Raw genomic sequence first — 143306 nt, 5'->3', positions numbered from 1 at the left:
CCAACCTCGATCCTCCTGTCTCAGCCTCCCAAATGCTGGGGTTACAAGCGTGCGCCTCCGTGCCCAACCCAAGATTTTATTTTTGAAAAAGTAAACAGCCTTGGCCACAAACCTGGGAGGACCCAAAACGGGAGCATGAGTCCGGGGCTTACCGTTGTCCTGTGTGAGGAGTCGGTGGGCCTCCAGGTCGAACTCTTCCTTGCTGATCTTCTGCTTGAACCACAGCTTCAAGTTGGCCCAGTACCTGCAAAGGGCACCACTGAGACCCAGCCTGTCTCCTCCCTCCCTGCCCCCCTCACTACCTGCAAAGGGTGCCACTGAGACCCAGCCTGTCTCCTCCCTCCCTGCCCCCCTCAGTACCTGCAGAGGGCGCCACTGAGACCCAGCCTGTCTCCTCCCTCCCTGCCCGCCCTCAGTACCTGCAGAGGGCGCCACTGAGACCCAGCCTGTCTCCTCCCTCCCTGCCCCCCTCACTACCTGCAAAGGGCGCCACTGAGACCCAGGCTGTCTCCTCCCTCCCTGCCCCCCTCAGTACCTGCAAAGGGCGCCACTGAGACCCAGCCTGTCTCCTCCCTCCCTGCCCCCCTCAGTACCTGCAGAGGGCGCCACTGAGACCCAGCCTGTCTCCTCCCTCCCTGCCCCCCTCACTACCTGCAAAGGGTGCCACTGAGACCCAGCCTGTCTCCTCCCTCCCTGCCCCCCTCAGTACCTGCAGAGGGCGCCACTGAGACCCAGCCTGTCTCCTCCCTCCCTGCCCGCCCTCAGTACCTGCAGAGGGCGCCACTGAGACCCAGCCTGTCTCCTCCCTCCCTGCCCCCCTCACTACCTGCAAAGGGCGCCACTGAGACCCGGGCTGTCTCCTCCCTCCCTGCCCCCCTCAGTACCTGCAGAGGGCGCCACTGAGACCCAGCCTGTCTCCTCCCTCCCTGCCCGCCCTCAGTACCTGCAGAGGGCGCCACTGAGACCCAGCCTGTCTCCTCCCTCCCTGCCCCCCTCAGTACCTGCAGAGGGCGCCACTGAGACCCAGCCTGTCTCCTCCCTCCCTGCCCCCCTCAGTACCTGCAGAGGGCGCCACTGAGACCCAGGCTGTCTCCTCCCTCCCTGCTCCCCTCAGTACCTGCAGAGGGGGTGCCACTGAGACCCAGCCTGTCTCCTCCCTCCCTGCTCCCCTCCTGGGCAGTGCACTCTGAGCCCCCCACTGGCTGACATGGCCCTCCAAATCCCTGCGTGGAAGCCCAACCCCAGGGTTGCCCGGTGTGCCCACGCGAGAGTGGCAGAGGAGCACAGGCGTGGGCCCCACCCTCTGAAGAGACCAGGACACAGGGCTCCACACAGGGCGGGGCAGAGGGCAGGCGCCTGCAGAAGCCACAGCAGGCCTCGGTCTTGTGGGCTCCAGTGCTCCCACTGTCTGAGCACCCAGCCTGTGGTGTGTGTCACGGCAGGTCTAGCCAACGAATACGCCTGGGAATCAGAAGACCAGTGAAGAAACAAAGGACAATTCTCCCCGACGATGGCCACACACCTGAACTCACTCAGCTGAGAACACAGCTGGGCCTTTCCCTCTACTGTCCAGAATGGACAGGAAAGAGTGTAACAAGAGAATAACTATCTAAGAGCCCTGTGTTGCTCCTTTACTGGACGGATGTCAACCAAGCACAACTGAACGCGCTTTCTCCTGAGCTGAGCCAAGGTCTCCCAGGAAGCTCGCCAGCCTGGAGGTCTGTCCTCTCCAAGGCACACTTCCTGGCCAGGCCCAGACCGCCACCCAGAGCTGGAGGTCCCCGCCTCACCCAAGGACTATTCCCCTCAACAGTGCCACACACAGTCAGCAGGGAAGGGCGAGGGGTGGCGAGCCTGGGGACTACAAGGCTGGAGAGGCCGGCACAAAGTAACAGGGTCAAGTCCCCGCAAATTTACCGCTCACTTGAACTCTAGGGGTACTATACAAAGTCTACTATAAAAGTCTATGTCTTTCTGGAAGTGGACGTGGACATACAACCTGACTCATCAGATAAAAAGGGAATTCACATCACTAGATAAATTGCTAATGGTTCCTCTCCAGGGTCTTTATAAACATGTGTTGCTTTTTGGGTTCTGGTACTAGGGTTTGAACCAAGCGGCATTCTACCTTTAAGCTACACCCCAGCCCTTTTTGTATTATTATTTTGAAATAGAACCTTGCCAAGTTACTGAGGGTCTATTTTTTTTTTTCTTTTATGGTACTAAGGATTAAACCCAGGGGCATTCTACCTCTGAGCTACACTCCCAGACCTATTTTTTATTTTTATATTGAAAAGGGATCTTACTAAATTGCAGAGGACCTTGCTAAATTGCTGAGGCTGGCCACAAACCTGCAATCCTCCTGACTCAGCCTTCCAAGTGCTGGGATTACAGGCATCCCCCACCACACCTGGCTTGTCTCATCTCACTAAGATGCAGATGCTAGCCTTGAACCTGCAAGGCTCTGTCTCAGTCTCCCAAGTACTGGGATGACAGGAACACCACCATACACTGCTAAACTGTCTTTGTTCTCCCTATCACCAATGAAATGGTTGGGATGTACAAAGCATACTACTTGTGTAGAAAATCTAAGAAATGACTGGACTGAGCTATCACAGGCTGCTTAACCATGAGGCATTGCTTTTTAAGGAACAGAAAACAAAGAAAAAATAAAAACAAATGCGGAAACAGCACTGCATTAACTGTTTCTAGCACAAAGACCGCTTTGCCTGGTCGAGGTGGGAGCCACACTACTACAGATGCAGAAAGTTCAGCTTCAGCATCCCATTTGACTCACCAGGTAGTCACGTTTGGCTTTTAGAAATGAGAGAAGGCATGCTGGCTTGAGAAACAGGCCGGACAGCCCTGAGCTCGCCTGTGTGAGGAGCTGGGACCAGAGGGCACCACTGCATCTAATCGGGTTAAGGTCTGTCGGACTCACAAGCCACATCTTTCAGATTTCGGGTGGTACAAAACCAGGGCTTCACACATTTGTAAACATTCCAGATGGAAGAGAGTTTAGAAAAAATGATGCTTAAGGTAAATTTTATTGGTCTATTACAAAAGCAGGAAATAATTAATGAGGGTGAAAGCTATTCTATCCGTCATGAAGTGTGTATGTGTGCTACACTGGGGATTGTTCTATCTCTGGGCTAAATCCCCAAACCTTTTTACTTTAATTTTTGCGGGTCTGGGGACAGAACCCAGGGGCATTCGACCTCCGAGCTATACCCCCCGCCCTATTTTTTATTCTGTATTTTGAAACCGGGTCTCACTGAGTTGCAGAGGGCCTCACTAAGTAGCCGAAGCTGTCCCCGAACCGCGGCCCTCCAGTCTCAGCTTCCCGAATGCTGGGATTACAAGCGTGCGCCACCACGCCCGGCTTATTTTATATTTTTAAAAAAGATTTCGCTACGTTGTTGAGGGCCTCACTAAATTGCTGAGGTCTTGAACCTGCTACCCTCCTGTCTCAGCCTCCCAAGTAGCTAGTTTACAGGCGTGCGTAGGTCACCATGCCTTAGGAAGATTTCCTAATTAAAAAGCAAAAGAAAGATCTGGACAGCAAATACGAATATTAAAATAGACCCTTAAGCAGAACATTCTATGTTGGGAGTCACTAGACATCTACAGAACATTCAACAGAACCAGGCCAAGGAAGTTCTCGGAGTGTTGGGTGCAAAGCACCGTTAACTCCACCCCAAAATTTCACACGGCGAAAAATCTGAAAACCACCAATGACATCCCAGCCAGGCCACCGGAGTCCTAAAGAAGGGCACGCAGAGGCCCGGGGCCCGGGGTGGCAGGCCATCGCTCCAGGGCGCGCCTGGACCCGCAGGTGGACCCGCAGCCCCGGCCCGAGCCCCCAGGCCCCAGCCGCCCCGGGAAGCCTCCATCCCCCCGGAGGCCTCCACCCCGGCCTCCACCCCGGCCTCCACCCCGGGAGGCCTCCACCCCGCCTCCGCCCGGAAGCCTCCCTCCGCCCCAGGCCCCGGCCGCCCGCCGCCAGCCCCAGGCCGCCCGAGCCCGGCGCCCGCGGCCAGGCCAGGGGCGCCCGCCGCGCTCACTGCTTCACGTTGTCGCCCAGCGCCTCGCTCAGGTTCTTCTTGGCCGCCTCCAGCTCGCTCACAAAGGTCGCCATGGCCCCGCGCGTCCGGCGGCCCGCAGACCGACGCGGCGGAAGGCCCGGCCCGCCGCCCGCCGCGCCGCACGCCGGCTCCCCCGCCCGCCGCGCTGCCCGACGCCGCCGCAGGCCCCGCCCCCGGCACGTGACCGCCCGCGCCTGCGCGCAGACAGCCGCACGCCGGCTCCCCCGCCCGCCGCGCTGCCCGGCGCCGCCGCAGGCCCCGCCCCCGACACGCCCCCGGCACGTGACCGCCCGCGCCTGCGCGCAGACAGCCGCCCGGGGCCGCAGCGCCCCCTGGCGGGAGGCGCGGTAAGGCGGCGCACGTGCCGGAGGCGCCGTTGTCGGCCCTGGCGGGTCGGATGAAGGAGGATCGCGGTTCGCAGACAGCCTCCGCTGCGTAGTGAGGCCCCGTGCAACTCAGTGAGTCCCGGTTTCAAAATAAAGAAGAAAAAATGGGCTGGGGTGTAGCCCGGAGGTAGATTGCCCCTGGGTTCCATCCCCTGTACCTCAAATATTTAAGTAAGTAAATAAACAAAAGTAACAAAATAAAGAGCAAAGAGTAGGAATGGGCTGCAGCTTGGAGAGAATGACGCTGAGTTCCATCCCCAGTATTGCAGAAAAGTAAAGAAAAACACAGGAGAGTTTTACCACCTCCAAGAGAAATGCTTTAAAAAGATTTAGATTTTCATAGTTGCAAAGGGCCTCACTCAGTAGCCGAGGCTGTCTGCGAACCGCGATCTTGCTTGTCAGCCTCCCAAATGCTAGGATTACAGATTGTATAGATCTTTGGCCTTTTACTTTTTCAATTCTGTACTTTATTAAGCACCTGTTTTCCGTGTTAGGGTTTTGACTGTAAGGACATGTTAACATGAGATCTCTGCTTTGAACAATTTCAGCTTAAGTTACTGCTGACTATAAGTGCAACGTTGTACAGCAAATCTCAAGAGCCTCTTGTCTCCCTAGACTAAACTTCATGATTAGCAGCCCCCTCCCCCAGCCCCTGGTAACCACCTTCCACCTTGACTCTATGAATTCAATTATCTTAGATACTTTCTGTAAGTGATATCATCAGTAGTGATCTTTCAGGGATGTTCTTTAGATCTCTTAGCAAATTGTCCTCGAGGTTCTCCCACGCTGTCACACTGTAGAATGTCCTTCCTTCCCAGGGGTGAGTAGTACTCCACCGGCGTATACCTCTCCGTTCTCATTTACCCTCCTGTCAGTGGACACTTCGCTTGGTCAGATCATGGCCATGGCCATGATACAAGAACACATTTATGCCCTGCGATGGATTGCGCCTATGTGGATAATGATTATCGAATTGTCCTGTGGCCATTACATGGACAATGGCCCAGTCAGAATTGGTGGCAGCTAGAGTGGCAAGCTGTTCTTTAGTATATGGAGTGATGATAAGATCAGGCTGCATCCCAAATGCAGTCAAAGTTGCCTTTAGTGCCTTAATAATTATTTGCGCAACACAGGCTGGATACCATGGCAACACTTTTTTGGGAGAATGAGGGAGGTGTACCCACATTATGGGACCCTCTTGCCACAACACTCCAGTGGGTGTGAGATCTGTGGTAAGAATACATAAGAGCAGTTTTTTCTGATAATCTATACGATCAACTTGTGCTTCAGATAGTCTTTCCTCTACAAGTTGAATACATGTTCGCGCCTCAGGTGTTAAAGATCGCGAAGAAAGTAAATCTGAATCCCCTTTTAGCAAATCAAACAAAGGTTTTAGGTCAGCATTACTGTCTGCAATATGGTCGAATCCAATTTATATCCCCTAAAAGTTTTGGGAAATCATTTAAAGTTTGTAAATTGTCCACCCTCAAGCTAACCTTAAGAGGACGAATAATAGTATCTTCTAATTTGGTGCCAAGGTATTGTTTAACATTTCTTTGTTGTATTTTTTCTGGAGCTATAATTAAATTCCATTGTTTAAGACATAGTATAGTTTTTATAAGCATATCATCCAAAATTTCTGGGGTTTTAGCACATAATAAAATATCATCCATATAATGACAAATCATGGAAGAGGCAAATTCTCTCCTAATAGATTGTAGGGCTTTATCTACATATATTTGGCACAACGTGGGACTATTAGCCATACCCTGTGGTAGCACTGTCCATTCATATCTTTGATCCACCTGCTGATGGTTAATGGACGGTATTGTAAAAGCAAATCAAGGGGTATCTGCAGGATGCAGTGGGATAGAGAAGAAACAGTCTTTGATGTCCAACACAACAGTGGGCCAATTGGCAGGGAGGGCCGATATAACTGGTAGCCCCAATTGCACTGGTCCCATGATCTCCATACTATTATTTACTGCTCGGAGATCATGTAACAATCTCCATTTACCTGATTTCTTTTTGATAACAAAAATATTGTATTCCAAAAATAGTGTATTCCATGGAGATGTGGAGGACTGTAAATGTCCTGCCAATAACTGCTCTTGTACCAGCTCGTGGGCTGCTGTAACTTTTTCTTTAGGAAGGGGCCACTGAGAGACCCACACTGGCATATCTGTTTTCCATTTAATCTTTAATTGTTCAGTGGCCCCATAGAAAAACCCAATCCTCTTTTATCTTTGGGATTATTTCTTCCCATCATGGGAACAGGGGACTTTCGGCCTTGTTCAAATCGGCCAAGCCCGCCTGTCCCTGAATAGCCTGCATTATGCATAAGTTGTTGACTTTGAGGGCTATATACAGATTCAGTAGTCAATTTTACTCCCATTTGTTGCAGTACATCTCGTCCCCACAAGGATACAGGAAGCTCCAGAACAAAAGGTTGGAATGTCCCTGAATGACCTTCTTGATCTGCCCAATTAAGGTGAACAGCACTGCAGCTTGGACTATTTGCATATCCTAACCCCTTAAGTAATTGATCTGTCTGTTGTAATCCCCAATCTTTTGGCCATTCAGATAATCTAATGATACTACGGTCTGCACCTGAGTCCAAGAGACCCCAAAAAGAGACTCCCTGTATGGTGAGTTGACACATGGGACGTGACCCCATGTCCATAGTGAGCCATGCTCCAGGAGGACCTGTAGAACCAAAGACCTTATCTTTTCTTGCCTGTCTTTGGCTAGGAAAAAGAGAATGTTTACTAGGCAACAGAATTATCTGAGCAATTCGGTCTCCATCATTTATAACAGAAATCCCACGAGGGGAAGAAACTAATATTTTCACATTGCCCATATAGTCCTGGTCAATAACTCCTGGATGCACCACTAGACCCGATAAGGTAGTGGAACTTCGGCCTAGAAGCAGTTCTACAGTATTAGAAGGAAGGGGTCCATGAAAATCTGAATCTACTTTTTGAACTCCCATTTCAGGGGTTAATATGAGTCGGGCGGTGGCACAGACGTCCAATCCTGCACTCCCTGGGGTTGCTCTCCGTATGGTGGGAGAGGCTGCTGAAATCGAGGCATCTGCCTCATCTGTGGTCCTGCGTTCCCTGTCTCCTGTTGAATTGCCCCATACATTTGAGGGCCCTGAGGCACAGGGCTCCTCTGCCCATTTTTTTGCCTAGCATTTGATTGCGGTGGAGGAAGAGGCTTTCCATCTACCTCCCATTGAGATCTGCACTCTACAGCCCAATGGTTGCCTTTTCTACATCGAGGACACAGATTGGGAATCCTCTGGGCCTGTTTAGAGGATGCTCCAGAATTAGTCTGTATACAATCTCTTTTAAAGTGTCCTGGTTGACCACATCGGAAACAATTCCCTGAACTGCCTCTCTGCTTTTGATTGTAAGGCTTGCCCTGCAACCCAGCAACAATGGCAGCAGCTATGGCTTGTCCTTGTATGACAGAGTCAGTTATGTCTCTGCATACCTTGAGCCATATTTCTAGGCCCTTATTTTTATAGGGACGTATTGCATCCCGACAAGGCTTATTGGCTTGCTCATAAGCTAGCTGTTTAATCAATGGCATGGCAGCGTCCACATCAGGGAAAACCCGAGAAGCAGTTTCCACAAGCCGTGATAAAAAATCAGCAAAAGGCTCACTGGGTCCTTGAGTAACTTTTGACAGACTGGCTCCTAAATTACCTGTCCCTGATAACATCCTCCATGCCCTTAATGCTGCTTGATTAATCTGCCCATACACCTGCTGTGGGTACCCATTTTGATTATTAGCAAATGGTCCTTGTCCCATTAGCATATCCAAATTCCAAGCAGGTTGCCCTGTCTGAGCATTAACACGAGCTTGATCAGAGCAATATTCTATATAGGCTGACTTCCAATTAAGATAGGCCCCACCAGACAACACAGCCCTGCACAAATTCGTCCAATCACTTGGAGTCATGGAGTATCTTTCAAAGGATTCTACCAGTGACAAGGTAAATGAAGCCTGCACTCCATATGTGGACACAGCTTCTTTTAATCTTTGAACAACCTTCCAATTTAATGGCTCATGATACCTTTGCTGATTCTGGTCAAGAAACACAGGAAATGCCCCTGGCGTAGGTAAAATCTCTGCCCACAGACTAGCCTCAGATGTCTTCCGCCTATCAGACTTTCCTTTCTCAGTAAGATATAGCGGCGGACTAGGAGAGGGAGGAGGGGGAGCGGAAGGTTCAGGAGGTTCCCTTTTTTTTTTTTTTTTTTTTATAAGACACTTGGAATCTGTGCCAAAATTCTAACAAAGCTTCTTCCTCCTTATCTCTTTCTAGTGGAACAGGCCATGTCTCTTGTTCCTCGGAGGAATCGGAGGAGTTGCTTTCAGAGGACTCCTCGTCCCTGTGAGAATCTGCCTGTTGACCTTGCTCTGAAATCTCTTCTTTTGCTTCCTCTAAAGCATTAGAGCCTTCAGCCAGAACTTGACTATACCTCCCTGTTTTATCTGTCAGGCATGCTTTAATTAAACTCCAGATAGCCAATGTCCCAGGTGGGAGAGCCCCTTCGGCATCGGCCTTAAGAAGATCCTGACCAAGACGTTTCCACTGAGAAATGTTAACATATCCTTCTTCCAAAACCCATGGAGCTACCGCTTTAACTGTGCTAAGAAAATTTTCTAAAGTGGCTGCTTTCACTTTCACTCCTCCCTTAGACAGAATGTTACAAAGAGCCTCTTTGACCTTTATGGTAGCAACCTTAGACCCCATGATAAGTTTTACTTTGTCACAAACTCCTACACCCCTATCGTCGCAATTTCCTGCGAACCTTCACAGCTGTCCCTCGCTTATCCGCGAGCCTTATCTTATTTGTCGCTTACCTGCGAACTTTTTGCTACGTTGTTTTTCCTGGATTTTGGCGCCACTTATCGTCCCCCAAGACTCCGACCCGCAGGGGCTTAGAGAACGACACAGACACCTCTTCAGCTGAAATATGAATTCTTCTTTAATGGATCCTTAATATGTTTCTTCTTCATATGTCTCTCAATATGTCTAATATGTCTGACAATGCGTACAGCAAGCACAATATATATCAGCATCATAATCCCTCCCTCTATTTCCTACCAACCCCAAGCTTCCCACGGCTAGGGCATGCACATTTCTGACTTTCTAATAGGCAGGCTGGTGGCAGCATGAGGTGCTGCGTCACTGATCATTCTGCAGGCACGTAGCATGGCACACTGCACATGCTCAAGGAGACGTCCATCTTGTGAGTCTCATGACTTGGCTGCAAGCCTAGGCGCCATCTTGAATCCACGCTGGCAACAAGCCTGGGTGCCATCTCGGTCCAGCCGAGTGGGCCCCGACAGGGGAGGCCTTTATATGTTCAGTGCAGACAGATATTTTGATTTTCTTCTTGTGGTACTGGCGATTGACCCCAGGGGCCTGTTTTACCTTTTGTTTTTGAAACAGGGTCTTGCAGCAAGGCCAGAGGCTCAGTCGGCAGAGCCGAGGACTGGTGTGGATGGACAGGTCGGTGTGGATGGACAGGTCGGTGTGGATGGACAGGTCCCACCACGCTGCTGAGTCTCGACACTTGCTGAGGCTGTGGCCTTGAACCTGTGATCCTCCTGTCTCAGCCTCTCAAACACTAGGATTTAGGCCACCACCCTCAGCTCAGAAAACTTTTAAAAACATTTTTAATCTATAGCTGGTTGAATCTGTAGAGGGGTAACCTACAGTGTAACTGGTGTCATCCCATCAACCGTCCCTGCGCCACCACTGCCCCCCACGAGCCCTGCACCTGGGGGTCGGTCGGACATGCCCTGTAGCCACATGCTACACAACCTGTTTGTTTTAAGCACAAATGCCCTGGGATTGTTGCCTTTCCCTGGCTGGCAAGTGTGCTGTGACGCCCAGACCTAGGGAATGATACCTGAGCAGCTGACTGCACTCGGGTTCAGGGAGACAAGCAGACCCCACCCAGGCTCCCGCGCGGAGCTGAGCCTGCTGGCTGCACCCAGATGGCTTTATTCTGTTTCCTGGTAGGATATGGGACTTCAAGGAAACAAATAAAAATGCCGGAAGTATCTCCCAGCTGCTCAGAACATCGTCCACCGACGCCACCAGCGTGCTGCCTCGCAGCATTACACCTGCTGGGACCCCGTGGCCTGAAATACGTGTGCCGGGTTCATGAAAATTGGCTGCTTCCACGTCAATCATTTTAACCTGCAGGTTTAAACCTGCCTGATTCAAAATGAGCAGCACCTTTCCCAGGCGTGCCGGGCTGCCGGGGAGCCACAAGCCCACAGTGCCTGCTGCGCTGCTGTGAGCATCGGGATGGCAGGGTCGTGTAGAACACCAGTGACAGGGTTCTGCTAGTTGCCAGTGGCGGGAAGACACTGTCTGTGAGTCCCAATGCCCAGCGCAGCGAGCTTCTGGCCAGATAACTAATGTTGATAAATATTTACTAAGCACTTAATACGTCAACATGGATTATTCCAGTATCTATCCTATTCCAACAATTTCCATATTACTTAGTGGATGCCTGGGAGCCAGCCAAGCCAGGACAACAGAATCAAGGCCACCGGGTTGCTATGGAGACTCCCAGGGGCCAGTATAAAATACAGGAAAGACGGCCACGCTCTGTTTCTGGAACCCGCTACGACCAAAGCCCATCACTGGACTTTGCTTGCTCTGACAGAATTGTGCCTATTTGATCTGCCTCTCTAAGGCTTTGATGAGAGTGGTGGTTCTCGGCTTTGCTGTTAGAATCACTTGGGAAGGTTTTTGAAGACTCCTTGCCCAGGCCAAGCCCCAGATAGGTTAAATCGGAATTTCTGGGAAATGGAAACAGGTATCATGAGTTTTCAAGCTCCCAGGTAGTCCAACGTGTGGCCATTCTTCATAGACCCCCGCTAACCTAGTAGTGACCCACTGGGTAAGGCCTGCATCATCACCCTGTGGGTGGAGAACCCCGAATATCCCCAGAGGGCCTGAATGTACACTAGACTGAATTCAAGGAGGCAAGTCCCAAGCGCCCGTAACAAGTGGACTTTATAGGCTCTCTGCTCCTACCTGTGTGACAGACAGCCGCATCTTCTGCAGAGCCAGCACGTCCTGAGACAACAAGGTGAAGGTCGGAGTGGGCGTTGGGTGCCAGGTCACTAGGGCTGCCTTCAACTCTGGCAGAGTGGCTCCGATCGCCATCCATGACCCTTCATTGGCCCCAGCTACACGCTCTAAATGTTCCAAGATGACCCCACCCGAGGCAAGTTCAATAGCACCATCAAGGCTGAGAACCGGAAGCGTGTGGTCCGTGGGAAGCCCAGCTCCACCTCCACATGGGGTGGGCAAGGCTACGGAGCCCTCGGAGTCTTCACTGCCATGGAGAAGGTCCTCAGCCCGTCCTCCTGCTGACACCCCCGTGTGAACCACAAGACGCCTGACCACTCCCTCGACATCCTCAGCAGTGCTTCCTGCACTCGCTTAGGCCCTGGCCAAGGCCACCCAGGACAACTGTGGTATTGTGGTATCATGGAGGGCCCTGTGACCACTGTCCTCGAGCACTGCCATTTAGAAGACACCAGACGGCCTCGGGGAAACTGGTGTGACGGCCTTGGGGCTGCTCAGAACATCATCCACTGACGCCATGAAGGCTAGGCAAGGCCATCCCCAAAGTGGACGGGAAGCTTACCAGTGTGGCTTTCTGCGTGCCCACCCACAGCATGTTGGCCATGGGCCTGACCTGCTGCTTGGAGAAAGTTGCCAAATACACAACGTCTAGAAGGTGGTGACGCAGGCGTCCAGGACCCCTCGGCATCCACCGAGGACCAGGCCGTCTCCTGGCTCTAACAGTGACACTCTTTCACCTTCGAGGCCAGGGCTGGTATTGCCCTCAGCGATTGTCAAGTTCATTTCCTGTACGACAGCGAGTCTGCTGACGGCAACAGTGGTGGGCCTCATGGTCCACATGGTCCAAGGACCAAGAGTGCCTGGGCCACCCGCCCCAGCAAGAGCACAGGAGGAGAGAGGCCCTCAGCTGCGGGGCGCCCCCGCAACAACCCAGTCCTCCAACACCCCGAGAATCTCTCCTCCCAGGTTCCATCCCAGACCCACTGAAGAAGGGGAGGAGCTTGGGGAGCCCTACTGTCGTGCATCATCAATAAAATCCACTGCACCCAGAAAAAAAGAAAGAAGCCAGACGTGGTGGCGCACGCTTGTAATCCCAGCATTTGGGAGGCTGAGACCAGAGGATCACGGTTCGCAGACAGCCTCAGCTACTTAGTGAGGCCTTTGCAACTCAGTGAGACCCTGTTTCAAAATAAAGAGCAGCGTGGCATGAGCCGTGTCCTGGGAGTCAGGGAAGATCCCCGGGTGGACAGACAGGAGCAGAGCGGCACCTTCCTTGAGCCCCACGTGGTGCTGGACACTGCGCAGGGACAGAGGCAGTGTGTACGGTGGCTCCCAACCCAGGAGGTGCGGAGGACAGTGCTGCTCCAGTGGACTTGGAGCCGTGGGCACCTTCTGCCCTAGAACTGCTTCCTGGCTTGTGCCCTAAAAGCCAGGCTGGAAGTTCCCAGCTCAGGGGTGGGCGGGAGGTGCAAAGGTGTTACTGTCTGGTCTTCAAGATAAACGTGGCCTCACCTGTACTCATGAGCAGGTGAATAATGATGGGATAGTCGAATAGCTCCAAAGTACAGCTCAAGCTTCCAACAGATTTCCCCTGAAAACCCAGCCCCACACCCAAACATGGAAATTTCTCTTTGACTGTGGGGCAGAAGTCTTTATGGTTGCTGCAGGGAGAAAAGCCACTCCCATCAACCAATCAGCAAAGGGACCAGAGTTTCAGGACCCAGGACACTGGACAGGTATTGCGTGCCTATTGGGTGGAACTCCTCCCAGTCAAGGGCTGTGTGGTGGCGACCACGGAGAGCTCATGTCAAGACGAACCCTACGCCACTTCCTCTCTGCCAGGCAGTTGTCCTTGGAGATTTTAAAAATTCTGTTGCAGATACTGTGCTGTGCTAAAGAGTACTCCCTTCCAGCTCCCTCCAGCTCTGCGACGCACTCACAGAAGCTTCTTCCATCCCTTTGGAATCTGAGAAGCCAGCACCCTCCTGTTCCGGGCTGTGCTAAGCAATCAGCAACTTGCAGGTCGTTGCGTGGCCTGCAGGCCCCTGCGCTCTAACTCACGCCTTCGCCCTGTCCTTGGGCGCCTGCCTGCAGGTGTTAGAACAGGACTTTGCTCCCCATTCTTGTCTGGCCTGGTTCCTCTTGGCCTTCAACCTAACAGCTTGCACCTGGGTTCATCTGTGCTTTCTTTTTGATTTTCTCTCTAGCCTCCCCAAAACAGAACACTGGGCAAAGGGGAGGCAGCAGCCTCAGTCTGGCAAGGCAGGGTGGAATTTTGAAAGCTCTGCACGGGGCCTCTCAGGCTCCTCACCAGCGTGAGGCGCTGTATCCCTCCAATCATCACCTGAGGCATGGTGGGTCTCCATGGCAATGATTCAGGCTCCCGTTGCCATGGTGACTGTTCAATGGGCTATCTGCTTTCATCCGCCTTCCCCTTCTTATTACCATTGCCAGCTCTTCAGTCCACATATTCTGTCTTCGGGATCCAGCCCTGGCCTGAAAAATAATAGGTGGTCAGCGTGTTGGAAGAACGTGTCTGATGAGACCGTGAAAACAGACTTGCCGTTCTTACTGCCCTGGGCGGGCGCAGTCCTATGGGGTCTGGAGCCTTGTCATCTTTTCTTGTTTACTGGAATTTCTCAAATTGCAGAAGCAAACACATGCTCATTTTAGAAAACTCAAACAATAAAAAAAAAAGGCTTACAAAGTTAAAAATAAACCATGCCTCTCTCCACTAAGATCCATGCTCCCCACATCCATGATTTAAGCATAACATTTCTACAGGAATTTATAATCTATTATGGGAAAGGTTGTCTTAAATAAAAACAAGATCCAGAAGGCATAAAAATAAAGCTAATATATATGTCCATATAAACAATTCAAAAAGCCACATAGAAAAAAATTCGTAGAGTCAAAAGACTAATAAAGTGGAAAATGTATTTGCAAAATGAATGATAAAAAGCTAAACTTCTTCCATCATCAAGGGTCTTTTACAGGTCAATATCAAAAGGATGAAAAATTCAGGAGTAAATTGGACACAGTATACTAACATCTGCAGAGAACGGAACACAAGTAGATAAATGCACAACCTCACTCAGTGAAGTACATGTGAGGAAGACAACGGTGAGTGAAAGAAGTGTCTCCACCTCTCTGGTTGGCAAATGCAGGTGCAGACTGAAGCTAGTGCTGCGAGCCCGCGGGGAGATGATGCCCACAGGTCCTGGCGGGAGCGTGGTGCGTTCTTGATAGAGAATTCCACAGCATCTGTCAGAGTTAAAAAATGCGCATCTCCCGACTGGTAATCCCTCTGCCAGAAGCTTACCCAGAACATACAGTTGCACATCTTTGGCAAAATGTATACACAGCAGTGCTTATTGCTAAGTGTGTTTGCAAAAGCAAAACACTAGAAGTACCCGGTGTGAATTAGTAAGGGACAAGTCTACCAAATAACAGTAGATCCCTCTGATGGACTAGGGCTGCCCTTGTGAGAGACACTAGACAGCTCTCCATCCCCATGAATCAAAAGACCAAGCGGCGGTGCCGTGAGTCAGAGCCGATAAACAGGTGCAGAGGTGACGTGGAGATGGGCATCAAGAGAGGCGTCAGAGCGAGCAGAGCATCGCCAGTGATGGGAGCTGTCTCCAGGAAAAGGAAAGAAGCCTTCCTTTCCTTCTGCACCTTTTGTTAGGTAAGCTTTTAGTCCTGTGTATCTTTTCATGGATGGCATTGAGTGTGTGTGTGTGTGTGTGTGTGTGTGTGTGTGTGTGTGTGTTGCTGGGGATGGAACCCAGAGGCTTTCCGCCTCTGGGCTATACTCTCAAATCTATTTTATATTTTATTTGGAAACAGGGTCTCACTGAGTTGCTGAGAACCTCACTCAGTAGCTGAGGCTGGCTTCGAACCTGTGCATCCTCCTGTCTCAGCCTCCCAAATGCTAGGATTACAGGCATGCACTACCACTTAGCTGCACTGGTTTTTATTATTGATTGATTGATTGATTGATTGATTGATGGTACTGGGGGTGGAACCCAGGGGCTTTTCTACCTCCAGGCTTTACACCCAGATCTATTTTATACTTTATTTGGAAACAGGGTCTCACTAAGTAGCTGAAAGCCTCACTCAGTAGCTGAGGCTAGCTTCGAACCTGTGCATCCTCCTGTCTCAGCCTCCCAAGCGCTGGGGTTACAAGCATGCGCCACCACGCCTGGCAACAGGTATAACATTTAAAAACTCTGAAAAGGTTTCCTGTCCTCTCCTTCCCTCAGCTGTGATGACCAGAGATACTTTTTTCATTCAGTTTTTTCTCTCTTTGTACATAAAAAGGATGCAAGTATGTATCTTTGGATATGCATAATTATAATTTTGCCATTGCAAAAATGGGACTATATATAGCTCTGCATTTGCTTTTCCTAGTTTATATATCATTCACATATTTCCATGTACAGACACATGACACAAAAGCCCATATGTTTTCCCCAAAATGTTGCCTTTATAATCAATTATGTAATTATCGCACTGCTTTTTTTCCCCCTTTTTTGGTGTTGATGGTCTTGTACTGGTGATTGAGCCCAGGGGCATTCTGCCCCCAAGCTACACCTCCAGCCCTAATTATTATTTTTTTTTATTTTGAAACAGGGTCTCACTAAGTTGCTGAGGCTGGCCTTGAACCTGTGATCCTCCTGTCTGTCTCCCAAGTACTAGGATTACAGGTGTGCATTACCATGTCCAGCTACTTTTTATTTATTTTTTACAGTAAATTATAACAAATGAACTCTGAGAAAATAGAAGAAATGAAGGAAATACAAGACGGCTTTCCTTAGGAAAAGATATAAAGAACATCACTCATGCTCATGTCTGGCTCGTGCCCTCCTTTATTTATTTGCACTACCACACCCAGCTAAGCTTTACTTTTTTTAGAGCAGATTTATGTTTTCAGCAAAACTGAGCAGAAAGGGCAGGGCACTCTCCTATCCCACCTTCACCCAGGCGCACACCCCACACACCCACACGCCCACAAGCCGGTTCACTTGTTGCAATGAACCTACCTCCAGGCGTCTCTGCCACCCACACGCACGGCTCCATCAGGGTCTGCTCTCGTGGTGTACATCCCTGGGCCTGGACAGATGTGCAAATGGCCTGTGGCCTTCACTGGAGGACCTGAAAGAATCGTGGAGGGCTCCCGTCCTCTGTGCTCTGCCCCGCCCTTCATCCACAGCTCCGCACTGACCCCTGGCGACCACTAATAGATTTCTCGTCTCCATACTCTCCTTTCCAGAATGTCATGCTAGAGTTGGAATCACAGTCTTCCAGATTGGCTTCTTTCTCTTATATTCATTTGAATTTCCTTCACACCTTTTCATAGCTTGATAATGCATTTGCTTTGAGCACCGAGTAATATTCCATTGTCTAGATGGGCCTCGGTTATTTATCTACTTACCTGCTGACAGGCATCCTGGAGCTTCCAAATTGTGGTAATTATGAATAAAGTAAAGCTGTTATGAACACCCAGGTGCAGATGTTTGTGTGGCTGTTTTCAACTCATTTGGGTAAATACCAAGAAGTACAATTTCTGGATCATATGGTAGGAGTGTATTTAGTCTTGTAAGAAACTACTGAACTATCTTCCTAAGTGGCTGCACTGGGATGCTTTTTTTCTTTAATGACTTTTGTACCGAGCGATGCCTGTGTGAAGCATGTTCCCAGGGACTCTGGAAAACCTCTCTGCGAAGCCAAGTTCTCCCCTCTAATTGGAAGACAATTCACTCCCCGCCCCTCTTTCTCTCTCCCTTCACATTTCATCTTCTTAGTTTGTCTTTTTTCTTTTAGAGCTAAACCCCCAGCCCTATCTTTTTTTTTTTTTTTGAAACAGGGTTTCATTAAGTTGCAGAGGGCCTTGCTAAGTTGCTGAGGCTGCCCACAAACCTGCAATTCTTCTGTCTTAGCCTCCCAAGTACTGGGATTCCAGGCATGTGCCACTGAACCTGACTCTTTTTATTTTTTATTTTTTGGTACTGGGGTTCCTGAAAACCCTTCTACCTCCGGGATACACTCCCAGACACCTATTTTTTTTATAGTTTTACTTGGAAACAGGGTCTCTTAAGCCAGCCCGAACCTGTGTGATCCTCCTGTCTCCGTCTTGCAAGCCTGGGGATTACAAGTGTGCACCACCACGTCCGGTTGACCCTGACTCATTTGTCTTTGAATTATGTCAGAATGCAAACCCTGTAAGATTGTAGCACACTGGTTATTTTGTTGTGGTGGTTTGTTTGTTTTTGTATGTGGTACTGGGGATTGAGTCCAGGAGCATTCTACCTCTGAGCTACACCCCAGCCCTATTTTACTTTTTATTTGGAAACGGTCTCACTAGGTTGCTGCTGTCTCACTGTTACCACATTCCTGAGGCTGATCGTGAACCTGGATCCTCCTGTCTCAGCCTCCCACGGACTGGGATTATAAGCATCCACCATCATACTCGGAATGTTTGAGGTGTTTATTTGTTTTTTATTTGTTTAGGTACTAGTGGTTGAACTCAGGGGGATTCTACCCTCAGCCTTTTTTAGGGTCTAAGTTATCTATCACACAGTTTCCTCAAACCTGTGATCCTCCTGTCTCAGCCTCCCAAGTGCTGAGACTACAGACATGTGCCACCCGCCTGGCATGGGTGCAGTATCTATGGTCACCGGTTATGCATATCTTCATAGGCTCAAACTTTCTACTTTGATGAGACAAAAGGAGCGAAGGTGAAGAGACGATCATGTGGACTGGTCTCCACACCTCCTCTCCAGAAGCACTGGGAGAGATCCGCCCAGTCTAGCAAGTGAGGGAAGAGTTTGTGGTCACCAGTCTTGGACCCAGAACGGAGGCCATGGAGGGAAGGGCAGTGTGTGTCCTTGGAGAGCTCCCCCACGCCCACACGTGCCACTCACTGCCACACGATTCCCCTCAGATCCCTGATAGTCTTCCTATGTCACTTGAGGTATCAAATCAGCGATCTTTGATGTAGAGGATACAGTTGGCTCTGATAGCAGGCATCAAAGCTCCACGCTCGAGCTGCGGGCCTGAGGCGTCATCACAGAGGAGGCAAACCCACGTGTGAGAGCGCAGAGGCTGAAGGGGTCTGCCCAGCTCGTGCTCCTGGCCGAGGCCCCGCAAGGAATGGTCAGCAAGAGCAGAGCACACATGTGTATGTGATGTGAGTTTTATGGACATGAAAACTTTTAGAAATGAACACCCAAATAAACAGTCAAACCTCTGTGTTTCTTTTTCCTGGTACTAGAGATCAAACCCAGGAGCATTCTACCTCTGAGCTACACCTCTATGCCTTTTCTATTTTTTGTTTTGAAATGGGATCTTGCTAGGTTGCTGAGGGTGTCCTCGATCCTCCTGTCTCAGCCTCCCAAGTGCTCAGATTACAGGCCACCACACCCGCCCTGTTTACTTCCTACACAAACATTTCTGCCAAAGTGCCACCTCGCTCCAAAGGGTCTTATCGGCAGCCCGCCCTCCCGACCCCTTCCCTTTCCAGGCCTTCTGGATGCGGAGGACAGAAATTACACCCAATGCCCGGAGAGGTGGAGCAGGGCACGGAGGGCTCCAGGGCCTCTGAGCGACCGTCCACCTGAGCCCCAGAGCAGATGGCCGGGAGCACAGTCTGCGGCTGCTGTCGACTCAGGCTCTGTTTATCTGGTGCAAATGAGTCGGTTCCCTGTCCCGAGTCCCTCAGGTTATGGCAGGTACACCGTAACTGGGAATAAACACTGCCCCCTTCTTAGGGGACAATAGATGGTGGCACCCACAGCGGCCAGCCAAACCTGTGTGCTGCTGCTGGGTTAATACTTAAGGTACCAGTATTGGGAATGGCCTAGGAGGGTTTAACAAAGCTCTGCTTATTAATAAATATATTTCAAACATTGGGTGAGGGGCAGATCTGTGAAAGGGCTTGGCTTCTGCCAAGAAGCAGGCAACGATTCTAAAGTAAATTAACCTAGCCAAACGTAATTAGCAAGTCGATAGGAGAGGGGAACTAGGACTTCCTCATCCTCACTCTAAAGACAGGTTTACATAATTGGATAATCTAGCTAGGATGGGAGGAGGGGTCACCTTCCTGAAAGAAGACACCTTGGCGGGAAAGGAGAGGAACTTTACAGGGACTTTTACTACGTCAGAAGTACGTGAAACGAGATGGAGGGTGCCATGTGTATACAAAGTCTGTTCCGTGTTTTGTACTTGGGTGATTTAGTTCGAAGCACCCCTCGTGTCACCCTGGGTGACATGGGCTGTGACTGTCTTCTGTATTTCTATCTTTTTAATTTTCTCCTTTAAATCTTCAGCAAGAGTCTGGGCTATTGCATGTCTATCCTTAGCTCAGGACAAGAACCCGCGGGTTTTATGTTTTGGGGGGGAATTATTCCCAGGGGGGTCTAACAAAGGTCCCTGGGGACAGTTCCCCTAGACGGTAACAGTCACAGTCCAAAACCGTAACATCTTCTCTCAAAACCGAAACACTTAAGAACTTCTGAAAGCTGGGGAGGAGGCCCACACTCGTAATCCCAGCACTGGGGAAGCTGAGACAGAAGGAGTGCAGGCTTATGGCTAGCCTGAGCTACGTAGTGAGGCCCTGTTTCAAAAGAAAGAATAAAATAGGGCTGGGGTGCTCAGAGGTAGACTGCCCTGGGGTTCCATCCCCCAAAAGGAACTTCTAAGAGATCTGCTCTCCGCCTCAGCCATAAACACCCTCTGACAAGTTTCATACTCAAATAAGGAAAGCAAGAAAGCCGTCCACCCAGTGAGCCTGGCTCCCGGGACAGCAGGAAAAGCTGCTGCCAGCGCATCCAATGCTGGCTCCTGCCTGACCACCTTTCCCTGGACTGACCACCCCTCCTGGGCTGGCCATCCCCCTGGACTGACCACCCCCCCTGGGCTTGCCACCCCTACTGGACTGGCCACCCCTCTGGACTGACCACCCCTCCTGGGCTGGCCATCCCCCCTGGACTGGCCACCTCCCCTGTGGACTGACCACTCCCCCTGGGCTGGCCATCCCCCTTGGGCTGACCACCCACCTGGGCTGGCCACCCCCCCCGGACTGACCACTCCTCCTGGGCTGGCCACCCCCCCCGGACTGGCCACCCCCCTGGACTGGCCACCCCCTGGGCTAGCCACCCCTCCTGGACTGACCACCCCCCTGGGCTAGCCACCCCTCCTGGACTGACCACCCCTCCTGGGCTGGCCATCCCCCCTGGATTGGCCACCCCCCTGGACTGGCCACCCCCCTGGACTGACCAGCCCCCCTGAACTGGCCACCCCTCTGGACTGGCCACCCCCCCTGTGGACTGACCACTCCCCCTGGGCTGGCCATCCCCCTTGGGCTGACCACCCACCTGGGCTGGCCACCCCCCTGGACTGACCACTCCTCCTGGGCTGGTCACCCCCCCTGGACTGGCCACCCCCCTGGACTGACCACCCCCCCTGGGCTAGCCACCCCTCCTGGACTGACCACCCCCCTGGGCTAGCCATCCCTCCTGGACTGACCACCCCTCCTGGGCTGGCCATCCCCCCTGGATTGGCCACCCCCCTGGACTGGCCACCCCCCTGGACTGACCAGCCCCCCTGAACTGGCCACCCCTCTGGACTGGCCACCCCCCCTGGACTGGCCACCCCTCTGGACTGGCCACCCCTCTGGACTGACCACCCCTCCTGGGCTGGCCATCCCCCCTGAACTGGCCACCCCCCATGGACTGACCACCCCCCCTGGGCTGGCCATCCCCCCTGGGCTGACCACCCACCTGGGCTGGCCACCTCCCCCTGCGCTGACCACACTCCTGGACTGACCATCTTCCCTGGATCCGGGCTCCTTCTGCACTCAAGGCGCTGTCCCAATTCGCTGTTCATGTTCAAGGCCTGGTTTCTCAAAATGCCACGGGTCTGACTTATAAAGGGAGACAGTTTTAGCATCTTTGGTGATCATCCTCTAGCTGGCTGAGAGACCGGCTCCCACAGCGCAGCAGCAGGGCCAACAGGACTTGGTTTTGCCGCCTCCGCCCTGGCGCCCGTGGAGCTGCTCCGGCTCCTCCGCCACAGAAACACACCTGTGTCACCAGAAGGCTGCCGTCCACCTCACACCGTCCCAGCTGTTGCCCCGCAGACACTGGGGCCAGCCTTCTGCCTCGGTGCCGGAGGGACTTTACAGCAATTTCTTTGGCTTTTAGTTTCTTTCTTCTGTTTTTGTTGTTTGTTTGTTTTTAAGTACTAGGGACTGACCCCAGGGGTGTTCTACCTCCTAGCTACACCCCCAGCCCTATTTTATTTCTATTTTTTGAAACAAGGTCTCGCTAGGTTGATGACAAGTCTCGCTACTTGCTGAGGACAGAGCCTGTCCTGTCTCAGCCTCCCAGGTGCTGGACCTACAGGTGTGCCCCACCAGGCCAGCTGGTTTCTTTCCCCTGGCAGACACAGGAGCACTCTCTGGGAGCCCTGGTCCTGTCTGCCAGGGCCGTGTGCATCTCCTTCTTCCTCAGATTAAAGGACAGACAGGAAAGCGGAAGCACACAGCTCCAGAGCCCCGTCCTTCCCGGACCCACTTCCTCCCAGGCGGAGCCTTCCATCCAGATGTCAGCCTGAGGACTGAGGACGGTAGCTCCAGGCAGTGCCCCACCTCCTGGGCCTAGGCGGGCCAGGAGGACTTAGTCCGGGAGGGAGGGCGCTTAGAGGGGCGGCTTCTCTCCTACCCCGACGGGAACACACGGCCTCACAGGACTCCTGCCCACCAGGAACCAGCCCCGGGAAGAAGCTTAGGCCTGGAAAACGAGGCAGAGTCAGGAGGACGACGCTGCCGGGACCACGACCCTATAGCCTGCCCTTCACTTTGCAGGCGAATGTATCTCTGTATTGTTTTTTGCTGGTTTATGTCAAGGTGTGTGGGGGTTTTTGTCTTCAAAGCATTCAGTCCCTAGCTGGGCATGGTGGCACATACCTGTAATTCCAGCGCTTGGGCGGATTGCTGCCACTATCAGCAACTTAGTGAGGCTCTCTGCAACTTAGTGAGACTCTGTTTCAAAATAAAAAATAAAATAGGACTGGGGGTGTAGCTCAGAGGTAGAATGCCCCTGGTCCAGTCCTCAGCCACACACACACACACACACACACACACACACACACACACACAGAGCTTTTAGCTATGGACCAGTTGCCTCCGTCTTGTACCAGATTGTGGACGTGGCCTCACTGGGAATCTCCACAGCTACAGATATCAGACAGAGCAAGTGGACAGGGGAGCTTACAACAGCCAGGTGTGGCATTCCACACCTGTAACCCCAGTACGTGGGAGGCTGAGACAGGAAGATCACAGGTTTGAGGCCAGCCTCAGTAAGTTGGCAAGACCCTTAGAGTCCAGAACCTTCCAAGAGCAGCACCCCAAAGCCAAGCCTTAACACCTGGGCCTTCTGGGGTACACGTATTCAATCTAGGGTGCCTGCTCTCTGGTCCATCGCAGAATCATACCCTTCTGGTCAAACGGACTTGCCATCTCTCTGGTCACAACGACTGGCTCAGATATGAGCACATCCCAACATGGGTCCTTCTCAGGCTTTCTTGGGATGTTTCTCATGAGTCAAGCCCTTCGTCTATCTGGTCAGCCGTGACTCTTGGATGGCTAGAGGCCATGTTCCTGCCTTGACTCTCCTCCTTGGGAAAACACATGGAAATGAAGAGGTGGCAGGTGGGGAAGCTGGACAGACAGCCAGCGTCTGACTGCGTCGAGGCCCAGGTGTGTCCCAGCTCCTAACAGCCCTCCCTCCATCCAAAGCCACTCCCGGACCTTTCTACAAGCGAGCTCCATCCCCTCCTGGTTTCCTTTTCCTTTTCTCCTCCTCCTCCTTTTCCCCTTAAGTTAATCCAAGCTGGCTTTCTGTCACTTACAACCACAAGATTTTTGTGTGTGTGTGTGGTGGTGGCACTGGGGATTGAACTCAGGGTCATTCTACCTTCAAACTACACCCCAGCCCGATTTTATTTTTTATTTTGAAACAAGGTCTCTCTGAGTTGCTGAGGCTGGTCTTGAACCTGTGATCCTCCTGTTTCAGCTCCCAAATTAACCAAAAGATTTTTAACTAATACACTGCCCACAAAAGGAAAGCAAACATAAGATCTTCCTCTCCTTTGCTCTCCATCGTGTACTGGGGATTGAACCCAGGGCCCCGAGCATGCTGGACGATTGCTCCACCTCTGTGCTGACCCCACACACAAGGGCTCTTCTAAGAACAGAGGTCAAGAGATTGGCTGATCCCTCCAGCACTGCCCTCTGGGAAAGCTGAGCACCTACGGGAAAAAAGAGCCCGGAAGGACACACTGGTGCCACACAAGATACGCAAGGGATAAGAACATCTTTTCCAAGAGCCAGGACTGGTAAGAAATAAGAGTGTTTTACTGTGAGACTGTGGAGTCTTCTCCTAGGATGCTCCTCAGGGACAGAATGAGAGCAAGAGAGATTTCCTTTTCTTCTTACAGCCAGAGGTCAGGGAATGGGCTATGTGGGAACCTTGTTGGCACACCTTGATGACATCACTTTTGCTTCACTACAGTTCTGCAAAATGACAGCCCTGACTTGACATTAGGAAGTGCTCATAATTCAGTCAGTGGTGCTCAACGCCATTTAAAATAGCTTTAGCCGGGCGTGGTGGCGCACCCTTGTAATCCCGCGCTTGGGAGGCAGAGACAGGAGGATCGCGCAGGTTCGAAGCCAGCCGCGCGCGCTGGCTTAGGAGACCCTATTTCCAAATAAAAATGTAAAAATAGGTCTTGGAGTGTAGCCCGGAGGTAGAAGGGCTTCCAGGAACCCCAGTACCACAAATAAATAAATAAATAAATAAATAAATAAATAAATAAATAAATAAATAAAATAGCTTTAAATCAGACCACACGTATGCCTACTTTCACTTTGGTCCCAAGCAAGAAACATGAGATTTTTCCTATATGCTACCCCCTGATGTCTGCCCTGGAAACATAGTAGGGCAAATTCCAAACTTGGAAAATATCCGGAAAAACTTACCACTTCCAAATAAAGAACTCCTAGAACCTTGATTGACCGAATTTAATTCTCTCTCTCTCTCTCTCTCTCTCTCTCTCTCTCTCTCTCTCTCTCTCTCTTTCTCTCTCTGCAGTACTGAGGATGGAACCCAGGGACATTCTACCTCTGAGCTACACCCCTAGCCCTATTATTTATTTATTTATTTATTTTGGTGGTACTGGGGTTCCTGGAACCCTTCTACCTCCGGGCTACACTCCCAGACCTATTTTTACATTTTTATTTGGAAACAGGGTCTCCTAAGCCAGCACACGTGACTGGCTTTGAACCTGCGTGATCCTCCTGTCTCTGCCTCCCAAGCGCAGGGATAACAAGCGTGCGCCACCACGCCAACAGGGTCTCACTGAGTTGTAAAGGGCCTCACTACATAGTAGCTGAGGCTTGTCTGTGAACCTCCTGTCTCTGCCTCCCAAACGCTGGAATTACAAGCATGGGCCACCATGCCTGGCTCCTATGTATTTTTTTTTTTTTTTTTTTTTTTTTGGTGGTACGAATACATCTCTTTAAGACATGGGAGGCCCAGGGTCCTCTGCCCAGTACTGCACACACGTGATTCCCGCCACTAGATGGCGCCTCTGCCTAACTCACCCGCGCCGTTCCTGCGGCCTCCGCGGCCAAGGTAGGCGTGCAGGAAGCACTTAACACCAATTTGGCAGAAAATCTAAGTTCTCCCTAAGCACTCTGATGACTTAGTATCTGGATATCTCTGTTGAAATATTCCAGGAGAATCTGAAATCAGCCCACTTCTTATTTCTTGGATTCAAAGTATATAAAAATGTGTATCCGAGTTAGAGTGGGAGGAAACTAATAATTTTGTTTTGCCCATTCGATTCCATCCTACCAATGCACGCTACACCCAGTTTCTTTGCCACTCTCAGCAAGCAATGGCCTTTTTACTTTTAACCCCTCAATTTTCTCAGGTCTGTAACACAGTAGCCACTCTTACAAATCTCAAAGCTGGAAGCCTGTGTACAGTTCCAGTTCCTCGTGTGCTCCACCTTGCTGCGGCAGCAGGGCGTCACGCCTCTTCCCGATGCTCCCCACTCAGCACCTCATTCCCTCCTCACCCCACCACATGCCCACTCCTCTCGGGGATAGACAGCGCCATTCGGAGCGGAGGGTAGAGAGGACGCAGGGAAGGTCTCCTTGACCGACACCAGCAACCCGAGCAGGCCACCACTCGTGAGTTCACACCAGAACTGAAACACACGAGGACAAGAAACCACAGCAAAAGCCGCGGAAGGAACCAGCTACAGAATTCAATTCACTAAGACTAGCGATACTGGGATTGCTGGGCTTTAAGTCCTATTTATTTACTCACTGGCAGTACGGGAGATGGAACCCAGGGGCACTCGCCCTCTGAGCTACACCCCCAGTCCTGTTTTTTATTCTTTATTTTGAAACAGGGTCTCCCTATGTAACGTGGAGGGCCTCGCTAAGTAGCTGAGGCTGGCCACAAATCTGTGATCCTCCTGCTTCTGCCTTCCAAGTACCGGGACTACAAGTGTGCACCACCACACCCGGCTCTAATTTAATTTAAAATGACTTTAATTTTAATAAAACTTAAAAACAAAGGGGGATTGTACATAAACATAAGGAGCATAACACAACCAACAATGACCTTGGAGATTTGATAAAGAGCTAAGTTGAATTCTAAAAATAAATATATGCATATTAATTAAATTGAAATTAAAAGGAATGAGATTAAACCCAGCAAAATAGAAAATTAGTGAATTGTTAGATAAACTTGAAGAAATTACCCAGAATGGAGAACAGAAGACAAAAGATAGAATGTACAAAAGACAGATTATGTAATATGGAGGACAGGATGAGAAAATCTAGCATACATTTAACTCAAAAGAGTTTAAAGATAAAATATTTGATGTTTGAGCCAGGCGTGGTGGCGCACGCTTGTAATTCCCGCACTTGGGAGGCAGAGACAGGAGGATCGCGCAGGTTCGAAGCCAGCCGCGCGCGCTGGCTTAGGAGACCCTGTTTCCAAGTAAAAATGTAAAAATAGGTCTGGGAGTGTGGCCCGGAGGTAGAAGGGCTTCCAGGAACCCCAGTAACCCCCCCCCCAAAATTTTTTTGATGTTTTAGTAGCTGCGTGTTTTCTGTATTTGATGTAAGGCTAACCCACAGAAGATGCACAACAAATCCCACTTGAATTAAAAGGAGGAGGAGGAGAAGGAGAAACTCAAATTTACACCTGGCCACATGTTCATTAAACCCAAATAACCAAAGACAAAGAGGAAATCTTGAAAGTAGCCAGAGAAATAAGACATATTACCTACAGAAGTAAGTTGGCAGCTAACTTCTGAAAAACAACAGTGAAAATCAGAAGGAGGTACAAGAATAACTTTGATGTGTGGAGAGAAAATAAGCCTCAATCTAGAATTAGATAACCAGTGGGGTTATCGTTCAGGAACAAAAATAAAAATTTTGTTTCAGATAACAAAAACTGACAGAGCATCCTCCCAACACACCAGTACTAAAGAAAACAAGACCAGAAGCCAGGAAGGAAAGATGTGTTAGGGAAACATGGGCGGTTCTAAACAAACACCTAACAAATAAAATTAAAAAGCAAATATATGTTTAGATCTGAAAAAGCAAGGTGGAATTTAAGCCTCAGACAAAATGACAGGACAGGCTGAAAGAGGTACTTAGGGTTAAATGGTTTCAGAGGATTTGTGTGTGTGGTCCTGGGGTTCCTGGAAACCCTTCTGCCTCCGGGCTACACTCCCAGACCTATTTTATACTTTTTATTTGGAAACAGGGTCTCTTAAGCCAGCGCGGCTGGCTTCGAACCTGTGCCATCCTCCTGTCTCCGTGTCGCAAGCGCGGGGATGACAAGGCTGCGCCACCATGCCCGGCCAGAGTCTATTTTTAAGCTAAACATACATGTCAAAGTTTCTAAGGTAATTACTAAAAGAGAGGGAAGTAAGCTTACTGCTTCAAGCAAGAACAGACTTTCCATTCAACCAGGACTCTAACCTCTGAGCCCGGCTGGCCACCAGAAGAGGATTAATAGTCCCCAAGACACTATCATTTCTTATGCTAACAAAGGTTTTTAATTGCCTTCTCTTAATTATGGTGCTGCAGAATTTCTCAAATCTCTTGAGAACCTGAAATGTCCTCCCACAAACAGCTCCCTTCCTCCTTCCCCGCGTAAAATTTCTGTCGGGCAAGTGCTTGTTACTTTCTGGAAAATGAGCCGAGTACCAGCACGCGGTCCAACCACCTCTCCTGCGCCATCTCCCCCGAATGTAAGCAGTGGCACCGACAGAACATACCCAGGCCGCGGCTTCTTAAAACCTGCAGAAACGTATATTACAGCCAGGTGCAGTGGCACACGCCTGTCATCCCAGCTACTCGGGAGGCTAAGAAGAGAGAATTGCAAATTAGAGGCCGGCCTCAGCAACTCTGAGACCCTGCCTCAAAAGCTGTCAGTGCCCGTGTTTCCTATAACCCCACAGTCTTGCTCTCACAGTGCTCAGGACATTCTGAGGAGGGGCACGCGGCATGATTATTTGTCCTGCTGAGGTTCCTGAATGTTAGATCTTTGTGTGTGCGTGCGTGCATGTGTGTGTGTGTGTGGGGAACACTGGGGATGGAACCCAGGGACCTTCTACATTCGAGCTATACCCCAGCCCCATTTTTATTTTGTTGTTTTGAAACAGGGTCTGAGTTGCAGAGGGCCTCACTAAGTAGCTGAGGCTGTCCGCAAACCACGATCCTCCTGTCCCAGCCTCCCAAATGCTGGGATTACAAACGTGCGCCGTCACGCCCAGCTGAAAGTTAGAGCTTAGCGAACCATAGTTGTGTTAAGTATACATTTTTGATAACAAAGGTAGATGAAAGTCCTTTATTTAGTTTAAAACATTACAACCAAAGTCACTCTGTATGTCTGACACTGGAAAAAACCCACAAGCAACAGTGATCAAACTTCCCCTGGATGTCACAGACGAGGCCCGGGGACGTCGGCAGGTGCTGCTCGTGAAGTAGACGTCTGCCCATGGGTTCCACTGTTTCTTTATTCTCTTGTTCTTTATTTCCACAAGGACATTTCTCATGGGGTAGTGTCAACACCTTTGCTTGAAAAGTGGCTTTGCTTAAAGTCAAGGCAAGAGAGATGTTATTTGTGCCTTTTTCAGCCTGTTTAGAAGAAACAGGCTGACCACGTGTACCTCCCGTCCAGCCGCCCCGCTGAAAACCCCAACAGAACTCGGAGCTAAATTGCTCCGACTCTCCTCTCTCTAGATCTGCCCCTCTTCATTCTACCTAAAACCTCCAGATGTTTCATCCTGAGCAGCTCCTGTCCCTCAGCCCTGGAATGCTGAGTCCAGACAGATCTGTGGTTTGGCTCAGAAATTCTCTCAGGAAGAACTCCAAAAGGGAAGCAGAGTTTTACCAAAGCCTTTGCCCCTCGCGGTGCGGCACTGCAAAGGGAAGCCTCACTCCGAGACCCTCCTCCTGCGACAGCCTTGAGGACGGCTCGTGGTGGGAAACGCAGCGGTCTCTGTTTACGGCGTCAATGGCCATGAGACGCAATACATGAGGGAGCGCTAGTTCAGGAGTCCTCGCCACTCTGCTGACTATGAAGAGAACGAGCCCATTCCAGTCCCCCGGAACTGTCGAAACTGCCAAGACCCGAGACAGTCACAAGACCCAGCCCTAATTCTAAAGCCATTCCATGCAGGCAAATCACGTGGTTTTTCCAACCTGTTTCCTGTTCTGTAGGAGGGAAGCATTGGCCCCACCTCTAGCTCAGGGCTGCAGTCTGCAAAGAGAACACAGGACAGTGACAAGGAGGCCATCGGCGCGGCTTCCCTGCTCCAGCCAGGTTGCCGCTCAAGGCAGCTCTTGAAGCCCTGCCCGCTCGGAAGCCCCTTCCGGCCAGCCTCACCAAGAAGCAAGCAGCGACCAGGTGAGCAGGAGGTAGGGACATGCAGGAAAACACTAGGCACCTCTTCCTTCTAGGACTTTGAGTGACTGGCTTTTTAAAATTTAAATGTCTACATGTTATAAACCAAGTTCAAACTCCCGTAAAATCAACAGCAGTGTGCTCAAATTGGACTTTGGACGGAGATGCCACGTAGGTTTTATTATTCTTGCCCCCTGTGCTTTGCATCTCAAGGGGGACGTGCCGTTGACTAGCAAGGCTGATAACCTGCTAGTTATGCTTTAAAAATATTTCCCCGTCGCCATTTCCCCCATGGCTCCCGCCTTTCAATTCCTGATCCGAGCTCTGCTCAGAATGGCATCAAGGGAATTAGAAAATTACCTGTAACTCTTGTTGTCTGATCGGAGACTGTCACAACAGATCAGTATTCTGGGGTGGAAACGCCTGGCACGGCCTCAGCTGCAGGCAGGGCAAGTTCAGGCTTCGCCCCCTCAGCTCCCCACTGAGCCCTGTCCAGCCTCTCTGGGACCCGGCTACCACCCCAAGGGAGTGGGAGGGACCACACAGGACATCTGGAAAATCCCACAGCCCAAGGGAGCATCAGATCCAGCTGTGTGGGGTGCCCCAGAGGTCTTGATCCAAGGCAATGCTTTCCAATGCACCTGTTCAAAGGACTCTCCTGAAACACAGGTTCAAAGTACCATATTGGCTCCACACTCCCCCAGCCAATCTCCAGCCTCTCGACTGCTTTTGTTAAAAAGCAGTCGAATCATTCTTAAGGCCAGGCAGTTTAGGCAACACTGATCCAGCAGGAAAGAACCACCGTTTGGGAGTCTAAAGAGCTAATCGCTTTGCGGCTTCACTTTCAGCAACAACAATTTCTCCATCTATTAAAAAAAAGAGGGTGGGGTGAATGGCAACCCAACCTGCTTCTCCAGACTCTCTCAAGGGCTGCCAAGATCCACCTGGCTTACGCTGATGGAGTTCTGCAGACAAGCAGGAATACACACAGATAGGCCTTGCTTTCGGTGGCAGCCCCTTCCCGTGCTGGCCCGCCAAGGGCGGAGGGGGAGAATAGGCCGGGAGCCTCACCGCCTCCCGAGGCCTGCCTGCCTCGCTGCAGGACCAAGTCAGTGGAGGTGGGCCGGGCTCCGGTCAGCATGTCCAGGTGGAGAGCGGACGGGCAGGATGGGCGTGGCAACTGTCCCCGCGTCCTCGTGTCTCTGCGTGGTCTAGAGACCCAGTTCATCCAGCAGGGACGCCTGCTGCCACCTGCATCCACACTCCCCACGGGCCCTGACTCACGGGGACTCACAGCCTCACCCTCCCCACCCGGATTCACCCCTTTCCAGTTCAGACTCTTGAAGACTCGCTCTTCAGACTACTGGGGATATCTTCAAATGGGATGGAAGGACGCACACATACAATGCTTGAATATCGAAATGCCCCATTTAAATGAAGAGAGCAGCTAAATCTCTGGGTGTGATGTAACGTGTCCACAGCACTATTTCCTACTGTGTCCTCAGTCTCCTGACCTTTCTTGGGCGTGCTTTATTTCCCCTATTAAATTGCAGGCTTCCCGTGGACAGAGACCATGTCTTACACAAGACACAGACCCCAGTAAAACCTAGGGAGGAAGCTCCCTTGTCCACGCCCTTCCCAAACAGGCTGTACTTCTGGGGAGATGAAGCACAGGGAGCATAGGGAAAAGTCGGGGCACTTAGGGGCCAGCGTGGCCCTGTCTATTCGGCAGACTCTCCTGCCCACACACCCAGAAGCACTGCGGCTTCTCTCTCCCGGAGGCCTGGTTCTGGCTGCCTTGTGCGGCCCTCCAGAGAACCTGGATCCGCCCGGCTATTTCAACAGCCTGCTCCCTTCCTTGTTCTTCTTACCGTCTGTCGACTGTGGTGTTGCTGGAATTGGAGTCGCATGGTTCCAATTTTAATAGTTTCTTTCTTAACTGCTCCCTGCAACCATCACCAAAAATCACACATGCCCCCGGCTTAGAAAAAGCAATATATTTGGTCTGTGCAGCTGGTGTTCTGGGGCTCTTTGGTGGCGAGAAGCCTGACATGACGCTCAGGAGGAAGTGGTAATAGTGATGGCAGCTCCCTGGCGTTCCCCAAAGCTGTCTGAGCAAGATGGAATCCAAGGCTGGTGAGTAAGAAACGAGGTCTTTAGCACAGTTTCCATCTAGGGGGCCTAGAGAGGCAGAGCAGACCAAGGCCTTCTGAGGCCAGCGCGTCCAAGACTCAGCACCAGGCTTATGGCTTGTGTCTCCAGCCCTTGCAAGCGCCAGCGCTGGCAGAACTGTCCTCCTGGTTCCCTGGGACGGGCCAAAGCGACTCTGAAGTCCGCTGGGTGGCCCGTCCTCCTCCAAGTAGTGACACCGGCCCCTCCCTCTGACCTGCACCCAGCCGCTTCTTTGGATTGGTGCACAGGTAGAACTTCTTCTGAAATGCCATGAAGGACCCTAGATTCTGGTGGAGTGGGACTTGAGGTCGGGACAGGTGGCTATGGAGAAGACCAAGGAGATGCTGGCCAACTTTCAGAGGCTGCCCACAGGGCCACAGCTAGAGCAGGCACCGCTGGATTAGGCGATAACAAGGTCAGCACCATCTTCCCCGGGGGATCTGGCCTGCCACCCATCCTGCCAAGCAGTGCAGGGTGAGAGCTATAACAGAGTCTGTCCAAGAGAGCGAGGCTGCGGGTCACCAATAATGGACGGGGCCAGGAGTCAGGACGAGAAGAGACATGAACACGTAGGGTGTACCAACTTCTCGCGCCTTGGGTGTGTGGCGGCGAGGATCGGGCTGAGCGAGGCAGTTCTGTTGGTCTTGGCTGGTCCTTTCTGTGTCCGCAGTTGGCTGGGGTTGTCGCACAGGATTGGGGTGAGAGACCCTTTCCTCTTGGCAGGCAGCAGGGTAGTCCAGGCTCATTCACCTGGGGGTGACGGCAAAGTTACCAGGAGCAGCCAGGGGACAAAGCCCACACAGGTCTCTGCTTGTCATGTTTGCTCCCAGACCATGGCCCAGTCATCTCACACGGTCAGATTCAAGGGTGGAAGAAAAGACTGCACCTCTGAGGGGAAGGGAAGAGGTTGTGGCCATTTTTGCAATCCATACAAATTTCAAAATCCAGAGGATTCTAGCTTTGGGATTTAAACAAAGCCTATCATCTGGACCTAGGTAGGAAAAGGAAGTGCTCCTTCCCAAGAAAGCAACGCACCTCATTTCCCAAAAGCATCTACAGTGGCAGCCGGACAGGCAGAGACGCAGGCTTGCCCTGGGGTCCTGTGAACAAAGTTCAAACCCGGAAAAGACTGAGTGGCGCTGGGGGGACGGGGCCCACTTTCAAAATACAGCGTGACCCTATGTTTTTTCCTCTTAAATTATCTTTTTTTCTAAATGCTTTCCTGATTTCCCCTCTGCTTCTCCCTCTTCTCTTTCACGTGCACATTTTATCAAAGACACCTGATGATGACTTAGCAGGGTGCAGGGCGGCGGGGCTCCGCGTGGGCACCAGCCTGCGGGGAGGTCCAGAAGTAGAGAGGAAGAGGGGAGCCCTTGAGGTGCAGGACCGAGATGTCGGTGTGTATGGCAGAAAGGGAAAGCAGCCTTAGCTCCTCAGAATGGAAAAAGAAATAACACTGAGCCAGCTTTTCAAAGCCCTGTGGACTGCCCTGCCACAGCCACTCCGGAATTGTGACTGAGGATGGCAAACTGAAGCCGCTTCTGGGATTGTCCGGGAGGCCGGTCACTTAGTCCACCAAAGGCCTTCTGATTTAATGACACCTGTCACTAGGGCCTGGAAGGGTTGGGGATAAAAGGTAGATTTTGCCTTGAAGTTGTTTTCTTTTGTCTGTAGAAGGCCTTCTTCTCAGAGTAATAATAAATTCTTCTGTCTCTAAGCATAGCAGGAGGTATAGAAAAACATATTGTAGCCATAGCGATTTCTGGACAGAGCAGTCCACAGCTAGCTCTGGCGGGAATGGAAATGGAAGTCCTGGTTCCACTAAGGAAGGAAGTTGCAGGATACACTCTGTACGTGGGATGTTCTCAACATGTCGTTGTTTTCTGAATGAGGTTCTCAAACTAGTTGGCCGGGCGCTGAGGTTTGGAATCAGCCTCCCTTAAAGGAAAGGCTTCCTCCTATCCTGTGCCGCAGCAGAGGTCAGCAAACCTTCCAAGGTGGTGGCCACAGAGCGCCCTGGCCTGCTGGATCTTGGATTTGTGTCTTGTTCCTGTAGTCTGCGTCGGATTTCTGGTCCTCCAGAGAGTGGTCTTGACAACATCAGACCACAAGAGACATCCTGGTTGGAAAGTCACTCTGGGAAAAGCAGAAAGAGACCAACGTCAAACTTAAGATACTTCAGGAAAGCGGCCGCGGAACGGATTGGGCAGCGGCCACAGCCGTCAGCAGCTGGCAATCCTGGCTCTCGGGGCACTCGCTGGACTCGCAGCCCTGTGCCCAGCCTCCAGCGGAGCCCAAGGCAGCATACCCCAGCCAGAACTCAGCTCCACGGCCACAGAGCGATTTCCCACCCCTAAGACATCTGGACCCTCACAGCGCCACAGCACCGGGCGAGGCTGGTGCAGCGCAGACTGGAAAGCCCCTGGAAGTCTCCTCCCTACTCATGGCACGGGGGCATTGCATTTTCTTGTTTATAAAACAAAAGACACTTGATTGTTTTGGAGGGATTAATAATCATGTCAGACCTTTTTTTCTTTTTATATTCCTTCTCCCCATACTACACACTAGAGAAAACCCCCATTTTGGATCATGAAAGACGAAACGTTAGGAGGGCAGAGAAACTGAGGGGGACAGAGGCACAGGAAGTTGTCTCTAAGACATGGGGTCCGAGGCAGCTCGGCACCCGCTGTGGACACCTGTGACTGCCCCCCCCCCCCAGTGTCTTGTGTTCTGAGGCTGGGGGAAAGAGCAGGCTGTTCTGGCATTCAGAGAGAGAGCTGAGTGGCCGTGGTGGCGCATGCTTGTAATCCCGGCATTCGGGAAGCAGAGATTGGAGGATCGAGTTCCCGGACAGCTTCAGCTACTTAGCGAGGCCTTTGGCAACTCAGTGAGACCTTGCTTCAAAAAAATTTTTAAAAAGACTAAAAAATAAGACTGGAGGTATAGCTCGGAGGTAGAATGCCCCTGGATTCCATCCCCAGTGCTGCAAAATAAACAAAGAAAGAAAGAAAGAAACAAACAAAGAAATAAATAAATAGAGAGAAAGCTGTGGAGTGTGTGTCTGGCCACCCGTGGAAGGCACGATGGCCCTGGCTGGGCACAGGCTCTCCCTCACACCTGCAAGGCCTCTGGACTCAGCTCAGACTCCACAACACGTCAGAGAGAGGCCAGCGCCCTTCGTGAGCTGCAGTGCTCCCAACCTTCTCTGGCTCCTAAGCTTCCCTGCCTCCTAAGCTCTGGACGTGGCCTCTCTTGGGAACTCGATGCTAGATGCAAGCCCTCGCCCGGATCAGGCAGGAGGTCGCGAGAGGTGCACCCACGCGCCTGTACGGACACTCCACACACTGGCCACGGACGCCAACGCAAAGGCCTGCATCGTGACGGCACTCGAGTCCCAATGCTGATGCGTGTGTGTGCACACGGGCACGGGCGGCGCCTCTAGGCTTTACTCCAACTCTGTTTTTATTTTGAAACAGGTTGCTCTAAAGTTCATCTGGCCTAGAACCTGTGATCTTCCCTTCTCAGCCTCCCAAATACTGGGATTACAGGTGGGCACCGCCACGTCAGCTGCCAAGCGCTCCTTAAAGCCGATCGGCTGCCCCACGCCCTCTGCAAATCACCTGACTTCTGCCCTCTTTAACCCTCCAGGGCCCTGGCGTCCAGCCTTCACCTGGGCCTGGATACTGAGGCTGGGGGGAACCGCAGCCTCCTGCGTGGGACAAATTCCCAAAGCAGAGGTAGGAAGGGCACCCGACCTGGTCCTCTGCCTGCATCCGGGGCACCGCCTCAAACGCAGGACAGCAACCGAAGGTGAGGACGCAGAGCCGTGGGACCATCTTCTTTAGGTTCTGGGGGTGGCGCCCAGGGGCTGCCTGCCTCCGGGCTGCACCCCGCCCCCCTTATCAAGCAGGGTCTCTCTCCCAGGTCCCCCCACCCGCTCACCGCCTTCTTGGCCGGCTCCTTTTTCCTCCTCTTCTCCGAGCTGCTGTGGTAGGGCAGGTCGCGGCTGCGGTAGGACGGGCCCCGGCTCAGCTCGCGCTCGCTGTAGGGCGGCAGCACGTCCTCGGGCTCGTCGTCGTCATCGTCGTCCCGCGGGGACAGCGCCTCGTAGGTGGCCGTGGGCGACCAGGCGTAGTAGGAGGCGCCCCGCCGCGCCGGGGTCTCCAGGCTGCCGCCCTCGGGGCGCGCGTGGTCGCGCTTGGGCGCGGTGCCCGGCGTGCGGCTCACCAGGCGCGGCAGGTCCTCGGGCCGCCGGCGGGGGCTGTGCGCCGGGGGCCGCCCGCGGGGCCCGTCCTGCAGGAAGCCGCCCGCCAGCGCCGCCAGCTCGTCCATGGACACGGCGGGCACGCCGGCCGCGAAGTTCTTGCGCGACAGCTTCTCGGACTTGGAGCGCTGCTGGCTGCGGGCGGAGGAGGCGCGGTCAGCGGCTGCAGGCGGCCTCCCTCCCGGCCTCGCGGGGAGGCCCGGCCAGGCTGGACCAGCCAGCGAGCGCCAGCCAGGGCCGCCCGGTCTGCAGCCGGGAGCTCCCGGCTACAGACAGTCCCCGCCGAGTGCCACGCGAGGGGCCTTCTGAGCGCTGTGTTGTGGCCTGGCCTGGTGCAGGCCCCCTCCGCTGCCCTCCAGGCCACGTGGCAGGCAACGCACACAGCCCTGCCCTGGGCCTCTGTGAGATGGGCTGACACTCAGGCCTGTCTCCCTCGGGGCCCAGCGCCAGGCTACCTGAGGCTGCAGGCTGGCGGGACCGTGGCTGGCCCTCCAGGTAAAGGACCGTAAGCAGTGAAGGTGCCACTCGGAGGCAGCGGCCACAGGAACTGGGTAAAATGGCCGCCGCCGCCCAACCCCAGCTCCTGGGTCTTATCCCCGAGTAAGCTCTTGGCATCTGGAGTTTTCCCCAGCGGACAGTGGGGCAGGCGTAGCACCGCCTTTTAGGGCCAGGATGAAATGCGGCAGGGTGGAGTGCTGGCCTTACATGACAGACAGTTGCGAATGGTGGACACGATGTATGGCTGCTTTTAGGCCCTAGGATAAAATACATGGAAAGGGCCAGGCGTGGTGCTGCACACTTGAAATCCCAGTACTTGGGAGGCCGAGACAGGAGGGTCACAGGTTCAAAGCCAGCCTTGACAGTTTAGCAAGGCCCTCTGCAACTTAGTGAGACCCTGTTTCCAAATAAGAAATAAAATCGAGCTGGGGGTTTAACTCAGAAGGAGAATACCTGGGGTTCAGTCCCCAGTGTCTGTCTGTCTCTCGCGCACACACACTACATAGATGCGTGGATGGATGGAGAGGGCAGAGATACGTTAGGGCCCACCCACCAGGGCCTAGAGCACGCATGTCCAAAGGCCTTGAATGGCTGCTTCAGAACCCGGGGTCACAGCTTCCTGGCTTGATGCGTGTGCAGAGGGCCGGCTCTCGCCCCCCCCCCCCGCCCCCATCACCTGTGCCTGAAGCGCTCTTGGTCCTCATTGTTGTACTCCAAGGCTGGGGGCCCGCGGCTGGCCCCGCCGCCGCCTCCCATGACACCTGACCAGTAGTCGGGGTTGCTCTCCAGGTCCCCGGACACAGGGAACTGCTTGCTCCGCATCTGATGGTAGGACTGGCGGAAGTTGCTGTCCTCCTCGTGCAAGGAGCTGAGTTCCGAGATGGTGTTGTTATCTGTGGGGACAAAACCAGGCATGACGGGCTTTCTGCATGGGACAGGGAGGCACCTCTGTTAGACCAGCGGCTCCAGAAACCCTGGGCGAGGACCGCGGCCCTGCGTGGGGTGGGCAGTGGACCTGCCCCGGTGGTATTTGTGTTCTTAGCAGGACCGGCTCCAGCTGGGAGCCTGCTTGCTTACAGAAGGAGGCTTCCTACGTGCTCTGTTCTTGGAATGGGAGAACAATTGTTTTTGCTCCACCTAAGGCAGGCTTCCCAGAACTCAAGCTCTCTGCAGCTGGCCGCCTCATACATCATCATCCTCGTTCAAAGGTTTTTCTTTGTCCTTACGATGAGCTGTGATAATCCCAGCCATGTGGGACAAAAGGGGCAAGGGGGGGGGGCATAGATCACAGGATCTTCCCAAGATGGAGTGTGCCGACCCAGGGCCACCCTACACTAGAGGAGCCCCGCCGCCCTCCTCCAACCGTGCCCTTCTCCACAAAGCAGGAGTGCGGGGTAAGAGTGCACACCTGCCTGGTGTCCACACACCTCACCTCGCGTTGACCCCACGCCAAGCCAGCAACCTGGAATGTCCCTCCAAGCCAGGGCGGCCTCTCCCCTCCCCATGGGACTCCTGTGCGGCCAGGGCGGCCGGCCCGCTCTTTGGAGGTGTGAGGAGAGAAAGGAGGTGAGCTGCCTGTGTGGACTGCCGGCCTCCATTCTGCTCTGTCCCAGCCTCAAAATGCAAGGAGGCATCTCGTCACGGCTGCCTCGTTTCCTAAGCAGCTTTTTGCAAAGCACTTGTGAAAAAGGACCAGAATTACAGTCTGGAAATTAAGGAGGAAAAAAAACCCCAACCACCTATTTATTTATAGAACTTTGAAATGTATTGAATTTCATTTTGCTTTAAAAATAGTGAACTTATTTATAATGTAACTGTATCCATTTGTTTTCTAAAATCTTTTCATTAGAACTTCAAAAATATTATTAAAAACAACATTTGTTAGAGCTAATGCCTGGCTAGGGGGCAAGCAGTAAGCCAAGCTAAGATCTAGGAGGCACAAATAGGTGTCTCAGGTTGCTCTCTGGTTTTGAGGGTCCTGCCCCTGCCCACCCAGGCAGCGCCTAGGTCTGTTCACCGGGGACACAGTCTACCATGAGTGCCATTCAGTTCAGTCATGTGATCAGTAGGTTAGAACTACAATCTGTGGTGCCCACGCCTGTGATCCTAGTATCTGAGAGACTGAGACAGGAGGATCACAGGTTCGTGGCCAGCCGCAGCAACTTAGTGAGGCCCGCCACAACTCAGACCCTGTTTCAAAATAAAGAAGAGGACTGGGGGTATAGGTCAAAGGTAAAAAGCCACTGGATTCAGTCCCCAGTAAAACACACACACACACACACACACACACACACACACACACACACAATTTAACTAAAAAAATTTTTCTCTCTCTCAAGCAGAATGGATTAGTTTATGCCTATTTTAAAGGAAAAAAAAACTCAGATACTATATTGATTAATATAATCTAAGTCAGACATGGTGACACATGCCGGTGATCAAAGTACTTGGGAGGTTGAGACAGGAGGATCTCAGGTTTGAGGCCAGCCTCCACAGCTTAGTGAGGATTTCAGAGATTTAGTAAGATCTTGTTTCAAAACAAAAAACAAAATAGGGCTGGAGATGTAGCTCAGAAGTAGAATGCACCAGATCTCAATCCTCAATAGCATAAAAATAAGCAAATAATCTATAACGTTTCCTCTCTCATGATTCCAGTGAGTTCTGATTCCCTAGGAACCATACAGAAAAGAACTTTAAAATGCACCAAAGGAGACCACTGTAAAATCCCACGGGTGGCTCAGAGTATCCCCAGGCTCTGGGGAAAACTTGACGTTTTGCATTTCTCCAGCTAGTAAAGACTGCCCCGTTTTAACCGCCAGTGACACACTGTCCAGGATGTATGTTACACTAAAATGTTTGCCGAGTTGAACGCGAACATCGGCATCCCCCACTTCACACATCCAAGGATGTGGCTCCGGGGTGTGGATGGGCAAACTTTCTCCAGAGAGCTAGGGAGTCGCCCAAGCTTTGGGAGCAAAGACGTCCTAAGTATTCAACTCGACCTTCCAGGATGAACTCAGTCGTAGGTGAGGTGCACGTGGATTCACACGGCCGTGTTTCAATAAAATTTCATTTTCAAAAACAGAAATTGGAACATTGTTGGCCCAGGAGGTGGCATTTGCTGGTCTCTGCTCTAGGAATTTCCAGACTAAAAACATTCCAAGAAACCGGGCACGGTGATACACGCTTGTGATCCCAGCATTTGGGAGGCTGAGACAGGAGGATCCCGGTTCAGACATCCTCAGCTACTTAGGCGCTTTGCAACTCAGTGAGACCCTGTTTCAAAATAAATAATAAAAAATAGGGCTGAGGTGTAGCTCGGAGGTACAATGTCCCTGATTTCCATCTTCAGTACCAGAAAATATATTCCAAGAGCAGCTCGAAACTTATTAAGGGCAAGGTGAGCAGGGCTTATACAGCTTAGTGAATTTAGAAGCATCAAACTCCCAACCCATGACTCCCTGCGCAACCTGAAACCCAGAGATCATTTTAGAATGAGACTTGCAAGAATATCCTGTTCCAACTGGACACGGTGGCCCACACCTCGATCCCAGCACCTGGGAGGCTGAGACAGGAGGATAGCTCAGGTTCAAAGCCAGCCTCAGCAGCAACTTAGCAAGGCTCTCAGCAACTTAGTGAGACCCTGTTTCCAAATAAAAAATAAAATAGAGCTGGGAGTGTAGCTAGGAGGTAGAATGTCCCTGGGTTCCATCCTCAGCAATACCAACACACACACACACACACACACACACACACACATCCCGCCACCCTCTCTTTCCATGACCTGCCCTGGGGTTTACTTTGCTCTTTAGGAAAAAGAGCAGCAGCCCAGAGCAGGGTAGGCTGCACCCCTCTCCTTCCCGCGCAGGCGCTGCCATGCTAACCTGTGGGCCAGGCGCGCTGGGCTCCAGGCCTGGTGCTGGCCCAGAGGACTCACTGCCTGTATTCCCTCTCTGCCTCACTGTCTGTGGGTCCCCCACCTGAGTCCATCTGTTCACTCTGAGGCTCCACAGGGAGAAGGCCGTGGTCTCAACAGAAACTCCAGCCATGGACTCCCCTCCCCCGCCCAGTTTGCTCAAACACTTCTGTAAAGATGGCGGGGCTGGCTCTCAGCAGAGCTGGCTTCCGCTCCTGGTTCCGGCTTCCATGTCCTCCTCTGCATGGCAGAGGTTGACCTGGGTCGTCTCCAGAGTCCCTTCGACTCTGAGATTCCACTGTCTTATGGCCAGCGGCCCCTGTGACCGTGTCAGTCCACAAAGGCAGACAGGAGCTTCCCTGAGACCTGGGACTGTCTCAAACTGCAGCTAACTTTGCCTCTGAGCTGTGAGATTCGCAGATTGCTTGCCAGGCTTCCCCTTGATCCCTGACTCTGTCCCCTTCCAGGGCTCCATGACAACCCGTCACAACTGCTTGTCAGGAGGGTGACATCTGCATGCCTGACATTCCAATCTGGAGTGGTCTTTTTATAGTCGGTGGTGGGAGGCCCCAGCGATGGCTTCAAGGCAGACAGGATGGATTTAGAATTGCAAACGGGGTGGAATATGTTGTCCTTAATCTGAATAAAGCTCTTCTAGTCTGGGACTGTTTTCCCAACAATTCCATCAAGCCTCTGGTTGCTTCCAAGAAGAGGAGGGTTCAAAGAAAGTGCACAGTGACCCCACTGCCCGCCCGCCCGCAGCACCCGCTGACAGCCTATCCTCGGCCCCATGACAGACCATAATCTGGAATCTGCCCTAACAATCCTGTGGCGGCCGCTGTGCCGCACCTGCTGTGCCGCACCTACAGACTTGGTCATTAAGAAGTCCTTTGAAGGAGGAGCAGCCTGTGCTCGCGGCCACCCCTGGGGCTGGCCTCTCAGGAAGGGTGGCCCCTTCTTGCCAGATTTGTTTGTTATTCATTATTTATTTATTTACTTATTTATTTTTGCGGGTCTGGGGATGGAACCCAGGGGCGTTTGACCTCCGAGCTACACCCCCTGCCCTATTTTTTATTCTTTATTTTGAAACCGGGTCTCACTGAGTTGCAGAGGGCCTCACTAAGTAGCTGAGGCTGTCCACGAACCGCGGTCCTCCAGGTCTCAGCCTCCCGAATGCTGGGATTACAAGTGCGTGCCACTACGCCCAGCTTGTCATTCTTTAGTTTAAAACAGGGTCTCACTGAGTTGCACGGGGCTTCACTAAGTAGTAGCTGAGGCTGTCCTCTAACTGCAGTCCTCCTGTCTCAGCCTCCGGAATGCTGGGATTACAAGTGTGCGCCACCACGCCCGGCTCTTTTGCTAGACTCTTCAGCCTTCATGGAGGCCCCACGGCGGCAGGTGGACACTGGGCCATTCAGCGCTGGGGCCTCTCATATTGGAAAAGGCAGATGCTGGAGTTTCCCATCTGAAGGCATGATTGCAAATAGGTTTTAAAGGGGCCTTAGGGGGAAAATGTTTTATTTATTTTGGTGCTTTGGATTGATCCCAGGGGACATTCTACCTCCAGTGTATACCCCAAGCTCTCTTTTGTTTGTTTTTATTTTGAAACAGGGTCTCATTAAGTTGCTGAGGCTGGCCTCAAACTTATGATCCTATCTCTGCCTCCCAAGTATAGGGATAATAGGCATGCACCATGCCTGGCTGAAAAAGTGTGGTTGTTTGTTTGTTTGTTGCGATACTGGTGATAAAACCCCGGGGCATTCTACCTCCAAGCTATATCCTTTATATTGAAACAGGGTCTCACTGAGTTACAGAGGGCCTCACTAAGTAGCTGAGGCTGGCCGCAAACCGCAATCCTCCTGGCTCAGCCTCCCAAATGCCGAGTGGGATTACAAGCAGCGTGTGCCATCACGCCTTGCTGGGAAAGTGTTCTTATAAAACAGTTCTAACCCTAGAGTTGAAAAGCCACAGCAATCGATACTGACGGCCCCATGAGGGGTCCATGACTGCTGCTGTCTCCACACCAGAGCCCCCTGCTCCCTTCTGTGCGTGAAGCTCCCAGCGCCTGGCAAGCTCAGGGCTGCTGGCTGTGCGGAGCCCCAAGTCCTCTAGGCCACAGCACCCTGCAGGACACACAGATCACACAGAACTAGTAGGTGCTCACATCGGCTGCGCATCCTTCTGGCCGGATCAAACTGCGCCAGCTCCTTCTCCACATAGTACAGCACCTTCATGGAGTCCCGCTCTTTGTCGGCTTGGATCCGGTACCCTTTGCGGACTGTGGAGGAAGCAGGAGAGGGCGAGCTGAGAAGGGAGACCACCAGGAGGAGGAGGCTGCCTTCATTTCACCAAGTAGAGCACATGGCCCCTGATGAGAGCAGCTCCGCAGTCATCCAGGACTAAACCTGTCCCTACACCTGCAAGACCACGTCTCAGAGCTCCTCTGCCAGAGGTGCCCCGGAACAGCAGACCCACGGTCAGCAACAAAATCCCTTTGTGGGAATTCAGTCAGGTGTTACCCTGAGCGTCTTGATTTTTTGACATCCTACAGCACCGCTGAACGCTCACCTCTCGGCCTTCGAGTTGAGGGAGCAGGGCACACACATTAAAAACCACTTTCTAGACTGAGGACGCTGGCGTCTGAGGCTCACACCTCCGCTTGGTGGGAGGAGCGCAGATGTCCACACATCAGGGACCTCCGTAAAGGTGGCCTGACAGCCTCTAGTCGCCAGGGAGACGGCACAAAATACCTTAAACTGGGTGGTGCCTGAGCACTAATATTAGATTCTGGATTATACACGTAGAGGCACAGAACGAGGCAAACACATGGGTTTCTAAGCACGGCTCCATGTTATCCCTCCAGCCTTTCCTTTTAGGAAAAGGAATACCAAATTTTAGACACGACTAATTAAACCTGCTGCTATGTGGTGACAAGCAGGTGCTATCTTCAGGGCTTAATAAAAAACCAAAGCGTCTCCTTCACGGGCCTTGTCAAGGTCAAAGGCTGTCTAAGCCCCCGGCATTTAAGCATCCGTCTAGCTCAGTATCATCCCGGGGTGACCAGACATCAGCAGCCCCAAAGCACAGAGAAGGTAAAGGGGAAAAAATGAAAGAGAGGAAGGAACGGTGGAATGGGGCAGACGCGGGAGCTGGGCAACACCGGAGGGGAGGCACCGGGATGTGCCAGACACCGTGGTAAATGTTGCACACGTGCTCACTCCGCACACCGCTCCAGGAAATACTATTAGCAGCTGATTTGTTGTTGAGAAAGCTTGAGCTCAGGGGGATGTGCTGTCTTCTCCAGGAGTCACTGGGCAGCACCAGGGCTGGAGGGTGAGCCCTCATTGACTGGTAACTACACGGACATCCTGCCCCTCCAGAGTCTAGGAGGAGAGTGTTAAAAAAAAAAAGGTAGATGAAGAAGACACAGCCCCAAGTGGGAGATGGCTGTGGTGTGTGGTGTGGTCCTCGCTTCCTGTCAGGAGAACTGTGCAGAGGGCTAGAAGGGACTGCCCCAACCCGGGACCCCCTGCTCCCAAAGAGGGGAGATGCCATAGGAGAACTCACACAGCTACTGGTGCCTCCGGAGAAATCCCTGGCACACAGTCTCCGGGGAGGTGACCCTCATTGTGGGCAAAGCCCACCCCAACCCCACCGCCATGAGCTATCTAGTTGCTGGCAGCACTGAAGGCAGAGAGCCGCCCACACACCCATTTGCAGGTGCACTGACTTTCTACGCAGGAGACCCGGGCAGTGCACATCCGCCTCAGATTGAGAAATTGCTTGGAAAAGAAAAATTAATGGGTCTCAGCACATGTTTTTTAGTGGCACCTTTTCCCAGAGGTTAGGTCCCTAATCCTTATGCAGAAGCAATTATTAGGAGAAATAATTTTATCAAGCTACACATTCTCCTGTCTCTGCAGAGGCGTTTCCAGAGAGGTACAGACAGTTCAATTAAAATGCAATTATCCCACGAAATGCTATGTCTGCACCCAGGCAGTTATGGCTGACGGGCAGGGTGCAGGGCTGGGAACAGGGCTAGGCGTCTTGTGGGCATGCTGCTGGTGCTGATTGACGGGTCCCAAATAAATGACGGCCCATCAGGACTCGGTTCTCATGTAAGGAACACTCCACACGCTTTGAGTAAGCTTTTAAATAAGAGAGGACCATAGAGCAAATCAGTGGGGCACTTGGGAGTTCTTTGTCATTATTACAGGCCGCTCACACACCTTGTCCAAAGGACGTCCCTCGATGCTCTAGCTAGGGCAGTTTTATCTCTTTCTGTTGGAATCTTTTTCCTAATCTACGGATCAGTCAGCTCAAACTGTTGTTAAGGGTCTTCGTATATTCTAGTTTGTTTTGAGTCATTTAATGAACTGTCTAATCTTCTCCAGTATTCCTTCCTCTTGAAGGAAAAGAAGCCTTAGCGGTCAGCATCTCCACGTGCCTGGGACTGTGCTTACCTATGTGAGCCCTTCCTCAATACTCGCTGAAGTGCTGCCAGCCTGGGAGCGGGACGGGCGGATACGTTCTTTAGAAGGAGTATTTCAGCAGAATGTCTATCTACAGAGGAACAGCTTCCTGAAGACAAGTACTAGGTGTCTGTCCCTCCACATCTCTAGCACCTAGCATGGAGCCTGGCACATTATAGATGCTCAAAACCACGTGCATTCAAGTGAATGAATGAAAGCAGGGATGGATGGATGGATGGATGGATGGATGGATGGATGGATGGATGGATGGGTGTATGGATGGATGGGTGGATGGATGGAGAGAAACTGGGAACAGAAATTACATGTCATGGATTACAAAGTGATATGGCAGATGAGGCCGTGTGAGTGGCATCTTGGAGCATTTTGAGCAGGAAGGGCAAGGCCTGCGTGGTAGTCCGAGGAAGCAGCAGGGCTCGGGTTAGTTTGTGGTCAGTGTGAATTTTCTGAGAACACTGGGATGGTTCTGGCCTTAGGGAAAGGGCCTGCTCTCCCTGTGGCAGTGGCTTCGTCTAGGTATTCTTCCTAAGTGCAGCACTTCTGAGTGAAGACTCAGTAAAACTGAGATAAAGATCATGGTGGGGAAGGGGTGGCTGGGTCCACGCAGCAGCTGTCCCTTGGCGAAGAGATACGGCAGCTACCCTGAGCAACAGCTGGAGCTCCTCAGTTAAACGCAACTTGGACTGGAGCTGAGATTGTTTCTGTGTCATTGTAAAAATAAAAATTACACTCCTTGTTGTGACACAGATTTGACTGTGTATCGGGTCTTTGCAAGTCCCAGTAGCTACAGCCTCAAACGAACAGTTATGTCTTTTCCCACTGCCATTATAAAGATGCTTCACTGATCGATACTTCCGATTTTGACTTCTCAGCCACGGCAGCCCACGACTCCAGAAGCTCTTCTTTGGGGGAGGGTACTCGGAATGGAACCCGGGGCATTGTAACACTGAGCTATACCCTCGTCCCTATTTTCTTCTCTTTTAATTTGGAAGCTGGGTCTCACTCTTGCTCTACATTTACATTGCTGAGGGTGGCCATGAACCTGCGATCCTTCTGTCTCGGGGCCTCCCAAGTACTGGGATTACAAGCGTGGGCCACCATGTCCGGCCTCAGGAACTCTTATTTCCTCCTATTTGTCAGAAAAAACAGAGGCAAAGTATTGATCTTTAGACTTCAGAGCCAGAATCCATTTGGTCTCAGCAACAAAATCTAGGCAAAGGAAACTCCCTTTAAAAGGTGTGGGCTGCCACTGCTGCTTTTGTTTTCACGGTAAGCTCTAAGTTTGCTGTGCCCAACACTAACTTATTCTCTCATCCTGGTAGAATCTGGCTCTGTGTGGCATACGCTCGAGAGCACACCAGTCCCCAGGAAGCCTCTCTCGAGCCCTCCTCTCCAGAGGTTTTCCTTCCCAGCCCTGCACCTCGTCAAGACCACAGTCCTGACATCACTGCCCTGTATCTCTTATTCCGTTCACCTCTGGTCACAAGCCCGAGCCATCACTCCTCTAGACTGTAAACTCCTCGAGGGCAGGGAAATGAATGGGCGTCCATCAAGTGTGTCTTGATTTGAAGGTACCTGGAATAGCACTGGATTGATTTTTATCTGGGATCTGTCAGAAGGTCAGAGACTCTGATGTGCAGCACTATCTGAACAAGAAACGCTGCAGGCTACTGGCCAAAGCCAGCTCATCTGGAAGGAGGCTCCTCTCCTGGGATGTGTTGCACAGGCCCTGGAGGACTTGCTGAATCTTCAGGTTGGCTCTGGCCGAGTCCCTTGGCAGTGCTGTCTTCACACCTCAGCTGATCTAATTTCTAATCGACCAGCCTCACCAGCGCCTGCTCTACGGGGAGGAGCAGCGGGAGTATTTACTCCCTTTGGTGTCGAACTATGATTTCAAAAACTCTTATCGTTAAAGGATTTGAAATGATACTTTTGACCCAATTATGGCTTAACTATTTTTTGGCTAATTTCCCCTTTAAAGGCAAAACTCCAACTTAGAAGACTTGCAAAGGAAGTCTCTGAGGTAGGCCTCCATGGATATAGCCTCGGTCTCCCTGCCCTACCTAACAAACAAGAGAGGCTGAGCGCAGCCGCCACATCCGCCCCCGACGACAGCAGCTCAACTGTGGGCGAAGTGATTCTTGAAATGTGCAGATTCTCTGTATACGTACAGTAGGCCTGGATTATATATAGACATATCCTTATTAACTTTGAAAATGACATTTCAACACCGTACGTGTCTCCTCAATTCTCCTGCGCGTGAGATGAGTGGAGGCCAGGCGGGCTGGCTAGAGCGAGCAGGGTAGGTGCGGAAGGGCCGGGCGGGGATGGCCACTGCGTTCATCAAGGGAAGAGGGCACAGGGGTGGGGACCAGGCGGCTGCAGCAGGGATGGGGCAAAGTGGGCCAACACGGGGTCATCCCGAGGGGCAAGCAGGACACGGTGACCTTCACCGTGAGGGAGGGATAAGGATGAAGTCCCCACTCTGGCCTGGCCCCTAGGAGGGCACGGAGCCATGCACTGAGATGGGACCGCAGGATCTGGTCTCAAGTGGAGACGCAGCGGATTTCAGAGAGGCAGGGTTCAAAGTCTGAAGGACATCTGGGTGGAGAGGCCCAGAGGTGTGGAATCTAGGGGACCGAGGAGAGGACAGACTTAGCACAGAGAAGACCGCAGCCTGGAGAACTCGGGGTTTCCCGGGGAGGATGAAATGGGAATACCGACAGCTGGGAGACCCACGGAGGAGGAACAGCGAGACAACCACGAAGAACAGCGCTCAGAGCAGCGGAGGACGGTGGTCACAAAGGGCTGGTCTGTGCTCTTGAGATGCAACCAAGGCGAAGATTGAAAAGCCCCCGGGAGACCTGGCCAGGGAAGCTGCAGAGCTGTTCCCGGGGGGCTGGGAGCAGCAGCAAGACAGGAGTTAGCTGACTGGGGAGAACAGAGGACAGAGAAACATTAAATAGCCAAAACTCTTTGGAGGAGTCTGCTGTGAGGAGGAGAGGGGCAGGGGCATAGCGGAGTGTGGACATTCTGTAAAGAGACAGCCTTGCCGCTAGCCTGGATGGGCCCAGAGACACAGGAGGACAGCGGGGCATCCTTGCCTCTCTGATTAGCTAAGCCACAGCTATGCCACGCCTGCTCCTCAGACACCTGTGCGACGGCAGAGGGTCCCAAAGAGCGCCATGTACAAAGGTAGCCTGAAAACGACGTGCTAGACGATCACCCTGCCGTGCGTGAAGTAGCAGAGACATATAAATAAGGCTAACTTTGCATTTTTATAAATCAGCATCTCCTAACATTTTTAGCATTCTTTAAAGAATAATCTGCATTGGCCTAAGCCACCTATCTAAAGGAGAACTAGCCAGAAGCCATCACTAACGCTGCCCATGGGACCATGAGCACAGACACGTGTCCTGGGGGACCACGAACAACTCTGTCCTGGTACTGATATTTGGTCCAGGTGGGCTGTGGTGGACACAGGGCGCCACCTCTGCTCTGCTTCCTGCCTCACAGAGCCCTGATTTTGTTCACTTCCAAGACAAATAGTTGTTTGGGCCCAAGAAGGGAGTGTTGATTAGTGCCAGCCCACCTGAGTTAGGAATGGACACGGAACAGCTCCTGCCACAGAATGCAGAGGAAGCCGGCCCACGGCGGGAGGAGTTCCTGGGGAACTTCTCATTCCTGGGAAACGAGGAACGCGTGGGGCGAGGCACACCCTTCTCCATCACGTCCCTGGACTACCGCAGTCATCAAGGGAAGAAGGCACAGAAGACGGAGAGGTTGCGCCCCTGCAGAAGCCACCAGGCCGGCCACCTGGCCCACCCAGAACTGACCGCCCTACTTGGGGGCTTCTTGTTCCCTGGGGTGGTATGGTCTCCTATTTCTAAGGCCACTTCCGATCGCACTTGGTTATGAGTGCGATCGGAAGTGATTATGCTGCGGCAGCCAGGGGCTGCGAAGGGGTTCACACAAGAGAGAGGAAGTGTTTGCCATTCTCTGAACAGGACTCTTTTTATTATGATCATCCATTAAATTAAAGCAAGGGGGGAGGAAAGAAAAGGAGATTAGGGAGGAAGGGAAAAGAAGCCAATAATGAGCACAAGTTTCGCCGCTATCTCTGTGCCCACGCCATCCCATGGGGACGGGACCGTGCCGTCTTTATCTAATTTCTCTGTGTGTCCTTGATCATTAACGGCTACCTCGCAGCCTGTGACTCATTCCCAGCCGCAGACGTCAGAATTCCACTAATAGTTCCAGGGAGAGAAAAACACCGACACAGATTCCGCGCGGAGGATCTCCGCTCGGTGCTAAGTGCCTGGGTGCCTCCCCCAACTCCCCCCAAGGCGGTCCAGACTCTCGGAGGGAGAAATGTCTGACTCACCATCCTCAGTGGGGCTTAACAACCACCTTCCACAAGCCTGCAGTCTCCACCTGTGCTGCCCTGTTACCCCCTTCAGAGCCTCCAGGAAAGCTGCATTCTTACTGCCTGGCTCTATCCCCTCCGCCCCTCCCCCTCTCCTCCCTCCCTTCCTCTGCACAGATTCATCCTGCCCCACTCGGGCCAGTCCCTCAAACAATGACCTGAGGCCGATCATGGGGCCACTGGGAAGCCTCCCTTTGTCCTGAAACGTCTCGCTGCTTCTTGGGAAGTGCCCCTGGGCTTGCCACTGCCTGCAGCTGATGCCTGGTGCTCATGTAACACACTGAATCTTTGGTCCAGGGCCTCTCCCCCACCCCACCTTGTACACGCTTAGCCTGCATCAGCGTTCTCTCTAGCTCCCTCCCCTGCACCCCAGTGCTTCTGGAGGGGTGCCCCGCCCTCCCCAATCTGGCCCTACTGCATCCGTCCATCTGTCCACCTTCTTCCAGGTGGTCCCGCAGCCCGACAGTGCCAGCCATCCGCACTGCACTCTCCCTGCCCTGGGTTTCTGCATGGTGGCCTTCCTGCTGGGATGCTTGGCATCCCACGCTTCCCAAACCTACACGCTCCTCCAGGCCCGGGCAAATCTCTCCTTCCTCTGACTCTACCAGCATTCATCTCTGAACTCCAAGGGGCACACTCTTCAGCAGAGGTCCATCTCTCTCCCTAGGGAGGCCTTACTGCTGCGTAGAGAAACCACCGTCCACACACTGTGCTGGTCCTCCAGTACTCGCCCAGTCCTGGACACAAGGCAGGTGAGGTAACTCCCCGGGCAAAAGGTCAACAGTCACGGGTACCCTGCCTCAGTCTCAGTTAACACGGAGGCGAGGAAGGATGCAGGGGTCGGAACATCCTGCAGCCCCAGGAAAGCCTGACCTGCACTCCAGAGGTATGTGACCCAGCGCAGGACCCCACCTCTGGATGGAGACAGCCGGTTCCCAAAGTCAGACACCTCAATGACTGTCCCCATCGCCAGGGTGAGGGCCAGGGGCAGGCGGCGGCCGCATTTACCACTGTGGCTTCCTCCAGTGGAGTCACTTGGTGCCAAGGGAGGTGGGTGCGGCTTGTCCATCAGCATGGCGGACGAGGGGCCTCCTCCCAAAGGGACAGAGGGGATGGAGTAAGGGCCCGGGACACCGCAGATGGAGGGGGGGTACCCGGCCTTGGCTGCCTTCCCCGCTTCGTACACTGTGAGGGAGATGAAGAGTGAGAGATTAGGTCTTCCCACCACCTCCCGACCCTCAGACCAGAAGTCCCCGGACTCCCTGTCCTGGCGGGCGGAGCTCCTGCACTGAGGCCTTTGACCTCCAGGCACCATGAGTCTTGGAGCACTCTCCCCTGGGCTCCGGGCTCCTCCAACAGGCAGCTACATCAGGAATTAGGGTTAGTGCCTGGCCACTGAGCAGCAAGCTGTCCCGGAGCCGTCCCAGGTGAGGACAGACGCAGTCCTGCACAGGGGCCGCGGGTGGCTCCCAGGAGGACCCAGGACCGCTTCCCAGGAGCAGAGCAAGCAATGGGCCTCCTTGGGGCTGCTCTGATTCCTAGAACCAGCTCCTTCTCACGCCACTTCATTCCTAAATCCACTGGAGATGCGTGGGTACCTGTCTCCAGATGTATCAGGTATGTGGTAGGGATGCCAACCTGGATGCCACAGGGGCTTGGCTAGGAAGGTAAACTGTAAATCCCCATTGTTTATTCCCATTTCATCATGGGAGTAAATACAGCTCCTGGGCGGCTGCTGGGGGTGCAGTTAGCAGAGGCTTCCTGAGCTTGGATGCCCGGGGTGGGGGCCGCCCTGTCCTGCAGCCACCCCTCTGGGCCTGTCCTTCCTCTCATCCAAGTGTCGTGGGAATTCCCGATGCGTGGGGAGATGGTGTGGATACGAAGCGTGCAGGTACATGCGGGAGGGGAGGCAGACGGATGTCAGCCGGCGCTGGCCAGCCTGGCGGGGGCGCAGGGCGGGGGCGCAGGCTCCTTACTCACAGGCCTGAGGGCAGCAGCAGGACTCTGGGCAGCAGGGGCAGCGGACGTAGCAGCAGCAGCTGTGAGGGCAGCACTGGCACCAGCAGATCCCCACCAGGACGAAGAAGAGGAAGATTCCCAGGATCACGAGGCCCACAAACACCCACTCTGCAGGACGCACAGAGACGCACGCTGGGGCGGCTGCAGCAGGGCACACACCCTGTAGCCAGCACCGACCCCTGTGGGAGGGGGCCCGGAGGGCCGGGAGGGCCCTTTCTACAGGGACTTGGCCCAACTCCCCAGGAACGCTGGGGCTGAATTGCGGGGTGTGGGAAGAGAGGAAGGTCCTATATGGCATGCTGGGCACACAGAATGACCAGCACAGCGTGACGGGGCTTCGGCTCACCAGCGCACTGTGGTGTTTGGACCAAGGCGGGGCAAGAGCAGAGGGACTCCTTCTGGTGGAGGGGCCTCACCTGCTGCTGCTATGAATACGTGTGTGTGTGTGTGTGTGTGTGTGTGTGTGTGTGTGTGTGTAACTAGGGATTGAATCCAGGGAAATTCTAGCTATAAGCTGCATTCTAGCCTCTTTTTTTTTTTTTAATTTGAAACAGAAGTTGCTGATTGCCTCTTTAAGTTGCTGTGACTGAGGCCAACCTTGAGCCTTGTGACCCTCCCGTCTCAGCCTCTTCAGTACTGGGATTACAGGAGTGTGCCACCACGCCCCGCTAAACCTATCTTTTCTAGTCAAGTTGATTTTGTCTCTGAAAGTTTAAGTCCTGAAAAAGGGGCTCTGTGTATACGTCTAAACGTAGGCCACCTTTAGGTGGCACAGGCCCTGCAAACACCTGTGAAAGCAGGTGAACACCTCCTGTATTCAGCACCACAGCTGAGGGCCAAGCCTCGCCTTTGACCTACACGCTACCCAGGCTACCCAGAACCCAGATAAAGGACAGTCTCAAGTAGAGGAAGCACTGTCCCGCCCCCAGGGAATGGGTCTGGTTTGCTCACACTTAAGCTGGTCATGTCTGACAGCCATCACGGCCCAGGGCTACAGGGCTCAGATGATAAGGCTGGTGTGCTTGTTAACTTCAGCTGTAGTCACAGCTCTGCCAGAGGCTGAACATGAATTCTACCCCACTTTCCACCTGGAAGAGTGAGAAGGAAACAAATTCTGTTTGGCTTAGAATTGGTAAAAGTGGCTGCGGCCCTCAGGTGACCCAACGTGGTATCATCCTACTGGGACACAGCTCTAGGACCCACTTCTCCTGGGGCCTGGACAGACGGAAGCGAGCCATCTTTCCTTTAAGAGCCAAAAGTCCAAAGCAATCTATTTTGGTTGAAAGCTATCTTACCAAAAATGCCTTTACAAGTTCACATCCTTTTTTCTGAGATTTTAATTATTAAATATTCCTTCAATTAAATGGACATCTTGTTTGGAGCTTGAGAACATGACATTTTTTTGTTTGTTACATCAGAGGTGTGTGGTAATGATAAAATCATTTGACCTTCAGTTAGAATGTCATTTCCTCAAAGAGAAAACAAGGAACTTATCTCTCCTGAATGTCTCTTCTCACTTACCCATCTGAAACACAGACTAACCAAGTCGCCTCCCTTCCAGGAGGCGCCAAGAAGGCTCTGCGCCTTGCCGGCCTGACCTGGGGAGCATTCTTCTGAGGGTGGTGCAGGGAAAGGCTCTGGCAGAGGCCTCAGAAGCATCCTAACAGCACAGTGTGGCCCGAGATCCACATGGGCCCCGGGTCTAAATGAGCTGTGCTGAGTAAGGGCTACGGCTTGGGTTGACAGTCCAGGAAAGAAGACTGGCAGGTTACTTTTGTGGAGCAAAAGAATATTATCTGTGAAAGGACTCTTGAAGTCAAAGGAGAGGAATTCAGGTGGACACGGCCAGATATGAAGGCCTGGGAGATATGAAAGCTAGCCTGAAACACTACGGTGTAATACTGGTTTTGTGTGTGTGTGCATGTGTGTGTGTGTGTGTGTGTGTGTGTGTGTGCAAATGTTTACACACGAAGGAACTCTTGACGAGAGGGGTTTACAAAGAGACACCTATGTATGTCCTTGGGTGCAACATTACTAAGACTTATTACTTAGGTTAGAGTTGGCCAGATAATGGAAAAGGACAGAAAGAATTCCTGGGGAATACTTAGTGAAGGCTGACTATGAAGGCTCAGGATGGTTCTTAAAACTTGAATCCAGCCAAAACCAATGGCCAGGAATAGTTTTTAATCTCTCTGTGGCATTCGGAAGCTCCCCAAACTCTCCAAAGCAAGGCCGAGCCGCCCCTTCCTCCTCCTCCCTGACTTTGGACACACTCTCTCCCTGCTTCCCTCTCCCTTCCTACTAAGCCTCCTCGCTCCTGAGCTGCACCAAGCTGGCGGCTTGTCCAGGCTGCGTGTGTCCTTGTGGCTACACCTGGAGGCCAGGACGTGCCCTGGGCGCAGGTGCCCTTGTCATGTGGCCCTGGGATCTATGGAGCATGAGTCTGTGTGTGTGTGTGTGAGTGTGTGTGTGAAGTGTGTGTGTGTGTGTGTGTGTGTGTGTAAGTGTGAGTGTGAGAGTGTGTGTGTGTTGGGGGGGTGGCTGATAAGCCCCTTAAATTGTATACAAAGCAATACAGGTCTGTGAATGTGTAGTTTTAAGGGTGAAGGAAGGTATAGCTTTCCTAAGGTTTGAAAACAGTTTTGATAACAATATAAAAAGCAACCTGGAGTGACGTGACTGTATAATAACCAACAAAAACATAAAAAGGAATAAGGAGCCGGCGTGGTGGTGTGCTCCTGGAACCCCAGTCCTTGACGAGCTGAGAGCAGGATCAGTTTCCAGGACAGCCTCAGCAAATTAGAAGGGCCCTCTGCAACTCAGTGAGACCCTGTTTCAAAATTAAAAAAATATGGGAGGCTGAGACCGGAGGATCGCGGTTCACGGACAGCCTCAGCTACTTAGTGAGGCCCTCTGCAACTCAGTGAGACCCTGTTTCAAAATAAAGAATAAAAAAATAGGGCTGGGGGTGTAGCTCAGAGGTAGAATGCCCCTGGGTTCCATCCCCAGTACTGTAAAATAAATAAATAAATAAACAAACAAACAAACAAACACAATAAATAAAATAGGGCTGGGGGTGTAGCTCGGAGGTAGAATGCCCCAAGCTTCCATCTCCAGTACCGCAAAATAAATAAATAAATAAATAAATAAATACAATAAATAAAATAGGGCTGGGGTGTGGCTCGGAGGTAGAATGTCCCTGGGTTTGATCCCAGTAACATGCACACGGGCGCATGTGTGCATGCACACACAGTAAGTGGGAGGCTGATACAGGAGGATCACAGGTTTGGGGGCAGTCTCAGCAACTTAGCAAGGCCCTGTTTCCAAGGAAATAATAAAATAGGTCTGAAGGTTTGGCTTGTAGGTAAAATGCTCCTTGGGTTCAATCCCTAGCACAACATAAATAAATAAATAGGAATAAGAACTGCAGATAAATAAGGAGACCATTAAGCATGCCCATGGTTCTCTGGGCACAGCTGAAGTACTGAGATGGATGGGGGATTACCAAAGATCCTGACTCCGAGGGACTGGGTTCTCAGCTGGGCCTATTTTTAATTGTCATTTTTCTCTTGGGGCTTAGGAACAGAAGGAATACAATTCAAAGACTATTCTAGTGGGCTCAGTTCATCCTGGAGATCACAGACACATATAGACAAACACACAAATACATTATTAAACAAGCAATCAGTGGCTAATGCAGGAGCGAGACAGACGGAGTGACAGCGGATTCAGCACACGAGGAGTTAAATGACGGAATACCTGGCATAATCTCCACTGCAAAACTGGGCAAGAGGTCGGCAAGCAGCCCTGTCCTGCCTAGAGAAAGCGCAAGAGGAAGAAGGAGGAAAGCGGTTACTCCAAAGGGCCACGCCGCGGGCCGGGCCCCCGCAGGTGCCATCCCTCCTCGGCCACCACACTCTCGGTGGCACGGCCCTCTCCAGGAGCCGGCTAGTGGCGTCTGAACCTAAATGGATGGAAGCAGGCACTGGGCTTCCTCTCCAGGCCCATAGGAAAGCCCTGCTGGAGCAGCCCGACGTGCCCCTTCCCCATTCCCTTAGACGCCCTCTCCACACACTTCGCGGCGAGTCAAACCCATCTGTAGCCAAACGTTCGATCCACATTTTCATACATCCATACACTGTCCTATGTCCATATACAAACAAAAGTACAGATTTGTTTTAAATCGGAATTATCTTGCTACATGAATCTATTTATGGCCTGAAGATATTTCAACGATCAAAGCTTCAAAGGCAAGGGAAGATCCAGTGAGATCGGCTACGTGCGCCTCTCCGCTCCTTCTGGCTTCGGAACTGCTCCGTGCATATGTATATGGTACGGCTTCTCCATATGGCACCGCAGCTGGCACTGTCTGTGCCCAGTGCCTTCTGCACGATGTGGCACAGACGCCGAAGGCTGGTGTCGGAACAGGTGCCCCTCACGGCTCCAGAGGCAAAGAGCTAGGCAGGAAAGATGCTGGAGGAGGTGGGAGAGAGGATCAGGCCTTGCTGAAACAAGCCCACTTGCTAGAAAGATATTCAGAATGTTGTCACCGTATTCTCCCATCAGGGTAAAGGCGTGGCCTCTCCACCACCCTGTAGCCTTGCTGATAAACTAGTCAGCCGTGATAGGAAGCAACCAGAGCCCCTCCCCAGGCTCCCGATGGTGAAGGGGACCCTCAAGCACCCTACTGACCCTTCTTCATTCAAGTGCATGAGAAACGTCCCCAGGACAATCCGACCAGCCGCGTGGCTAATTGTAGCTTTACTAGCAATTAATTACATGCCAAAAGCAGGGGGAAAAAAGTATTTGGGAGGCTGAGACAGGAGAATCACAGGTTTGAGGCCAGCCTTGGCAACTTAGCGAGACTCTTGCAACTAGTAAGATCTTGTTTTAAAATTGAAAATATAAAAGGAGCCGGCATGGTGGCACACACCTGTAATCACAGTGCTTGGGAAGCTGAGACAGGAGGATCACGGGTTCAAACAGCCTCAGCAATGGATTAAGATTCTCAGAAACCTAGCCAGACTCTGTTGTTTCAAAATCAAACAAAAATGAGAAAGTAGACTGAGGGTGTGACTCAGAGGTAGGATGCACCCTGGTTCAAGCCCCGGTACCAACAAGAATTATGGTTACTATTATTATAACAAAGTAAAAATATATAATTAATATATACACTTTTACTAATACCAGTATCAACAACAGATTGTCATTTCAAGGCTGAAGCAAGTCCATGTGGCTATTGGACAGCGCAGCTCCAGGGCCTACACATTGGCAGCTTGCACCATCAGTGATGTGTGTCGTGAATCTAATTAATGACTGGATCACAGTGCATCCAGGGATGTCTAAAGCATTGGTAGGCTTGAGTACTAGACAGCACACACAAGCAAAATTTCTTATTTAACTAGATACAAGAGCTATATTTAGAAGTCCTAATTGTCCAGATTGAAAAAAACAAAAATCTTAACAAATATTCACAATCTACATTTTCATACATCCATTCACAATCCTACATATAAAAACAAAATTCATGCATATGGATTTGGCTCATTTAGAAAACAACTTTTTCCTGTTGTGGCTTGTTTAAGCACATAAGAGAAAAGGTCCCGAGTGGAGTTTACATTTGGTGTCTAAAGGTCATGGTTGGTCACTAGTCCCTTCCTCTATAAGACACCCCAGAGAAAAGTTCTAATGAAAAATTTAAAAATAATACTTTTTTGTTTAAAAAAAAAAAAGAGCTGTGTGGTGACCCACACCTATAATCCCAGTGCTTGGGAGGCTGAGACAGGAGGCTCACAGGTTCGCGGACAGCCTCCAGGACACTAGAGGAGGATGCTGTGTCAGGAGACCTCTGTTGTCTCTTTGCACCTTTCTTGGCTCTCCTCAACCACTGAAGGCTGACATGGTGCCGTGCACCTCGGTCATGTCTCCTGCAGGGTGACAGCGCCACATGAGGACTGGCAGATGTGTAATGGCAAGGGAGCTGCGGCAGCATGGGTGACGTGGGCCAACTGCAAGGGTGACGCTGGCACCGCCATCTCTCTTTCCTCCCTCTTGCACAGTGGCCTGCTAAGATGGCTCTGTACTTGCAAGGCCCCTTAGAGGGACCAGTGGGAGTCAAGTGGGGCTGGAGAGGCGGCTGGCCTCGGGCCCAAGCCTCACCAAAGGCTGGAGGAGCCCCTGAAGCCTACACACTTCCCTCAGGTAGGAGCCCAGACAGGGCGCTGGAGCCGAAACCGAAGTGGGCGATTAGACGAGAGGGATGGCCCCATGCAGGCGTCTCCTGGAAACCCTACAAGACAACGCTCAGCTGGGCACAGGCTGGAGAATCTGGGGTCTTGGACATCTTTGGAAGACATGATTCTCACAGATCAAGAAATCAGTAGACAGCGTTTGTGAGCAAGCCAGTCATCAGATACTTAGTGGTAAATTTTTGCTGTGAGCTTTATTTATTTATTTACTAGTGTGGACAATTAGTACTTCTGAAGAGATCTCTTGTGGCAGCCAGTGAAGTGAGAAGCGTTCTTGTGTTTACTAGCTGGTCCTCAGGCGTACTCAAGATTTGTGATTGTCTCTGAGTGTGCTGTGGTCCAAATCACTAGATTCAGATAGAAATGCTGTTGATAGAAGCTGCCAGGTTGCAGGCCCTTCTAGGACATTGGTTACGTGGTAGTTAACTGCAACAGTGCACACATTCCAGGAGGAGACCGTGCCTGTGTGGGAGCTGCAGAGGATGCGATGCTGGAGAAGCAGTGGCTGGGAGTCCCGGTGGTCAGGGAGGCTCTGTTGCTAGTAGCACTATATCCAGCCCCTTCTACACATGAGAAGCCCAGACCTCAAAAGGAGAAGTAATTTGCCTGTAGAAATCACCAAGAGCACTGACACGTGTGGGCTCTGCACAGCCTTAGGATCCTGAGTATGCCCGGAAAGGCTACGTGTACACACCGCAATAGGTTTCTGGGTGGAGAAGCACAAAAGCCGGCTCCCCCACAGGCTGTCTGGGCGGCCCTACGTGTCCTAGCACACTTCCACATGCAGGAAGCTTGAACAGGAGATCTAGATACCCGTGTTCAAATTGAAACCTCACTACAACAGCATCACACACCGAACTGTTAGCCTTCTCTTTTCTGAGGAGCCAGAATCAGTATGAAGGGGCTTTGTTTACTCTAGACGTTTTAACTTTTCATCTACTTTATTTATATTTCCATCTATTTTTGCGGTACTGGGGATTGAACCCAAAGGCATTCTACCTCTGAGCTTACACCCTCAGCCCATTTTGGTTTTCTTTTTGTTTTGAAACAGTCTCGCTAGGTTGTTGAGAGTCGCACTAGATTGCTGAGGCTGTCCTTGAACTTGCGATCCTCCTGTCTTGGCCTCCCAAGTACTGGGATTACAGGTGTGCACCATGCCTCCCAGTTAGACTTTTAACTTTTGTAAATGAAAAGAAAATTAAAATAAGGACGGATCACATCATAAACTGGATGGGAAACTGACGGAGCTTGTGACTCTAGGAGGGCTGCACCTGCTTCTCTTCCCCGAAGCTGCAGTCAATAGCGGATGCTTCAGAAGGCGAAGCGTCCCATGATGCACCTCGGGGTCTGCCCCAGGGGCACCGGTGACTAGATCTTGCACTGCAGCGGGGGAACTAAATGTCTTTGGAATTCAGAATGTAGCAGGGGCTGGGGGACCACAGACGACAGCGTGACAACAGCACACTGTATGTGGCGCTCTCTGGCTTTTACACCATGACTTGTATTTTATTAGAGCTAAAGGCATTTTAAAAATTGGACCTGTTCTGGACCCTCTGCTTCTGAGAATCACGCTGCTTTCCACTCCTTGCATAACAATTCCCAGGAAATGCTGCTGCCGCTTAGAAACGTGCTGTCTTTTCTTCTAGTCTACCCAGAGGTCTGATGGCAGGGCGACTAAGCAGTGGCAGCAGACGCATCCCAGATTCCAGCAGCGCTCTTCCAACACTTGTAAATCACTGTTATTCTTCCAAGACTTCGTTTAAGAGCGGCAATTACGAGGCGCTTTAATGTCTGCGGAGAGCATATAAAGCAGACCCCGCAGATACAAGGCTGCATTTACTCTTTTCAAAGCAAAGCTCGAACATCAGTGAAAAATACAGTTTTCGTGCCGGCATCCAAACAGTTTTCTCCAAACCTTGCAAAATTCATTACTTTTAAGAAATTTCCACATGAATACTCCAAACGAGAAAGGCATGCTAATAGTGACGCACGCACATACCCAAGTGCCCGGCCCGCGCCATGCTGTCGGACACCCCACAGCCAGATGCGTACGGATGCTTGGGGTTGAGTGTGCGGAACAGAAACACGCACTGTGATAAAACAGCGTAGCGTCTTCGCTACGTAACTCTTTCTGCCATTTCCTGCCACTGCGACCCTGAGTTGTCTGTAACTGAACTGTCTGTACATATTTCATGGAAGCTCACTTCCGAAATGTCGCCCGCCCTCGATTCGTTGGCTCAACAAAGATGTGCGTACTGTGCCAGGCGGAGACGGGAACGGGAGCAGGGCCTGGTCCCTTGTGAAGCTCCGGAGCTCGGTCCAGCCCACCTCACACAGCTGGTCCAGCTGTGGGAGTAAGAGCTCGGTTTTAGTTACGTTCTACTGTGCCAGGAGACTCACTCGGGTCAAAGGACTCTCTCCCTGCAAACCTGCCTACAGGAGCCTTCTTCGCCTTTTTGATACCAGCTCCCTCTAGTCCTGGGGCCTTCTCTGGAGACATGGAGCGCCATCTTTGCACACTTCATGGCAGAGAACATCTCTTTAAGGTTCTGATGTTCATTTCTGGGTGAGGCGCATCAAGGACATGCTGGCTCTCCGTGCTCTCTAGGACCACAGTAATGCTGCTGCCCTGGCGCTTAGCTCTCAGCTACAACAATCCCCCAGCCTGTGCCTCCACTGGCACCACTGGCAGGGTGGAAACCCCAGCGGGGCAGGGACTGCCCTAGCAGCCGAGCCAGAGAAAGTGCCCCCCTCCTATCAGGACTGTTGAGTATTTCCGTACGCAAGCCCCACTGTTTGGTAGGCTGGGCTTCTGGACGGTCTTCTGATTCGCCGCTCACTACAGTCCCTTCTACCCATTCCAGATGGGAACAGGCTCCTAATGAAACACGTGAAGGAGCCATTCATTCATGCGTCACTGTCCTATAGACTGCAGAGCATTTAGCATCCCCAGAGCCTCTGCAGACATTAGGACATCCCAGTGCCATCCTCTCATCGACGAGGGCGGAAGCACTAGCCCACCCACATCCACCCCCAGAATAGGGTGCTTCTAAGTAAGTCATTACAGAGATATAATATGCATACAGATTTTAGCTGAAAATTTTGTTCTTATCTCTTAATTTTTTATATACTGGAAGTTGAGTCTAGAGGCATTCTATATCCGAGCCATCCCCCAACTCTATCTTATTAATTTGCGACAGGGTCTCGCTAAGCTGCTAAGGCTGGCCTTAAACCTGGCTCCGCTACTCTTAATACTTACATCCCAGTTATGATGGTTAGTCCAAGCTTCAAAATGCAATGTAGAAGCCCTAGACTTCAGCCACACTTGTTTCCAGAACCTAGACCCGGCCTCTTGACCTGATGACAGAGGATGCTGCGCACCGGCCCCCATGCAGAGGTGGGCAGCCACACCTCCACCATCCCCGGTGCCTTCCGTGCCGTGGCACACCGGCCCCCATGCAGAGGTGGGCAGCCACACCTCCACCATCCCCGGTGCCTGCTGTGTCGTGGCTTCCCTCATTTCCTTGCAGGACACATTAACTTTCAGGTCCTGCCGGGGCCTGCCAAGACGCTCTGCGAGCGAAGCTTCCGCTTAGGATAACGAGGAAAGCGTTTCTTCCCAGTCCCTCGGAGTTCTCTTCTCCCTTCTGTTTGCGCAGCTCAGCTTCATCGGCTGCCAGGATTTCCTCAAACGCTTGGGGTCCATCTTCAGGGATACAGTACACCTGCCTCCGGTTCTTTCGGCTCCTAGCCTCCACAATGCTTCTCTCCCAGGGCCTTGCGAGGAGCAGATGCCTTCCTCTGGCCTTTTTAAGTGCAAAGATGTTTTTCTGGCTGTGCTTTAAGTGTTGATTCTATGGCTATTTAAAATCCCAAATAGATTGGAAATTTCCCAAGGGCACACACATCCTCTATTTATTCTCTATCCCCATGGCAACCATGGCATTCAGTAAACACAGTTGATGACTATCCATCACAAATATGGAGATGGCTTCCCTTTCTTCTATGTATATTTGTAAACTATGTATTTAAGCATTTCATGGGTTTACTTTTTTCTTTTTGTGTCTTTTATATCTTAATTCACTTTAAATTATAGTCTTGGCGGAGAATAATTCTGACAGTGAATCTCTCCATCAAATGACTGGTATTGGACCACCTGCAATTAGCCGTTAATAAATGCTTAGCCTAAGGCACTCACTTTTTCTATTCACATAGAATTATTGAATCAGACTTTATAGCTAGAAATAATCCCAGAGGTCTAGTCCATACTCCACTCTGTGTTTTCAGAAACCTGAGGCCTAGAGAACTTAAGAATCTTACCCAAAGTCACTCAACTGACCACCCATCAAGCCAGGAACAGACTCTAGATCCCCTTACTACTGTTCCACTCTTTTCTTCTCTAGTATCTCACTGTCCTTGGAATCTGCTTGCCTTAGTTAAGAAATGTGCAGCAAACTGGGCATGACAGCACACACCTGTCATCCCAGTGCTTGGGAGGCTAAGCACAGGAGGATCTCAAGTTTGCCACAAGACTCTCAGCAACCTAGTGAGACCTGCTTCCAAAGAAAAAAATAAATGAGAGGCTGGGGGTATAACTTGAAGGTAGACTGCCCCCAGGTTCAATCTCTAATACCCCCCCAAATAAAGAAGAGAAAAAAGAAATGCATGGTAACTGGTTTTTGCTTTCTAGTCGTCTGGTGTCTGCAGCAAAGACTCTGGAATGTGTTTGTGGCATTATTCTGCTCCTTATATAATTAAAGTACAATTTTTGGACATTGAAGATGTTGGAGATCATTGAAATTCTCAGCACCTTTTAAAATTGCAGCCGGAGACTGATGGCTGAACCCATCATAACACAGTATGGTCTAATTAAAAGGCATTCACCACGCCGCTACAGACTAATAAACAGTAATAAGAATGATTGCAAGGCACTCTGCCTTGGCAAGCGTTAGAGCGGCCCGCCCCTCCCCGGAGAGCAGGTCAGCGCAGTGAGGTCCCAGGAACATGACATGCTCAACTCGGCCTCAGCTGGAATGCAGGCCACAGCTAGATCTGACTCAGACATGATGTGGAGGGAGGTGAGATGCGATGGGAGGAGGAGGGAGCCGATCAGCTAGGGAACCACTGTGATTTCTTGCTCTTTCTGAGCTCCCAGTACCGGAAAAAAAAGTCAATGCGCAGGGGCACACAGCTGGCAGGCCTTGGGCGTCGGAGGTCCTGCCCTTTCCTCCCCGGCCAGGCCTCTTAGTGAGAGGTCTTTGGACCAGAGGCCCCTTCCCAGGGCCGGTCCCGAGAAGCCAGCTAGGCCAGTGGGAGGGGCCGTGACTGACGTGCGAACCCGAACCTGCACACTTGAATAGCCGCAGCTGGCTCTGCAGAAAAATGGATGGACTGTCTCCTGGGCGCTTTCAAGAGCAGCCATTCTTTCCTCCGCGGGCTGAGCCGATTTCTCGGTGCTGCCCCCTCCCGCCCTCCGCGCCCCTTCCCCCAGGCCCCTCCTGCACACCACGCTTTGGGGACCACAAAGCCGTGCTGACCCAGCTGCCCGCCAGCGTCGCCACGGCAACCGCAGCCGGAATGCGCCTAATTGGAGGCCAGGTCCTCCCACCGGGCAACAAGTGGAGCAGAAAGAGAGGGGGCAGCGGGCGCTAGGGGCCTGGGAAGGAGCCACAGGGCGGCCAGCCCTGGCCGCTCGCTCCCTGGGGCAGGGAATCTACCAGATGTCAAGGCGCTCTCTCTTCCCGTCCCTTTGCTGGGTTTGAGTAGGGAGACCGAGATGTCTCCAGCAATGGAATGACAGCCATAGCAAGAGGTCCACAGGCGAATGGAGCCTACTAAGGGCTGATGGCCAGTCTCTTCTTTCTACCAACGGAAGACGCTCCCAAGGGGCCGCCCGTCCTCTGAAGATGGGTGGCCATTGTGCCAGTTCGCCTATGCCAGTTTAAGCCTATGGTCTTGCCAAACTGTGTGTGTGGGGGGGGGGGGCTGGGGATTGGACCCACGGACCTTCTACCTGGTAGAAACACCCCCAGCCCTACTTTATTTTTTATTTTGGAACAGGTCCTCACTAAGTTGCTAAGGCTGGCTGTGAACTTGTGATCATATGTGCCATCATGCCTGGCTGGCCATAAATTATTTTAAAACCCTCCTCCCTTTTCACCCTGAAGTATATCCTAGTTTGAATGGTTAATGATAAAGCCATCCTATCTAAAGTCTTCCAAGGCCCACCCAGGTCTTCTTCCAGGTCTTAGGCTTTCTCCGAGCTCCTCCAATCTAAGTACTAATCCTTGTACTTAGCTTAGCAAGTAAACACCCTGTAATTAACAAAGGGCCATGAGCTGGGAAAATGCAAGCTTCCAACCCCATTCTCAGTGCCGCAGCCAGCAGCAGTGTGTGGGGCAGGATGCCCCCAAATCCACTTGCAGGGAGATACACAGGACTGATTCGGGTCACCACTGGCAAGGCACAGGCAGATGTCATGGAGAGAATGGGAACCTACCAGTAACAGGATTGCCAGCTCACAGATGGCCTGCTAAAGCCTCTGTCTGTGGGTGCACTGAAGGAGAATCTGCTCATTAGCAAGGCCCCTCACTGAAGATCGAGATTTCCCTGAAGAGGGTTCCTAGGAGGCTGGGACGGCCCAGTGGTGGGGAGGGGGTGGTGGGGAGGGAATTAACACTACTGAGTTCTTCTTATGAGCCATTTAATCTTCCATATGACTCTTAGGACCCTCCTTCTGTTTTTCCAGATAAGGAAACTGAGGCTTATAGACACTGATTTGTCCCAGGTCCCATCCTTACTCTGAGTCTTGAGCTGTCTGTCCTCCAGGCTTCTGTTCACAGTGGACTCCTGCAGTGTCCACACAGCTCTCCACCTCCTGGCACTGCGGACGTTTGGGTCCACAGGACCACTTGCTGCTCTGCTCTGTGGATGGCAGGAGCCTTGACAGCCTCCCTGGCCTCTGCCCACGGGGCGCTTGGCTTCCACAAGCTGTAGGAGTGCCTCCAAAGGTTACCAAATGGCTGGGAGTCCATGGCCTGGACATTTAATACCCACACACAGCTGGGCGTGGTGGCACACACTTGTAATCCCAGTACTTGGGAGGCCAAGACAGGAGGATCTGGGTTTGAGCCAGCCTCAGCTACACAGTGAGGCCCTCTATAACTCAATGAGACCCTATTTCAAAATAAAGAATAAAAAAGTAGGGCTGGGGGTGTAGCTGGGAGGTAGAATGCCCCTGTGTTCAATCCCCAGAACTACACACACTACACACACACAAATACTACTACTACTACTAATAATAATAATTAATCACAGTTTTTGGTGTTTTTTTTTGGTGTTACTGGGGGTATACTCCCGGAGGTAGAATGCCCCTGGGTTCAATCTCCAGCATCACACGCACACACACACACACACACACACACACACACACACACACACACAATAATAATAATAATAATAATAATAATAAATGGTGGTACTGGGGGTGGAACCCAGAGGCTTTCTACCTCTGGGCTATACTCCCAGACCTATTTTATATTTTATTTGGAAACAGGGTCTCACCAAGTTGCTGAGAGCCTCACTAAGTAGCTGAGGCTGGCTTTGAACCCGTGCGAGCCTCCTGTCTCAGCCTCCCAAGAATGGGGATTACAAGTGTGCGCCACCACGCCCAGCTAATTAAGCGCAGTTCTAACATTTTCTTTTATTTTTGTTCTCCAATCACTTCAAAACTACGACTTTTTTTGAGTACTGGAAATGGAACCCAGGGGCATTCTACTTCTGAGCTACACTTCCACCCCTATTTTTTTCTTTGTTTTGAAACAAGGTCTTACTGAGTTGCAAAGGGCCTCACTAAGTAGCTGAGGCTGTCCTGGAATCCTCCTCCTCAGCCTTCCAAATCCTGAGATTATAAGTATGTGCCACTACCCCCAGCCAAAACTATGACTTTAATCTTCACTAACAGATAGTAACTTTTCTAGGGACAAGACAGTGTCATGTATTTATTTTGTATACTCCTTACACTAGGGTCACAGCATGCAGAAACATACTCACTAATGTAAACAGGAATCAGAGCAAGGTTGTGCTCCTGCAGTGCAGGGTGCTGGAGAGCAGAGTAGCAGGCGCCGTGGCCCTCCCTCTGCACTCCGCGGTGGAGCACCAGGTACCCACCGCCATTAGCTGGAATCAGATTCTCGCTGCGTCATGGCTAACCCTTCTGGCTTGTCCTGCTCCCTATTCCATGAACACATTTTTCTGGTTCTGTCTAAACACAAGACCGACCGCAGCAGGCATCAGGGTGAGCTCTGGGTGCGCCAGCAGGGCCAGGAGGGGAAGGCAGGAGGCTCGAAAAGCCCCCTCCTCAATTGCCTCTCGCCTCTCCTTCCTGCGAGCCTGTGGGGCTGCCTCAGCAGGCTGGAACCCCGAAGGCACAGGTGTGTGCTGAAGGAGGAAGCCCGACTGTCCTTGGACAACCAACCCAGCAGGGCCAAGCCATCCGAAGTTGGCAAATGAGAATGTGGGCATGGTCCAAATCACAAGATGTTCCAAAGGCGTAATCTGCAGACTTATGGCGAGAGTGTGGCTCTGTAATTAATTCTTTCTCTCCCTCTGCCAGGAGTAAACTTCTTTCTTTCCCCCCCACCCCCCAGTTCTTTCCCCCTCTTCCTCTGTTTGTAAATCTTCCCAAGAAACAGCAGCAGCCACTCGGAGAGATCAAAGTTTTAGCAGGCAACAAAGACCTCCAAGGAGGCTGTTGCCATGGGAACCGTGGGAGCGGAGGCCCTTTTCCTAGGCAAATCTCCCTGGCTAGCAGCTCTGGAGGCTCCGGCTGGCAGAGGGAGCGAGGGGGAGGGGCGGCCCTGGCAACAAGTAGCCTTCCTCTAAGCAGCCTGAAGGCACTGGCCGGGGGTGGGCAGGATTCAAAGGGAGGTGGGTACCAGGGCACTTCTGCAAGCCTTAGAAAACGCACGCCCATCAAACATCCCTGGAGTCACCTCTTAGGAGACGTCACCTCCCAACAGCTCAATGATTTCTTACTACGTTCTTAATATCCATTTCACACTCATGGGCAGAAAAGTTTATTCTGTGCCACAATAAACAACGTCAGGCACAGGATTGTGAATAGCTTGACTTGAAAGGAAAAAAAAAAAACCCTCATGCCCGCCCATCCCGTCACTTCTTATCTAAGATAATAAATGCTGTGCTTTTGGGGAAGTCATAGGAGGAGATGGAAGGAAAACTCGGAGTGTGACAGGGAAACAAAGGTAATTCCACGGCGCTGCACTGGAGGAAGAATTGGGACCCGCTGAGAGCATGCCTATTTCTGGTTGCCTGGATTAGCACTGCGCTTGGCTCAGGAAGAGGCAGAAAGCGATGACGGAGTGCACAGAACGTCTGCAGCGTGCATTCTGCCTGCCTGCCACCCTCTTCTGCACCAGGAAGCGATGCCTGCTTTCCCGGTAGGAAGCCCCCCTTGCCTTCCTCTTTTCTGCACGTGGTTCAGCTGGGGCCGGTGGCACTGCACTGCACCCCAGCAACAGTACTATGGAGACAGAGGGCCTTCCCCTCCTGGGGTGGAGGCTGGGACCCACGGAGGCCTGCATCTGCCGAGGCCGTCTTTACCCCACGTGGAGAAGCCCTGCCTGGAGAGAACAGGAGGGAGCAAAGTGCAGGGAGAGCCCTTGACGCAGCGCCCGGACACCAGGACTCAGCGCGCTGGAGGCTAGGATAGCCCTGGCTCCTCATCACTCCCCGCAAACTTCCCTGGAGCTGGCTGGAGCCTCTGTCCCCGGAGGAGTTCCGGGAAACACAACGGTTTGCTGCCCATGGTGGACATTTAGGAGATCCTCCCTAAATGGGAATGTTGACAACAGGCACGTATCGTTTTTTCTGTTTCAGAAAAAAATCTTTTTTTTTTTTTTTTTTTTTGGTGGTACTGGGGGTGGAACCCAGGGGCTTTTCTACCTCCGGGCTATACTCCCAGACCTATTTTATACTTTATTTGGAAACAGGGTCTCACTAAGTTGCTGAGAGCCTCACTCAGTAGCTGAGGCTGGCTTTGAACCTGTGTGATCCTCCTGTCTCAGCCTCCCAAGCGCGGGGATTACAAGCGTGCCCACCACGCCTGGCTCAGAAATAATCTTAAAGCACAGTGGCAGCACAGAGGGAGTTCATCTGTCGAGAACTCATTCTGCAACCCAAGGCTCTCGGATTTGAACAGTCACAGACACCGGAAGCACTCTGAAAAGCCATCTTACTGATCTTCCTGTGGACCAGAGAGCCTGTTCCATGTTGAAGCTGGTCAGGGAGGAGTTCCCCAACTCCCTCAGCAACCCATCAATTCCAAGTCTAGTCTTTACCACTAGGCTGTCTCTCTCAGCCTGAGTGTAAACACCCCGTGGCTGATGTCTTCTTCTCTCCTTGGACCAGAAGCAGGAGTGTTCATTCAGCCATATTTCCACCGCAGCCTTTCCCTTTTCCCTCATTAAACGCCCTTAAATAACAAGCTACCAGATGGGACAGCGGAGAAAAGGGGTCAGGCCCTCCTACTGCTCATAAAAAGAAGTAAGAACAAGGTGATTCTGCTTTTAGATTTTAAAATAACAACTCCCCTGCGTGAGCCTTCCCGAAGTGGTGAAGTCCTTTTCCTGCCCGCTGCAGCTGCCCCAGGGAACTTGCTCCTCCCCGGAATGGCCTGGTTCAGTTCTCAACAGCCCGCCCTTGCGCTCACCCCAGACCGGCCGATCTCCGGACACCCCACCTCCTGTGGCTGTCTGCAGCATGGCCCTAGGATCCTAAACATCTTTCCAAATGCCCGTCCTGTCATCTCAAAGCACCCCACACGGTGTGCACCTGCAGCCTCCGAGTGACGTTGCCTTCTGAGTCATCAAGACAACACCAAAGCACGCTCGGTGGCTGCCTGATGGACGCTGAGTCAGTGGCTGTCCTCCCAGCCCGGTGAGTCACATGTCCTTGGATATCTCCGAAGCCTCTGAACAAAGCATCTGTCTCAGGGTGCGGGTGGTTCAGAGGTTCGGGGTGGCAGGGGTGAGTCATATCCAGTGGGGAGGTATTCTATTCCGACCAGAGCAGCTATGCCTTTGAAGTGAGGGCCTAGGTCAACTGTTGTAGACAGTTTCACTCAGGAGAAAAGTGAAATACTGGTGCAAACCTGGGGCAAGGAGAAATCATGACCCATGGCCCTAGCAGCAGCCACATCTAGAAAATATATTGTAGTCTACAGCTTCTTAGTACAGAATGCGGCTAGGAATCAAAACACTTGGGTTTGATTATTGGCACTTTATGTGTATGGGGGTACTGGGGATGGAACCAAGGGGCCTTCTACCTCCAGGATACACCCCCAACTCTACTTTATTTCTCTATTTGGAAACAGGGTCTCATTAAGTTGCCAAGAGCCCTGCTAAGTTGCCAAGGCTAACCACGAACCTGCAATCTTCCCGTCTCAGCCTCCCAAGTACTGGGATTATAGGCGTGCACCACCATGCCCTGTGACACTTTTTTTTTTTTTTTTTTTTTTTTTTTGCGAGTCTGGGATGGAACCCAGAGGCATTTGACCTCTGAGCTACAACCCCTGCCCAATTTTTTATTCTTTATTTTGAAACAGGGTCTCACTGAGTTGCAAAGGCCTCACTAAGTAGCTGCGAACCGTGATACTCTGGTCTCAGCCTCCCAAATGCTGGGATTACAAGCGTGCACCACCACGCCTGGCTTTGTGACACTTTTTTTAATGACAGAAAATCTGGATATTAATTTTCTTATTTGGAAAGTGAGGGAAATAATGCCTGCTCTCCTACCTTACATTATTACAGAAAAATTGTGTGGATTAAAACTTCTTCGTATATTAATTATTAATATGAGTGGTAGATAGAATAATGGTACCACTTGGTGAACTGCTTTTGGGATACCATATCTACTCTTCCTTTTTTGTACCAGTGCCCCAATTTACTTGTGGGGGGGCATTCTTTTTTGCATCTTGATGGACTGTCCAGAGCCCCTGACTCAAAAGGCTGAACCCTGAATACACTAGGCCACTTGGGCCGTCTCTCTTAAGATGTTGATTCACCAGTAGGAAAACGCAAGAACAGAAAGCAACAGATAATGGTTTTTTTCCTGGCCATGGAACCATAAAGATGCTAAGAACTCTTTGCACAGACCCTGGAGTCCTGGAGCACCTCTCCTAGGGCAGAGATGGTGCTGCATTCATACTATGTTATTTTCTTCCCAGGTGCAAACAGAATGACAGTGGAAGTGGTCTATGGTGCTCCAAGACCTGGCCCTTCAGAAACTCCATGTGGCCATTCTCTGCTCCGAGTGTGCGTGCGCAGAGTGGAGAGCAAAGGTCTCCAGCAGCACGGGGCCAAACACGGAGGAAATCCGAGACCCGACACCATCACTTGGAGCCTCCTGGCCCACGTGGCCTATTACAAGAGGAGGTAATGAGCTGTGAGATTTGGGGACTGTTTGTACAAAATCTAACAAATGTTTCCCTAAGTTACTATCTTTTTCTGACACTGATTTTTCTCGCCTTCCTTTCAAATTTGATAGCCTACCAATGAATTCCTTTTCTGGTTAAGGTAGCCAGGACCTCTCCCTATTGCTTTCAACCATTTTATCACTAGCTGTAATTTAAAGAGCAGATGAAGAATGATGACCAAGAATTATGACCAGTGAGATGAAGCCGTGTTTGCTCGCTGGACGCTGTAGATGTCCGTTGTGCTGACACTTTACAAACTTACAAAGACGTGCTCGGCATTGGCATTTAAGAGGCACAAAGTATTAACTATAGGTGCTGCCCATTTATCACTCACAAGCCTCATGGAGGTGTCTGTGTTCTCGTCACCATGCCAGGCATCGCAGATATAGAGACACGATGAGCTCTCAGCCCAGTGCTGCCGAGCAGCTCCCAGTTGATGTGGGCAACGAGTAACATCTCAAGTAGCAGGCAGCACCATGTCGCCCTCACGCGAGGCAGCGTGGGCCGTGTTCACTCTCCACCGCCTCCGCGACTCTTCTCTCACGGCTCTGCCTATCTACGGCAGGCGCTTCTGAAGTCTCTCGTCACAGATCTTCACTTCTCCACTGAGTTCCAAAACTACCTATTCAACACCCCACAAGGTAGCACCAATCCGAGTGTCCCACGGCATCTCATATACAACAGGTTCCCACCAGCGCATCCCCTGCCCCCTAACCTGCTTTTCCGCTGTGTCCTTGTCCTTTGCTGATGGAACAGCTGGCCACTCAGCCACTTGGACTCACGGTGTCCTGTTTGACTCATCCCACGACCCCCTGCTTCCATCTCAGAAGAGTTCCGTGCCTCCGGGGTTCTGTCCTGACTCGGGTCCAGAATCGCGCTTTCCTCCTGCGTGGCTACACGGCCCCGTGTCCAGTCCCCTGCTCTGGGGCTCTCTCAGATGCCTCGTCTACGCCGCCGCCAAAGCTGCCGTGACTCTGAGGTCCACTCCGTCCTCCGCCGGCTCTCCGCAGTCTTCAGGATGAGTCTGAACCTCCTGACCTTACGTACACAGTCCTTCGCTCTCTCGCCCCTCCACTCCTCCATCTTTCCGAGTGTAATGGAGAAACTAAACTCTTCTCAACTCTGCTTCTAGTGTCTCTAACTCCTCTTTCCCTACCGATCCATCTGATTTGGTCGAATCCTCATTTTGTGGTTGTCTCGGGAGAGTCAAAGTGGCTGAGTCGCTCAGGTCCCATCAAGAGTTCTTTGAATCGCTCTTGTAAGATCGGCCCTGCTGGACAGCACAGGCACAGCTTCCTTCTCCGGCGTGCTTGGGAACAAGCGTCTTCCCATGTGGTCCTGTGGCCAGCTGGCAACCCGGTTTATCTCTGCGATGAGGACTATCTTCCTGGGACTCCATTTCCTCATTTACCACCACTCTTGTTCACCTATGTTCTCACCTGACAATCTGGAGCTGTGATAAGGCTCAAAAGTTACTGAGCGAGTGCCTTTTCCTGTGCCTGACTGCCCGATAAACAGCCGCCGCCTAGAAGCTCCCCCTGTGGAGATTCTGCAGATACATAGGGCTCTCCATTCCTGAAAACCCATGTTCCAACTTTAGGAACCTCCGGTTGCCAGCCGTTCTCCCACAGAGGCAGACCCCGACTCCCTGTGACTTCCCTGTGGTTCATTTTCCTATACCGGGCACAGTTTGTCTCCAGCCCCTCCTGGACACACTCACATTTCAGATATTTAGACATTTCCCACGGTCCCCGCTCTAAGTCTTCTTTCACAAGAATATTCTTCCCGTAGAATTCAGTAACTCCGCCAGTGGCTCCTGGACACTGTAATTGGCAAACCGTGGGCCCAGTTGTCCCCCCAGCTTTTCCCCAGGGGCTGGCCTTAGAAGCCAGGTCGCTCTCCTGGTCTCAGAAAAAAGAGTACCTAACAAAGAGGTCTGGCGGATGGAACAACCACAGTTAGAATTCTAAGAGCATTATAGTGTTTGGAGGAGTTTTATAAAGAAGACTCTAGACCAAAAAAAAAAAAAAAAAAAAAAAAACAACTTTTCATTCAGTACTTTACGTACCCAGAAAATGTCCACAGATTTCAAACTAACCCTTTTTAATAAGTAACATGAGTGGGGTTGCCAAAAAGTTTCCACAACAAATTTGCTGCACTTTGAACACATTTCTCTCCCTCCCTCCCTCTCCCTCTCTCTCTCTCTCTCTCTCTCTCTCTCTCTCTCTCTGTGTGTGTGTGTGTGTGTGTGTGTGTGTGTGTGTGACGGGGGATGGAACCTAGGGGCATTCTACCTCTGAGATACACCCCCAGCCCAATTTTTTCTCTTTTTTTGAAACAGGGTCTCACTAAGTTGCAGAGGGCCTCACTAAGTAGCTGAGGCTGTCTGAGAACCCAGATCCTCCTGTCTCAACCTCCCGAATGCTGGGATACAAGCGTGAGCCACCACGCCCGGCTTGCACTTTTAATACATTTCTTTTTTTTTTTTTTTTTTTTTTTTTTTTTTTTTTTTGCGAGTCTGGGGATGGAACCCAGGGGCATTCTACCTCTGAGCTACACCCCCTGCCCTATTTTTTTTTCTTTATTTTGAAACAGGGTCTCACTGAGTTGCAGAGGGCCTCGCTAAGTAGCTGAGGCTATCTGCAAACCGTGATCATCCTGTCTCCGCCTCCCAAGCGCCGGGATTACAAGTGTGCACCCGCAGGCCCAGCTTAACACGTTTCTAACCAGTGAGGAACCTGGCAGGATGGTGTGGGTTTCCTCCCTCCAGACCCGCTCGTGCCTGCTCAGATGGACTGCTGTTAGCACCATGAGTTTTGCTCTGCGGTTTCCCCGAGTTTCCACGATCCCCCTCACATAGCACTAAGCGGCCCTCATCCTTCCCCATCCTGGTGGCCATCGTCCTCGGAGCCTTCCTTCTGCCCACCAGCTGCTGGCCACTCTCGGCCCTCCAGATGTTTCCACCCAGAAGAATGGCCGCTGTGCGCCACCGCACACGCGCGAGGCCAAGCTCTCGCCCCACTCCCTCCCCGTGTCTACAGGACAATGGGGACAAACCAACAAAAGTGGCTTCCGCCGGCCTCCTGTCCCTGCACGGACAATTGCTTCTCACAGTGGCTGCCCTGGCCAAATAACTGTTCACAATTAGCTAATTGTAGGCTCTGTGAGCCACTTGTTCCTCTGAACTCAGCTATTAGGGTTGTGTGACTAAGCAAAAATTTATGTTTTTATTTCTTTCTGATTCATAGAGCCACCGCAGACCTCAACCCTGACATCCCGGAGTCCCCTCCAGGTCATTGTTGAGCTCCTTTGAATTTCTCGCTGAGTATGTGTCATATCGCCATTCCTCTACAAGTAGACTTGGTATTTGGGTTGAACGGGTAATTCAACCTCCTAATAAGGTGACCAGTATTACCTTAGTCCAATTTGCAAAATATACATAAAGTCATGCAATTCCAGTAAGAACATATAACTACAAATTCTAAATAAAAAATACTTTTATCCCTCAGAATAGAGTTTCCCACAAAGGGTAAAAAATTCATCTTCAGCCTCATTTGCCTTTAAAACAAGGCTCCCTTCCTTATTCTCCAAATTGCTATCACCTGATTTTTTTGGAAGCTGCAAAAAAAAGTTAATTTCTTTTGAAAAATGGTTTCATGCATATATTCTTAACTCCCTTTTCTCCTACCACTGATGAGTTCTCTTCTTATTTCTGAATGTCTCACTCTGATTTTCTTATTCAGCCAGCATTACAAAGAACAAAGCATGAGCTCAATTTTCGGTTCCAAACAAGGACATCATTTCCCGCCAACAACCCTCCAGCCCAGGAGGGGATTAGCCAACAGTAAAGCGTGTCCAGTTAGGAAGAGATTCATATTATAAGGATTAAGTGTATTTGCCTTGAGACTAACTCAGACGTTTTTTGGCTCCCAGAATTTGCCTTCCACTTAAACACTAGCACTCTCCCAAGTGGCTCTTTGCACAGGCGTCCTGCAGTTAAGACTCCCCGTTTACAGCCACCTCGCCTTCTGCTTGTCTTCACGGAGGAAAGGGAGTGGGGAAATGTCCCCCAGGTCTCTATGGATGCTGACACACATCAGCTCACCTTATCTCTACCCTACCCCAAAGGCCTCTGGCATCTTCAACAATCAGTATATAAGAGAAGTAAAGGATAAGAGAGAAATCAGGGTTAACGGTGAATGCGGGAAGGAAGGGGAAAGAAAGTAAAAAGCAGAAGAAACAGGACTACGCTGAGGGGCCGTGGCCTCCGAGAAGCAAGACACACAAACACAGCTGCTGCTCAGGAGGGGCACATCCTAAGCACAGCAGGGAAGGGATGCCCGGACGCCTCCGGAGCCAGGAGCGGCCCGACCGCGCACACGACGGGAAGAAGCGGCGCCTGGCTCCACTCACCCAGCACCAGCAGCTCCACCGAGCCCTCGTTTTTACCCTCCAGGTCGTCGGGCGTGGTGATGACACAGGAGTAGAGTCCGCTGTCCCCCCACACGAGCTTTCCGATTTGAAGATCTGCATCTGTCCCACAAAAGAAAGACCCCCGTCCTGAAACTCCGTCCTCAGAAAGAAAAGCACTGAGCAATGGGGTGGGCCTTCTGGGAGGTCTGCGGGGTTCGGTGTCTTCACCTGGATGGTGGTTGGAAGATATCTGTCTCATTTACAACAAAAGCTACTGAATAGTAACGAAAACTAGCCTCCCTCTGGTGAGAGAATTAGAACCCAGCCAGGGTCCAATCAGGTTCTAGTTCAGTTTCAGGTCCTCAGAGGCCCCTGACAGCCAGATAAGCCCCAGACTAATTCCTGACTCCTAGAAATAAGCCATTTCCCAGGAATTCTTCACAATTTGAGTAGTCAAACTGTGGGACTTTTTATATTTATTATTATTATTATTATTATTATTATTATTATTTTGGTACTGGGGATTGAACCCAGGGCCATTCTACTTCTGATCTACATCCCCAGCTCTGTTTTATTCTGAAACAGGGTCTTGCTAAGTGCTGAGGCTGGCTTTGAACTTGCAATCCTCCTGTCTCAGTCTTCCAAGTACTGGTATTATAGGTGTACACCACCAGGCCTGGCTTTTCTTATCCAAAAGTTTAGGGAGCAGAGCAGGGTGTGATGATACACATTTGTAATCCTAGTACTTGGGAGGCTGGGACAGGAGGATCACAGGTTCACAGCCAGCCTCAGCTACTTAGTGAAGCCCTCCCTCTGCAACTTAGTCAGACTCTGTTTCAAAATAAAGAATAAAGCTGGGTGTGATGGTGCATGCTTGTAATCCCCGCACTTGGGAGGCGGAGACAGGAGGATCACGTAGGTTCAAAGCCAGCCGCGCTGGCTTAAGAGACCCTGTTTCCAAAAATAAAATAGGTCTGGGAATTTAGCCCAGAGGTAGAAGGGCTTCCAGGAACCCCAGTACCACCAAAAAAAAAAGAATAAAAATTAGGGTGGGGTATAGCTTGGAGGTAGAATGCCCCTGGGTTCCATCCCCAGTATCGCATGCACACACACACACACACACACACACACACACACGCACACAAATAGGGAGCATAAGAGAGTGGGATTGATACGAAGCCCCTGCCTCACTCTGTGGCCTGACTGCACGCACCCTTCTCTCCGTGAAGGAACTTCTTAAGAGAAAGTCTGCCTCTCAGGTTTGGAAAAGGGTCATAAACGTGACATCATGGTGTAGGGTGTGGGCCTGAAGTTCTTTCACCAGAACCCATTTAAATTCAGTTCTGAGGTCGAGGACAGGCTCTGGAAAGAGAAGACTGTTCCAAAGCTCATGCCTGTCTTCTACAGATCCTGTGCCGCCCTCCCTCCACAGCCCGTCAGGTGACGTGCCAGGTCTCTGGACGGCCGCTTCTCCCAGGAAACTGGATTGTCAAGGGGCTGAAGAGTAAGAAACCAATGTTCTCTGTGTCTGAAGAATAGAACTCCCCTCCCTCCCACCTCCTAGATTCAAAATACAGGCATGAGCTGGGCGTGGTGGTGCACATTTGTAATCCCAGCATTCGGGAGGCTGAGACCGGAGGATCGCGGTTTGCGGACAGCTTCAGCTACTTAGTGAGGCTCTTGGCAACTCGGTGAGACCCTGTTTCAAAAATAAAAAGACTGAAAAATAGGGCTAGGGGTGTAGGTCAGAGATACAATGCCCCTGGGTTCCATCCCCAGCACTGCAAAACAAACAAACAAACAAACAAACATAGGCATGCGTACCGTGGACGATGGTGATCTCTCTGCCCCTGTAGAAGTCGCCCAGCGTGACGGTGGAGCCCTGCTTGGAAGCTACCACTCGCACGGTCCGCCGGCTGTCTAGACAATCCAAGTATGGGTCCCACTCCAGGTTCCTCTTGCTGAGAGCCTGGGCCCGCAGGGAGGACATGCCCAGGGACTCGCCCATGCGGTCCTGGCAGTAGGACTTGAACTTCCACTGCACAACCGCGGGCTGGTGGGAGGACGTGGAGAAGTGGCAGCGGAGCACGGTGGGCTGGAAGAGCATGACCACCTTCTTCTTGTCGGGCACAGTCACCTGCAGACCCTCCACCATGGCTGCAACACAGAAGGACACGTCCCAGGATATCCGGATCCGCGTGGGGACCTCACCTCCCACCCGCCTCCCTCACCCGTTCCCACCTGTCTTCCCTGCTAGGACGAATGGCATCCATGTCCACCTTGAAGGCTTGTCCAGAAGCCTGTGCACACTCCTTATGTCCAGCCAGTCACTAAGTCAACCTGACCTCTCAGCACCGCCTATGTTTTTCTCCTTCAATCCTACTACCACCGCTTTGGGCCCTTCTGTTTCTTGCTTATCATAATACAATAAACTCTGGTCTGGTCTCTCCACATTTTGTCCATCAAGCACCAGTATGTTCTCCTTCCTATAACTCGGGCGATCCTTCTAAATCTGATGGTTCCGGCTCTCTTTCTTAATGTCCTCCGTGGTCTTCAGGATACAACCTTAGACCCTCGGCAAGGTGTCCAAGGGACTCGCCCCACCCCATCATCTGGTCCCTCCTGCTCCTTCAGCCACCTCTTTGAGGCAGCTATGTCAGCACCAAGCCCAGGAATACCAAGCAGCCGCCAGTCTCCCCAGTGGGACGCGCACGCCACATCTCTAGGTCTCTGTACGGAATGCTCCTGTTTCTACACTGCCTCTTCCCCACCTACTCTGGAAACTCTTTTCTATCTCTCAATATCCAGTTCAGTCCAGGCACGGTGGCACACACCTCTAATCCCAGTACTTGGGAGGCTGAGACTGGAGGAGAGCGGGTTTGAGGTCAGTCTCAGCAACTTACTAAGACCCTGTTCCAAAATAAACAGTAAAATAGGACTGGGGTTGTGGCGCAGGGGTAGAATGGCCCTGGGCTCAATCTTCAGTTTTAAAAAGGAAAAAAAAAAAAAAAAAAAACAAAACCGAGTTGAAGGCCCTCTTGCAAAGCCTCTTTCTTGGACCAGTCTGTTCGCTGCTTCCTTTCCGGCAACGCCAGGATGCCCGGCACTCTCTCCGGGCACAGTGATTTTCAGCTATTTCTTCCCAGCCTTTTCGGGTAAGGAGTGTGTCTCACCTCGCTGCGCTGGCTTGTGAAGTCCATAAGTACCCCACGAGTATTTGGTAAATGATGCCAATGAGGGCAGGAGTGTGACTTCAAGAGGAAGTGACCAAGCAAAGCGGACAGAGACACCGGAAGAGGAGCTTCGAGAGAAACGGAGGGTTTCAGATCAAAAGCAGCACACTAAGTTTAAAAGCTTTGAAGGGCAATCAAAAGAAGAAGAAGAATCCTAAAAAGCAGATGAGAATTTTAAGTGGTACAAAGATCCAACCTGAGGCTTGGTGACCAAGAAAGACAGGGACGTTTCCGTGAGGGAGAGAGCAGGGGGTGTTTGAGAGACAAAGCCCATAAATGGACTCAAGGGTAGTTTAGAAACTCCAGGTGACGAGACCCTAGCTTCCTCAGCTGAATGGGCGAGTTTCCAGCTTAGAAACTTCTGTTAGAAGTCGAAATAGAATTATGAAAAGAGGCAGAAAGAAGAAACCTGAATATCTAGTGAAGAGGTTCTGAACTAAACGCAGGAGCCTGCCAAGCCAGCGTCAGGCAGCCTGAGCAGAGTTTGGTCCTAGACCCGCAGTGTGGAGTTGAGACTTGCAAGAAGGGACTAGCACGAGGCTTTCCACTGGGTGCCTGGCGTCTGCGTCCACATCCGCAAAGCAAACTCACGCACTGCTCAAACACACACAACCTCGGGAATGTGCGTCTCTCCTGAGCACCCTGACGAGGCGAGACGGTGTATGTGTCTTTACATCTCCTGATTTCCAGAGCAGGGTCCCTCTTCAACAAAAGACGCAGTGACAAACCAGGTGCTTTGCGTGCGTGTGGCGAGGTTGGGGTGGGTACTGGGATTGAACCCAGAGGCATTCCTGGGCTTGGTGCTGACATAGCTGCCTCAAAGAGGTGGCTGAAGGAGCAGGAGGGACCAGATGATGGGGTGGGGCGAGTCCCTTGGGTTCTACCTCCAAACTGCACCCCCAGCCCATTTTATTTCTTGTTCTGGAACAGGGTCCTGCTAGGTTACTGAGAGTTTTGCTAAGTTGCTGAGGCTGGTCTTGAACCTGCGATCCTCCTGCCTCAGTCTCCCAGGTACCGGGATTAGAGGTGTGCACTGCTGGGTCTGGCTGAAAACCCAGGTTCGGATTCCTATTCGGAGAGAAAGGTTTCTGCATTCCATGGGAGTTGGACGTGAACAGAATGGAGTAGTATCTGCGATGTATCAACTCTCAAAGTGTTTTGGACCTACCATGCGCTCAGCAGCTACCTGTGAATAAACAGAGATGGAGGAGCGAACAGGGACTATTAATATGAGAGCTTCTAGGACTTTGCAGGGGAAACTAGTTAAATGAGTCATAGAGAGCATAGTATAGTAAAATAGCATTGGCACCAGATAGGCAGGGCTTCGAGTATCATCTGGCAATATACTAGTTGTGAGGCCTTAATGAGGCAATCTGAGGCTCCTCTGTTCCTGTGAAGTGCACATCACTGACAGCACGCACTCCCGGTCACCCACAGCGCTATCTGCTTGGGCATCTTCAGCCACAGACTCCACCGAGAGCAGGGGCGCAGAGTAGATCTCAAGCCTCAGTCCTCGGCCATGCTCCTCCCCCACGCACACACGCACTCGCCTGAGGCTCCTGGATCCGGTGACCATCCACCGCCACCAGGTCTGAGCGTGGCCACCTATGTGGGCCAGCCCCACCAAGGGGCTGATAACTCCATCTGGAAGCCAAGTTCCCACGCTTCCCTTCACACACCCAAGCGCTGAGCCGGCTATTTCCACTCTCTGACTCACATGGCGGGGTTAGGAAAACGGATTCCTCTGCAGGCTCTCCTTAAATTCTGTCGCGTTGAATGTGCACTGTTTAACCTCGTGATGCTTCTCCAACGCCTTCTTCCCACCCCGCTTTTCAGATGACAAGACGGTACACAGGGTAAAGTGGCTTCAAGGAGCAGGGGGAGGCTGGACAAGGGTCAGAGGCGCTGTCCCCGGGACACGCCATGGACCTGAGCACATCGCCTTCTGGTCCGCCCCTGTAGAGGCTGTGCTGGCGAATCACAGCCCTCAGCATCCTGGGATACACAAAGCTGGACGAGGAGACAGGGTAACACAGAAGCCTCGTGGAGGACTTCCAACTTTATTTATTTTGAAAGAGAAAGGGTTAAGTTGGGGGTTTTGCCCATTAGGTGATTACTAAGAATAACCCCCAGCTGTGTTCTCCTCTCTTGATGAGATTAGCCGTTTGAACAAGCTAGCCATTTGGACTCTTAAGCAATCACTAACAGAGGTGAGTCAATTAGCAGCTTCTTCCATGACACAGACACACTCATGCTCTGAAAAGGAAGGGAGACCTTCTCAGGAGGAACGTGTGCCTCTGTATAGCATGTTTGGAGTCTGTCCTAACTTAGGGTCCGGCTGCGCTGCTTCCTAGCTCCCCGGCCCCAGGTGGGTTATTCACCAGCTCTGGTGTCCTCGTGAGCACAACCAGGATGGCAGAAGCTGCCTCACTTGCTGCTCAGGGGCAAATGGCATTTTGTCCTAAACACCTGGGCTAATTCCTGGCTTGTACTACGTTCTCAATAAGTCGGGTTGCTGCAGCTGTCAAGAACCATCTGCTGGTGTGCGTGAAGCTCTGAACCCACAGCTAGGCCAGGACAGACACCCAGGCATGAGATGAGTGACGGGGTGGAATGGAGTGCTGGAATGTCATCGGGAGCTCAATAGCGGCAGTTTGGGGCTCGTCACCGTGCCTCCTGGAGATAGGGGATGGGCAGGAGCCGGGTGTGTGTGTGTGTGTGTGCGTGTGTGCGTGTGTGTGTCTGCACATCCTGAAAGTAGGGAATGAGCAGGAGCTGTGTGTGTGTGTGTGTGTGTGTGTGTGTGTGTGTGTCTGCACATGCATGCAGTGTGGAGCTCGTCACTGTACCTCCTGAAGGTAGGGAATGGGCAGGAGCCGTGTGTGTGTGTGTGTGTGTGTGTGTGTGTGTGTGCGCGCGCACATGCATGCAAAGGCACGTATGATGTTGCCGGCACAGGGCCTCTACACTAACAGTCGCTCTGAAGAATCAGCGAGGTCAGGACTAGGAATTCCAGGAAAGGTCAGTTTGTAGGACCGCAGAGTGAAGCCTGAAAGGCAAGGCCAGCCCCTGCCTTAGCTCGACGGGGCTCACTCTGTAGGATGCATGTCACCCAGGCCCTGAGCCCACCCTGAGCACGTCTCAGACGCGCCATTCTCACGGGGTCAGGGTCTGGAAGCACTCTCCGGGCCAGCCCCCCTCCCGGGAGAACACAGGTCAGGTTCCACTGAGCAGCATCTCCTCCCCTCGGCCCGTTGACCCTCCATGGAGACTGTTGCCACCTTCGTGTCTGATGGGCAACTGGCTGCTCCGCTGGGCCAAGCCTTGCCTCAACTGCAGCCTCCTTCTGGGGCTCTGATACCAGTCCCTTCTCCTGGAGGCTGGCCCGTGCTTCCTGTATCCCAGACCCCTCTTTCCAACGATCCAACCTTGAGACTGTGATGCTCTTACCCAGCCAGGTCAAAACATGCCTCTCCTGAGACCTCACCCAGGTTCAAAGGTGCCTCTCGTGGGACTCTGCCCAGGCTCCAAACATGTCTCGTGCAACTTCCGCTCCTTCTCACTTCTTCAGAGAGGAGTGCTAACTGGAGCTGGGGTGAGGATTTCTAGTCCCCATGGACACCCAGGGACACCTTCACTCTAGCCTCCATTTCCAACAGATCTGCCCTGGGCCTGCTAAGTGTCCTGAGCTAGGCTCCTACTTCTTAGGGTTTTATTTTAGATACTAGGGATTGAGCCCAGGTTGTTCAATCTCTGAGTTATACCTCCAGCCCTTCTTATTTTTATTTCAAAATAGAGTTTCGCTAAGTTGCTGAGGGTTTTGCTAAGTTGTTGCTAAGTTTGCTGGCTTCAAACCTGTAATCCTCCTGTCTCAGCCTCCCAAGTACTAGGTTTACAGCAACCATGCCTGGCTTCTTAGGGTTTTAGAAAATTATTATTTTTCCTAGTCCATCACTTGTCAGATGCCAAAAACCTTCAACATACAAAGTAACCTGAAGTCTAATAATATATGACTATAACTATGAATACCAGATAAATACATTTTTAAAATTCAGGCTCTTCATTATGTTGAGCTGTGCATCAAAGAAGTCTTGACCATTCCCATGGCTCCAACTACCAGTTCTGTCTCAGATCCTCCCTCCCTTCCGCCATATCTGCATGTTAACTAGTGCCTCCTTCACCAACTCCTGCTTACAAATGCATCCTTCTTCTGTCACTAGCTCTCTGACGTGTATACCATTTATCCTACTGCCTCACACAGAAATTCTGGCCCTGGTGATTTCCTATGTCTCACCATCTTCGGTTGTTCAATAAGTCTAAATATCTCTCAAATTATCCTTTTCATCCCCGTAAATCTGGTTTCCGTTTCCTCCTACTAGACACTAGTTGTGAAACCCTTCCTAGGTGTCAGACACACATAGCATGCGTGCATGCGTGTGTGTGTGTGTGCTCGCGCCCAAGCGTGTGGTGCTATGGATGGAGCCCGGGGCCTCGCACATGTTGCTCACAGGCATCTTAATGGAGCATCTCAAAAACTCTATAACCTAGGCCTGTGATGACACTCATCTTCTAGGCAGAGAAACGGATATTCAGACAATGACTGTACCCTGCTCAGCAGGGCAGTAAAGCAAGGGACAGGCCTGGACCAGGTCCTGGCTGACAGGCCTTTGTCAGCACTGACACATCATCTGACCTGAAGTGGTCTCCCCACTTCACCCCCCAGTCCACCCTTCACATCATTTCTACAAGATCCTTTTGAAAATATATATCCTCCAGTCATGTCAGTTTTGTGCTTTAAGGCCACTGATTCCCCAGGCCCTCCAGGGACAAGACCCAGATGCCTTGGGCTTTGTCCGTGACGCTCTGGCCTCGTCCGTGAAGCTCAGGCCTTCTCCGTGACCTGGCCCCTTGCATGCTCCAGCCATGCTGAATTTCCTGCCCTTTAACTAAAAGCATGCTATTCCCTCCACCTAGGGAAACATCAGGACACAAAGCTGAAGGCAGCCCCAGCTCCCAGGTCGCAGGGAGACGCGCTGAGAGGCCTCCTGAAGTCAAGGAGCAGGTGCTCCCGGCGCAGGAGGAGGGCTGGTGCCAAGTCCAGGCACTGGGAATTTTTATAGAACTTGAGTTTCAAGCTCTTATAAACAAACTTAGAGCGGTGCAGAAAGAATCTACCCTTCATCCTCCAAATTAAAGCAAGTATTCCAGAACACTGGAGAGGCATGCTAGAGCAGAGCGCAAAGCACAGGTAAAGGCATGCCGGGTTGATGTGGCAGAGAGGTCTGTGAACAGCAGGTCTCCTGAGGAAGTTGGAGGGAAACAAGTTTATCACTGAGGGACGCGCTGGAAGCAGGCCCAGGAGCAGGAGTGGCTCTCTACCTTCATAGGACAGGGGTCCTCATCCTTAGACCACCACACTATCATGTGTGTGTGTGTGTGTGTGTGTGTGTGTGCGTGTGCCAATCCCCAAGAACACACACACACACACACAGCCCCTGATCTTGTGGAATTTCATATAAATGTGGTTTCTTAACTCTAAGGCCCCTGAGGGCAGGACCAGGATTTGGTGGACTCTTCCCCAGTATACAGCAAAGCCAGAGAATCAGCTGGAGCTAAGAAAACGTGGAATGAATCAACGCATGAATACCTGTGAGTGTGCGAACTTTTCTCAGCAAGAGGACACAGGTGCACTAAATTCTAGCCAATGACCGGGAAGCCGCCTGTGGGTAGTGAAGAGCTACCCCTCTCGGCTGGGGCCCAGGGCAGCTGCCTCTCACGGTTGGTCAGCGGAAGATCAGCTCTAAGTGCAGACAATGCCTCCCTGCATGTGGCAAAATAAGGTCCTGCCCCAGTTTCCATGTAAAGAAAAGGATTCTATAGATGACGAGCCGTGTTCTGTGTTCTTGAAAGAATAACAAAAGCAGACTCCAAGGCAAAGCCGTTCTTATTTTAGCGCTTCCACGGTTTTTTCAAAGCAAGTTCCTTTTCCCACCAGTTGTGAGCTATTCCTGCAAGTGTCTTTGAGAGGCAGATCTATAACCACAGCCCCCTTTTAGGAAACAAAGGTTTTTGCTAAAGGTCAGGGATAATTATTGGTGGAGACAGGCAACTTTAGGAATTTCTCACCCATCCTTTAACGCAAGTCCCCAACTCAGAAGATGACAAATTGCTCATTCGACAGCATATCTCAGCCCTCAGACTCCTATTTCTTCATTCAGTATGACAATACAAATCTTTCCTTTCCTGCCTTCTTAAAAAAATTCACCTTTTTTTCATATTTCTAACATGTTGTCTCAATTTCCTAAGGCATTGTTTAGGGACAACGATGGGGCAGGTTTGCTAAGCATAGGAGATAAACAGGAGAATGGAAGTCTCTCCTCTAGGACTGGTCCATGGTCAGACACAGAAGGGAGGAGGTGGATCCCTGGCCCCTGTCAAAATGGGGGCAAAGCAGTTGGGGAAAACATTGGCCCACAGGCCAAAGGTTTGAACACAAAGAAAGCACAGCTCAAATATTGTTTTTCTCCAGAATTAGGAACCATTCATATTGATAAATTTAGATTAAAATAATAAACTAAAAGACTTTACTAAGAATAATAGACCTTGCTAGCTGGGCGTGGTGGTGTACGCGTGTAATCCCAGCATTCGGGAGGCGGACACAGAAGGATCCAGGTTTGTGGACAGCCTCAGCTACCTAGTGAGGCTCTTTGCAAGTCAGTGAGACCCTGTTCATAGTAAAGAATAAAAAATAGGACTGGGGGTGTAGCTCGAAGGTAGAATGCCTCTGGATTCCATCTCTAGTACTGCAATAAATAAATAAATAAATAAATAAATAATAGACCTTGCCTTAGGACCTGCCCATCTTCCAAGGAGCATTCATCAGCTTTCTCACTGGGCTTTCCCACCTCCCTTTTTCTGTTGTTTGTTTGTTTGTTTGTTGTGGTACTGGGGATTGAACTCAGAAGCATTCTACCTCTGAGCTAGACCTCCAGCCCTATTTTATTTTTATTTTTTAAATTAATTTATTTATTTGGTGGTACTGGGGATGGAACCCTTCTACCTCTGGGCTATACTCCCAGACCTATTTTATATTTTATTTGGAAACAGGGTCTCTTAAGCCAGCGAGGTTGGCTTTGAACCTGAGCGATCCTCCTGTCTCCGCCTCCCAAGTACAGAGATTACAAGCGTGCACCACCACCACACCCAATTGTTAACTGTATTTCCTGTCTAGATATCTCTCCTGAGTTTCAGACCCAAGTATATAGTGTCTCTCTCTCTCTCTCTCTCTCTCTCTCTCTCTCTCTCTCTTTCTCTCTCTCGATGTTACAGAAACACTCCAGACTCACCCCACTGAAGACAGAGACATCCATCTCCTTCCTTTTAGCTTCTTCCTGCACTTACTGAAATCACAAGATCCACAGAATCACACCCCAGTGCCTGAGAATTTCCTCATTATTAGCTATGCCTTCCATCAATATCACCTCCCTTCTGCAGGCTGCTGAAGACTTGGATACAAAGTAAGCTCTGGGTTACATCTGGGGATGCTCTGCCCAGCTGATAAACTCTGCTATCTGTCCCTCCCCACCCCTGAATGTCTCCAGAGGCAGCATGTCCTTACTGCTCAGCCACATGACTGGCCTGGCCCCATGGAACGCAGCAGACACACCACAGGACTGGTCCAAGCAGCTCTAAAGGCAGCTGCAAGGCTTGACTGTGACCCTGCCCCTCCGCCCTGCACCCCGTCCCCCAAGCATGTGCCCTCCACCATGAGACAGCACGCCGGGCAGCGGCTGCTCCTGCAGCTGGGTCTTGGAATAGGCGACAGCTGGGACTGAGCCAAGTCCACCAGGCCTTGCCAATCCACCGCTTCCTTGGCCGACGGCCGCTCATGCTAACAGAAGCAAGAACGGGGTGTGTGCTCAGCTGTGAGCTACTGAGCATATGGAGTCACTTCAAAATGGGAAGTGATACACTACTGTGGTCCAAAGTCAATACTGAGATCCTACTATGTGCTAGGAATTTAATGTGATTTCATTTTAATGATCACAACCTAAGGTACATTAGCATTTTGTTTGCTTGCTTGTGGCACTGACAATTGAATCCAGGGGCATTCTACCTCTAAGTTACATCTTCACCCCATTTTATTTATTTATTTTTGGTACTGAGGACGGAACTCAGGGGCATTCTACCTTCAAACCACACCCCTAGCCCTATTTTTATTGTTTAATTTGAAACAGCGTCTCACTGAGTTACAAAGGCCTCACTAAGTAGTGGCCGAGGCTGTCCTCAAACTGTGATCCTCCTGTCTCAGCCTCTCAAATGCTGAGACTACAAGCGTGCACCACCACACCCGACTTCCCATTTTATTTTATTTTATTTTATTTTGAAACAGGTCTCATTAAGTTCCTGAGGCCAGCCTGGAACCTGTGATCTTCCTATCAAAGCCTCCCAAGTACTGGGATTACAGGCATGTGCCACCACACCGGCTAGTATTCTGTTTTAAAGCCAAAGAAAATAAGGTGGCATATTCAAATCCAGGGCAGTTAGAGCCCAGATGGCTCCTCCCTGCCCCAAGCCTGCCTCCCATGAGCAAGGGCATGCAGGAGCCATGGACCAGAGCCCAGCTGCAGGCGAGGGCATGCAGGGGCCATGGACCAGAGCCCAGCTGCAGGCGAGGGCATGCAGGAGCCATGGACCAGAGCCCAGCTGCAGGACAGGGCATGCAGGAGCCATGGACCAGAGCCCAGCTGCAGGCGAGGGCATGCAGGAGCCATGGCCAGAGCCCAGCTGCAGGCGAGGGCATGCAGGGGCCATGGACCAGAGCCCAGCTGCAGGCGAGGGCATGCAGGGGCCATGGACCAGAGCCCAGCTGCAGGCGAGGTCCCTGCTCCTCGCGCTGCTCCACTCCTGCAGGCTCCAGATGCTGAAGGGGAGCAGAGAAGTGGTGTGTTCCTCTGAGTGCTTCCTGGCTTCTTGGCCCATAAAGAATTCTAGTCATCCAAGTGCCTTCTCTCCTGTTCAGAGAGCCAAAATCCACCTCAACGGCCAGGATATTAAGCACCCATATGCCTCGGCCCCGGCCCACAGGGCTCCGGGACACAGTGCCAGCTTCTATCGCAAAGGACCAACAGGACTTGCTGCCACTGGGCACGGCCTCTGCCCTGGGTCGCTCCTCTCCCACAGCCCGGGACCTGTTCCGCCTCACTTTCCCTGCACTCCTTCCCCACCGTCTATGAACTCCAAGCCTCGGTACCAATGTCCCCAAAGCGAAGCGACATTAAGGATGTGCGCGTAAACCCAGAGGTCTAGTGGACCCGCAAGACCGGAAGAGACACTTGTCTTGGCTTCAGGCACTTCAGTAGGGTGAGTCTGGAGTGTTTCTGTGAACGACCAAGTCTCATTAAGCAAGCAACACAGCTTTGTGTTTGTAATCAGTAGAATACCATGGACTTAGACAAGTCTCTATTCCTCTGAGCCTTGGTCTTTTTTTTTTTTTGTGTGTGGTACTGGGGTTCCTGGAAGCCCTTCTACCTCCGGGCTACACTCCCACTCCCAGACCTATTTTATACTTTTTTATATTTTGGAAACAGGGTCTCTTAAGCCAGCGCGGCTGGCTTCGAACCTGTGAGATCCTCGGGGATTACAAGCGTGCACCACCACGCCTGGCTGAGCCTTAGTCTTAAGCAGAAGTAGGTAATATCAGCTGGTGTGGTGGCTCACACCTGGAATCTCAGGACTTGGGAGGCGGAGACAGGAGGACTGCAGGTTCAAGGACAGCCTCAGCAACTCAGATCTTCAGCAATGTTCAGAGACCCCGTTTCAAAATATAACAGTAAAAAAAAGCTGGGAGTGCAGCTAGGAGATAAAATGGGTCAATTCCAGTACCAAGAAAAAAAAAAAAAAGAAGTAGCCTCACTAACTTTGAAGGGTCACCTGGGCAATGTACACGAAAGCCTCCCAACACAGAGGAGCATGGGAGCAGGAACATAAGGACAGGTGGCCATCACCAGCCACGTCTTTCCTTCTATTCCTGACTAGAGAAAAGGAGTTAAAATGGTTGGATGGAGTGACGAGCAGGGGGATCCTGGGTCAGAAATTTGGAGCTGGGTAGGCGTGGTCCCAGCTTTTTGGGATCTCTTGAGCCCATGAGTTCAAGACCAGCCTGGGCAACATACCGAGACCCCCCCCATCTCAAAAAAAAAAAAAAAGAAAAAAAGAAAAAAATCAAGACAGGCCAGGCATGGTGGCATGGTGGCACATACTAGTAATCCCAGTACTTTGGAGGCTGAGACAAGAGGATCACAGATTCATGGCCAGCCTCAGCAACTTAGTGAGTCACTGGTTCAAAATAAACAATAAAATAGGGCTGGGGTAGATGTGGTAGTGTACACTTGGGAGGTTGAGATAGGAGGATCGCAGGTTCAAGGACAGGCTCAAAAGTAGTGAGACTTAGCTGGGCGTGGTGGCGCACGCTTGTAATCCCCACGCTTGGGAGGCAGAGACAGGAGGATCGCGCAGGTTCGAAGCCAGCCGCGCGCGGTGGCTTAGGAGACCCTGTTTCCAAATAAAAATGTAAAAATAGGTCTGGGAGTGTGGCCCGGAGGTAGAAGGGCTTCCAGGAACCCCAGTACCACCACAAAAAAAAAAAAAGTAGTGAGACTCCCATCAACCTAGTGAGACCCTGTTTCAAAGTAAAAATAAAAATAGAACTGGAGATTTAGTTCAGAGGTAGAATGCCCCTGGGTTTAATCCCTAGTGCCACATATGCCAGGGGGAAAAAAAGAAAAAGAAAAAGAAAAATAGGATTGGGGATGTAGCTTGGAGGTAGAATGTCCCTGAGTTCAATCTCCAGTACCAAAAACAAAAAGACTAGAAGGGGCATTCTAGACCCATGTTGCCGGGGAAGAAGTCATCCCATCTGGGTCCAAAGGGCCTGCTTCAGGCCTCAGTCCCGCAGACTACACCCGTGTTCAGAGGCCGAGTCCTCTGCCAGGCACTGGGTGCTATGCCATTTGTTCTTCTGGAAATTCTAACAAGAGCTCTCCGTTCCCACTGGAACAAAAGGTGGGACGAAACCGCAGCTTGTTGACGCCTCTTCACTGGGCGAGTTATCAAAGAGGAACAGGCCTGGGGCTTTCGAGCTGCGATTTCCAACTCAGCAAAAGTAAACAGAGAGCCGGTGGCACACACTTGTAATCCCAGCATTCGGGAGGCTGAGACCGGAGGATCGCGGCTCGCGGACAGCCTCAGCTACTACTTAGTGAGGCCCTCTGCAACTCAGTGAGACCCTGTTTCAAAATAAAGAATAAAAAATAGGGCAGGGGGTATAGCTCAGAGGTCAAATGCCCCTGGGTTCCATCCCCAGACCTGCAATAAATAAATAAATAAATAAATAAATAAATAAAGTAAACAGAGAAAAGTTTGGCATCATAGAAACTGAGCGCTGCAAGTAATCCTAAAAACCACCTTGTTCAGTGCGTGATAAGAACAAGAGACAAGCCCCTAGCTACACAAGAGCAAGCACCAGAACCCAGCCCGCAGTCACACACTAAGTACTTGCATGGAGTCGCCTAGCACACCGGCACAGTTTTTCCCTGCACTGCTTGGAAGGTGCTCGAGTCTATGTCGACTGGCCACCCATAAGAAGCAGGTGTGCACACTGTACACGAGTGTGCAGACACGGAGGCAACCTACTCCCAGTCCACAGAGGCGCATCCAGACTGGGGAACCGGGGGCAGGGGCTGCGGTGACAAGATACTGAAAGAAAATGTTCTGGCAAGAACAAGGTCCCTTCACCCGGCAGAGAGCAGAGCAGCCAAGGGCACGGGGGAGGAAGAAGAGGAGAAAAGCCAGGTGTCAACAGTCTCCAAAAGCGACCTCCTCCTCCAGACACCACATGCTAGGGCTGCTCGCCCAAGCCCACCCTCACTCCAGGACAAGCACGCCCAGCCTCCCCTCCCCCCAGTCGGGTGGGAGCCCCTTGGCACCCACAACACATGTGCAGAGCCCTACCACTGCATTGGCGCGGTGTGTTACTGTACAACTGCGCGCCCACCATTCCAAAACCCATCTCTCCCCCACCAGGTCTGGATGCTGGACACTGGATACTTCTGGAAGACACCGGCTGTGTTCTGTTCATCTGATTAACTAGCACAAAGCAGGAGAAGGTAATAACTCGCTGGCTGGCTGCAAGAGCCATCAACTCTTCCTGAAATTCTATTCAGAGTTGGGTTGGGTGGGAACGCCGGGTTTGGGCTGGGTGTGCTTTCTTCTTGCTCCATGGCGCTGATGTGGCTCTTGACCCCTCAACCAAAACATCCTAATAAAGTTACCTGACACCTGTCTGAGCCTCTGACTGGACTGACGGCTCTTCGAGGGTAAGGACGATGGTGTGTGGGGCTTTCTTTTTGGCATCTACCATTGTGCTTAAAAATCCCAGAACTTTAATCCATGCCTGCAGTAAGGGTGGTGAGGGGCACATGAATGAAACCCAAAGGCTGCCAGTCGAAACACAGGCTTCATCGCAGAGATGTCCCAAAGAGTCTTCAGGAAAACACCTCGGAGGGCTCCCACCAGGAAGGGACGAAATGCCAGCCAGGTTCAAAACCAAGACAGAGGAGCCCTCCTCCAAGTCTTACCGCTGGATGGCACCTGTTGCTAAAATAGCAGCTGGAAGCATCTTTTTGTTTTTCCAAAACAACAACCTCAAAACCAATCTACTGCAGGAAGCTGCCTCACCATGACAATAAGAAATCCTGGGGCTAAATATATAGCAGTAAGAAAACGGAATTTCTACGGTGAGCGGGAAGGAGGGAGCTGCTGGAGCCCAAGGAAAAACCGGAAGTGTTGATTAGAAATTGCTCAGGCTGCACTGAGAGAGGGAGAGAGGGAGAGAGGGAGAGAGGGAGAGAGAGGAGAGGGAAGAGAGGGAGGGGGAGGCAGGGAGGGGAGAATGTTGTGTTTTCTCTTGGCTCCGCTCATTTTTCCTCTGTCTTTTCTTTTCTGCCTTCTTCCTACCTCCCCCTCAAGAGAGAATCCACTGATTGGGCTGGACCAAAGGACCAAAATGTCTTACCTTTCCTGGCCTGAAGCCGGGCCTGAATGCCACATCCTTTCCCAGCCGCCATTGTTGCCCCCCCTCCCCAGGTGGAGTGGCAGCTGGGCCACCAGCGCGATGGGGGTGGTGCGGCCTGAGGATGCAGGGTGATCACTGGCTGCTGAGGAGGCAGCCTCGCTGTCAGAGCCAAGCCCCTGCCCTCTGAGGGCCGAGGTTTCGGACAACCTGTTGCCTGCTTCCAGGCAGGAGCTGCTTCTCCAGGTACAGACAGAGCGTCGCCTCCCTCAAATCAGAAATAAAACAAACCCCTTGCGACCCACTACCAGGAGGCAGATTGGGAGAGTGCAAACAGGGCTGGCCAGGGAGGGTGGGGAAGAATGGGGCCCAACTCCATCCAGCACTGTGCTATGTGCACAGAGCTTCCTGGACCTCCATTTCTGTAGAGGAGAAAACCGAACCAGAAGGTCTGTGGCCCTCCCTGGTGGAATTTGCTTTATAGGAAGCTGTTACCACCTAAAATGCTCCCCTCCCAACCCGGGAGTCCCCAGAGTGCCTCTCATGTGCCAGTGGGAGGGGGTCTGGACAACTGCCTCTGGCTCAGGACCCCGCCCGGGCCCTGCCCGAAGGTCTAAGTTCCCCTGGGAGGTGACCACTGAGAAGCAGAGACACATTAAGAAGTAGGAACGGGTGCGGGTGGCGGTGGACGCTGGGAGGCCGGAGGAGGGGGAGGTAGGGATCCGCCAAACCCTGAAATTAGAGATGATTCAGATTGGAATAATGTGGGAGGGACACATCAGAGCTGCCAAGATGAGAGGCTGACTGCCGAGGCTGCCCCCCCCCACAGCCTGAACCCAGCAGGGGCAGGAGCAATGCAGGGCCCAGCAGCAGGCGGCCAGGGAGCAGGGACCGCTCTGCAGCTAGGGCGCCGGCGCCTGCCCTTCTCCAGCGTGCCCGTCCGGTGGCTTGCCTTCCTGCCTCACACTGGCTCCCCAGAGGGGAGAAGTCTTCTTTTGGAGTGCTGTTTTTCCTTTTCTCTTCTACCCATCACTGTCCTGGCCATCCCTCCCGACACCTTGCGTTTCCTGCACCCCGGCCACCCCCTCAGCAGGGCAGCTCTGTGAACCTCTCAGGCCGTGACCCTGGCCACCCAGCAAGTAACTGGGCCTTCCCAGCCCCAGGAGGATGGGGAGGAAGTTCACAAGTGGGGAGCGGAGGACTGGAAGGGCTGGCCTGGACCAGTGTGGAGCCCTGGGGGAAGCCCAACGCCTCTGGACCCCCAAAGTCTTTATTGAAGGGAGTGGAGTTCATCTATTAGAAAGGGTCTCCCAGTGAGACAGAGGCAGGCCTGAAACACCCCCACCAATGGGGGGGTCCGTGTCTTTACCAATCTCCCACCCCAACCTGAAGCCCCGGGGAGCCGCAGAGGATGCCCCTGGCCATCCCTTCTTCTCTAGGGAAGGACTGGGGGGTCAATCCTCGGATGGTCCCCTCCATGAATCAGCCCTCTCCGACCCTTCCCCAGGACTCAGCATCGCAAGCTCCGACCGCCAGAAACAGCTACCGTATGCAGGAGAAATGCTCGGAGAGCCTGCGAGGCGGACCTCGGCTTTCCGGGTCCCGGCGTGCACACACACACACGCACACACACTCACACACGCGCGCACACACACGGCCCTTCCCGAGCCGCCAGCCCGCTAAGCAGCTTTAGCGCGGTCAGTACCGAGGACGCCGGGTGGGGAGGGCAGCAGGTTGAGGGAATAGGGCAAAGTTACTCGTCCCTGCAGGCGGCCACTCTTACCTGTGAGCCAGAAGACGGCGATCCCCCGCCACACGACCCCGTCCATCCTCCCGACTCGCTGGCCGACCGGCTCGGGCGGGCGCAGCTGGGCGGCCCCACGGCGGGCCGCGGGCGGTGGGCGCGGTGCTCGGCGCGGGCTGCCGCCGCGGAGACCCGCACGCCGGCCGAGCGCCGCCTCCCTCCGCCCAGCCGCCGCGCGGGGGAGCTCGGCCGCCGCCGCCAAAGTTTGCGGTCACGTGCCGGCCTGGCCGCGGGGTCAGCGCGGGAGAGCGCCCCGGGCCGCGGGGCGGGCGCGGCGCAGAGCGCACCCCGAGACCCCAAGATCAGCGCCGCGGTGGAGCGCACCCCAGAGCCACGGGGCGGGCGTCCTGGCAGAGCGCACCCCCAGAGCTGCGGAGGTCAGCGCCGCGGTGGAGCGCACCCCCAGAGCCACGGGGCGGGCATCTAGCACAGCGCACCCCGAGATTCCCCAAGAGCAGCACCACAGTGCAGAGCGCTCCCCCAGAGCCCCCCGGGTGGGCGTCGTAGCAGAGGGCACCCCGAGACCCCCAAGATCAGCGCCATGGTGGCGTGCACCCTCAAAGCAACAGGGGTGGGCTTCGTGGCAGAGCGCACCCCGAGAGCAGCGGGTCACAAGGTTAGGGGTGCGCCCTCACTGGGGCGACCCAGGCTTCCCAGCCAGCTATCGGAGCCCCTCTCAGGGACGTGGGCCTAGGATTCAAGCTGCGGGCGTGCTGCGGGCCTCCCTCCCGCGTTTGCGGGGCCTGGGAAGAAGCGGAGCCACAGGGTGAGCACCTGCGAGGACTTGGTGACTTCCGGAACCTCCACAGTGCGGCCTGCGGGCGGGGCTGTTTGTTTGCTGCTGGACCCCTGGTTCTCTTTTTGACAGAGCAAGGAAACCCAGAGGCTGGGCAGAATTGAAAAAGGTGGGCGGGAATCCGCCCCTAACTTCTCCCTGCTCAAACTGTGCGGTAGAGTCGGGGCATACAGCCTTCTAGAGCAAGCATGTAGAACTAGACAGAATTGGCACTTAGGACCCGCATCTGTCTGGCCAACGCCTTTCACAGGGCGCGTTCACACAGGCCATTCCCATTTTTAAAACATTTTTTAAACTCCTGTCTGGGGGAAGTCACCACAGGTTGACAGAGGTCTGAGAAAGCAGGCTTGGCTTAACAAAGAACCAAGGCCCGGCTAGGGTGGTGGCGTTCACTTGTAATCCCAGTATTCAGAGGCTGAGACAGGAGGATCGCGGTTCAAGGACAGCCTCAGCCACTTAGTGAGGCCCTTTGCACTCAGTGAGATCCTGTTTCAAAATAAAGAATGAAAAACAGGGCTGGGGGTGTAGCTTGGAGGTAGAATGCCCCTGGGATCCACCCCCAGTACTGGAGGAAAAAAAAAAAAAAAAAAAAAAAAGAACCCAGGCCCCAAAGAGGAGCAAAACAGATGCTGCCCAGAGGGCACCCCATCTGGGGCCAGGGGTGAGGTGGCCAGCCATTAAAACAACAGCATACATGCATTGTAAAGTGGACACGTGTGATCATGGAGACGGGAAGGGGAGAGCTGGCCGTGGGGTGAGGACCACAGCAAAAGGCAGGTCGCATCTGAATCGCCTTCGCAGAATGGTGAGTGTGGACGTCCAGGGATCGGCACGGGGATGTTTCTCAGTGGTGGAAGTATGGCAGGTGAGGGGTGTTCTGGGCCAAAGGAGAGACAAAACAGAAAGGAATGAAATCGTCTCTGAAAATGGTAGCCCTCGCTTGTGCGTTTCCAAGGCCGGAAGACCCCACAGATCAGGTCTGCCTCTGAGCAGGGATGGCGGGTGAGCACCTGGGACTGCAGGAGGTGGTGTCCCCTGCACGGTGCTCTTGCCCAGCTGCCTGACATCTGAATGCCCTTGTTTTTGAGCAATTCCAGCTACAGAAGCCAGAAAGCCCAGAGCCAGCTCCTCCCACCCCAGCCGAGTGTTTGATGGGGCCAGCATGGCCAGGCTGACCTCTCACAGCAGTTGGATGGGGGCTAGGCAGGCAAGCAGGAGACAGGTGTGCCCCGGCTTCCCCTTCAGGTGGCAGCTGCATCCAGCGCTCAGGGGGCCAGCTCTGGAGCGACGGGACTGGCGGCTCCGAGGTGTGACTGGCTGCAGCCCTGGTGCGGCCTCTCTGGGTTCTGCCTCTGGATCTTCAGCTCTCCTGGCAGTACTTGGAGCCAAGCAACATGCTTTCATGATCTCTCGCCCCTTTATTCTGGCCAGGATGATTTCTGATGTCTGCCACTAAGAACCCTGAATGATATGGTGTGTGTGAGAAATGTGGGGACTATTTCCTTTAATATACAGAGAGCGAAACAAAGGCGGTACCTGGCATTTTAACATCTCAGTGGATTCTAGGCAGAGTTCTAGATGTCCTGTAAGTATTTAACCCTAACGGGGAAACGTGGGCCCAAAGAGTTTAACTAAGTTCTCTCTGATCAAGCAGTTAGTAAATGGCAGAGCTAGGGTTTGAACTCAGGTCTTCTGACCCCAGATCAAGTGCCTTTGCACCATCAAAAGGTGTGTCTACACCACAGGTCTGCGATGACTATCTGCTATATGTGTGCACAAACATAAGATGCGCAAGAGTTTGAATAATATTTAGTATCTAGATAAACACAGTGATGGCATTTTATACAGACTTGGACAGAAACACAGGTGGAAATGGAAGACAACTGAGGAATAGGCGAGGAGTGGCCATGAAGTGGGGAGTGGACGCTGATGGAAGTGGGCTGCGAATGTGGACTCAGTTGTGCCTGTGAGCACCGCAGCAGGAATCGAGGCTTGCGGAAGAGCTGCGCAGAGCGGACTGGAGGATGCAGGTGCCTGGTCTGCATCCCAGGAACCTGTCTTCTGTGTAGTGCCCTGGGCGCCTCATGGACGGCTAGAAGTAGGTGTGATCTCTTCTGAATCCTCCTGAGTGGCGGAGTCCCTGGCCATCTTTAAAACCAGTGTACTCCTCCCAGGCACACCGCGGTGATGGAGGGTACCGTTAGGGCATCCCTACTGCAAACAAATGACTCAATACATCAGCCTAAGGGATGGTCATGGAAGGAGGGTGGGTGAGCAATGGTGCTATCTGGCCACGCTGGTGGTGGGGAGTGGGGTAGGACACCACGATCCCAGTGCGCTTCCAAGTGTGGCTTTTGAACTTCTAGCAGCAAAATCACATCACAGTGTCTGCCTAAAAGACAGATTCCCAGGCTCACTAAAATGATGAGATCAGAACGCCAGCCCCCGGGGATCTGCACTCTGCTGCCTTCCTTCCTTTGGTGTTTAGGAACAACGCCTACATATCTTGTTCTCCGGAAAGCCACTGAGGTGGTGTTTGCCAATGAGCATACTACCTGGTCAAGCACCAGTTGTCCACTAGGATAAATAGGACAGGACCCCAGTAGAGGCTGACCATCACAACCAAGTGGAGGTCCTGATCCCCAACCTGTCCCACTTTCTCCTGCAACCAGAGAGCAACACGCCAGAACAAGGCCCTGTGTGAGACCCAGCAGAAGGCCGGCCAGGAGGCTGCAGCTGGGACTGTGCCTGCGGGCCTGGGCAGGGGCTGGAGGGCTAACAGGCTGCCTCATCAAAGCTGCACGCTGGAACAGAATTAGGACACACGCAGAGGAAAGAGAAGTGAACCACAGCAAGGAGACATGCTGGTAGCTGCTAGCAACCACACAGTTATAAATATAATGCACCAAGTGCTCTTTAAAACACGACTTCACTGCAAACACACAGGCATGCATGCACAGGGATCCTGCTTCCTGCTCCGCACACAGATAAAGCCATACTTCTCTCTGATCCTGTGTTCCAAGAGGACTATATGAGGTGTGCTTTTAAAGCAGATACTGTGTTTCTCATCTAAGTTTGGTTCATCTTTTCTTCCTTGTGTGACCCATGAGGGTTATCTCCCCAAACCTCCCAAACCTTCAAAACCTCCCCTCGATGAATTATAGGTTTTAAAAAAGATCTAAATTAAACCAAGGAACTAAAAATACTGAAGACTTTATGGTGAAAGCAAAAACATTAAAAACAAACAAAAAAGAAATAAAACAAAACAAAAAAGAGACATTTTCTATCTGAAAGCTCTTTCATATTTTTAAAGCAAATATAAATGTATGATCCCACCCCCCTCAAAAAAGTTTTTTTTAAACTGCCAAGAACAGTGGTGGGTATATAATAAGTGAAGACTAGGAGAAAACTCAGAAAAGTGTGCATACTTATGGCAGATTTAATCCAAGAGCCTCCTGTCTCAGGCTTGGATTCCGACGTGGGTGGAGCTGGGCGCGGCGCTCGGGGATGCCTCTGTGCCCATCCTGAGGTCAGGCTGGTGAATTAGCCCCCTCACATGCTTCCCCCAGAGTCCATCCAAGGCAAAGTGAAGGAAAAGAGCAGAACACCAGAGTATATTTACAGTACGGTCTCAAATACAGAAAGATGCGTTTGAAAGAGAGAAAGGAGACAAGAGTAACAAGAGCTGCCCTGGAATGGCTATCATTCCTTTATATTTTCTTCTTTACATTTCCTATGCACTCTAAGACTTCTACAATAGAAAGAATGCTGAACAAAAGCTATGTCCCTGCCAAAACTTACCCAGCCTCTGGGACCTCCCTGGAGGAAGGAATGAAGCAGGAGGAAGGGGTAACAGGTGTTTTGTCGGGCCTGTATTTTCAGCCAGTTAAAAAGTCCCCAGATGGCCACCTGCTCTCCTGATGGCTCAACTGTGAGCAGTTAATCAAGTTAATTATGACCAGTTGAAACACTGGGAGCCCGACTGACTGATAGTTAAACCTGTAATTTCTCTGTAATTTACAGAGCCAAAGATGAAGTAAGGTTGCCTCTCCTTTACAATCCCTGATTCTGGTTTTTGCTTTTGTTTCTGTTTTGGCTTTTACCATCCTTTAGAGACTGAAATAGCATCGACAGCCCCCATATGAGCAGCAAAGCCAGCCTGATTCCAGTGGACAAACAGGGTCCTGTGGTCCAGAAAGGAGAGAAGAAGGGGGCCTGGCCGGCTGCATTTCATAAGACCAAGATGCTCGGAAGCTAGGTCTTGGCCATTTGGCCAGAGATTATTTCTGAGGTCTTCCCTGGCATAAGTCAAAGATGGGAGCTAAGGGAGGAAAGTGAGCCAGAAAGAATATGCCATCTGATGAGCTCACCCCCCAGAAATGGGCAGGAACAGGAAGGCCAGAACACCAAGCATCATGGGAGGAAGCTGCTCAAAAAGCCAAGGGTCTGTGGGCTCTCAAAGGCCAGGGTTAGAGAACAGCAGCCTTGACCTTCATGGTGGAGCTGTGGGGTGAGGGTCCCTCATACAAGTGCGTGCCTCACACCTAGAATGAATCCTTACGTATTTGTCTAGTTAATTACAAACTGCTCCAGGGTATTCATCTTCCCTCTTCCCCATCTGCTTTTCTCTTGCTTTGCCCATTTATTCCACACACATTTATTGAGTGCCTACTGTCTCCAGAAATTGGAGATGAATAGGAATTAAAATGAATGAGTCATAGTCTTGTACATCAAAGAGCTTACAATGGAGTTGTAGGCATGTGTTGGGAGGGAGGGTGAGAGGGAGGCAGCATGGTCTTTAAATATGCTGGCACGACAGGGTCTGTGTTAGGACACATACCAGGAAAGATGTGCGAACAATGGCAGAGGGCAGGGGCCAATTACCATCAGCAGCGCCGATCAGCAATGTCATGAAAACGTGACCCGGGGCTAAGTTTTAAACATCAGCTAGACAGAATCTTTAAGGGCAGAAAGGGAGCAGGAGGTAGCACAGAGGACTGAGCAATGAGCAGAGGGGACAGTGAGACTGCCGCCCAAGCAAGGCTCAGAAGGGGCTGAATCAGCAAGAAGACTGGGAAGGTAGGCTAAGGCCAGGCAGGGTGCCAGGCAACCAGGGCTAGCCTTCATTTCACAGGCAAAGGACCAGCCAGGAGAATGGCATGAGTTGACAACTCCACAGGAGAGCTTATTACAAGAGCCCTGTGTCACCCAACTAGGCTATGGGCAGCATGGGTAGGGACCAAGGCAGACATCACAGGGAGACACAGGAGGCGGAATCCAGGACTGACAAGGGTTGCATGTACGTAGACTGAGCACGCAAGAGACCCCAACCAGATTTCACGGTGAGTTGCTGAGAATGTGGCGGTGCATTCAGCTGATATATAGAAGGTACCAGCAAATTCCTCTGCTTGCTTTGGCAAAGTATCAGGCAATAAAACTTGTAGAGTATCTATAACAAACAGGTAGGAACAAAGTGTTACAGAAGCAGGGATCTAACATGGTAGAGTCACTTGTGGGTGGTGTGGCTTGGGAGGTTCATTTCCCACTCTAAGCCTCAGTTTCCCATTCTGCAAAGGGGCATAATCATGAAACCCATTTCACAGGGTTGTTGCAAGGGGAAGATGAAATAACCCTTATGGAGTTTTAAGCAAAGAGTCCAACACAGAAGCTTGTAAGGAGTGTTACCTATCATCATTACCATAACCATCAGCACCACCACCACCATCACCATCATCACCACCATCATCACCATCACCACCATCATCATTACCACCATCATCATCATCACCACCACCATCATCATCACCACCATAACCATCATCACCACCATCATCACCATCACCATCACCATCATCACCACCAACATCATCACCATAACCATCATCACCACCATCATCATCATCATCACCATCATCACCACCATCATCATCACCATAACCATCATCACCACCATCACCATCATCACCACCACCATCATCATCATCACCATAACCATCATCACCACCATCATCACCATCACCATCACCATCATCACCACCATCATCATCACCATAACCATCATCACCACCATCATCATCATCATCACCATCATCACCACCATCATCATCACCATAACCATCATCACCACCACCACCATCATCATCATCATCACCACCATCATCACCACCACCACCACCATCATCATCATCACCATAACCATCATCACCACCATCATCATCATCACCACCATCACCATCATCACCACCATCATCACCATCACCATAACCATCATCACCACCACCACCACCATCACCATCATCACCATCACCATCATCACCACCATCATCACCATCACCATAACCATCATCACCACCACCACCACCATCACCATCATCACCATAACCATCATCACCACCATCATCATCATCACCACCATCACCATCATCACCACCATCATCACCATCACCATAACCATCAGCACCACCACCACTATCATCATCATCACCATAACCATCATCACCACCATCATCATCATCACCACCATCATCATCACCACCATCATCATCATCACCACCACCACCATCACCATCATCACCACCATCATCATCACCATAACCATCATCACCACCATCATCATCACCACCATCATCATCATCACCACCACCACCATCACCATCATCACCACCATCACCATCATCACCACCATCATCACCATAACCATCATCATCATCACCACCATCATCATCACCACCACCACCACCACCATCATCATCACCATAACCATCATCACCACCATCATCATCATCACCACCACCACCATCACCATCATCACCACCATCATCATCATCACCATCATCGCCATCACCACCACCATCATCACCATCACCATCACCACCATCATCACCACCATCATTGACATCACTATCACCATCATCATCATCATTACCACCACCACCATCCTCATCACATCACCATCATCACCACCATCATCATCATCACCACCATCATCATTACTACCATTATCATCACCACCAACATCATCACTACCATCCTCCTCATCATCACCACCACCACCAGCATCATCATCACCACCACCACCACCACCACCAGCAGCATCATCACCACCATCATCATCATCATAACCATCCCATCATTACCACCATCATCACTACAGAGTGGAGGATCAGCACTGAATGATGTTAGGCCCTTGTCTAGCCTCAGGGAAATAACTCAGCTACAGTTTCCAAGAATACACTGGGAGGTTCTTGGCTGGCTTTCATAGAACTTAGCTGAAAATTACACCTTATACTTCAAATTTTTTTTAAAGTAGAAACCATCCAAATCCCCAATGGCTTGCCCCATTTAGACTAAACTCTAAATGGGCTAATGGCCCATAAGTCTGTATGGCTTGCTCTGGCTCCCTCCCTAAGAACCCCTCTGCCTCCTGCCCACTCGCTGCAGCCACGGTGCTGACCTTGCTGCTCCCCAGACACTCCTGCCCTGAGCCCCTTCAGAGCCTTGCACCTGCTCTTCCCTCAGCCTGGATACTCTTCCTTCTGAAGTTTCATGGTTTGAATCCTTACTTCTTTCTAGACTTTGCTCAAGTTTTATTTTCACATCTAGGTCTTTCTGACCTTTCTAAAACTGGATTCTCTACTGCTATTCCCTTATCCTACATTATCTCTCTCCATTTGCCTTGTCCAATAAGATGTTCTGACATCCTGTTAGATATATAACTTTATTTTGTTATTGCCTGTTTTCCTCATTTAAGCTTTGCTCTATCCAACTTACTGTCATACCTAAAGTAGAGACTGGCCCTTAATAGGCTTTTATTAAATATTTGTTGAGCAAATGAACTGCTCTCTGCTGGAACTGCTCTCCCCTTGGTCTTCCTGCCTTTCCTCCTACTTCTCATGCTCCTTTCTCGTTGCCTCTTCTGGGTCTTCCCTCTCAGACTTCGGAATGCCCATGGTCCTTGGGACTCCATCCTGGATCCCTTTTCTCCCTCTTTCCACTCTCTCCCTGGGTGATCTCATCCATTTCCATGAATTTAAATTCCATCTTTATGTGGCTTGCTTCCAAATTCTATCTCAAGCCCAGAACTTGAGACTTACATGGCCAATTGCCTACTTGACATCCCCACTTGAATGTATAGTAGGCTTCTAGAAATTAACATGTCCATAACAGAGCTCTTAATCCTCAGCCTCCCACACGCATACCCCAACCCAAACCTGCCATCCCTTAGAATTTCTGAGTAGGAACACAGATCTGGTTGGAAAGTTGGGGAAGCTGTTCTGTTTGTGTGGGACTTAAGATTTTTAAAAATGCAACTGTAATCAGAGAGAAAGAGGAGCAGAAACTAGAAATTAGGGGAGGCTTTGGACCCTCCTGGGCATTAGCACTGTCTCCCTCTGCCTCTGCTTCTGCCTCTTCCTTGTCTCAGCAAAAGCACCATATGTTACTCACACTCAGTCCTTAGAACTCTTCCCATCTCTCTCTTCCACATCCAACCCACTAGCCAGCTCTGCTTTCCCCGAGACAGGAGTTGAGCCCTTCCTTCCTCCCCACGTCTGCTGCTGCTTCTCTGTTCTAGGTCCCTGGCATCTGTCACCTGGACTCCTGACAGGCCTCACTGTGCCCATTCTTACATATTGAACCATTCTCCAGATAGCAAGAATACTGATTGTCATGGTGAGATATAGACTGTCCCCTGATGAAGAGCTCATGTATTAATGTTCAGAGTTGATGTAATTAAGTCACTAGGCTTGTAATCTCATCAGTGGATAAACCCATTCTGGCAGATTTACTGGGTGGTATCCAGAGCACAAGAGGGTGTGGCTGGGGGTGTGGCTGGGTGGGGGTGACTGTGTCTTTGAAATCCCTGATCTGCCGGCTCTCTACTGCTCCTGGGCTCCATGATTTGAAAGCAGAGCTCCTGCTCTCTCCCTCGTTCTGCTTCCCACCACCATGCCCGGAACTCCACAGACCTGGCCTGACCTGGACTGGAACTCTGAGGTCTCCAAGGAGCGGTAAGCAACTAGGTCCCTTGTCTAAATTGTGTGATCAGTTGTTTTGGATTACAGCAATGAGGATGATGACCAGGACACTGATGTTCCTAAACTGTAAACCACATCATGATGCGTCAATTGAGTTCTGAGTAGATTTTTAAGTGTTCTCACCACACACACACAAAACATGTGTATGAGGTAATGCATATATTAATTCAGTTTAGCCATTCTGGAATGTATACGTATTTCAAAACATGTTGTACAAAATAAGTATGTATAACTTTAGTCAATTAAAAATAAGTACAAAATGAACCCCTCACATGTCCATTCATCTTACTTGGAGCAATACTTGAATTCCTCACGATAGCCATCCCACATCCCAGGTGATTTCTCTAACCTCTGCAGGTGCCACTCCCCTCCCAGCCAGCTTTCCATGTGTCCCTTCACACTGCTGGTGCCTGCTCCTCATCACAGGAGTTTGCCTGTAAACCGCCCTCAGTCTGCAAGGCCTTTCCTTCTGTTCTTTTCTGTCCTTCCTTAAACATTACCTGCTCCTCAGGGTGGTCTGCCTTGATGACCTATCTAAATATTAGTAAGTCTGAATAGTGCTTAAAAATGTGAAGGTAGGAGCCGGGCATGGTGGCACACACTTATAATCCCAGCATTTGGGAGGCTGAGACAGGAGGATCGTGGCTCGAGGACAGCCTCAGCTACTTAGTGCAGCCCTTTGCAACTCAGTGAAACCCTGTTTCAAAATAAAGAATAAAATATAGGGATAGGAGTATTGCTTGGAGGTAGAATGCCCCTGGGTTCCATCCCCAGTACTGCAAACAAAACAAAACAAAACAACCATGAAGATAGGAAAAAGCCATCTTGATCAAGATGAAGTTACAGGGAACTGACCTATCTTGCAGCTTGGAACAAAGGAGACCCTGGTCTCATGCATGTGCCGCGGTGTTTGCAGACAATGGGAGTCAAGGAGCAGGTGAGAGAACAGATAAACAAGGTGAGCTCTGTGACCTTCCGGGCCGCTGCCAGGGCAGCACAGCCCGCAGCAGCACTGGGAAGGGCAGCCCAGGCAGGGAGCCACAGCATGCAGTGGGCAGGCTGGCCATGGTGGCAAGAGAGTGCTGGGCAGAGCACCAGGTAGGGAGGAGCAGCCAGAGGGAGCCAAAAGAGCGCTGGAGTCCTGGGAGGGTCCCGAGTGTTGGCTGAATACTGATCAGCGAGTGTGGGAGGAAGCCAGACAACCAGCGAAAGAACAACTTGAGAGGATTAGAAGGAACAATCCTTGGAATTCGCAGAGGGCTGGAAATAGTCTGTGTCCCATCAGCCAAAGTGGGAAGACCTCCACATGTGGGGCTTCAGGTAGAGTCCTAAGAAGGCTGTGATAACAACGGAGAGAAGAAGAGTTCTACCACTGCTCTGCTCCTGAGCAACAAAGCATAAAGCAAGTTTTGAAAGGAGCAAACACCAGCCCTAAGCTGTTTCCAGGTAACAAGCTGCACCCCAGGACAAAGTACACGAATACTTGTAAGTGCTGAGATATACAGCGTCCAACAGGGAAACATTTACAGCGACTGGCATCCAATCAAATATTAGCAAGCGCGCAAAGAAGCAAAACAGTACAACGCATCATAGTAAGAAAAAGCAACGGGTAGAAACAGGCCCAGAAACGCCGTAGATCAAAGAATAAGTTGAAATGGAACAATTAATAATTATAACTACCCCATACATTATAACTATGTTCCATGTTAAAGAAGGTAGAGGAAGAATAAACCATGTCAAGTGGAAAAATGGAAGATAGATGTAGATAGATAATAGATGTGACTCAATTCACTTCGAACAATGAAAGCTAAATAATCTGATCTGAACAATATAGCAGATGGGAGTAATCGCAGATTAGACTCGATGAAGAAATATGAGAGTACGTGAAGATCCAGTGATGGAGAGTGTGCAAAACAGAAAGAGGGGAAGCAGAAGAAATGAGGAGCCGAGGGGCACTGAGGGTGGCACCCTCGAGCCGCAGCAGGGTGGTAAGGACACTCTGGGATGGATGTGTTCAGTGTGTGTGTGGTACTGGGGATGGAACCCAGGGCATTCTACTTCCAAGCTATACTCCCAGCCCTTTTTTTATTCTTTATTTTGGGACAGAGTCTAAGTAGCAGAGGCTGGCTTTGAACCTGCAATCCTCCTGTCTCAGCCTCTCAAGCACTGGGACGACAAGCGTGCACCCACACACCCGGCGTGTGTTCATTATCTTGATGGCAGTGATCACCTCACAGGCGTCATGTGTCAAAACTCATCCAACTGTACACTTTCCACATATTCAGTTTGTTGTGCTTCAATCATGTCTCAATATTGGTGTAAAAAAAACCTCAGGAAACTAAAATCTCAGATGACATGATGGGAGATGGAAGGGGGACAGGAGAGGGGTGGAATCCGACACTGAGTGGGGAAAAGTGTTAATTATCTAAGCTTCTTGTCTATTTGGAAAAGGAATATGAATACTAGAAGAAGTTGTTATAAAGTGTAATTTTGAGTGTGTGTGTGTGTGTGGGGGGGGGGTACTGGGAATGGAACCCAGGGGCATTCTACCTCCCAGCTCCACCCCCAGCCCTATTTTTTATTCTTTATTTTGAAGCAGGGTCTCACTGAGTTGCAAAGGGCCTCACTAAGTACTTGAGGCTGTCTGCAAACCGCGATCCTCCTGTCTTAGCCTCCCAAATGTTGGAATTACAAGAATGCACCACCATGTCTGGCTTATAAAATGTAAAATTTAAAACAAGTACCTTTAAAATGTATGAGTAAGTATGAAGTAAAGATAAAATGTATAACCACTAGAAGATAAACTAAAGAAAAAGTGCCAGTCAGCATAACTAAAGTAGAAAAGAAAAAATTAAGAAGCCTACAAACATAATAAACACGTTAAAAATAACTGAATAAAATTTTGTATTTTAAGCCGGGCATGGTGGCGCACGCTTGTAATCCTCGCATTTGGGAGGTGGAAACAGGAAGACTGCACATGTTTGAAGCCAGCATTGCTGGCTTAAGAGACACTGTTTCCAAGTAAAATATAAAATAGGTCTGGGAGTGTAGCTCGGAGGTAGAAGGGTTCCATCCCCAGTACCACAAAAAAAAAAAAAAGTGTATTTTAGAAACTACAAAAAGAAATACAAAAAATCCTGAAGTAGAAATATCAGAGTAATAAACTTAGAAACAAGTGAAAAGGAAAACTGTAAAGTTTATCAATAAAGCCAAAGCTTAGATGTTTTAAAATAATTAATAAAATAAGTTTGGCAAATATTAAGAAAAAACTTGGAAGATATAAGTAGTATTAGCAACAAAAAGGAAGGGGATAATATTAGTAAACACATTTTTAAATTGTAAGCAAATATTACATTTATTTTATGCCAAGAATTCTTTTAAAATCAACTTTACTGAGCTATAATTTACATGCAATAAGATGCATATATTTCAGTCTATAGTTGGATGAACTTTGATATATGCCACTTGCAACTACAATCAAAGTGTAAAATATTTCTGCCAAACTAGGTTTCCTGTGTGGTTCTTAATCACCTCCCCTCCTACTTTCTGGCCTAGGTTACCGCTGATCTGATTACTCTATTATTTCACCATTTCTTGAGTTTTGTATACATGGAACCATATAGTACGCACACATTCATGTATGTCTTTAACTTGGCAAAATTTCAAAATTCAATCATGTTGTGTATCAATACTAGTTTATTCCTTTTTGTTCCTATGTAGCCTTGTACTCTGTAGATATACAGATGAATTTATCAATTCATCTACTGATGAACTTTTGGGTTGTCCAGTTTGGGACCTTATGAAAACAGTTGCTATGAAAATTCATCTACAAGGCTTTGTGTAGACACATGGTTTCATTTCTGCTAAAAGAATAGAATTTTGGGGTCCTAAAGATGAGTGTAAGAAACTTTCAAGCAGCTGTCCTGCCAATAGTATATCAAAGTGTTAATGGCTTTACATCTTCTCCAAATTTTATATCAATATACTTGAAAACCAAATGTAATAGGTAATTTTCTAGGAAAATTACAAAAGTTGGCTGAAGATAACTAGAAAACCTGAAAATAATAACCTATACAAGACACTAAAATGGTAGTCAAAGGTCAGCCCCCCAAATTCTCCAAAGATACACCAGGAATAGAAAGTTTTACTAAGAAATTCTGTTAATAGATAATTCCCAACTATCATTCAAATATGAACAAAGAAAAATTACAGTTCATTTTATAAGGCTATTACAACCCTGGTCATTAATATTTGGTAAGGAAAACACTACAAAATCTGTAATCTGATATCACTACAATCAAGGAACCAAAAATCTATATTATGTTGTTATGGTATTAGTAAAGCTTCATGACCAAGAAGAATTCATATTAAGAATGGCAGGGCCAGGTGTGGTGCACACCTGTAATCCCGGTACTTGGTGGGAGGCTGAGACAAGAGGATCAAAGGTTTGAAACCAGTCTCAGCAACCTAGCCTCAGCAACTTATTGTTTCCAAATAAAAAATAAAATAGAGCTGGGAGTATATCTTAGAGAAAGAATGTCCCTGGGTTCAATCCACAGTAACACACACACACACACACACACACACACACACACACACACGTACGATGTTTCAACATTAGAAAAATCTATCAATATTACTACATTAACAAAAAGATAAAACTGTGTGGTTATCTGAAAAGATGCAGAAAAGGCATTTAGTTTTCAACTGCCATTCTTTATCTTAAAACGTAGAGGTAGAATGTCCCTGGGTTCCGTCCACAGTACCGCAAAAAAACACAAACAAAACAACAACAACAAAAAACCATGCCCTACATATACACACACTTATTAAACTGAATAGTGAAAGAAATTTCCTCTGAGAAACATGTAAGCGTATGTATAGATAGATCGATCGATTGTTTTATTCATTTACTTTGTGTGGGGGGGCTGGAGATTGAACCAAGGGCATTCTACCTCCTGGCTACACCCAATTGTTTATTCTTTATTTTGAAACAGGGCCTCACTAAGTATCTGAGGCTGCCACAAACGCAGATCCTCCTGTCTCAGCCTCCCAGGGACCGGGCTTACGGCCGGCACGGCCCCCACGCCCAGCTCTGCTTCCTTCTCAAAACAAGCTTTGTCTACCGCTTCTCTGTTCCCTCATCCTTCCCCCAGCGACCGCATCACACACTCCTCGAGCGCAAGGCCCTTCTTCATCGTGTTTCTTGCTCCGTCCCCATCTACCGCCCCTCACAGAGCTCGGCAGCCCGGGCACCCGCGGCCCCCGTCCTCCATCGGGGTACCTGCCACGCAACAATGCGCAGACGCTGCGCCGAGCCTTCCACGCGACGAGGCCTCGCGGCCAATCAGGGCGCTTCGCACGCAGGGCTCCGCTCAGCCCCGCCGCGCCGCACGAGGTGCGCGCTTCCGGTTTCCGGTGGCCGGGCCCTGCGGGGCCCAGTGCGACTGCGCGCTGCGCCCTGATTGGCTGAGCGCTTGCCGGCTGCGCGCGCAGGCGCCTCCTCGGTTACTAAGGCCGGAGCCCGGCGAGGGCGCCGGCTGCTGGGTGCCTCCGGGCGGCGTCGAAGCCCGGCCGCGCTCGCCATGCCGAACCGCAGGGCCAGCCGCAATGCCTACTACTTCTTCGTGCAGGAGAAGATCCCCGAGCTTCGCCGGCGAGGCCTGCCCGTGGCCCGAGTGGCCGACGCCATCCCCTACTGCTCCGCGGACTGGGCGGTGAGGCCGAGGGCAGTTGGGCGGCGGGAGAGGCCTGGCCGGCCGGGCTCCACACCCGGAGCCCGGCGCCGGCCCTCGCTGTCCGTCCTCCCTCCTTACATCTGCCGCCTGCCCCCTTCTCTCCCCCCAAGCTCCTGAAAGAGGAAGAGAAGGAGAAATACACAGAAATGGCTCGGGAGTGGAGAGCCGCCCAGGGGAAGGACCCCGGCCCTCCGGAGACGCAGGTGAAGTCAGGAGGGCCCTCCGAGTGCGGGACGCGCGGGCGCCCGGCGAGGACTGCGGGCAGCTTGGCGCCAAGAAGAGTTTAAGTTTTTTCTTAGTGTTAATAAGTCTGTTAAAAAAAAACATCAACGACAACACACACACACACCCTCCAGTGGGCCTGGTGGTAAAAGGCCCAGGAGATCCCGGTTTGGAAAGCTGCAGACAATAAGCCTTAATCAGGAGTGGAGTGTTGGGTATTTATAAGCTGCGCAGGACGATCTCTACATGGCCCTTTTAACTCACTTAGAAGTAGTCGGGACCAGTATTTTTCAGTGACACCTAGAACCAAGCCAGATGCTTTGTTTTAAATACTGCAATAAGGAGACTTGGAGGTGGTGAATATTTGTAAAGGGTTCAGTAGAGTTTATTCGAAGTAAATTTCGGCATAGTAAAATGTTAAAAGTGCTAAACCAGAAAAGTGAAAGGTAATGATGAGGGTTTTTTTTTTTTTTACTCCTCCCTTCTGTGTTCTTTCTGTTCTTGAATAGTAAAATTCCACTCTTAAATTATTTTTCTTGATTTAGATTTGATTTTTATTCTGTAGATTTATGTTTGAGTAGAAATTCGAGGTGATTGATTTTATACTTAGCTTTTGAATCTCTGCTGTGAACCTTGATTTTTCTTTTAACTCTAATTTTTTATAGACATTTTTCCTGTAAACTTAAGGCCTGTGAGACTTGGAGTCAGATAATCTGGTTTTTACCTCAAATGAAACCATAGTATTAGAGTTCTTTGTTGAATAATGTTCTTTTGGCCACCAGCCTGGTGTAAATGACTCGGGAAGGTTAGCTTGGTCAGTGGTGCGAATGGCTGTCAGTAGTAGTTGAGTTTGTTATTTTTCCCATACCTTCTGGTTCACGCTATTTATAGCTTTTGCTGTTGTCTGCTTTTGTTGGTGTTGACAAATGGTTTTTTCATTGAGTTTATTGGCCTTGAGATGTTATTAATCTCTGGACTATTTTGAAGTTATTTTGCTACATATAAATACATGGCCTAAAGCATTATTCTATAAAGAGTTTTTAAAGTATGGGGATAATGACTCTCTTTCTCTTTAGAAATTCCCTTCCACACCACTAAGGAGGCCAGGCATGCTCGTACCAAAGCAGAGTGTTTCACCCCCAGATATATCAAGTTTGTCTCTAAAAAGTGATCAAGGTAGAGTATTTCCAAAATATTTTACTTGAATTTGGATGTCTAAAAACGCTGCTGACCTACTGATCAGATAAAATGTTTTCTGTTAATTTTGAGCATCCCTTTCAAAGTAATAGACTATAAGTGTTTATTATAGTGCTAAAGTTATAAAATAAGGTAATTTGCATTTGTTGGAGTAGTGCTGGAGAGTTTTTTTGTAACAAAGATCTAGCCTATTTTTTTTTCTTTTTTTGGTACTGGAAATAATTGAACCCAGGGCATTTTACGTCCAAGCTACACCCCCAGCCCTTTTTCTTATTTTTTATTTTGCTTTTTTTTTGTTTGTGTGTGGTACTGGGGGTGGAACCCAGGGGCATTCTACCTCTGAGTGACATCCCCAGCCCTATTTTTTATTCTTTATTTTGAAACAGGGTCTCACTGATTTGCAAAAGGCCTCACTAAGTAGTGGAGGCTGGCCATGAACAGTGATACTCCTGTCTTAGCCTCCCAAATGCTAGGATTACAAGTGTGCACCACAATGCCCGGCTATTATTTTTTATTTTGAAACAGGGTCTCTTTAAATTGCTGAGGGTCTCACTAAATTGCTGAAGCTGTTGTTTTGGTTTTTGTTTTTGTTTGTTTTATTTTGTTTTGGCAGGTCTAGGGTTGGAACCCAGGGGCATTCTACCTCTGAGCTATACCCCCTGCCCTATTTTTTATTCTTTATTTTGAAACAGGTTCTCACTAAGTTGCGGAAGACCTCACTAAGTAGCTGAGGTTGTCCACAGTCTGTGATCCTCCGGTGTCAGCCTCCAGAATGCTGGGATTACGAGTGTGCGCCACCACGCCTGGCCCGAGGCTGTGTTTGAACCTGTGATTATTCTTTCTCAGCCTCCCAAGTACTGGGATTACAGGCATATACCACCATGCCTGGCCTGGTCTCTTAGATTTGTTTATAGCTAGAAACTTAAATACATTTAATTTATTTTTTTTATTTATTTATTTTTTGGTGGTACTGGGGTTCCTGGAAGCCCTTCTACCTCTGGGCTACACTCCCAGACCTATTTTTATATTTTTATTTAGAAACAGGGTCTCCTAAGCCAGCGCGCGCGGCTGGCTTCGAACCTGCGCGGTCCTCCTGTCTCCGCCTCCCAAGCGCGGGGATTACAAGCGTGCGCCACCACGCCCGGCTAAATACATTTAATTTATAAAGTTAGGAGGGAAGAATAAAATGTGGGGGGTGGTACTGGGGATTGAACCCAGAGGCATTCTACCTTTGAGCTATACCTCCAGCCCTGTTTTATTTTTTTTATTTGGAAAAGGGTCTCACCAAATTGGTGAGAGCCTTGCTAAGTTGCTGAGTGACTTTGAACCTGTGATCTTCCTGTCTCAGCCTCCCAGGTACTGAGATTACAATCATGTGCCACCACACTCCACAGGAATACCTTTTTGAGATCTATTGTACAGCCTGGTAACTAGAGTTAATAATGTAATTTATATTTCAAATGGCTGTTTTTAAATACTTGGACTGAAAACTAAGCATCTGAGGTGATAGGTTAATCCATTTGATTTCATCATCCCTCATTGTACACATATATCAAAACCACATTATACATCATAAAGGTATACAATTATTAGTTTTCAGCTAAAAATAAAATTGACAAAATGCCCCAGGGTGGTAGTAAAGGTAAACTTTAATTATTTTTGAGCCATCCCAGAAAAGAGCATAGCTAAAAAGGAAGGGCCTTCACTATTCTTTCTGGTTATTTTTGTTAGTTGTGTTCTACCTTTATTTAATACACAGTAAACTTAGGTCATTGGTCTTAAACTGGCCAGTCTTGGAAAATAGGAATACTCCACACACTCTCACGTGGCTCAGGTGTAGGCGGCCTTGTGTATTGGTAAAAGGTAGGGAAGGAACGGACTAAATGTCTTTACTGTGTTTCTGCACTGATGCTACTTGATTTTATTTCATAAACCTTTTTATTTGTTTAATATGGGTTGCAACTTACATTGTTCCTGAGATCAAGGCTAATCTCAGCTAAATTATGTAGAGCTGGCTATAAGTTTGAATAATTTTGTTGCTTTGAACAAAAGAGTAGTTACTACTTTAATCCTAGATAAATATAATTATAAAAGTTTTGACTGATTATAAATTTTGAATGTGATTATAGAAATTTTATCTAGTTGAGTTTTTCTAGCTTATGAAAATAGGAAGACAAAGAAAATGGCTTTTTTCCTTTGAACTAAAGCAATTTTTTGGGAGGGGTAATTTTGAGACACTTGTCTTACTTATTTTTTTTTTTTTTTTTTTAGCTCTCCTTGGAGGCATTTTTTACTTTTTGAACATTTTCAGCCATGGCGAGCTACCCCCTCATTGTGAGCAGCGCTTCCTCCCTTGTGAAATTGGCTGTGTTAAATACTCTCTTCAAGAAGGCATTATAGCACACTTCCACAGTTTCATAAATCCTGGTAAGTGGCCGGTTAGTTGGGTGATAGATCTTAAAATGTGCATTTATCTTGTCTTCACTTCTTAATGGTTTGTTTTCTTAAAAGCTGAAGTATAAGCTGGGTATAGTGGCCCACACCTGCAACCTTGGGAAGCTGAGATTGGAGGACCTCAGATTTGAGGCCTGCCCAAGCAACTTAGTGAGACCCTGTTTCAAAATAAAATAGGGCTGGGGTGTAGCTCAGAGGTAGGATGCTTCTGGGTTCACTCCCTGGTATCAAGAAAAAAGCAAAAGCTAAAGTATAGCTGAGTTCTAAAATGTAACAAGACTTCGTAATACTTGGTTGAGGTGCTAATAGAATTAGGTGGGTTGTTGCTTTAGGCTTTTAACCTTATATGCATGTTAGAATTGGGTGAAAATGTTCCCCCCAACACCTGACAACCACAGAGGAAGAAGGATTTACTGGTTTTGGAGGTTCCACGCCTTAGGGCTGGCTCTGATGTGCAGTGGTGGCGGTGGCAGGGTGTGCAGAGGGGTGCTGCTCTCGCTGCGAGGCCAGGAGGAGAGGGCGGGGTGGGCCCTGCACATAGGTAACCCCCGAGCGCACATCGCAGTGACCCACCTGCCTGTGCTGGCAGCCAGTCAGTTGATTATCAGTCCATCAGTGGATTTACCCCGATGAGATTAGAGCCCCCAGGATTCAGTTATTTCACCTCTGAACATTTTTGTATTACCAATAGCTGAGCTTTTCCAAGAGACATTCAATATCTAAGCCATAAGAGGTGGAATACCTGGAAAAGGCGTAGCTGTCATTTGCTTGCCTGTTCCTTTACATCTTGGAGTTTTCCTTGAGCCTTTTTGCTTTGCTTTTGTGCCGTCCTTCACTTCAGTGTTCACTATGTATAACCTCGAGGAAGCTGCTTAATCCCGGAACCCATTGTCTTGTTTGTACAGTGGAGACGATGGATGCCCGTTAGTGGGGTTAGAAGGAACAGATAAGAAAACACGAGAGTAGCCTGCACTCTCAGGTGATGTCTGTCGCTGCTGCGCCCTCATTAGACGCAAAGGTAACTAGGAACACCTAGCTTCAGCTCTCTTCCCAAGAAGGTGGGCAGTGGTCAGGGGAACACCGCCTCCTTGAAGGGAAGGAGAAATTCAGAGGAGGAGACGTTGGCTTTATCTGCAGTCTGTTGGTCGCTGTAAAATGAATTAGGACGGCCTCCCTTGCTGATGAGGGGAAAGCCTGTCCTGGCACGGCAGGGCAGCCGCTCAGGACAAGGCAGGCGGCCACCCGCTGGCTCTCGCGTATTGAGACATAGGTTGGACCTGGATGCTTTCTTCCTTAGAACTGTGTATACCGTTGTGTCGAGGGCTCACCTGTGTGAACCCTCAGCCAACATTGTTTGTACAGGCTTTCCTTATAAGGGGTAACTTGCTTTTGAAAGTAGTGTAGACAACATTCCATAATTCTTTGATATAGTCATAATTTCTTTGGTTAAAAAAAATGAACTTTTTTGTATTTTCACATAATAAAAATTTTCTAACCAGGCTACTACCTGATCCTGTAGAGTATTCCTATAACAGTTAGAGGACTTTCCAAATTTCTGCTGTTCTGATCACGGTTATTTTGTATTACAGGTGAAATTCCACGAGGATTTCGATTTCATTGTCAGACTGCAAGTAAGTATAAAGAACTGGGATAGAATATAGGAATTGACTATATGTATACTTGGCCTGGTGTGATATTGCACACCTATAATCCTAGTACTTGGGAGGTTGAGATAGGAAGATCACAGGTTTGAGGCCAGCCTCAGCAACTTAGAAAGACTCTGTCTTAAAATAAAAAATAAAATAGGGCCAGAGGTGTATTTCAGAGGTAGATGCCCCTGAGTTCCATCCCCAGTACTTAAAAACAGTACTGGGGGAATACTGGTTAAAACGTATTCCTTACATCAGTAGTGACCCCTGAGGTGAAGGACAGCACATAACACAGAAGTTGACAGAAGATGAGACTTAGATTATTGCTGGAGAATCTTCATAGAAACGATAGATGGTGCTTGTGAACTTTACAAACTTTAATAAACTTATAGTATGATATCTCTTCTTTCCACACAGTTGTGGGGGTTTTTTCTGTATAATCTTATGACCTTGGGTTTTAGTGCTCAGTACTTGGAAGAATCTTTCAAGAGGTCTTAGCAAGATTTAGGACCATTTACAGCTGCCAATGGTGGCGCACGCTTGTAATCCCAGCATTTGGGAGGCTGACAGGATCGTGGTTCCCAGACAGCCTCAGCTCTTACTTAGGCCCTTTGCAACTCGGTGAAACCCTGTTTCAAAAACTAAAGAATAAAAAATAAGGCTGGGATGTAGCTCGGAGGTAGAATGCCCCTGGGTTCCATCTCCAGTACCACACACACACACACACACACACACACACACACACACACACACACACACAAAGCAAAAACACAGATTTAGGACAAGTGTATCCATCCAAAACAAGTTTTTACATTATGCTTCAAAAGTAATCGTTAAAAACAACAAAATAGTTTTGAGTTTGTAGATGAGAACGTTTTTAAGTCTTGTGTGACCAAAGGGCATGGCTGTTGCATTGGTTAGCTTATCCTGTCTGTGACCAAAATGCCTGACAGGAGGAGAGGGTGCTCACTCACTGTCCCGAGGACTCCAGGGCATGACAGACAGCTCCCAACCTGGACAGCCAGGGAGCACAGAGGGCCAGGGAGCACAGCGGTCAAGGCTGCCTGGGGGCCGCCTCCAGCCACCCTGGACCTCGCTGCCTTGGGACAAGGCTTCGAGCACACGAGCTTGGGGGCCTCCCAGACAGCTCTGTACTCAACCTAAGTGTTTAGACTCCCAGGAACTAGGCTTAGAACAGTTTCCTTTCTGGTAACACTAAAAGTCATGATGGGTTTATTTTTTAACTTAGAGTAGTTCAAAATTGTCATTGTTTGATTAGGGAGCATATAATGATTTCTATACATAAGTTTTTTGTGATACTGGGGATTGAACCCAGGAGAATTCTACTTCTGAGCTAGAAACCCCAGCCATATTTTCTTTTTTTTATTTGGAAACAGGGTCTTGCTAACTTGCTGAGAGCCTCATTAAGTTACTGAGGCTGGTTTTGAACCAGCCACCCTCCTGTTTCAGCCTCCCAAGTACTGGTATTACAGACATATACCACCACAAACAGAGGGGTGTGTGTGTGTGTGTGTGTGTGTGTGTGTGTGTGTGTGTGTTTAAAGTTTGCACAACTAGCCTGTGGAAAATTAAAATTAGAAACACATTTTTCCTCCCATGTCCAGGAAGGGAGAAGGGGGCCAGGGTGGGATGTGGAGGGAGATCGCCAAGTGACCTGTGCACGTGTGAGTGTGTCCCTGGAGTCTTCCTAGGATGTACAGTTGCAATGCTCCAGTAAAAGTGTAAACAAGTAATTTTTAAGCCTGCCACAAGAAGCAGCTTTACTATATTCTTATAATGCTTTTTTTAAAATAAAGGACAATACTTGGACTTAGTTTTGCTTGTATATTTTGGATTTTTCTGGCCTTAGTGGAAAATATATATTAATCATTGTTTGCTTTGGAATTAGTGTTAGAGGGTATAGAATAAGGTTTTTATTTTCAGTATGTCCCCTTACATAATTTTTAATTGAAAAAATGTTTGTAATATGAAAGAAAACTTCTGTAATATATTTGAAGTATAAGCATATCTAATCTTTCCAAGTTTTCTATCATTTGAGATTATTGAACTAAGTAGATTATAGTTAGAAACATAAAACTTAGCTAGTGAACTAAACTTTACATTTTACTTATGCTGTCTCTGGCTTGTTCATCTGTGGGATGAGTTTTTTGTGAGAGCGCCACTGGCTTACTGTTTCTTTGCTGTCTTGATTCTGATAAAATTCTTTTTTTTTTTTTTTTTTTTTTTGGTGGTACTGGGGTTCCTGGAAGCCCTTCTACCTCCAGGCTACACTCCCAGACCTATTTTTACATTTTTATTTGGAAACAGGGTCTCTTAAGCCAGTGAGGCTGGCTTCGAACCAGTGTGATCCTCCTGTCTCCGCCTCCCAAGTGCGGGGATTAGAAGTGTGTGCCACCATGCCCGGCGAAAATTCTTTTTTAGAAATCTCTTTTAAACTTACTTTTACATTTTCTGGTTGATCACATTAATAGAAAGTGTATGCTTGTTTGTCGATGTTAGGGGTTGAACCTAGGGCATTCTACCTTTGAGCTACACCCCCAGCTTTGTGTGTGGGTGTGGGGGGGAGTGCTGGGGATGAAATCCAGGGGTTTTTCTACTTCTGGGCTACACTATACTCTCAGACCTATTTTATATTTTATTTGGAAACAGGGTCTCACTAAGTTGCTGAGAACCTCACTAAGTAGCTGAGGCTGGCTTTGAACCTGCACGATCCTCCTGTATCAGCCTCCCAAGTGCTGAGATTACAAGTGTGTGCCACCACACCTGGCTGTCACCCTCAGCTATTTTAAGTTGCTGAGGCTACCCTCAAATCTGCAATTCTCCTATCTCAGAACTAGGATTACAGGTGCTTGCCACGATGTTCAGCATAAGTATGGTTCTTTAAGAAGTAACAAAAGGTCTGGTAAGGACTCTAAAAATATTCTCTTAATTATTCAACCTAATTGAAACTGAGCACAATTTTTTTATATTTATGGGAGCTTAAAGTGTTTGAAGCTCGCCAATTTAAGCTTGTCCTAAATTGCCAGTTTGATAACCCTGGGAAACGTGCCAATTAAATAAGATAAATGAGCACGAGAGTGGCAGGCATGTCGACGTTATAACTCAGGCTGTGATAGCAGAGGGCCTCACGAGTGGCTGAGGCTGGCCGAGAACCGATGATGCTCCTGTCTCAGCCTCCCAAGTACTGGGTGGGATGACGAGTGTGTGCCGCCACACCCGGCTTCAATAGGATGTTTTAATGATAAATTGTTTACTTAAGTAATGTTGGAGTGTTTTTTAAATACTCGTGTTAGTGCTGGGTCTGTTGAAAAGTCTACTCAGCCCTTGATCCTTCATGTACTGACCGGGGCCGCCAGGGAGAAACAGGCGAGTGCTGGCCTCCACTCTCCCGGAACCGTTCCCTGCCCGGCTGCTGCAGGCCTGCTCCCCTCTGCAGGCCTTCCAAGCTGGTCTGCAGCTTCGCCCGTCCTTCCCAGAAGCTGAACTCATCCTGCATCTTTTCCTAAAAGTTTCAGTACCATGTGAACATTACAATGTGGTCTCTGGTGTAATTGCTTATCTGGAGTACCTGTGGGTATTCTTTCAACTTTAGTTTCTTCTTCCTGTTTCTCTTTTTAAAACTGCTTATTCATATAGAGTATTTGTAAAAAGTGATTTCTGAATTTAAGGCCTATAATAATGTTTATTTAAGACCTATAAAAATGTTGTCTTACCCCCCTGAGAAGATTTATCTTTGGTGCTCTGAGACAACCTGGCGGCTCCAGAGCTATCAGAAACACCCGCCTTTCCACATCCTTCTGGGGAGGGAAATGCCCCCCAAACTAGCCTCACCTCTCTGGGTTCCTATGGCCTGCACTTTGACCCGGTGACCCTTCACTGAGTTTGTGTGCTTTTTTTAATTATTTTATTTTCTGGTGATACTGGGGTTCCTGGAAACCCTTCTACCTCCAGGCTACAATCCCAGACACCTATTTTTTTATATTTTTATTTGGAAACAGGGTCTCTTAAGCCAGGCACGATCCTCTCTCTGCCTCCCAAGCGCGGGGATTACAAGCGTGTGCCACCACACCTGGCTTGTGTGCTCTTAATATTCTCAAGCCCTTTTATTTAATTTTTATTTTTTTATTTTTTGTAGTACTGGGATTCCTGGAAGCCCTTCCACCTCTGGCCTACACTCCCAGACCTATTTTTTATATTTTTATTTGGAAACGGTCTCTTAAGCCAGCGCAGCTGGCTTCGAACCTGCGCAATCCTCCTGTCTCCACCTCCCAAGCGCTGGGATTACAAGCGTGCGCCACCACGCCCGTCTTCAAGCCCTTTTGTTTTTCTGGGAGACTTGGTCTGAATGAGTTCACCCATTTTTTTCCTGGAAATGAAAGTCTTCATCATATAGTCTTTTTTTTTTTTTTTTTTTTTTTTTTTTTTTGGTGGTGGTACTGGGGTTCCTGGAAGCCCTTCTACCTCCAGGCTACACTCCCAGACCTATTTTTATACTTTTTTATGTGGAAACAGGGTCTCTTAAGCCAGCACGGCTGGCTTCGAACCTGCACAATCCTCCTGTCTCCATCTCCCAAGCGCGGGGATTACAAGCGTGCGCCACCACGCCCGGTGTCATCATACAGTCTTTTAAAAAGCAGCCATTACTATTAAGTTCTCGAGTATTATCAACAAAGCATTCATGAAAGGCAGCATGGGAGTCATGGAAACACTGGGCCTGGTCACCTTGCAGCCTGTGTCTGAGCCACAATGCGGTCATCGCTTTACCCACAACCAACTCTCTTGGCTTAATTCTCAGTGGCTCATTTTTGTATATATCACCTGCCTCCTAGAGTGGTCTTAAGATTATGGGTTACAACATGTAAAGTACCTAGCCCATGCAGTGGTGTGCACCTGTCACACCGGTACTTGGGAGGCTGAGATAGTAGGACACCATGTGTGAGTCCAACCTCAGCAATTTAGCAAGACCTTGTTTCAAAATAAGAAATGTATGTGGCCTGAGGTGTAGGTTGGAGGTAGAATGCCCTGAGTCCAATTCCCAATAACAAAAAAAAAGAACCATAACCAAGTTTGGTACAAATGCTTAAATATGAGTTACCCACCACTCTCCTCCCATACCCCTCCTTCCATACCTGTTCTTTAATGTTTGTCTTGTCCAGAATTTGATCTTCTACATCCTTTGTGTTTCCCTCAGGTGATTCAAGTCACAAGATTCCTATTTCAAACTTTGAATTTGGGCAGGACCAAGCAACTGTGTTGCAAAACCTTTATAAGTTTATTCATCCAAACCCAGGGAACTGGCCACCTATCTACTGCAAGGTAACTTCCAGTGAAGATCTTTTAATTAGATACTAGAAGATCCACAAAAAGTACCAAAAGAAAAAATTTGCCTGTGTTTTAGCAATTTGTATTACATGTTAGTTTGGAATTGTTTTCATATGATCATGCTTTTTCTCTTAAATTTTTCTGCTTTGGAAGAGAGATTTTTGAAGACTATAAAAGCTGGATTTATTTTCAGTTGAGTAGATAGCATATTTCTTAAGTTTTTCCTTCTGAAATAGTTGTGTTATCCTTGTACACTGGAGAATTGGTGCCCCGTCCTGTACACCTGTTCTTCCAGACAAGATTACCTTTTACTGAAAACCATATTTGTAGCAATCTCTTGTTCCTCCTCTTGTAATATTTACAGGAGGCCATCTTCTTTATTTTCTTTAAATTCTTCTTGGCTAAGAGTCAGAGGATTGAGTTTTGGTCTTGGTGCTTATTGTATACACATGAGCATATGACCTCATCTTTATGTGAACATTGTTTTTGCTTTTTACAAAGTGTGTGAACGCTGCTATTTAAACGTAACCAGCTAATAACAACAGGAGCCTTTTCACTGTGCGCCAGTCTGTAGGAGTTGTTATTTAGTTGTCACAAACTCTTCAGACTCTCCTGCATCGCCCCCTCCACACATCCATTTGAAAGGCCAACATTAATTAGTTAAAGGTAACTCAAGATAGAAGAAAAATACAAGTAATCTTTTCTCTCTAGTCTGATGATAGAGCCAGAGTCAACTGGTGTTTGCAGCGAATGGCAGCGGCGTCAGGTGAGGGAGCTCTGGTCACGCAACGTGTCTTACATGTTTGTTTCTGTGTTGATATCCGTGTTCTAAGTTCACTAATTGCATGTGGTTTCTGTTTACGAATGGAAGAAGTCGTGCAAGATCTAGAACTTCTCACTGTAGAGGACCTTGTAGTGGGAATCTACCAGCAAAAATTTCTCAAGGAGCCCTCCAAGACCTGGGTTCGAAGCCTCCTAGATGTAGCCATGTGGGATTATTCTAGCAACACAAGGTATTGATATTTTTATAGCATAATGATTTTGATTTCTCTAAATTATATTAGAATCACTACATTTTCTGAAAAATAAAGTAGAACTAGTTTTTGCCTTTTTATTCAATATTTCCCTGTGAAATCTTAAAAAGTATTTTTAATATGAGTCCATTGATTGTAAGATTCATTGTTACTCAGTGTGCCATGAAAAGCAAAAAGAACTGCCAAGTAAACTATTCCCTTCATGTCACTTAGAGTTTCTATAATGATAAAATAATTTTTTAGATTTTTTAGACAGATCTTTATATCAAAGTTTTTGTGATTACCTATAAAGAAATACATAAGTGAAATAAACTGGTCAAAGCATTTATTATTTTGAAATAATCTTAGATTTACTGAAAAGTTACAAAATTAGTAAAAAGTATACATTTCCTTGGGCTCCCTCATTGTTAACATTTTAATATATTTTCTTTATAATTTTGTCTCTGTACACACTTCTTCAAACTACTTGAGAATCAGTTGCTTTCCTAAACTTTTTCAACCTAAATTCTTCAGTGAGCATTTCTTAAGAATAAGAACCTTGTCCGGGCATGGTGGCACACGCTTGTAATCCCCACGCTCAGGAGGCAGAGACAGGAGGATCGCGCAGGTTCGAAGCCAGCCGCACCGGCTTAAGAGACCCTGTTTGCAAATAAAAAGTATAAAATGGGCCTGAGAGTGTAGTCCGGAGGTAGAAGGTTTCCAGGAACTCCAGTACCCCCCCGCCACACACACACACACAAAGAATAAGAACCTTTTCTTCTTGTTACAGTAGTATAGTTATTAAAGTCAGGATATTGTCAATGATATAATACTATTACCTAATCTGAACACCATGTAGAATTTTGCTAGGTTCCAATACTATCTAGAGCCAAAAGACACTTAGCCCGAGTCTCCAACCCATGGTCACATGTTGCACTTGTGTTTTACGTCTCCTTAGGCTCACTTAACCAGGACTGTCCATCAGTGTTTACTTTGACTTCCATGATTTCTCATCTTTAAAGTGTAATTGTAGTCAGATGTGGTGGAACACCCCTGTAGCCCCATTACTTGGGAGGATGAGACAGGAAGATCACAAGTTTGAATTCTGCCTCAGAAACTTAGCAAAACACTATTTCAAAATAAAAGTAAAATAGGAGTGGGGGTGTAGCTCAGAGGTGGAATGTCCCTGGGTTCAATCCTTAGTACCACACACAGAGAGAAAGTGTAATTGTTTTAGCACAAGGCTTCTCTGAGTTTATTATTGTAGGTCCATTTTCTGAGGTATTTGGTGAGTCCTTTCTGTATGCTGAATCAGGTTTTATTTCTGGAGAATTTTCTTAGATTAGTAGTTTAATATTAGTTGGGTTCCACTATTTAGTTTTTCTTCATAAGGGAATCCATAATAATGTTTGAACTTCCTTACTTATCTTTCATTTTCATTACTTATAACTTCTGGGTATTTTTATTTTTCTCATGATAGTTTTCTACTTTGTTCTGTTTCTTTACATTCTAACTGAATCTGTTCTTCCTTCGCCGTTTGTAAGTTGTTGCTTTCCCATATGGTTCTGTCTTTTCTCTTTCGTCCCTGGGTTTGGTCAACTCTGTTTCTTCTCATTTTTTGTCCATCACTGTGTTTCACTGTGATCTTTCTAATTCAGGGTGTGTGTCCATATCTTCACATTCAGCATGGAATGTTAAGTCCTCTTCGTCTCTAGGAGGACCGTTTGGGGTTGTTAGCACTGCTGCGTTTTGGTGCTCGTTTTCTGTTTTCTCTGTACTTGGTAGCGCTCTGTGGACGGCGTGCCCTTGGTTTCCTGAGCAGGGCTGATTGGAGTGCCCTGAGTCCGGTCAAGTGCTCCCTCATGCCAGTGTGGCTCCGTGCAGGCTCCAGTGGACTGGGGTGGGGAGGGCCTCCCTTCTCTGTCTAGTGTGTTCTCACAGGATGCTACATCTCCCTTTCTTGCTTTTTCCTCTGCCAACTTTCTGCAGGGCCCTCTCCACTCCTGTGTTCAGCCGGCACTCTCGTGTGTTCAGTGCTCGGCTACCTGGGCTGTTTGAGTATTTGTGGGGTGATTGTAATGTAAGCTTAGGCTTTCCATTCTCCTCTTCTCTCCTAGTGAAAGGCAAAGATGTATATGATGGGAAGAGAAACCAAGAGTGTCCTTTCTCTTTTACCACGGGTTTTGTGGATTCAATTGTCTACATAAAAGCTTGGAATAAGATTAAGAAAATGCTCCATTGGAATTTAAATGGTTTTATTTTTGTGTGTGTGTGTGTGGTACTGGGAATTGAGTCCAGAGACATTTTACCCCTGAGCCAAGCCCTGCTCTGTTTTATCTTTTTTTTTAAAACAGGGTCTAAGTTGCGGAGGATCTCACTAAATTGCTGAGGCTGTCCAAGAACCTGCACTCTCCCATCTCAGCCTCCAAATACTGGGATTAGAAGTGTGCACCACACATTCAGCTAACCTTAACCTTCCCTCTTTCTTTCTTTCTTTTTACCTATTTGTAGGTAGTTGAGTTTTGTAGTGCTCTATTCATTTGTTTTATTTTAGTACTGGGGATTGAACCCAGGGGCATTCTACCTCCAAGCTACACATCCCAGCCCTTTTTTAAATTTTGAAACATTATCTTGCTAATGTTTACAGTCTTGCTAAACTGCTGAGGCTGTCCTCAAACCTGTGATCCTCCTACCTCAGCCTCCCAAGTATTGGGATTACAGGCCTGTACCACCATGGCTGGTTATAGTGTTCTCTTTTCTAGTTATGCTGTACTTGTAGGTTTTGTCTTCTCTTTGGGGTTTTTGTTGTTTGTTGCTGCTGGAAAGTTGATGAACGGTGTGATAGGATATTTCAGTTTATGTACCATTACCTCAGCTACAGGCCAATTAATTTCAAAAATGTCATGTGGAGTCTCAGTTGGCGTCCACGTTTTTCCACACCGTCACCCTCTGTGCTGTCAAGAGTTTGGGTGAGGCGGTGCTGTCTGGGATTCCCTTCCTCACCACCGCCAGCCTTTCCTCACTCAGGTGCCTGAGTGCTACGGACAGTCTCCTCCGTTACAAAGCCCCACAGCATGGCCTCAAAGAACATCTCACACCACAGCGACTCTCTCTCTACCAAACTTACCACATTTTTTCAATTACAAAATGTGCTTTCTTCAGTCTTAACTATGAAATTCATTTGACAAGATGTCGTACAGTTGCTGCTGGATCGTTGAAATACGGCCTCAGCCTACAAATCTCAGTATCATCCTGGTGGTAAGCAGACAACTGCAGGCCAACATTTTGGTCAAGGAAAGGAAAAGCTGTGGCAGGGTGGAGCCTCACAGTGCAGTAAGATTCCAGTACATCGTATTATACAAGGGAGTTTGGGTTGTAGTGAACTTGAGAAACTGGTTCGGATCTGTTAATATAAGACTCACATCAAACACCGCTCTTAAGTACCTGTTAGACAGCTTTAAGTTTGTAGTAAGGTTTTGGTAACTGTCTCCAGCTCCATGAGGGATGGTTCATATGGTGAAATTGAGTACAGTTAGACAAAGTGAATATTAGAAGCACACGCAGAAAGGCAGTTAGTGGTCCTCATGTTAGCTTGGAGGCAGTTAGTGGTCCTCATGTTAGCTTGGAGGCTAGCACATTTAAAACGTTTACAGGCCTCCCATTCTCCGTGTGCTTCCTGTGACCATTGCCTTGGGTCCATTCGCTGTCAGCGCTGCCAGTGAGAGCCGCGCAGTCTTTGTTTAGTGGACAGTGTTTATGGACCCTGCCTTGGTAGCAGTCGCCATGCTGAGCCACGGAGCACGGTGAGTGGAGGAGGTGTGCAGAGCCTGCTGCCAAGTGCTGGCCCGCTCGCTCTGTAGGATGGCCAAGCAGGCTTTTGAGAGTCTAACATTCAACCTGAAAAAAGGAAGTAGGAGAAAGGGGCCCAAGGCCTTATCAGCTTTAAGAAGGAATTTTCTCTAGTAGGGAAGTGGTATATTCGGTTTCTGAAAGAGCTCCCTGTATTTAATGGATGCACTGGAATAAGGCAAGAAAGTATGGAACCTTCTGTTACTAGATACCCAGGCAAGAAGTGACTCGGGGCAGGGGGTGACGGCCCTGGAAATGGGGAGGGGTCAGGTGAACTCTAGGTTGGTGGACTGGACACACGGAGAGAGAAGGGAAAGGAAGGACAGAAGAAAACTGGGTAGATGGAGGGCAAGCTTAGCATGTCCCGAGACCCTGGCGAGGCATCAGGTGGTCCTGCAGCATGCGGGCAGTCACCTGGGCAGAAGGCGCCTCGGCACAGCCCCAGCTACCTACAGCCCGGGTTTAGGCACCCTGCCACCGGCCCTGGACAGTGGTAAGGGCGCTTGAGATGAGGGGGGAAGCAGATCCTGTATGCAGTGACACGGTGCCCCCTCCCCTGGATGCAGTGCCCCTTCTGGACTCTGTGCTCCCTCCTGGATGCCGTGACGCTGAGCTCACTCGGCTGGCCAGGGTGCTGGCTTGTTTTTGTTGATGGATTATCTCATTCTCGGGAGTTGTGTGTCGTGGCCTTCCTGTTCTGGTCTTTTTAATGTTGCAGGTTTTCCTTGAATGTTTACTTGTTCTTGGTTGTGTTCGTGTTAGAAATGAGGTGTATAGCCAGGTAGTTAGCTGAATAGGCCTTGCTGTAGGGACGAGGAAGCTTGAAGGTTGGAGCAGAATTCTAACCTCAGAGTACGGAGGCTTTGCCTTAGGACCAGCGACCATCCTCGCTGCCCGCTTCTCCAGGAAGCGCTCTTGCCCTCGCATGGAGTCTGAGGCTGACCTTCGTTGTTCGGAAGCTCAGCTGTGATTACCTGTGCTGTCTCGGTAGAGGCGCATCCTTGAGCCCAGCGCCTCATGGGTTCTGGTATGGTCTCTTCTGTGAGCACTGGAGTCTGAGACTCCTCGAGCCCACATTATCTGTTTCCATGCCTTCACTTTCTTTATATTCTACAAATCTGTTCTATTCCACAGAGGCCTCTCTCCTTTCTCCCCCTTTTTGTGGATGTCTACAGTGGATGGCACTGGGGTTGAACCCAGGGTTGCTCCACAGCTACATCCTCAGACCCTTGGGGGGATGGAGCTCAGGGGCACTCAACCTCAGAGCTACACCCCCTGCCCTATTTTTTATTATTTATTTTGAAACCGAGTTTCACTGAGTTGCAGAGGGCCTCACTAAGTAGCTGAGGCTGTCCATGAACCACGATCCTCCTGTCTCCGCCTCCAGAATGCTGGGATTACAAGCATGCGCCACCACGCCCGGCTCCCCTTGTGGTTTTATTTTGAGGTATGGTCTCACCAATTTCCCGGGCTACCTCGTCCTTGGCGACTTCCTGCCTCAGCTTCCCAAGTTGCTGAGGTTGCAGGTGTGCGCCACCTCACCCAGTTTGCCTCCTTCGTTGGCATTTTCATAGGGTCTCAGTAAGAAGAAGTTTGTGCACATATGGAGTCTACCATCTTGGACCAGAAGCTCCAGCAATAGTAGTGTTCAGAGATGCAGTTTGATATTTTGACATCGCTTTACAATATTTTTCTTAGTTTAATAAAAATATGAGCAGCTCTTGTGCATAAGGCACAGAACTGGTTCTTTTTTTTTATGGTACTGGGGATGGAACCCAGTGGCATGCTACCTCTGAGCTATACCCCCAGCCCTATGTTTTATTCTTTATTTTGAAACAAGTTCTCACCAAGTTGCAGAGGGCCCCACTAAGTAGCTGAGACTGTCCACGAACCTGCGATCCTCTTGTCTCAGCCTTCCAATCCCTGGGATTGCAAGCGTGCGCCACCACGCCCAGCTCAGCACCCACTGGTTCTTGGGGAATGTGTAGCTTGCCGTGATCCCCTCCCCTCTCATCTCCCGTTGATAAGAGCATTAAGGCAGGCAAGGACACGAGCCGTGGTCGTGATGCCTGGCAGACCAGGGTTTGAAAGCGGTAGATACTTTATGGAATTATTTGGTTCTGGGAAGACGGATAGGACTCCTGTGGGCAGAGGGTGGGGTGAGGGAGGCCCTTTCCCATAGGAAAGGCCTGACAGTGGCTCCAGAATGAAGCAGGGGACAGGACAGCAAGTCAGCTCAACAGCGTGTACTGGATAGGACGTGGCCTGGTGGAGGGTTGTCTGGAGAAGTGAAGTGCCGCATGCCCCCGAGTGGTGAGACTGTGAGCTGTGGAGCCGGCTGGGGCTTATTCCAGGCCCAGACCTGGATGCACGTGTGGCCTAATTTGAGAACTTGAATTTTCCTGGAAAAAGACATCTGAGATAGGCTACAGTAGGAGATAGAGATGGGGCTGCAGAGGGAGTGCTAACAGCTCAACAGAGTATACATCCGATGTTGACAGATAGAATGGACTTGACTAGAAGAAACACTCATGTCTTTAGGGAATCTGTATTTGTGGAAAGGAGATCAAGACATAATAAAAGGAGCCGGGTATGGGGGCGCATGCTTGTAATCCCAGCATTCGGGAGGCTGAGACTGGAGGATGGCGGTTTGTCAGTAGCCTCAGCTACTTAGTGAGGCCCTCTGCAAATTAGACCCTGTTTCAGATATAAGAAAGAATAAAAAATAGGGCTGGGGCTGTAGCTCGGAGGTAGAATGCCCTTGGCTTCTATCCCCAGTACCACACACACACACGAAAATAGTAATAAAAGCAGATAAAGACAGTGCTGTTTTCAGTAGTATGAGTAGATTGGGAGGCCTTGAACACACATAACTTGAGCGTATGATACATTGTTGTTTTGGTCCTCCTCTCCACGCTACGTCCTGGCGTCCACTCCAGCCGGCCTTCCCTGCCCATCTCGACGCAGCATTGCCCCTCACTGACATTCTTTGTGCTTTGCTCCTTAAAACCTGTGGTTACCTATGGATTGTGCTTGTAAATCTCTTGGTCAGTCTTCCCGCCAGGCTGTGTTACTGTGTGTGTCACTTACACTGCCCGCCTGGTGCCCGGGACGTGGGGTGCACTCAGTAGACGTCTGCTGGATGCACGCATGCTAGCTGTAGTCACTGTGTGCCTCTAGATCTCCTGGCTTATTTCAAGGGAAAACTTAAGTTTTGGTTATGCATAATTTGCATAGTATGAATTTGCATCAGAGGAAGTAAAATGAAATCTGTTTTTAAAAGTATCTTTTTATGTGTTAAATTAGAAACTTTAATCTCTGAGTAATGTTGTCAGTTTTCCTTAAATGACTCCCGCTAGGCAGGTTAGAAATCTGGCCAGAAGGCCCCTTGGTGCCCGCAGCTGGGACATTCAGCCTCTTCCCACACAGGTGCAGGTGGCACGAGGAGAATGACACCCTCTTCTGCGCCCTGGCGGTCTGCAAGAAGGTCGCGTAAGTTGAGGGCGGCCCCCTCTTGCCCACTTGCACTCTGGTCTCGCCAGCGGGGATCCAGCTCTGCACCTCTGCTGCTGTAGTCCTGTTAAAAGCGGGTCTTTGACTTGGCCATGCTTGTGGCTCTGTCCATGTCACGTCGCTGCTCACCTGGACAGAGTCAGTGGCTCTGGAGAACCACTTTCGTGACATTTCCCTCCTTGGACTCTTGTGCATGCGGAGGGACCGCACTTCTGGTGTGCAGGCTCCAAAGGCCAAGGCTTTGCCTCTGGTTGTGAGTGAGCACTGGGAGCCCCACACTCTCCCCGGCTGCTGTGCTGGTCCCTTCACCCACAGCCGACCCCAGCTGACCCCTTTCCCCTTTCCCATCCCATTGTAGAAAACCTGAACTGTTTATCTGAAAATCAGGTGGCTTGCCACTAGTAACCTGTTCCCATCTCTTCTCTGAATCTCTAGGTTTGGGGTATTTTTCAATTTAGAGCAGTAGCTCTCAAAAAAAAAATTTTTTTTTTTAATGTGGCGCTGAGGATGAAACCCAGAGGCTTTTTACCTTAAGGCTACACTCCCAGACCTATTTTCTATTTTATCTGGAAACAGTCTCACTACGTTGCTGAGAGCCTCACTCAGTAGCTGAGGCTGGTTTCAAACCTGTGCGATCCTCCGGTCTCAGCCTCCCAAGTGCTGGGATTACAAGCGTGTGCCGCCACGCCCAGCTTTTTTAGAAATTTTAAAGCATGAATGCTTGTGTGTGTGTGTGGCATTGGGGATTGAACCCAGGAGTGTTTTACCTCTGAGATACTCCCCCAGCTCTGTTTTTTATTTATTTTGAAACAGGGTCTAAGTTGCAGAGGACCTCAACTAAGTTGTTGAGAGTGACGATGAACTTGGGATCCTCCTGTCTCAGCTTCCCAAGTACTGGGATGCTGCGTGAATGCTTTCACAGGGAAGGGGATGGGATTCTTGGAGTGCGCTCTTTTCGTTTCCTTTTACAGGTACTGCATCAGTAATTCCCTGGCGACTCTCTTTGGAATCCAGCTCACAGGCACGCATGTGCCACTGCAGGACTACGAGGCCAGCAACAGTGTGACACCCAAAATGGTCGTACTGGATGCAGGGCGCTACCAGGTAAGGAGCCCCGCTCGGAGCATCACCTTAGGGGTTCTCAGCTTTGGGAGGGGAACTGTTCACCTTCTGGTTTCTAATTAAACTTTTACTCTCCTGTGAAAACACTGTCTCTGTTAGCCCTGTGAATTGAAGGCATCTTTTTCTTCTTCATTTGTTATTGGCATATTTGAAATAGTTGTCCTTTATTTCAGCTTTCTGATTTCTTTATACCTTCTTCCTAAAATCCCCAGCCTTTGAATCTCATGCACCTGGGCTGTATACCTGCTAGCACCTTTTCGAGTCAGTAGATACCTAAGGCAGACCTCTTTGTTCTTAGGCACCACTGACTCAGAGCAGCTCTCCTGTCCTCGGTTCCCTCCTTGTGCTTCTCAGTGTTGTCCACCCCTGAAGTCTGCCTGGCTCTCTAGGCTCCAGTGGTACCTCCTCCTGTGACTGCCATTGTCTCCCTGGAATGCCCCAGTGCCAGCAGCTGTTTGATGTTTGGGGGCCTGGGGTTCACCTGCACCTCCACTGTTTTATAGTCCCTTAGAGGGCCCTGTGCAAAGGCACAGCCTCTTGCCCCCTTTTACCCACCTCCCTCTGCCTTGCCCACTGGCCTTTCTTTATTCCCTCACCAGCAGCGTTAGGCAGACCTTGGATGCTGCTGGCAGTTACCATTCTCTGTCTTCACTCTCCTGACAGTTACTTCCCAGGTCATTCCCTCCAGCTCCCATCAGCATCCTCTCCTTTGCCCTTACTTAGAGCTATCTGATGTGATGTCTTCTCCTACTCTGAAAAAGTAGAAGCCATCAAAGAGCTTTTCCACATGTTTCTACCACTTCACCTACCTGTTCTACCGTATTTTCTACTTTCGCTCCAATTATAATGAACAAATGGTTTGTGTTTCTGTCTGAAGCTAACGTATTTCTATATTGTATCTCGTTTTCTTCCAAAGACATAGCTGCAGTAATTTCCCTCTTTCTCTTACATGGTCAGGGTTTCCCTCTGTTCTGAGTCACTCAGCAAATAAACATGCTGTATAATCTCATCTCAGATAAAAGGGCACACCTCTTGTTACCCTATAATTCCTAACGCCCCTCTAGAGTCTACCCTCTTTCTCCTCCCCTTTGCATTAAATGTTAATAGACATTGGAAAAGTCTTTGGGTGTTAGTTTGTATTTTTAAAAAGCAATTTGAAGTAGATCACTAATTGAGAAGAAATAAACATCTCTCCATCTGCATTTTCCATTTGTTTTACAGAAGCTACGGGTCGAGAGTCCAGGATTCCCTCATTTCAACTCTCCTAATCAGGAACAAAGATCCCACACATGTGTGGGTAAGCGCTGAGGTTCCTAGGGTGCTCCTGAAGGGGCACAGGGCCTGGGGCCAGCGCCCAGCTGTGGCGCTGGAGCAGGCTTCAGACTCGCCCTAGGACCTAAGGAGCGGCTGGATGTGGTTTGGTTTAGCATCAACACCTTAGATAGTGTGGATGTGAACATAGTGGAGGCCGTTTTGATACAGTGTCACTTCTCCGACTTCAAAATCTGTTTCTTGTGACAGCTATAGCAGCTAAAGTTCTATAATCTTTATGTCATGATGTCTTAGGAGATGAGAAGCTTTTTTTAAATGGTAACATGAAATTTCAAGGGGTACCTAAAAAACTTGAATTAGGGTTTCCTGTTCTAAAAACAAAACATTTTCATTCCATCTTTGCCTTAAGAATCTCTCTTGTTCACGATCCTTTTTAACCATGGCTTAGTGAGGCCTACAGTGAGATAAAAGTCAATAAATTGAAACATCCCTTTAGAGTGAAACCACTCTTTCTTTTACTGCATTTGTGCTGTCCTAGGTGATTACCCATCTGGGGTGAAGATTTCAGGCCAGAGCAGCAGTGTCCGAGGAAGAGGGATTACCCGCCTGCTCGAGAGCATCTCCAATTCCTCCAGCAGTATCCACAGAGTCCCCAGCTGGGAGAGCCCCCTCTCACCTTACATGCCCCAAAAAGACGGGTAAAACTCTCTCTTCTCTTAAATGATGGTACTTTTTCAATTTCTGGAAAAATAACAGGCCCACCTTCCCTTCCTATTACAGTCATATCAAACATCACATCACTATACAAACTACTTAATTTGTAAGGAAATGGTTTCACAGATTAAAAATAATTGTGGTTGGAGAAGATCTTTGCATTCTTGGTTTATTTTTTTTTTGAAGACTTTTTTCCATTTCCTGACAGTACAATGGGTATGCCATTAAGATTTTGAGTTCTGTAAGAACAAAACTGGCATTTTCAGAGTTTTCCTTTGGAAATGTTGATTGTTCTTTCTCCCTGTAATAAAGATATTGAGTACCTGTTGTGAAAATGTCTAAAATAGTAATTTTTTTTCCATTCTGAAATGAGAAATGTATACTAGAAATCAATAGACTGTTTGCATTGCAAATAATTTTAAAAATTAGCCTTTAATTAAAAATGTTTTGCTACTTAAGTTTTTGAATTAAATTACTTTCCCAAAAATTAGTTAAAAATAATAATCCAAGTTTACTCCAAATCACACATATGGATGATGACTGAATTCCAAGTCCATAGAACCACAAAACTCTTTACTACATATGCCAAGCAAATGTATACTAAATCAGGTATTGCCATTGTGACTGACCTAAACTGACTCGTGTTCTTAACCTAGGTTTGGGGTATTATATAACCCAAGAGGAAGAAAGAATTTTATTTGGAACCACAAGCCAAGACCACATAGTTTTGGCAGAGGCAGAGACAGCATTCTAATTGAGGTCTTTCTGACATGAAACCTTGATTCCTCGGATTATACAGAATATTTTTTTCTTTTTTCTGGACATTATCAAACATTTATTCCTTTTTTTTAATTTTATTGGTGCATTATATTCATACATCATATTGGGGTAAAAAAAAACTTGTGTGTACATACATGTACACATCACTGATTTAACCCCTACCCAATTCCCACCCCATCCCCTCCCTGTCCCTCCTTCCCTTGCTTGGTCAAACATTTATTTCAAATTAGCTTTTACTAGACACTTTATTGGTGCATTGTAATTGTACATCCTAACGAGATTCAAGCGATAGAAGCAGGCACACAGCGTTTGGTTGCTTCTCTCGGGGTCTCACCCCTTCTCTCCCCTTCCCCATACATACTGTTGACATTGGTGTTGATAGCTTCATAGCACTATTTGAACGGTTCCTTCGTTAAGTCCTCCTCCCCTCCTCCTCCCTCCCACAGCCCTCCTGCTGTCCACTGGCACTGCCCTCATTCCTCTGAAGTCTTTCTGCTTTCTCATTTCTCTCTAGCTTGTACTCATGAGAAAAAACATACAACCCTTCATTTTTTGAGACTTGCTAATCTCTCTTAGCATAATATTCCCTAGTTCCATCCATTTTCCTACAAATGACATAATTTTGTTTTATATTTATGGCTAAGTAAAATTCCATTGTGTACACAGAGTTTTGTTTTGTGTTTTGTGGTACTGGGTATTGAACTTAGGGGTGTTCTACCTCTAGACTACACCTACAGCCCCATTTTGGTTTTTATTTTGAAACAGGGTCCTATTAAGTTGTTGAGGCTGGCCTTGAACCTATGATCCTCCTGTTTGAACCTTTTAAGTACCAAAATTACAGTGTGCACGCACCAGCAGGCCCAGCCAGAATTTTTTTTTATACATTTATGTTTTGCTTTACTGACTACTGAGTATGTACTTTATGGATGGTATATATCTTGGGAAAGCCATCATCACTCTGCAGGAGGAAGATACCTCCATTTTATAGGCCAAAAAAAAAAAAAAAAAAACCCTCTGAGGTCACATAGCTACTAAGTGAAAGACTATTCTTCTCAGCTAGGATTTCTGATTCCAAAGACCATGGCTTTTTCTTTGTTGTGATGGATGGTGGTGATACCAGGGAGTGAACCCAGGACCATTTTACCTCTGAACTACACCACAGCCCTATTTTATTTTTATTTTGAAACAGGATCTAGCTAAGTTGATCAGGGCCTCACTACTTGCTGAGGCTATCCTTGAACCTGGGTTCCTCTTGTCTCAACCTCCCAAGTACTGGGATTACAAATGTGCACCACACCTGACCTCAAAGACCATGTTTTTAACACACTACCCTGCCCTTTATCTCCCTTTTTATTTCCAATACTAGATGTTTGAACAAGAAACAATTCATAGTCTATAAGCTAAGATATTGTATTTTCTTAAAATCACTGCTGTTGAATGATGAATAATGAATGGGTCATACAAGATATCAGAAGAAATTTTAAAAATCTCAGAATCAAATGAAAAACAGATACAACATACAAAAAATGCTGGGATAGCATGAACATAGTTCTAAGATGAAAGTTTATAGCTGTGAGTGCCTACATAAAAGTCTCAGAATGATCCCAAGTAAACCTATTAATGCATCATAAGGTTCTAAAAAACAAGAACAAACCAGTTGCAAAACGTGCAGAAAGAAGGAAAGAAATTCAGAACTAAAATTAATTAAATGTAGAATACAAAACCAATACAAAGGATCAGTGGAACAAAGAGTTGGTTTTTTGAAAGGATAAATACAAGCAACCCTTAGACTAGCCAAATGAAAGAGAAGACCCGAATTAATAAAAATAGAGATTAAAATGGAAATGTCACCATAGATATCACCAGAATTCAAAAGATCATTAGGAGCTGTTTTGAAAACTTACATTCCAATAAATGGGGAAATCTGGAAGTGGGCACACTCTTAGACATGTATATCCAGCCCAAATCAAGCCAAGAGGATATAGAAATCATAAACATACTGACAGCAAGCAATGAGAATGGAGCAGTAACAAAAAAGACTTCCAACAAAGAAAAGCCCCGGACCCAGATGCATCCTCACCTGGATTCTGCCAGGTCTCTTAAGAACCAACACCAGTGCTTCTGTAATTACTTCATGAACCAGCAGGAGGGAGAAGGAAACAAACTCATCCTATGAAGCCAGTATCACCCTGGTACCAAAACCAGATAAGGATACATCAAGAAAAGAGAACTACAGGTCAGTATCCCTGATGAACATAAATACCAAAATCTTAGCAATCAGCCGGGCGTGGTGGCACACACTTGTAATCCCCATGCTTGGGAGGCGGAGACAGGAGGATTGCACTGCCTCGAAGCCAGCCTTGCTGGCTTAAGAGACCCTGTTTCCAAATAAAAAAATATAAAATGGGTCTGGGAGTGTAGCCTGGATGATGAAGGGTTTCCAGGAACCCCAGTACCACCAAAAAAAAAAAAAAATCTTAGCAATACACACACAAAAACATCTTAAGATCATATATCATGATCAAGTTGGTTTGAGTCTACGAATCCAAGGATGGTTCTATGTATACTAATCAATTCAGATAAATAGAATTAAGGACAAAAATCACATCATCTCAATTCATGTAAGAAAAATCTTTGACAAAGTTCAGCATCTGTTCATGATTTTAAGAAAAAATGAGGAAAATAGGGATAGAAAAAACTTACCTCAACATTATATATTTGACAAATGTAAAGCTAAAATCAATGAACGTGGAAAACCTGAAAGCATTTCATCTAAAACCAGGAATACTATAAGGATGTCTACTTCATCATTCTTACTCAATACGGTACTTGACCTTTTAAACCAACAACTTGGCAAGAGAAAGAAATCAAAAGAATTCAAATAGGAAAGGAAGAAGTCATTTGCAGATGATATGATCCTATACTTAGAAGACCTAAAAACTCCACCAAAAAACGTTTAGTGCTGATAAGTTTAGCAAAGTAGCAGGATTCAAAATCAACATAAAAAGGCAAAAGCTTTTCTGTACACAAATGGTGAGCCTGCTGAAAAATTAGGAAAACAATTCCATGCAAAATAGTCTCAAGAGAGAAAAATAACAGGAATAAATCTTAACTGGAGAGGTAAAAGACCTCTACAGCAAATATCGAACACTGAAAACATTGAATAAATAATTGGAATATCGCCCATGTTCATGGATAGGCAGAATTAATATTATTAAAGTGGCCATATTACCAAAAGAAATACATAGATTTAATCACTTAGTGTAGTGGCACACACCTGTGATTCAGAGCCAGCTTCAGCAATCTAGCAAAGGACTCAACAACTTAGCAAACCCTGTTTCCAAATTTAAAAAAATGTCAGGTGTATCTTGGAGATAGAATGCCCCTGGGCTTAACTCTCACACCACAAAGGGGGGAAATGTCAATGGCATTCATCACAGAATAGATAAAGCAGTTCTAAAACTCATTTTGAAAAGCACAAGGGGGAGAGCAAGGGAAAGTACTGAGGAATGAAATTGACCAAACTACGTTACGTGCGTATATGAATATTTTACAATGAATCCCACTATTGTGCACAATTATGCACCAATATATATTTTAAAAGAATGCTCATCATCAGTAAGTGCAAGTGAAAAATCAGATACTACTATGATGATTATCATCAAAAAGTGGAAAATAAAGCCACACACAGTGGTACACACCTCTAATCCCAGTACTTAGGACGCTGAGACAGGAGGATCACGGGTTCCAGGTCAGCCCCAGCAATTTAGTGAGACATTCTTTCAAAAAATAAGCCAGGCATGGGCACATGCATGTAATTCCAGTACTGAGGAGGCTAAGACAAGAGGATTGCAGGTTCAAAGCCACAGCAAGTAAGACTCTCAACAACCTAGTGAAATCCTGTTTCAAAACAAAAAATAAAATTGGGCCGGGCGTGGTGGCACACGCTTGTAATCCCAGCATTCGGGAGGCTGAGACTAGAGGATCGCGGTTCACGGACAGTCTCAGCTACTTAGTGAGGCCCTCCGCAACTTAGTGAGACCCAGTTTAAAAATAAAGAATAAAAATAGGGCAGGGGGTGTGGCTCAGAGGTCAAATGCCCCTGGGTTCCATCCCCAGACCCGTAAATAAATAAATAAATAAATAAATAAATAAATAAATAAATAAATAAATAAAATTGGGCTGGAGTGTGTAGTTTAGAGGTAGAATACCCCTGGGTGTAATAATCCCCATTACCACAAAATAAGGGCTGGGGTATAGCTCAGAGGTATAATGCCCTTGGGTTAATTCCCAGTACCAGAAAAAAGTGAGACTATGGATAAATTAGAACCCTCAGACATTGCTAGTGGAAATGTAAATTAGTGTGGCTGCTATGGAAACCAATTTGGCTCTTCCCCTCAAAGTTCAACGTGGAATTATCATATGATTCAGTCTCAATAGATGCAGAAAATCATTTGACAAAATCCAACACCCTTTCATGATAAAAGGAAAATGCCGGAGAAATTAGGGCTGTCACCACTCCTATTCAGTATAGTACTTGAAACTCCAGCCTCAGCAATAAGACAGGAGAAGAGAATCAGAACTACAAATAGAACTGAACTTTCCTTTGTTTGCTAATGACATGCTTTATTTAGAAGATAAACTTAACCAGAAGACTTGTAGAAGTGATAAGTACCTTCAGCAAAGCAGCTAAATACAAAACCAACTTGTGAGAATCATTAGCATTCCTATATGCCAATAATCACTCCATTGAAAAATCCAGGGAACAATCCCACTCACAGTAACCTCAAAAGAATAAACTACCTAGGGATAAATTTAATCAAGGAGATAAAAGATCTCGCGTCCCTAGGGCTCTGACCAGCAGAGCCTAGGGAAGAAACACACGAACGCTGACTCTGTTGATGAAGCTCCTTCCTCTTTAATGCTCTCTCAACGCCCTCTCAGGTAAAAACAACATCAGTCTTCTATCCCCTCCCTCATCACTCCACCAACCCTCCTCCCTTCCCCGCTAGGGCATGCGCATTTTTCAACCTTCTCCTGGGCGGGCAGGTGGTAGCACGAGGCGCTGCGTCACTAATCATCCGTAAGGCGCCTGAGAGGGCTCACTGCGCAGGCTCAGGGCACCGCCAGCCTCGTGAGCCTCGTGACTTGGCTGCAAGCCCAGGCGCCATCTTGAGTCCACGCTGGCAACAAGCCTGGGTGCCACCTCGGTCCAGCCGAGTGGGCCCCGACATAAAATCACTAGAGAAGGAAGTTGAAGGAGATTTGAGAAGATAGAAAGACCTCCCATGCTCTTAAGCAGGCAGAATAATCAGAATGGCCATCCTACCAAAGGCAGTCTGTATATTCAGTGTAACCACTATTAAAATACCAGGCCATCCTTCACAGATTTAGAGGTCAGTTCTAAAATTCATATGGGAACACAGAAGGCCCAGAATATTCAGAGCAATTCTCAGTAATAAGAACCATCCTGGAGGCAACACAATACCTAACTCCAAATTATATTGCAAAGTGATAGTAATAAAAACAGCATGGTATTGGCACAAAAGTAGACACCAGTGCAATCAAATATAAGACTCAGAAACCAAACCTTGTTTATAACGAGCTGATTTTTTATAAAAGTGCCAAAAGCATACCCTGGAGAGAAGACAGCCTTTTCAACAATGTTGGTATGAAAACTGGTTTTCTATATGTAGAAGAATGGAATTAAACCCCAGCTTCTCACCTTATACAAGAGTCAACTCAAGATTGATCAAGGACCTAGGATTTAGACCCAAAATTTTGAAACTGCTAGAAGATGGCATAGGACCAACACTCCAACATACAGGTACTGTACAAAAATTTCTTAAGAAACACTTGAAAGTAAAAATCACTGCTTCATGATCTGCAGAACTGATACTGTGTTAGTATGAAAACAACATTAATCGTGTCCAGCTCTGTCTTGCATGACCAGGTACATTCTTAGGAAGCAATCATACTTTGAAAGGAAACTTTTCCTGAACAGTAGGTCTCAGCAGTGGCCTATTCAGTGAAACGTAAACAGAGGTGTCCTCTAAGCTGTGTTGTTTCATTTGCAGCTCACATGAACATACACATTTAGCATAATTGTTAGGGGCCCTGCCCTGGGATTTTCAGAATGGCTAACTGAGCTGTGGCTTCCACTTTGAGCCATCAGGTACAGTAGTTTCTTAACAGAAGGGTCCCCGTCTGTCCTTTGAAGCCAGGCATTGACTTCTCCTCTCTAGCTATAAAAGTCCTAAATAGCATCTTGCAATCTATGGCTCTCATGTCATTGCCAACCTGCTCCTTGTGTGGTGAGGTCCTGGATAGCTGGGTACAGCCTCCATGCCAGTGCTGGCTGCTCTCTGCTGCCCTCTGTGTTTGGGAGAAGGTGACCCTCACCTCAGACAGTGAGAGGGCTGCATGTATTCTGAATTCTAGACCCTTGTCAGGTGAGTGAGTTGTGAATATTTTCTCCCACTCCATGGGCTGTACTTGCACTTTGAAAAGTGTGTCCTTAAGCAGGGTTGTCCCTGTGTGAACATCACAGGGTGTGTTTATACAGACAAAGACCCCATGGTGCCACTAGAGGGTACCATCTTGTGTTGCCACCATACCTGTGGTCTATCCTCTGCCAAAATGTCATTATGCATGACCTTAAAGTCATTTTTACCATACAAAAATTTGAAGCTTATCACTCTTAATCCCTTTTCTCAAAGAACTACTAGAGAATGTTCCCCAATAAGAAGGAAAATGAAGTTAAAACAAATACAAGAAGCAATATGTCAAATAAATTGGTAAACCTCACTCTCTAATCGGGGATTGGCAAGCTGTGATTTTCTGTCCAAAGCTGGATTACCAGCACTTTTTGGTAACAGGTGTTACTGGAATACAGCCATACCATTTGTTTAAGTATTCTCTATGGTTAGTTCTACTCTACAAGAGCAGAATTAATTGGAACTGTACGTCCTTTGAAACCTGAAATATTTGCTATCTGACTCTTTCTAGAAAAAGTTCAACTCCCAGTCTAGATGGTCAATGTTGAGGTGTATTTTAAAATGACATTTTGAGACTGGGGGTGCAGCTCAGTGGTAAAGTACTTTCCTCGCATGTGCAAGGCAGGTCCTGACTTCTATTTCCAGTAACACACACACGTACACAAATGGGCATGGTGGCACATGCCTATAATCCCAGCACACACGTGTATATATACCAGAGAAATACCGGTCCTCCCAAATCTGTCAAAATCATACTAACAAACTGTTTTAAGATACAAATCAGTTTTTTCTTTATATACCTAAAACAAGAATTATGAAAAAGTAATAGATGTAAGAAAACTAGACAATCATGCTAAAGGATTTATACATAAATTTATTATTGACAAGTCAAGCACAGAAATGTTCAGTAAATAGAATACTTGAAAACTTTAACAAAGTTGACCTAATGGACAATTTATTAATCACATTTATGTAACACAAGGAACTTTTTTTTTTTTTTTTTTGTGGTGGTACTGGGGTTCCTGGAAGCCCTTCTACCTCCGGGATACACTCCCACGGGCTACACTCCCAGACCTATTTTATATTTTTTATTTGGAAACAGGGTCTCTTAAGCCAGCGGGGCTGGCTCCAAACCAGCGCGATCCTCCTGTCTCCGCCTCCCAAGCGCGGGGATTACAACCGTGCGCCACCACGCCCGGCATAAGGAACTTTTTTTAAAAATGGTAATGGGCCAAGCCATGAAACATTTTCCAGTAAATTTCAAGGGATTTGACATGCAATCGTGTTCTTTTTCCACTCCTAATTCATCAGCTATGGTTTGTTATAAGATGTCCCTAGGAAAGCTCATGATTAGTTGATGCATGGTGTTCAGAGGTGCTAATCTCGTCAGTGGGTATCCCGTTGATAGGTTAAAGCTCTGAATGGATTCGTTGGGTGTCCACATAGCAGAGGGGCCATGGCTGGCCAGGAAGATCACTGGGGGTGTGCTCTTGGGGACTGGATGTGGCCACAGGCCCCTTCTATCTTCTGCGTCTGTCCTCCAGGATGCCACAGTAGCATCCCTTCAAGCTCCTGCGCCACCGCCACCACCACCACCGTCAGTGCTTTGCCAGGAGCTCCAAGAAACCTTTTCTCTCCCAATTGTTCTCCTCACGTGTCTTGACCACAGCGATGGGGGAGCTGACACCTCAGGGTATGTTCTTTAAAAGTTTCAAAGCCCACAGACATCTAAAAGTCACAGTGGAATTCCAGAACTACTTAGGGCTAAACGATGATAGAATTCTGCTGGACCTAATGCAAACTCTACATCTTACTTAATGAACATTGGGAGAGGTGGCTGCTTCCCGTCCCCGAGCCGGAGCCGGCACTGAGCGGAGCGGAGCCGAGGTCGGGCCGGGAGCGGAGCCGGCTGAGCGGGTGCGGAGCTCTAGCCGTGGCCTGGAACACGCTGTCCTCGCGCTTCTGCCGGGTGGACATCGACGAGTTGGACGAGAACAAATTCGTGGACGAGCAGGAGGAGGCGGCGGCGGCGGGACAGCCAGGCCCGGACCCCAGCGAGGTGGACGGGCTCCTGTGGCAAGGGGACATGCTTCGGGCGTTTCATGCAGCCTTGCGGAACTCTCCAGTCAATACCAAGAATCAAGCTGTGAAGGAGCATGCCCAGGGCGTGGTGCTGAAAGTGCTCACAAACTTTAAGAGCAGCGAAATTGAGCAGGCTGTGCAGTCACTGGACAGAAATGGCATTGACTTGTTAATGAAGTACATTTATAAAGGGTTTGAGAAGCCCACAGAAAATAGCGGCACAGTGTTACTCCAGTGGCACGAAAAGGCCTTAGCTGTTGGAGGACGAGGCTCCATTATAAGAGTTCTTACAGCAGGAAAGACTGTTTAAAAAGACTTAATGTTACCTTGAGAAGAATTTGGATGCCCAGGCTGGTGAAGAGAGATGCCAATGGACCGTCTTCCTAGAACTCCCGACCAAGTATTTCAGGACATGTCTGCTGAAATGTACTTTATTTTTGAGGTGGAGGGAGAAACCTTACAGTTTCCTAAATCCTTTGCAGGATCTGAGAGTCTGCCTTTGTCTACAAGGTAACAGAGCTGACGCCTGACTGTCTGCAGAGTGGCTGGCCAGTCTCAGTCAGGTGTACATGTGTGCACTGCCTATTTAAAGTGGGGGTGGGGTGATTTGGGCAGGTGCAGATCCAAGGGCCATGGTGAAAAGGAGCTGTTTTTTGGAAGTGGAAAAAACCCAAGAGTTTGTGCAAACACGCTGTCTTCCCACAGAAGGCAGACTCTTGGGTTCATTTGCTGTAAAGTGCCTGCTGCATCAATAAAGCTCTTGGCTTATTAGTAAAAAAAAAAAAATTGAGAGAAAATGCAGTACAAGAAAAGAAGGGAAGAAAATTAAGCCACTAAATATACAACTTAAGCTAGGAAAAGAACAAATAATAAGCCTATGAAAAATAGAAGGAAGGTGATAAGAGTAAACACCAGTGAAACTGGAAACAAAATAAAAAAGGATATGATAGACTCCACAGAAGCTCAGGTCCACTCTCTGAAAAGACCATAGATAGAACTGTTGGTGTGAATCATGCAAAAAGAAAAAGAAGCCGGGCGTGGTGGCGCACGCTTGTAATCCCAGCATTCAGGAGGCTGAGACAGGAGGATTGTGGTTCGAGGACAGCCTCAGCTACTTAGGCCCTCTGCAACTCAGAGAGACCCTGTTTCAAAATAAAGAATAAAAAATAGGGCTTGGGGTGGAGCTCAGGGGTACAATGCCCCTGGGTTTTATCCCCAGTGCCACAAAAAAGAAAAATAGATGCAGAAAACATAAAGAATATAAAAGGAGGCTTAGCTCAGCAGAGTTAAAAATTACAGCAATACTTATAAACATTTTGTCCCAGTGCATTTGAAGACTTAGTATTAGAAACAAAATTTTGGAAAATTATACTAGAAATGTCTCACAAAAATAGAAGCTGGGCATAATGGCACACTCTTGTAATCCCAGTACTTGGAGGCTGAGACAGGAGGACCATAGGTTCAAAGCCAGCCTTAGCAACTTAGTGAGATCCTATTTTAAAAAAAAAATAAAAATAAAATAGGGCCAGGGGTGTAGCAGAGGTAAAATGTACCTAGGTTCAATCCCCAGTACCACAAAAAAAGAAAAAAAATAGCCTATATTTTCTGTAACAGAGGTATTGAAGCAATACCTCAGAGTAAAATGCCAGACCCACACAGTATAATAGGTGATTTCTACTAATCTTGCAAGGACCATATTATTGCAATATAATTTTTTTTTTTTTGGTGGTACTGGGGTTCCTGGAAGCCCTTCTACCTCCGGGCTACACTCCCAGACCTATTTTATATTTTTGAAACAGGGTCTCTTACGCCAGCGCGGCTGGCTTCGAACCTGCGCGATCCTCCTGTCTCTGCCTCCCAAGCGCGGGGATTACAAGCGTGCGCCACCACGCCCAGCATTGCAATATAATTTTTAAAACAAAATATTCCACGTCCAAGTTGGTTTCTTTTTTTTAGGAGAGGAAGGTTGATTTAACATTGTAAAATCTATAAATGGCCAGGTGTTGTGGCACAGCCCTATGATTGCAACAACTTGCCTGAGGCAAGAGGATCATAAGTTATAGGCTAGCCTGGGCAACTTAGTGAGAGCCTGTCTCAAAATATATAAGAAAAAAAGTTGGGTTTGTAGCTTTGTGAGAGAGTGCCCCTGTGTTTAGTGCCCGTAACACACACACATATAAGTGTCATCACACTAACAAATTCAAGAAGAAAAGCACACTGTCATTAAATAGATGGCGAATGGGGCCTTTGACAAAATTTAACACCTATTCCTGATTTAAAGAAACAAAAATTGGCAAACTAGGAATAGACTTGGAATTTCTTTAACCTGATGAAAGACATCTCCAAAAATTCTAAGCAAGTATTATTCTTAATGAGAAAACCTTAAAAGCATTTCCTTTAAACCAGGAATAAGATTTCAAAAGTGCTGTCACTGCTTCTGTTCAACATCGTACTAGAGTCTCCAGCACGAAGAGAATGACAGAGAAGAAAACCAAAGCGTGATTCGTGGAGAGAAGCAAGGTTCCATTACTGATAGGTGGAGGCATGGGCACGAGAGCTCCAAAAAATCCACAGGTACTGATGTCACCTGGCAAAGAAGATGTGGCTGGCCATAAGACCAATGTGAAAATCAAATACATGAGCTTCCGGGAAGATGGCGACCGAGAAAAGCATGGCTTAAGAGCCCCGCTAACAACAAATCTCCATTACCACAAAATCAGCGCCTTTCAAAGCCAGAAAACAACATCACCAGATAAACAAAAAAAATCACCAGGCTCCAGAGAGAAAGCGGACTGAGAACAGAGCCACAGAGGAGATCCTCACGCCCGAGGAAGCGGCTTCAGGCCCGAGGACGCGGCAGCAGCGCCATACTGCCGGCGGCACCGGCGAATTCACGGGACGGCCACAGCAAGCCGAGGGGAGCCGCTGCGGAACAGCCAGGCGGGATTTCTCGGCGCAGAGGGCATCTAAATCTCCCAGTGGCTGAGCTCAGCACACGCTGCAGGGATTCAGAGTGGAAATCAAAACCAAGAAAAAAAAACGTCAGCCCCATAGCCGAGGGCGTAGCAGCGGCGCCATATTGCCACCGGCGGCAACAGCACCGAATTCACCGAATTCAGTAGAGCTACATCTGCGTACTCAAGAACAGTGAGTCAAATTGTGGGCCACAGAGGAGAAATCCCAGTACTGTACTCACTGGGACTTGACCCAGTGGGAGAGGGGCGGTGGCAGTGATATCACACCATAGGAAAACGTGCAACCTGGCACCCCCCACAGTCTAAAGCAGCCTCTATCGACTCTCTGGGTCGGAGACTCTGTGATACAACCCAGTAAAGGAGTAGTGGGGTCTGAGATACCACAGACTCGAGATCCAGAGC

At 49.3% G+C, this 143306-nt stretch overlaps 4 protein-coding genes across 4 annotated transcripts in view; 2 read left to right on the top strand and 2 right to left on the bottom strand.

The window, feature by feature from the left end:
• TADA1 (transcriptional adaptor 1) overlaps window positions 1–4138 on the bottom strand; it is a gene marked incomplete at both ends in the record, with an annotated part of 9733 nt that extends 5595 nt beyond the window's left edge. The window contains 2 exons of the mRNA XM_080699635.1: window positions 153–244; window positions 4065–4138. Coding sequence (XP_080555761.1) covers window positions 153–244; window positions 4065–4138 — 166 coding nt within the window. The remainder of the gene's footprint in view (window positions 1–152; window positions 245–4064) is intronic.
• A 29739-nt stretch (window positions 4139–33877) lies between these two features.
• On the bottom strand, window positions 33878–92678 carry ILDR2 (immunoglobulin like domain containing receptor 2; the record flags this gene model as incomplete). Its single annotated transcript, XM_080698799.1, has 10 exons — window positions 33878–33913; window positions 35720–36176; window positions 37216–37432; window positions 42620–42733; window positions 50380–50556; window positions 51352–51498; window positions 55150–55202; window positions 74541–74664; window positions 76369–76701; window positions 92633–92678. 10 exons carry the CDS (start codon window positions 92676–92678, stop codon window positions 33878–33880), a joined length of 1704 nt encoding a protein of 567 aa, XP_080554925.1.
• A 15391-nt stretch (window positions 92679–108069) lies between these two features.
• MAEL (maelstrom spermatogenic transposon silencer) lies at window positions 108070–130558 on the top strand (the record flags this gene model as incomplete). The annotated part of the gene is made up of 12 exons (XM_080698356.1): window positions 108070–108201; window positions 108333–108425; window positions 109521–109620; window positions 111913–112068; window positions 113685–113726; window positions 118957–119081; window positions 119799–119853; window positions 119959–120100; window positions 127379–127441; window positions 128434–128566; window positions 129806–129881; window positions 130395–130558. 12 exons carry the CDS (start codon window positions 108070–108072, stop codon window positions 130556–130558), a joined length of 1281 nt encoding a protein of 426 aa, XP_080554482.1.
• Window positions 130559–139933: 9375 nt separating this feature from the next.
• LOC308265766 (actin-related protein 2/3 complex subunit 5-like protein) lies at window positions 139934–140239 on the top strand (the record flags this gene model as incomplete). Its single annotated transcript, XM_080699633.1, has 1 exon — window positions 139934–140239. One exon carries the CDS (start codon window positions 139934–139936, stop codon window positions 140237–140239), a length of 306 nt encoding a protein of 101 aa, XP_080555759.1.
• Window positions 140240–143306: the final 3067 nt, after the last annotated feature.

The sequence above is a fragment of the Muscardinus avellanarius genome (genome assembly GCF_963383645.1).
Source record: "Muscardinus avellanarius genome assembly, chromosome: 7".
NCBI classification, from domain to species: Eukaryota; Metazoa; Chordata; class Mammalia; order Rodentia; family Gliridae; genus Muscardinus; species Muscardinus avellanarius.
Note: the sequence above shows the minus strand (reverse complement) of the source record. Positions and strands in the feature narration are given on the sequence as shown.